This window comes from Oncorhynchus tshawytscha, linkage group LG07, assembly GCF_018296145.1.
Source record: "Oncorhynchus tshawytscha isolate Ot180627B linkage group LG07, Otsh_v2.0, whole genome shotgun sequence".
Lineage (NCBI taxonomy): Eukaryota > Metazoa > Chordata > Actinopteri > Salmoniformes > Salmonidae > Oncorhynchus > Oncorhynchus tshawytscha.
In genome coordinates, this window is record NC_056435.1 from 48,925,430 (window position 1) to 49,069,608 (window position 144,179).

General features: G+C 42.7%; 4 protein-coding genes, 1 long non-coding RNA gene and 1 pseudogene across 10 annotated transcripts in view; 4 read left to right on the forward strand and 2 right to left on the reverse strand.

Moving 5' to 3' along the window:
• Positions 1-5,688: 5,688 nt before the first annotated feature.
• Positions 5,689-20,098, forward strand: mettl1 (methyltransferase 1, tRNA methylguanosine). 3 transcript variants are annotated; one of them, XM_024427479.2, is made up of 6 exons: positions 5,689-5,880; positions 6,675-6,802; positions 10,100-10,284; positions 12,188-12,301; positions 17,836-17,937; positions 18,927-20,098. In XM_024427479.2, exons 1-6 carry the CDS (start codon positions 5,801-5,803, stop codon positions 19,041-19,043), a joined length of 726 nt encoding a protein of 241 aa, XP_024283247.1. In that variant the 5' UTR covers positions 5,689-5,800; the 3' UTR covers positions 19,044-20,098. The 3 variants fall into 3 exon arrangements, with proteins under 3 accessions (XP_024283247.1, XP_024283249.1, XP_024283248.1); XM_024427481.2 differs by lacking the exon at positions 5,689-5,880 and adding an exon at positions 5,905-6,191; XM_024427480.2 differs by lacking the exons at positions 5,689-5,880; positions 6,675-6,802 and adding an exon at positions 6,853-7,576.
• Positions 20,099-39,906: 19,808 nt separating this feature from the next.
• On the reverse strand, positions 39,907-46,824 carry LOC112254698. Its single transcript, XR_002954189.2, has 3 exons — positions 46,496-46,824; positions 45,366-45,552; positions 39,907-40,598 (listed from the first exon to the last, which is right to left on the reverse strand). It is a non-coding gene; the product is annotated as an uncharacterized LOC112254698 (long non-coding RNA).
• LOC112254699 (25-hydroxyvitamin D-1 alpha hydroxylase, mitochondrial-like) lies at positions 46,814-55,463 on the forward strand. Its single transcript, XM_024427484.2, has 10 exons — positions 46,814-46,975; positions 48,628-48,845; positions 49,785-49,975; positions 50,788-50,984; positions 51,334-51,534; positions 52,075-52,238; positions 52,544-52,710; positions 53,656-53,737; positions 53,892-54,089; positions 54,700-55,463. The coding sequence occupies exons 1-10, from the start codon at positions 46,894-46,896 to the stop codon at positions 54,817-54,819; spliced, it is 1,620 nt and encodes a 539-aa protein (XP_024283252.2). The 5' UTR covers positions 46,814-46,893; the 3' UTR covers positions 54,820-55,463.
• A 15,656-nt stretch (positions 55,464-71,119) lies between these two features.
• On the forward strand, positions 71,120-91,000 carry LOC112254700 (annotated as a pseudogene).
• Positions 91,001-93,676: 2,676 nt separating this feature from the next.
• On the forward strand, positions 93,677-114,784 carry suox (sulfite oxidase). Its single transcript, XM_024427485.2, has 5 exons — positions 93,677-93,812; positions 105,925-106,001; positions 108,790-108,985; positions 109,257-109,529; positions 112,807-114,784. Exons 2-5 carry the CDS (start codon positions 105,943-105,945, stop codon positions 114,040-114,042), a joined length of 1,764 nt encoding a protein of 587 aa, XP_024283253.1. The 5' UTR covers positions 93,677-93,812; positions 105,925-105,942; the 3' UTR covers positions 114,043-114,784.
• A 15,993-nt stretch (positions 114,785-130,777) lies between these two features.
• The window catches only part of LOC112254703 (transmembrane protein 198), a 20,404-nt gene continuing 7,002 nt past the window's right edge, over positions 130,778-144,179 (reverse strand). For 2 of the 4 annotated variants that reach the window (XM_024427489.2, XM_042324563.1), the window contains exons 2-5: positions 135,039-135,209; positions 133,657-134,232; positions 133,136-133,284; positions 130,778-132,761 (exon numbers count right to left, since the gene is read on the reverse strand). In XM_024427489.2, coding sequence (XP_024283257.1) covers positions 132,612-132,761; positions 133,136-133,284; positions 133,657-134,232; positions 135,039-135,180 — 1,017 coding nt within the window. In that variant the 5' untranslated portion in view covers positions 135,181-135,209 and the 3' untranslated portion in view covers positions 130,778-132,611. Of the gene's footprint in view, positions 132,762-133,135; positions 133,285-133,656; positions 134,233-135,038; positions 135,304-144,179 lie in introns of all 4 variants that reach the window. The other 2 variants (XM_024427487.2, XM_024427488.2) reach the window with 1 other exon arrangement.

Consider the following 144,179-nt stretch of genomic DNA (forward strand, 5'->3'; position numbering starts at 1 on the left):
GGACTTGGGGACTGCGAAGAGACCTCTGCTGGCATGTCTTGTGGGATATGCATGAGTGTCTGAGCTTTGTGCTAGTAGTTTAAACAGACAGCTCGGTGCATTCAACATGCCAATACTTATCACGAACACAAGTAGTGATGAAGTCAATCTCTCCTCTACTTTGAGCCAGGAGAGATTGACATGCTAATTATTAATGTTAGCTCTCCGTGTACATTTAAGCAGTAGCATGTAAATCTTGGTGGGGCAAAGAAAGAAAGTGGGATGCATGCCAGCAAAGCCAGTACACAACACTAAACAATACATTAATTCCACTATAACAGTGACAAACGGTGCCCATAAACGGCCTACATAAACTGTCCCAACAGCAGTCCCAACATCTTACCACTGCTACACTTGGCTTTCAGTGGAGCCAGTTCATTCAGCCTCATTTACTGCCTTTAACAGAAAGCTGATATGGCTGACTTGCTTTAACAAATGTGGTTTCTAATAACAATTGAGATGTACAAACTATGGCATAAGGGGATGACAAGCGGATAAGAGGCAATCCGTAATTTCGATTAAGACATTAATGAGCGAGCTAGGATGGAGGTAGTCAATATAACTATTTGTTTAGCACTTTTGAAATGTACAACGACAGAATTCAGAACATGGGCCGTTCTTACAGGGCTTTCCTTGTACACCAAGTCATAACCTTAGGATAAATAAAGGGGGCATATAAGCAGACAATGAAAGCTCTTACAATATTCAATATTTCTCTAAAATAGGTTATAGGCTACATGTGCCCCACTAAGTCAGAACAGTAGGCAAAATTAAAGTAAAGAGTAAAGAGACCAAATTATTAGGGTGAGGCACATGGGCTACTAACATCTTACTACACAACATACACTTAGTATTACTTTCTTAGCTACAGTATACATATCTCCCTGGCATATTACATAATTTATGCAGCAGCATACAATACATCTTTGGACTCACCTTGTTGTGCTGTGCTCACTTGAACAGGAAGGTGGTCCTTTGTGGGCAAATTTTGTCATCAAAGTCTGGCATTCTCTGGATTTATGCTGCTTTCAAAACAACTGGGAACTCAGAAACAAACAAGGTTGAATCATGATGACGTCATTGATCTTCAGGTCATAGATCTAGAAAGAGGCCGGATTTACAATTCCGAGTTGGATGACCGTTCAAAACGTATTTTCCCAGTCAGAGCTCCTTTATTCCCGACGTTCCAGTTGTCTTGAACTCACTGAAGGCACGTTTTCGCTGTTCCAAGTTAACAGTTGTATTGAGCACGGCACAAATCATGCTTCATTGACAGCATGGTCAAAGTTTAATGTTTATCATTTTAAAGTTGGAATAGAGTCCCTTAATCCCATATTTGGGACCACACACCCACTTCACTGAAAAACAGGCTAGTGATAGCTTTGTAATGCTTGCAGTTAACGTTAGCCACGGTCACTGATTCCTTCCAAACCACTCATTGTTGAATTTGCGATTTCCAACTTGTTGTGTAATGTTTATGTCCAATGGCTGATGAGCACCAATACATTTTATCTATAATTTCTCTTCACATGACAAGGATTTTAAAGGATTTTCCACTGGATTGTCGACTTGATTCATGATGATGACTGCTAGCTAAGATTTTCAAAGTATGATATTGACATGATCAGTCCAATCAAAGCTACTGTACATATTACGTGATTTGATGTCATTTTATCTGTGGCCAATGACCTTTAGCCTTCTTGGATGGGAACTTCTAATGTAACTCTATGGCAGCACCCAACTCTATGGCAGCACCCAAGGGACCCAACGCTCCGTATTGTCTGCTGGCTTGCCCCACTACCACAGAAAGCACTGAGCTAGGCTGAAACACCTGCATTTTGGAGCTGCCTTACTCAAGAAAACAAAAAAGAGACCATGTTTGTATGCGGCTTTATTAACTTAGTGATATATATATTTTTACATTGTTTACAAACTGATATGTGACACGTATTAATGCCAAAATAACATGCAAAACAGGCAAGCCTGTGCAAAAAAAATCCCTGAATGACGGGCTGCCACTGCATTTGAGGTCCAATTGTAATTTTTCTAAGTCCCTCTTTGTCGCACCTGACCACAAGACTGGACAGTAGTCAAGGTGCGACAAAACTATGGCCTGTAGGACCTGCCTTGTTGATAGCAATGTTAAGAAAGCAGAGCTGCTCTTTATTATGGACAGAGCTCTCCCCATCTTAGCTACTGTTGTATCAATATATTTTAATCATGACAGTTTACAATCCAGGGTGACTCAATTTCCACATTATTCCTTACAAGATTTACACTGAACAAAAATATAAACGCAACATGCAACAAATTCAAAGATTGTCTGATGATTAGCTGAGAGAAATCGAAAATAAAAAGATTGTGGATTAGGCCCTAATTAATTTATTTCAATTTGAATGATTTCCTTATATGAACTGTAACTGTAATTTGTGTAAGTGCCCCCTACATGTTGAACGCACTTGCTGAAAGTCTGCTGTTAATTTGTTAATTTGTTTACTGTGAAATAGCATTGTATCTGGTCGAACACTATTTTTTCCAAAAGTTTTCTAAGGGTTGGTAGCAGGCTGATTGGTCAGCTGTTTGAGCCAGTAAAGGGTGCTTTGCTATTCTTGGGTAGCGGAATGACTTTTTCTTCCCTCCGGGCCTGAGGGCACACACATTCCTGTAGGTTTAGATTAAAGAAATGGCAAATAGAAGTGGCAATGTTATCCGCTATCATCCTCAGTAATTTTCCATCCAAGTTGTCAGACCCAGGTGGCTTGTCATTGTTGATAGACAACAACAATGTTTTCACCTCTTCCACACTCACTTTACGGAATTCAAAATTACAATGCTTGTCTTTCATTATTTGGTCAGTTATGCATAGAAGTGTCGGTTCAGTATGTTGTTGGTATGTCATGTCTAAATTTGCTAATCTTGCCAAAGAAAAAAATAATTAAAGTAGTTGGCAATATCAGTGGGTTTTGTGATGAATGAGCCATCTGATTTAATGAATGGAGCTGAGTTCGCCTTTCTGCCAAAAATTTCATTTGCTGTTTACTATTGTTCTTTATATAATTTATCTTTGTTTCATAGTAAAGTTTCTTCTTCATATTGTTAAGTTTAGTCACATTATTTCTCAATTTACAGTACGTTTCCCAATCGGTTGTGCAGCCAGACTTATTTGCCATTTATTTTCCCTCATCACTCTCAACCATACAATTGTTAAATTCTTCATCAGTCCACAGGGATTTAACAGTTTTTAGAGTCATTTTCTTAAATGGGTGCATGCTTATTATGCTGAACAAAAATATAAATGCAACTTGCAACAATTTCAAATATTTTACTGCGTTACAGTTCATATAAGGAAGTCAGTCAATTTAAATACATTCTTTAGGCCCTAATCTATTGATTTCACATGACTAGGAATTCACATATGCATTTGTTGGTCACAGATATCTTTAAAAAAGGTAGGGATGTGGATCAGAAAACCAGTCAGTATCTGGTGTGTCCACCATTTGCCTCATGCAGCGTGATACATCTCCTTCGCAAAGAGTTGATCAGGCTGTTGATTGTGGCCTTTGAATGTTGTCCCACTCCTCTTCAATGGCTGTGAGAACTTGCTGGATATTGCCGGGCATTGGAACATTGTCGTACACGTTGATCCAGAGCATCCCAAACATGCTCAATGGGTAACATGTCTGGTGAGTATGCAGGCCATGGAAGAATTTGGACATATTCAGCTTCCAGGAATTATGTACAGATCCTTGCGATATGGGGCTGTGCATTATCATGCTGAAACATGAGGTGATGGCGGCGCATGAATGGCACGACAATGGGCCTCAGGATCTCGTCACGGTATCTCTGTGCATTCAAATTGCCATCGATAAAATGCAGTTTTGATCATTGTCCGTAGCTTATACCTTCCCATACCATAACCCCACCGCCCCAATGGGGCACTCTGTTCACAATGTTGACATCAGCAAACCGCTCACCCACATGACGCCATACACGTGGTCTGCGGTTGTGAGGCCGGTTGGACATACTGCCAAATTCTCTAAAATGATGTTGGAGGCGGCTTATTGAACAATTAACATTATTGATTCAATTAACATTGAATTCTCAGGTGGGAAAACTCTGGTGGACATTCCTGTATTCAGCATGCCAATTGCACACTCCCTCAAAACTTGAGACATCTGTGGCCTTGGGTTGTGTGACAAAACTGCACATTTTAAAGTGGCTTTTTATTGTCCCCAGCGCAAGGTGCACCTGTGTAATGATAATGCTGTTTAATCAGCTTCTTGATATGCCACAGCTGTCAGGTGGATGGATTATGTTGGCAAAGGAGAAATGCTCACTAACAGCGATATAAACAAGTTTGTGCACAAAATTAGAGAGAAATTTGTTTTTTGTGCGAATGGACAATTTCTGTGTTATTTTATTTCAGCTCATGAAACATGGGACCAACACTTTACATGTTGCGTTTATGTTTTTGTTCAGTGTAGTAACTGGAATAAGCAATTTCCTAAATGTGTCAAGTGCAGCGTCTGGTTGCTCATCATTACACATCACAGACCAGCAAATATGCTTTACATCTTCAACATAGGAATCACTACAAAACGTATTGTATGACTTCTTATACACTATATTAGGCCCATCCTTTGGAACTTAGTTTTTTCTAGATATGGCTGATATATTATCACTACATCCGGTGGATTTGGATACTGCTTTAGAGTAGATATATGTAGCATTAGTAATGATGTGATCAATACATGTGGATGATTTCATACCTGTGCTGTTTGTAAATACCCTGGTAGATTGACTGATAACCTGAACCAGGTTACAGGCACTGGTTACAGTTAAACATGTTTTCTTGAGTGGGCATCTTGATGAAAGCCAGTCAATATTTAGGTCACTCAGAAAATATACCTCTCTCTTGATATCACATATATTATCAAGCATTTTATTATCACACATATTATCACACATATTATCCAGATACTGACTGTTAGCACTTGGTGGTCTATAGCAGCTTCCCACAATAATAGGCTTTAAGTGAGGCAGGTGAACTTGTAGCCATGTTACTTCAACAACATTTAACATCAGATCCTCTCTAAGCTTTACAGGAATATGACTCTGAACATAAATGGAGACACCTCCACCATTGGCATCCATTTCTCTTCTGAAGATGTTGAAACTATGTATTGCTACTACTGTATCATGAAAGATATTATCTAAGTGAGTTTCAGAGATAGTCAGCACATGTACAAAAGTAAAATATGCCAAAATGAAACTTAAGAACGGAAAGCATAGAAATAGCACACAAAACAAATGTGAATTTGGTTGGGTCACCCAAAAGTCAGATATTGCAACTTATAAGGAAGTGCATTGGAGATGTTGTACCCACTGTGACTATTAAGACAGATCGAAAACAGAAACAGCATATCCTTAAGGAAGCCTTAACATTGAACAGGTAAAATAGAATAATGTCCAAATAGATGTGTCCCGGTGCAAATAAACTGGTATGCAAAAGTTATCTTTCATTGAAGTGAGAAACATAATGTAAACATTTGAATTGATACAATTCAGCAGTGGATCCATATTTATTAGCTATAGACGCGTTGGATGGTTTGTAGCACCACAACCAATTAGAATCCAGAACATGTTATCGTCATCTGGTGACGTAAAAAGGAAGCGACCGAAAACGAACACCGTTAGAGCGAAGTACATACGTCGTTGGTACATTTCAATCTAATCACTAAATACTTCAATTAAAAACAAAATGAGCGTGTCGATGCCCCAGAAGCGATATTACAGGCAGCGAGCCCACTCGAATCCAATGGCAGACCACACGTTTGAATAGTGAGTCACTCGTCATTCCGTTTGGTAAAAGGTTTAGCAAGCTAACTGTTAGCTAGTTAGCTAACGCATGTTGCCCAAGCTTCTAGTCGATGCACTACTTACTGTATGTTTTAATTCATTTCACACCACAGCTTTATATAGCAATAAATTGTCAAACGCAAAACGTTCTCTAAACTAGATTGCTTTTACGCCTCTATGCTTCCGTGTGGAGTTTGCGTCGCTTGTTTAGATGCCAGACGACGGAACAGTCATTTTACAAGTCACAATGTTGGATAAACTCGTTTGAACCTTTTCAAAATATCCATAGGAAAGTAAGTATCATTAAAACGACTTTCCAAAACGCGTGGCTTTTGGTTTGCTTATCACTTAACACAAGCTCACACATTACTAAGCGAAAAGTCTGTTTAATAAAACCTTTCTGTGGTTATTTTTTCCAAAGTTTCCAACGGCATAAAGACCAACCAAGTGGACAACCAGCAGATTAAGTTCAAATGACAGTTTATACAACATTCTGGCTACACAAGTCCAATTGTGTATATATAAATCATTGCACAAGACACATTACGAACATGTAAATGGAATAAAGGCTTTTCCTAATCCGCAAGCTAGCTTGCTTTTATGTCAGGAAGCTGGTATTAAAGGCTACTTTTTGTAAACATAAAGAAAGTACTGCATTGGATTAGAAGTCAATGTTGCTGATGTCATTTACATCCGTTTCACCTCGTGCTGGTCAACATTTGCTGAGGTATGTTGATTTCATACACACTTTTACCTATTTCACCATGACCTCTCAGCCCTGTCTGTCCAGAGGACATGGACTGGTCCCAGCTGTACCCGGAGTTCTTCAGCGACCACCAGTCGACCCAAAAGGCTGCACAAGTGGAGTTTGCAGACATCGGCTGTGGATATGGGGGACTTCTAGGTATGGGATGATCTTCTAATCCATGATATTTCCTCACCCTTGTTACCCTAACTCCAGTCTTTATCATTCTCATGCTTACTAACAAAAATACTCAACCATCAATTGTTGACGGGGGACTGTCTGCCCTACACTGAAATGATGTGAGTGAGATGGTCCTTTTTAGGTGTTGTTTTTGGTTGTTCCATCTGAGGGTGCTGTTGACTTAGAACATGGTCAAGAGATTTGGCTTGGAAGGTTCTTTTATTGTACACTCAACCAGTTCACGAAAATGGCTTGATCCTATAGACAGTGAGTCACATGGACTTGGCTTGTTATATAAAACAGGCATTGAGGCCTTCAGTTACTGTTCGCTTGAACATTAGAAAGGCAAAAGGACTGACCTAAGTGACTTTGAGGGTGATCGTTGATGCCAGGCGCGCCGGTTCCAGTATCTCCGAAATGGCTGGCCACATGGGCCTTTCACGCACGACAGTGTCTAGGGTTTACCAAGAATGGTGTGACAAACAAATTAAATCCAGTCAGCGGACGTCCTGTGGGTCGAAGGAGAATGGCAAGAATCGTGCACACTAACAGGCGGGCCACAAACAGGCAAATAATGGTGCAGTACAACAGTGGTGTGCAGAATGGCATCTCGGAAATCACAACTTGTTGGTCTTTGTCACGGATGGGTTATTGCAGCAGACGACCACACCGGAATCCACTCCTATCACCTAAAAACAAAAAGAAGCAACTTCAGTGGGCACGTGATCACCAACACTGGACAATTAAGGGCTTGTAAGTAAGAATTTCACGGTAAGGTCTACACTTGTTGTATTCGGCGCATGTGACAAATTTAAGTTTGATTTGAATTGAGGAGTGAAAAAACATTGCCTAGTCTGACGAATCCCGGGTTCCTGTTGTGTCATGCTGATAGCAGAGTCAGGATTTGGAGTAAGCAGCATGAGTCCATGGCCCCATCCTGCCTGGTGTCAATGGTACAGGCTGGTGACTGTGGTGTAATAGTGCAGGGAATGTTTTTGCCTGGCACACATTAGGTCCCTTGATACCAATTGAGCAACGTATCCATTTCCCTGAAATAATTCAGTCTGTTCTGGAGGAAAAGGGTAGTCCGACATGGTACTAAATGGTTGTACCTAATAAATTGGCCACTGAGTGTACAGAATATGTCTATATTCCTGGATTAACTGAAAATATATTGTATTGTATTTTCTCTGTGAATTTTTATTAGGATCCCCATTAGCTAATGCCGTAACATTAGCTAATCTTCCTGGGGTCCAACACCAATTAATAAGACATTAGGAACAATTACAAATTAAGACTTTACAAACTATCGCCAATTTATTGCCTTACCTCCTTACTTCATTTGCACACACTGTATACAGATTTTTCTGTTGTGTCATTGACTGTATGTTTGTTTATTCTATGTGTAACTCTGTTGGTTTTGTCACACTGCTTTGCTTTATCTTGGCCAGGAAACAGTTGTAAATGAGACCCTGTTCTCAACTTGCCTACCTGGTTAAATAAAGGTGAAATTTAAAAAAATACTTTACAAACATTTAACAAGTAGACAATACAGACAATTAAAATACCTGACAGGAAACACTTAACATTCAGTTGATGCTTTCTATTTCCTGTCCAGTCACATGGTCTATCGCATTAGTTGCTCTTTCTACTTCCTGTCCAGTCATATGGTCTATCGCATTAGATGTTCTTTCTATTTCATGTCCAGTCATATGGTCTATCACATTAATGTTTAGATTTTTTCCTTTAGGTGGATTTACTTTTTTGCCTGAGAAATATGGATTGGTAAAGAGTTCCATTCAGCTATGACTTTATATAAAACTGTAGATTTAAGGTGATTTGTCCCTGGGTTGTCTTAGATGCCCTGAATTTACCTGTCTGGTTTAGTGGTTATGCATGTTGCTAGTATGTACTACCTGGCCTGAGAATATAACATTCCTGAAGAAAATCATAAGACTGGATAGTAATTTGTTTTCAACGTGAAGCCATGAGAGATTCTGATGCATTTGGATAATATACGGTTAGAGCAATGAAGAGCTAATCTGGCAGCCCTGTTTAGAGCAATGAAGAGCTAATCTGGCAGCCCTGTTTAGAGCAATGAAGAGCTAATCTGGCAGCCCTGTTTAGAGCAATGAAGAGCTAATCTGGCAGCCCCGTTTAGAGCAATGAAGAGCTAATCTGGCAGCCCCGTTTAGAGCAATGAAGAGCTAATCTGGCAGCCCCGTTTAGAGCAATGAAGAGCTAATCTGGCAGCCCCGTTTAGAGCAATGAAGAGCTAATCTGGCAGCCCCGTTTAGAGCAATGAAGAGCTAATCTGGCAGCCCCGTTTAGAGCAATGAAGAGCTAAGCAGCCCCGTTTAGAGCAATGAAGAGCTAATCTGGCAGCCCCGTTTAGAGCAATGAAGAGCTAATCTGGCAGCCCCGTTTAGAGCAATGAAGAGCTAATCTGGCAGCCCCGTTTAGAGCAATGAAGAGCTAATCTGGCAGCCCCGTTTAGAGCAATGAAGAGCTAATCTGGCAGCCCCGTTTAGAGCCATTTGGAGCTTTTTTATATCTTTCTTTGCTGCAGATATAAAAAAAGTTCAAATTATTATGCCTTTGTATTGAATATACAGAGAAAATAACCTATAGAGATTAATGCAGGGAAAGCAATCCAATCGTATTTGTCACATGCACCAAATACAGCAGGTGTAGACATTACTGTGAAATGCTTACTTATGAGAACTTTCCCCAACAATGCGTTAAAAAATATGAATGATGTGCAAAAAAGGAAATGGTAACACAATAAAATAACGAGACTATATACAAGGAGTACTGGTACGAGTCAATGTGAAGGGGTACTAGGTAATTGAGGTAATATGTACATGTAAGTTATGGTAAAAGTAACTAGGCAATCGGGATAGATAATAAACAGTAGCAGCAGCGTGTGAATGTGTATGGTGTTAATTTGCTTGTGTGTGTTGGAATGTCAATGTAGTATGTGTGAGTGCATAGAGCCGGTGCAAGAGAGTCATTGCAAATGGTAAGGGTAGCCATTTTATCAACTGTCAAGCAGTCTTGTGGCTTGGGGGTAGAAGTTGTTCAGGAGCCTTTTGGTCTCAGGCCTGGCGATACTGCATGCTGTGCGAATCGGAGTATGACTTTTCAACATTCATTATCCTCTCTTTTTCCACAGCCATCATTATCATAATAGACTGTTTTAAGTGGTTCTTGCAACTCTTTTTTTGGCCACCTGTTCCCAGGTCAGATTAATAACCTACCTCCTCTCTGTCTCAGTGGAGTTATCCCCGCTCTTTCCAAAGCAACTGATTCTGGGCCTGGAGATCCGTGTCAAAGTGTCTGATTATGTCCAGGACCGTGTCCGCTCCCTGCGTGCAGCAGAGGCGGGCAGCTACCAGAACATCGCATGCTTACGGAGCAACGCCATGAAGTACCTGCCCAACTTCTTCTCCAAGGGACAGGTACTTAACCGTTCCCTCCCATTTACTGTCATATTTTACCCTTTTTTTTCTGTGAAGTGTACTGTGACAAATTTGTTTGTAAAATACACTTTAAATAAATGATGATGATGAATGACGTAGCCAGAGACCATCTGGGGTTGTCAGCCACATAACACAAATAATATTTATTTGTAGACACATCTGTCAAACACCTCACCTCTAAATAGTACTGCACTTAATCCCTTCAGCAAGTTTTCAAAGTGTTTTGATGCCTGGCAAAGATGCTCAAATTCAAATGGTGTTTGCTACACTTTTCTACAGCTTTCTGACCATTGGGCATTGAGGGTTTGTGAAGCTATCCAGCGTAGTGATTTTTAAATAAAGTGTCCTTCCTATCAACCACAATATAAATATTTCTAAACTTGAAATGCCCATGTCTGTTTTAGGTAGTTTACAGCCCTCTAGTGGCAGCAATAGGAAGTGTTATATCAGCAGCAGTAGGTATCAATATGACAAGTTCAGAAACGTAGTTCTCATGTCTATACCAGAGAGTAACAATGGCTAATGATTTCCAAACCTTATGTCACAGCCCAGAGATTTTAGTCTCTAATGAATTTCTCAACAAAGGTGAAGCCGTGCCAGTGACCACATGCCAGGCGTCACATCAGCTGAGCATACACTAATCAGTATTTTACAGCCTAATAGTGGAGGGTTTATCCTTTCAATTCAACCCAATTAATCAGAATGACTTTGATAAAACAAGCACTAGCTTAGCCTACATAGTGGAACCTCCAGTACCAGGACTGAGTAACCTAAATCAAACTTTGTAAAGCACATTTAAAATCGCAGCACCGATTAGTGAAAAAAATAAAAGTGAAAATATTACAAGTAAAAGCAAATAAGAAATAAAATGTCACATTTTCCTTCAACTTCTTGTGTTGGAGTATAGCTCCTTGGCTGGGTTTGAATAGACACATTGACACGATGTGAGACATAGCAGACAGTAGTACATCAGGTAGGAGACAGTAAATGTGTTGACGCCGGAGGCTGACAACTGAAAGGAACGCGAAAACTGTAGATTTTATCTATGGAAGAAATAGCCCCACGGTACTATTTTTACTGTCTTGGCTGTAATGACATCATTGAGACCTGCCCATTCTGTGTAGAGGATTAAGTGCTTTGGAAAAACACAGACCGACCGACACACACACACACACTCTCTGTCATATGTACACACATAAACGGGAGCCCCTGAGCGATATTTGCACACCCACATGCATGATGTCGTGTGGGTAGAAACGGCGCTATACTCCCCAATATGTCTTCTCTCTTTGTTTCCCCTCAGTTTTTTTACACTGTGCCAGAGCACTAATTAAAGTGTAGTTTTTTTTTTTCATTTTGTGAAGAGCGGGGCCGTCTCAACCCCCCTGGGGCGACGGCAGTCCTCTGTGATTATCCCCCCGTTGTTCTGTCTTTACATTATTTATTTGAATGAATAAAAAAGATTGACCTGGAACAGTTTTTAATATTGCAACCAGACTAATAGTTGTGTACATCTTGTGAAAGGGAGGGGGACTTTATCTTAATAAAAATCCCTTAGATGGAATTTCCACCTTTACAATCCGGGCTGCCTGACAACTGACACAAAAATATTATGAGAACTACAGAGAGCTGACTCTATAATAACTTGATAGACTGGTTTGAATAATAGCCACATTGATACACTGGTTTGATACAGGAGAATATTTAGCACCATAGTCCTCGTTTTCACAAACTGGGAGAGTAGTACCAGAGAAAGTAAAAGCTGGAGGACTTCGTTTATCTTTGTTTCTTCACTGAGGTCAGTTGAACTTGAGATGCCTGGTCTGTCTGTCTGGTCTTATTTGCATTGTGACCATTTTGTTTTGTTGATTTCTCTGTTCAGCTCAGTAAGATGTTCTTCCTGTTTCCTGACCCGCACTTCAAGAAGACCAAGCACAAGTGGAGGATCATCAGTCCCACTCTGTTGGCCGAGTACGCCTACACACTGAGAGTAGGGGTAAGGACAGTGCATAGTACACCTACACACTGAGAGTAGGGGTAAGGACAGAGCATAGTACCCCTACACACTGAGAGTAGGGGTAAGGACAGAGCATAGTACCCCTACACACTGAGAGTAGGGGTAAGGACAGAGCATAGTACCCCTACACACTGAGAGTAGGGGTAAGGACAGAGCATAGTACCCCTACACACTGAGAGTAGGGGTAAGGACAGAGCATAGTACCCCTACACACTGAGAGTAGGGGTAAGGACAGAGCATAGTACCCCTACACACTGAGAGTAGGGGTAAGGACAGAGCATTGTACCCCTACACACTGAGAGTAGGGGTAAGGACAGAGCATTGTACCCCTACATTTCAATTTGTCATTTAGCAGATGCTCTTATCCAAAGCAACTTACAGTTAGTGCATACATCTTAAGATAGCTGGGACAACCACATATACACAGGCATAGCAAGTACACTTTTCCTCAAAGTAGTCGGTGAGGAGGGGGATTATTTAAGATACTGTTTGAAGAGGTAGGGTTTCAGGTGCTTTCAGAAGATGGGCAGGGACTCTGCTGTCCTAGCTTCAGTGGGAAGCTGGCTCCACCATTGGGGTGGCAGGATAGAGAACAGCTTGGACTGGGCTGAGCGGGAGTTCCCTCCCCTAGGGGTGAGGGCCGAGAGACCAGAGGTGGCAGAATGGAGTTCTCGGGTTTGGGTGTAGGGGCAGTTCCTCTTGCTGCTCTGTAGGCACACACCATGGTCTTGTAGTGGATGCGAGCTTCGTGTGGAAGCCACTGGAGTGTGTGGAGGAGCAGATAAGTTGCAGGGGTTTGATGGCGCAAGCGGGAAGCCCAGCCAACCGCGAGTTGCAGTAGTCCAGACGGGAGATGACAAGTGCCTGGATTTTCCTGTGTGCGGGACGTTCGTACTCTACGGATGGTGTTGAGCTTGAACCTCATGGAGTGAGTCACTGCTTTGGTATTTGCATAGAACAACAGGGTGTTGTCCAGTGTCACGCCAAGGTTCTTTGCACTCTGGGAGGGTGACACTGGAGTTGTCAACTGTGGTGGAGAGATCTTTGAGCGGGCAGGCCTTCCCCGGAAGAGAGGCTCCGTCTTGTTGAGCTTGAGGTGGTGGGCCGACATCCAGGCTGAAATATCTGCTAGGCACGCAGATATGTCAGAAGGGGGAAGGAGAAAAGTAGTTAAGTGTCATCCACATAGCAATGATAGGAGAAAGACCATGTGAGGATATGAAAGAGCCGAGTGACTTGGTGTAGAGAGAGAAGAGGAGACGGCCTAGGACTGAGCCCTGGGGGCCCAGTAGGGGGACACCAGTAGGGAGAGCCTGCCAGGTAAGATGATACAGAGCCAGAGCCCACAGATGAGACGCCCAGCCCTGAGAGGGTGGAGAGGAGGACCTGACAGAGCCTGAGACACCCAGCCCTGAGAGGGTGGAGAGGAGGATATGATAGCACCTGGAAAGGAGAACAGAGGAGAGAGAGTCCTGCCAGGCCTGAGAGAAAGATGCAAGGCGTAGCCCAAGTGTGGGAGGGGGTTACAGAGTCCATTTGATTTAGGTAGGTGGTTGAGCAATGGCTCTTCGCCCAGCACTGTACTAGCTACATTGCATACATGGCCTGGAATTGACTTAACCCTCACTTTCTATCCTGCTCATTTGTCTATTCCCCCCCGCATGTTTCATACCTGTCAGATTTGTGTGGGGCTCTTGGTGTCGGTTTACTGTGGCAGCGAGGAGAGACTGAGGATTGGGAGAACAATGGGAGTCTTGTGTGTGTGTGCATGTGGGATTTTAATGTGCTCACGTGCGTCCGTCTGTAGGCTCTACCATTACACTCAGCAGCACTGACACAGGGCCCATGCCAGACACTGATCTCCTCTGGGGGGTGGAGAGGAGAGCTGTCTAGAGAATTTCCTCTACGGCAATTTAGACTACAACATCGATCCTCCCCGAACACACTCACACACCTCCATCACACCCTCCCCCGCCTCCATGGCTCCCCACCTCCTGGCCTCAACTTGAACGCTACATCACTGAACTAACATGCGGGCTCTGTGCAAATCTATGCCATCGCTTAGTTTTCCAAGAAAGCCCTGTTCTAATTATACTATCTGTCCATGCTCCAATGTAAACTACAATGACACAGGTTATAAACCTTGATGTTGGCGTTGGGTTATTTCTGTCCTTTTGAGGAAAAAAAGAAACCTTTGCTCTTCAAAGTATTTAAGGCCACCACACTAAGGCATGTTTCAAAGAAAATGTTATTGGTTAAATGCTTACTTATGAGCCCGTTCACAAAAATGCAGAGTTAGAAAGTGAGACACATAGTAGCACAATAAAATAACAATAACGAGGCTATATACAACAAGTATCAGTACCGTGTCAATGTGCAGTGGTACGAGGTAGTACAGTATGTACTGTACATGTCGGTAGGGGCAAAAGTGACTAGGCAATCAGGATATATAATAGAGTAGCAGCAGCATATGTGAAAAGTGTGTGTGTGTGGGGTCAATATGCATGTGTGTGAGCTTATGTAGTGTGTGTGTTGGCGTGTCAGTGTAGTATGTGTGTTCATGGGTAGCGTGAAGTGAGTGTGCATAGAGTCAGTGTAGTATGTGTGTGTTCATGGGTAACGTGAAGTGAGTGTGAATAGAGTCAGTGTAGTATGTGTGTGTTCATGGGTAGCGTGAAGTGAGTGTGCATAGAGTCAGTGTAGTATGTGTGTGTTCATGGGTAGCGTGAAGTGAGTGTGCATAGAGTCAGTGTAGTATGTGTGTGTTCATGGGTAGCGTGAAGTGAGTGTGCATAGTCAGTGTAGGAAAAAATTGCAATAAATAATAACGGGGGTCAATGTAAATAGTCCAGGTAGCCATTTGATTAACTGTTCAGCAGTCTTATGGTTTGGGAGTAGAAGCTGTTCAGGAGCCTTTTGGTCGCAGACTTGGTCCTCCGGTACCGCTTGCCATGCAGTAGCAGAGAGAACATTCCATGACTTGGGTGGCTGAAGTCTTTGACAATTTTTGGGGCCTTCTTCTGACACCACCTGGTATAGAGGTCCTGGATGGCAGGGAGTTCGACTGCAGTGATATACTGGGCCGTACGCCTACCCTCTGTAGCACCTTACCTTGTGGTTGGATGTTGGATGCCGAACAGTTGCCATACCCAAGTGGTGATGAAGCCATTCAAGATGCTCTCAATGGTGCAGCTGTATAACATTTTGAAGATCTGAGGGCCCTGACAAATCTTTTCAGCCTCCTGAGGGGGAAGGGATGTTGTCGTGTAGTATTCACGACTGTGCTGGTGTGTTTGGACCATGTTTGGACCACCACACCAGGTTCTTACTGATGTGGACACAGAGGAACTTGAAGCTCTCGACCTGCTCCACTTTTCATGTAAAATGTTGAAAGTTAATGGGAAACCAAGGTCATATTCATTAGTACACACTGTTTTGCAATGGAAATTAGTTTTTTATTTATAAGTTCAGGTACTCCCTCCCCGTTTCGGTTAACTTTTTTCTGTCCGTTTGCTATCAAGTGAATACAACCCAGTATTTGTCCTCTGTCTCAAACTAGATTGATACTTAAAGTAAAGCTAAGTCAGTTTGTATGATGATTGTGTGTCAGTCACAGGCTGCACTGTAAAGGAGCTTAAAGTGACCGTTCACTCTAAAAATCCAAATTTGTCAGATGTTTGCAGACCTCGTGGTTTAATTTTGATGATCCTGCTGTATGCCTCAACCCCAAATGAATGTAAAGATTTGACGTGGATTAAAATGAGTACCTTCAGAGACTAAATTTAGGTGTTTTAAGCTAATTCCTAGCAGTTTTACACATTTAGCCATGACTGTTCTTGTGCTATCTGAGTGACTCAAACTTTCAAACAAAATCAATGGGGACCCAATACCACGAGAATTACTTCTGAATGCATCATATAGGGAATTTTAGATTCTCCCTGACTGTCTAGCTTTTACTTAGGTGATTGTTAGTTCTTATTTAACAATATATTCGGTCCATTATATTTTCTACATACATTTATATCTGGTTGTAGTCTAAGTTTACACTAAAATTTTACCATAAAAAAAAGTGTTCATTTTTGGTACTTAGGCAGCCCGAAAAAACTAAACAAATAGCGGCCCGCCCTTGACTTTTCTATGCAGAAAAAAACCCTGGCCTTATAATATGGTGCTTGTTTTTCACATTCATTTGGAATTGAGTAACAGATTGTGGGACGTGGACTCATCTCAACATTAGTTCGAGGGCCGGCAAACCGTGCCAATATATCCTCCAAACGCCGGCTTTCAGGGCATTATCACTTTTATACCACGGGTTACCAACATATTCAAATAATGATTTACATATTTTCATTAAAAATGTTGTTTTGATGAATTTATTCATACTATTTATTTACTATTTAGTCCACAAGATATAGTCCCGACACAAATCTAGGGTTGTTACCCAAGCCGGCTGGTCGTTCGTTCTCTCGGTTTGGTTGCTAGAGATGCGACCCAGTTGTTCAGTCTTTTTGTTCTGTATCTATGGACACGACCGAGTCGTTCGTTCTAAATGTTCCATTGCCATACTGGCTGGCAACGTTCTTATCCCTTACTTGCTAGCTAGCCAACTATGGCTAACTTAGTCACGTCATAAAGTGCAGCCTGAATAGCAGCAAAGTAGCTGCATTTGAATTTGTTTAAGCTTTTTTCTATTGACATTTAATTGGATACATCCATAACAATGAGCTAATGAGGCATGGATTTCAGCTGGAATAGAATATTTGCTCACTCGTCAGGACACTTTTGTTCAGGGGAGCTAGCCAATAACACAGCTAACACAATCACTTAACTCAAGTTGGAAAGACTGCAAACTAGCTGCACTTGATGCAGCTTATTCAAAATGGTGTAGGTTATTCATGATTTCAACTGGCTGAGAAACGCTGCCTGACTGTCTCGTCCCGACACGTTCATTACAATAGAATAGCTGGAGATTGAATTTGAATATTGAAACAATGTTGCAAATGTCAGAGACAGACAGCAAGGTTTATACAAATCGGAGCTGTTAAAAACGAAATGTTAGTCTAAAAGAAATGTGAGAATGTGTAGATGCTTTTTAAGGTGGAGATCAAGTATAAATTGCCTAGTTGGGCTGATGAGGCAGTGGATTGCGCAGTCAGATGGAGCAGAGTAAATAGGCATTTTAACATCATCGATTTAGCCGCTGGTAACTTGTGGAATAGATATCTCCTCCCCGGCTAGAATGCGGTTTTAACTGCATTCAGGATTAGTCTCACCCACTGTATAAACTTTAATTATGAGGACATTGTGTTTAACTCTTGACAGTGCATTGTCGGAACTAGAAGCACAAGCATTTCGCTACACTCGCATTAACATCTGCTAACCATGTGTATGTGACAAATAAAATTTGATTTGATTTAGAATGCGGTTTTAACTGCATTCAGGATTAGTCTCACCCACTGTATAAACTTTAATTATGAGGACATTGTGTTTAACTCTTGTTTTGTGTTTCCCAGGGTTTGGTGTACACCAACACAGACGTGGAGGAGGTGCATCTCTGGATGGTAAAACACTTCAGTGAGCATCTGCTGTTCACACGGGTCCCCGATGCAGAACTGGTACGATGACCGACATTTTAGACAGTCCTTTTCAACAATTAATATCGATTCTGTTTTTACTTATGTAATACTTTGTCATAATATTTGTCATAGAGTAGCCAACCTTGAACCCCATATAAGCAAGTGAGAAATTGATTGTAACAACAAAGTGAAACTCCTTGGGCCTGAGTTACACAAAGCAATTTTCATGCAAATCTGGTTGCTTGTAACTGAATTGCTTCTTGATTGCTTTGTGAAACACCCCCCAGCAACTCATTTGCAACTTGTTTGCATCCAGTTGCAACTTTTTCACTTTGTGCAACTAGTTGTGTACAACAACAAATCAAAGCAAATGCTTTTGTAACATGATACATTCGAAGGTTCGGAAACTCTGACCCAGTTGTCATGTCAACAACACAGCTGTCAGTGCTACAGTAAACCCGCGATCAAGGTGGACACAAGACATTAGGTAGCTAGTTTGATAAAACAGTGCTGGCATTTAAGTTGTACAGCCAGTATTTGTCTAAATCAATCTTATAATAATTAAACGGTTGGAGAAACAAATGATTTGTGATATCATGATGTAATGCAGCAGATGACAATGGGTGAGTTTAGAATTCTCAAACCATATGGAGGAATGATAAGACAAAAGCAGCTTCAATTTGATTGGCTGTTGCATTTATTCTTGTATCAGCAAATTTGCTTGTAATTGTCACTTGCAACCTGCAACTAAAATTGTGTGAAAGTTGCTAAGCTTAACTCCAGCCTTACATTCAGAACTAGATTTTTGTGATGTCCAACAATCTTCCTACCTTCCAATTTGGAAAACATTGTCAACAAACTTACCAGTATCATACAATTTTTAAGCCGTCACAAATATTATGATTAGGAAACCTGGTAAATGAGACAATCGACAAATAGTAATTTTACTATTAAAACCCCCAAAATAGTAATGGTAATTTTGGGGTGGCACTCTTCAGACCCTTCAAAATTGTCCCTTTGTTTGGCAGGTTGATGATGTCATCATCAGTCGCTTGGGAACATGCACAGAGGAGGGGAAGAAGGTGCAGAGGAATGGAGGGAAGAACTACCTGGCAGTTTTCCGGAGGGTAGAAGACCAAAACTGACACCCCAGTATTAGACATCTCAGATGGTTAAACTGAACATTTTGCCTTGCTGATAGGAGTACCAGCTCTTCCCATGCAAGGACAGAAAAATGGATGACCAAAATCACTGCTAGCAAAGATGGTCTATTATAATGGCAAGATAGTCAAGTGACCCCTCTAACAATGAAAATTACATGTCCTCAAAGATGGAAGGCAGGCCGGAGGAGGCGAGATTAGGTGGGACCATTCTAGGCAATGAGAGAGCAGATGTGTGTGTGAACAACATGCCATAGAGATAGAAGACTCGTCTTTGTATCTATGCCACAATAGCGTCTGTGACAGCTTGGGCATCTCCATCTTTAAAGTAGTCCATTTTTATCTTCTTCAATGGCTGATTGCTCTCAACTAATAGGAATCCCCACCCAGTTGACTACTTTAAAATGGTGTAAGCCCTCAATTGCAATTTCCATGCTAAAAATGGTTATATCCATGATGAGTCCTCTATCACGGACAACAGGCTGAAATGTTGCCGAAATGCCATGTCCACTTGTATCCGTTTATTCGTAACAACCAAAACAATTACGAAACTTCTATTAGATAAAATAAGCCATACGTAGCAAATAATCAATAAAAAAAAGTGTTTACAGAATTCAACACTCATTGACCTTCATACAAAGTTTCCTAACTTAGTGGGCTTATTTTCATGGCTGGGTTTTGGGCTGAATAAAACCTCTCACTTTGCCTCTTCCTCTCTACTGCTAGGTTTTCTCCAGGGGTAAAACTGGGCTTGTTCATCCCGATTGGTGGACAGTAATATGAATGTGTGGTCATTGGTCAAGGGTTTAAATGGCCAAACTGAAGCATCCACCATGACCTTTTGTGCCTGAGTTGAGATTGTGATTTTTTGACTTATGCAAGAAGATCAACACTTTAGCCATTATTTATACTCAAAGCCTGTTGCTAATTAGACTGTTCACAAAGGCGTGCTAAATTGGAGATTCATCTGCAATGAAGCTTTGTATTGATTCATTATACTTTCATGACAGCATGAATAAATATTTATTTTTCTCATGCCACTTTTTTCCCCCACCTTTTTAATTGTGGGATGCAATCACTTGTTCCGACCATCTGCCAAACGTTGACTGCTATTTTGGGGTTTTGGTTGAGCCTCCAAGGCTTTTTCTGTTCCAACTTGACAGGGGAAGTGTTGGTTTTGGCTTTGAGCCACTAGTGTTGGAGACTTCACCCTAAATAAAATGAGAGAAACATTGAAGTATAACAGTCATAGATTGAATTTGAGGGAGACCAGGAGAGGCTTCGGCTAAAACGTAGAGGCTTCTTCATTATTTGAAAAATCAAAGCATTTGCCAAATAATGTTAATTGCAATTATTTAATGCAAAAGTGCATTGACTTCTTTCTGCATGTTACAATGGATGACACAGCTAATGGTATCCCAAATGTTTTGCAGACAGTAAGAAGTTTATTGAATGATGTGTATTGTCTGTAAATGTACTTAAGAATGCACTTGCTGTCTGAGACCTACAAGAATCATCCCATAACATATTCAATTGGCTCCGTCCTGAGCAGGGAGAGAGGAAATTGGAGGCATCTGCTTCGAGCAGCATCTGTGTTCTAAATGTCACCCTATGCTCTACTTTTAACCAGTGCCTTATGGGCCCTGGTTGGGATTAGGGTGCCATTTGGGTCACATCCAGTGGGCCCGTTTAAACTTGAAGTTGGACTTTGCCAGGACTTTGGTCCTTTCAATCCACACTGGTATATTATTCCTGAATCAGGATCAAATGTGTTCATTCAGCACACCTTGGACCATATGGTTTGAAGCATGTCTGTAGAAAAGCCAGAAACGGGATGGTGCAGGTTTGAAATTAGCCTGTTCTACCGCTGCAGGGGGTGTTGGCTAGGAACAGGACAGCACATGCCTCAATAGAGGAACTCCACAGTCAGGAAACCAGGGATGGATACATTCTGAAATCTCAGGTTCCCTTTCAGTACTTTGGTACAACACAACTATGGGCAGTCTCACTATCGCAACTTTGATTGAAGAACAAAAATCTCACCTGACAAGGCCAATGAAATCGGTGCCTTGTGGAAGCCCCGCCTTCCACAGGTGATAAGCGTGAGGCTCAGATTAATTCCTTAAATTCTTCTGCTCTTCACCTCATTGTGAGCAGGAACGATTAAAATCTAATTTTATTTGTCAAATGCCACGAATACAAATACAGTGAAATGGGATGCCCTTAACCAACAATGCATAGTTTTTAAAAAGTAAGAACAATTTGCTAAATAAACTCGAGGAGAAATAGTAACACAAAATAACAATAATGAGGCTATATACAAGGGTACCGAGTCAATGTTCGGGGTACAGGTTAGTCAAGGTAATTCAGGTAATATGTACATGTAGGTAGGAGTAAAGTGACTATGCATAGATAAGAGTAGCAGCAGTGAATGTGGGTTTGAGTGTCAGTGTAGTATGTGTGATTGTTTGGTTAGTCCAGTGTGTGTACATGGAGCCTGTGCTCCATGAGTCGGTGCAATAAATATGAATAAAATAAGGGTAGTCATTTGCTTAACTGTTCAGCAGTCTTCTGGTTTGGGGGTAGAAGCTGTTAAGGAGCCTTTTGGTCCCAGACTTGGCCCTCTGGTACTGCTTGCCGTGTGGTGGCAAAGAGAACAGTCTTTGACTTGGGTGGCTGGAGTCTTTTGACAATTTTTAGGGCTGTCCTCTGACACTGACTAGTATATAGGTCCTGGATGGCAGGAAGCTCAGCTCCAGTGATGTCCTGGGCCGTAAGCACTACCCTCCGTAGTGCCTTGTGGTTGGATGCCGAGCAGTTGCCATATCAAGTGGTGATGCAACCAGTCAGGATGATCTCGATGGTGCAAATGTAGAACTTATTCAGGATCTGAGGTCCCATGACAAATCTTTTCAGCCTCCTGAGGGGGAATAGGCATTGTCGTACCCTCTTCACAACTGTCTTGGTGAGTTTGAACCATGATAGACCCTTAGTGATGTGGACACCAAGGAACTTGAAGCTCCACTACAGCTCCATTGATGTGAATGGAGGCGTGCTTTTCCTGTAGTCCACGATCAGCTCCTTTGTCTAGCTCACATTGAAGGAGAGGTTGTCATCCTGGCACCACACTGCCAGGTCTCTGACCACATCCCTGTTGGCTGTGTCGTCGTCTTGTGATCAGGCCTACCACAGTTGTGTCGTCTGCAAATATAATGATGGTGTTGGTGTCGTGGGTGAACAGGGAGTATAGGAAGGAACTAAGCATGGACCTCTGAGGCGCCCCCGTGTTGAGGGTCAGCGTGGCGGATGTATTGTTGCCTACCCTCACCACCTGGGGGTGGCCCGTCAGGAAGTCCAGGATCCAGTTGCAGAGGTAGATCTTCAGTCCCAGGGTCCTTAGCTTAATGAGTTGAGGGCACTATGGTGTTGAACGCTGAGCTGTAGTCAATGAACACCATTCTCACATAGGTGTTTTTCCAGGTGGGAAAGGGCAGTGTGGCGTGCAATAGAGATCGAATCATCTGTGGATCTGTTGGGGCGGTAAGCGAATCGGAGTGGGTCCAGGGTTTCTGGGAATTATGGTGTTGATGTGAGCCATGACCAGCCTTTCAAAGCATTTCAAGGCTACAGATGTGAGGACTATGGGTCGGTAGTCATTTAGGCAGGTTACCTTTGAAAGGTCTGCTTGAAACATGTAGGTATTACAGACTCGGTCAGGGAGAGGTTGAAAATGTCAGTTTAGACACTTGCCAGTTAGTCAGCGCATGCTGAGTATGCGTCCTGTTAATCTGTCTGGCCTTGTGAATGCACACATTCTTCCGGAGCAACTGGTGCTCTCGTGCATGGTTCAGTGACGCCTCGAAGGAGCATAAAAGGCATATATCTTGGCTGGGCAGCTCCCGGCTGGGTTTCCCTTTGTAATCTGTGATAGTTTGCAAGCCCTGCCACATCCGACGGTGTCCAATTTAATGTCCAATTTGCCAAATATTGTCCCGAGAGTAATGACTGAAAGGGAACATAACGTTGTGACTGTAACTACTGTTCCCTGAAGGAGGGAAACAAAGTACAACACCAGTTTGGCCCCGCACCACCTGTTCCTGGGCTTGATGAAGAGCGGTACTGAATTGAAGGAATGAATCCGTGCCTCCCGCTTATTACCTGTGAAGACGAGGCTTCCAGCAATGCGCAGATTTCATTGGCCTTGTCCAACTTGATTTTAGGTCTTTAATCAGACACAAAAGTGCGACTCCCCAAAGTTGTTGTTTCCCTCCATCAGGGAACAGTAGTGATTAACCAGCCTGAACTGTTCTAATATTCTATATTCTTAACCTGGGTTCGATCGAACCCCTGGGGTTCGGTGAGTCAGTCTCAGGGGTTCGGCGGAGGTCAAGACACACATCCGATTCATATGATTCGTGATGACACGCCCCGCTTGGCCATCATTGGCTGCAGGTGATCACGCTACATCGCTTGGCCTATCTGTGCTGCAGGGAATTTGGTGCGCTCAGTAGTCGACTTGTGATGGTACGTCTTGTGATTTCTTTCTTAATATTTTAATCCCTTCATACTTACTATGTCGAGCAAAAAAGGAAAGTGGTCGAACAAATATGTACAATATGGATTCACATGTATAACGGAACGTGATGGGGGTCAGTGTGCTAACTGCATGATTTGCAATGCCAAGTTGAGCAATTCTAGTCTAGCACCGGCAAAACTAAGAGAACACTTCCTTAAGCTGCATGGAGTTGGAAAATACAAGAACACAACGCTCGCTGAATTCAAGGTGAAGAGAGCCAGATTCGATGAAAAGGCTACTCTGCCTGTTCTCGGCTTTGTACTCATCAACAAACCGATCCTCACAGCATCGTACGAAGTTGCTTACCTGATCGCAAAGCAGGGCAAACCACACACCATTGGTGAAACACTCATAAAACCAGCTGTATTGAAGATGGAGAATATCATGCTGGGAAAAGAGGCTGAAGTTAAGTTATCCCAAATTCCTCTTTCAAATGACACCATCAGCGACAGAATAGAGGACACGAGTAAAGACATCTTGGCTCAAGTAGTTGCAGATCTGATTTCAAGCCCGGCAAAATTCAGCTCTCAATCATCTCAATCAAAAGATGCAGGGTGGTGGAGTCAACATCATCGAAGCGGAGGAAAACCTGAAGGCTTTTCAAAAAAAGCTACCGTTATGGAAACAACGAACACAGAACAATAACTTCGCAAACTTTCCCCTGCTGGACGACTGTGTAAGTAAGATCGAAGATGTATCTGGAACCGGAGACATTTCTGTACCCGCGGAACTGAAGCAAGCAATTGCCACGCACTTAGATGAGCTTGCAAAGTCTCTCGACGGATACTTCCCTACAAGAGAGTCATATCCAGCATGGGTGAGACAGTCGTTCACGTTTAGTGTTGAGACAACAGATGTCAATGATGAATACCTCGGTGAAATCATTGAAATTCAGCAGAGCCAGGTTCAACAGCAACTCTTCAGAACAACAACGCTTTCAACGTTTTGGTGTCAACAAATGGTAACGTACCCTGTTATTGCTAAGAAAGCTCTGGAGATTTTCATACCGTTTGTTACAAATCTTTGCGAGCAATCCTTTTCGAGGATGCTGGACATAAAAACGAAGAAAAGGACCAGACTTTGTTGTGCAAATGACATGAGTGGCCCTTGCCAAGGTGAAGCCGCGCATTTCTGAACTGGTCTCTGAAAGGCAACAGCAGAAGTCACACTGATTTGCAGTAAATATTCATTATTATGTTTTGGTTTTTGTGTGAAAATCATGTTTTGATGATTTTGTTCTTTGAACACAGTGATGTTGATGCACGGTTCATTTTGTGCACCAGTCAAATATATACCTATGTTTTGAATTTGAAAAAATCATATTTTATTTTTCCAATTAAGAAGGGTTCGGTGAATGCGCATATGAAACTGGTGGGGTTCAGTACCTCCAACAAGGTTAAGAACCACTGTTCTATATAGTTTAGTGCATATAAAGTGGTAATTAACTACAATGAGCATAATCCATTGCGCATCTACTTGTCCGGTCTTTCTTTTACGACTGCTACTGAAGAGAGAAGAATGCATGATTGTGAGGTGATTGAGGACAGCCGTTGCTTCACAAGGACTCTACCTGAAAATACATGCTCTTTAAGTCACAGGTGTCAAACTCATTCCACGAAGGGCTGTGTGTTGTCAGGTTTTCAGTCCTCCCTTGTACTTGATTGATGAATTAAGGTAAGTAATTAGTAAGAAACTTGCCACACCTGGCTGCCTTGTCCTTAATTGAAAGGAAAAAACTCAAACCTGCAGACACTCCATGGAATGAGTTTGACACCCCTGATCTAAGTGATTGATAGTTGGTATTCAGCAGTCATAAAAGTATGCTTTATTTACTTTGATCACAAAATTGTGATTTTGTCAGAAATCATAGGCAGCAGCTTTATAGAGATGATGACTTGGAATTAAATAGTAATCTAATAAAACAAATGTAATACCTTTTTAAAGTAATGTAAATAAATGATGGTTAATAAATAATACGCCATAATGGACAGTCACTACCATCATGGGACTTTTATTAAATGTTTTACTCTTTGTTGTTACATCATTCAACCCACATGAAATTACCTCAAAAAGCACTAATCCCTCAGCACTAGTCATAACGGTATGATCTTTCCTACACACGCATACAGAGTAAAACAATTCCCCCGAATCTCAAAAGGAACCATTGACAATCTGTTCATTGTGTATATTCGTATTTCTTTTATTTCCATTTATTACTTTCAAATGACAATTTATCCCGCTGCTGGCATTGTGCCAATCATAAGGATTCCCACCCCCCTAACAAAGTTTAAATTCTGACTTGAAATGCATGTGCCCTACTCAGACTTTCACGCTAAGCTCCCATTGATGCATGATCTACTCGTACGTTTGACTTACATGCAGGTATCTAAAGTTATGATTCTGCTTTATATAACCAACAACTGAGCTGTATCAATGGAAAGCTATGGCTTGGCAAATGCACACTCTTAGAAGAGTCAGATGCCCCATCCCCACTTCTAGTCTTCCACTTGTATAAATATCAGTTTTACCCTCTGCTATTTCTGTTTAGGCTATATGCATGGACTTTACATACCATGTTCCATATACTGGTTTTAGCCCACACTAAGAGCACTACTTCTCACACCTGTTCCAGTGCCTCAACCTCTTTTCTAACTATGTGATATCGCTTTTAGTCCCAAACATTCTGCAATACATGTTTGTGGGACCTAATTATGTGACACAGACTGTACAGTGACATTGGGACGGACACATTTTTGCTGGTTTTAGTTCTGTACTCCAGCACTGTGCAGACTGTCAACTATAATTTGAGGGTATTTTCATCCATTTAGAAATTACAGCAATTTTTGTACCTAATCCCCACATTTTAGGGGATCGAAAGTATTAGTACAAATTCACTTATCTGTAGTAAAGTTCAGTTTTTGGTCCCTTATTCACAGCACACAATGACTACATCAAACATTTTGACTGGAGTTACTTTTATTGTAAATAAGAATACTGTTTTTAAACACATCTACATTAATGTGGATGCTACCATGATTACGGATAATCCTGAATGAATCATGAGAGCGAAAGGTACAGAGACACAAAATATCATACCTGCCAAAAATGATAACCTCGCTTGTTATTGTAATGGTGAGAGGTTAGCATGTCTTCGGGGTATGATATTTGTGCGCCTGTGACTTTCATTATTATTCATGATTCATTCAGGATTATCTGTAATCATGGTAGCATCCACATTAATGTAGAATAGTTTAGAAACATATTCTTATTTACAATAAAAGTGACTGCAATATGACACAATACATTATTTACCATTCATTTCTGTTGCGCACAAAATAATCTGAAACACAACCAAAACAAACAGCAAATGCATCCAACAAATTTGTTGATGTCATTAGCCAGTCCCAATGTATGGTCAAACCTCGTCTGGGTCTCTCGCTCTGCGTTGAGAAGTGAAGAGACCAGGCTGTACATAATACACTTGGGCACGGTCCTCAGCAGACCTTTACCCTGGTCAACATTACCATGGCATGCAGAATCCCAGACATGTGTGTGTCTCACAGGAGATATTCCAAGCCAATTGTGCCTGAAATCCACAGCCATTCCTAAAACCCAATCAGCATTTCTCTGAATATGCAGTCAGACAGCAATGTGTTTTAACACTCCTTCCTGTCAGTTCCGTGTATATTCAATTATTCACTATGCATATGGTTAACTTCCAGCTGGGGAACCACAAAATAGCCAGCAACACACACACACAGCCAACCGTATTTGCAAACACATAGCCACACACACACACACAGCCAATGTGTTTGCTCTGACATGTCCCCCTTCTATTCCCATGCAGTTGCAACAGAAAAACTGTTCAAAAGTGCCACCATTTTCTTAACTAGTCACCAATAAGTGCTTTTGCCCTGTCTGTCAATATTGTAAGATTGGTATTGATTTTGCATGTTTTCATGCAGAATATATTATTTTGTGATTTTGCCAATGATATTAACATTAGTTATTGAAATTGATGTTGTCCATAACTGTCATCTACATATTTCTTTCATTAGTTGTTTTCTCACTTACACCTGACTGCGTGACATTTTTCAAAATTTCTTTAGAGCTTTTGAAGTATCCCAGGACTTGACAAAGAGTTGATTTGGGTGTGGCTCTAGTTCTGGTATTGACCCTGTGCTCTTGGCAAATCAGGCTGATGGGTGATCTGATTTTCCTCTGCCAAAGCTAAGTAAGTAGAGGAGGTTGTTTTCCTCTGTGTAGGGTCAGTATGAGCAGAGGACACATTTCTTTGAATGGGTAAACATATGACAGGGACAGTAATGAATCGGTATGTCATGGCAGAAGTGCATGATGATCTACTGCCAAATGGTTCATGGAGTTCTTGGCTTTCAGAAAACTGAGTCACTGACCAATAAAGCCAGGAACTTTGTGGAACGCCAAGCCAACCATTACTCATCGAAACAAAGTACTTTGTACATCCAACTATTTTACTTTGGTATTGACATTTGAGCCCTGAAGAAATGGATGGACAGTTGTTTAGCTATATTTTATTATTATTTTTTGTTACCTTTAACTAGGCAAGTTAAGACATTTTTTTTTTTCAATGACGGCCTAGAAACAGCCTTTTTCAGGGGCAGAACGACAGACTTTTACCTTGTCAGCTTGGGGATTCGATCTTGCAACCTTTTGGTTACTAGTCCAACGTTCTAACCACTAGGCTACCTGCCTTCCCAATAGATATACAGTTGAAGTCGGGAAGTTTACATACACCTTAGCCAAATACATTTAAACTCAGTTTTTCACAATTCCTGATATTTAATCGTAGTAAAAATTCCCTGTCTTAGGTCAGTTAGGATCACCACTTTATTTTAAGAATGTGAAATGTCAGAATAATAGTAGAGTGATTTATTTCCGTTTTTATTTCTTTCACCACATTCCCAGTGGGTCAGAAGTTTACATGCTACCAAATACTAATTGAGTGTATTGTCTTTAAATTGTTTAACTTGGGTCAAGTGTTTCGGGTAGCCTTCCACAAGCTTCCCACAATAAGTTGGGTGAATTTTGGCCCTTTCCTCCTGACAGAGCTGGTGTAACTGAGTCAGGTTTGTATGCCTCCTTGCTCGCACACGCTTTTTCAATTCTGCCCACAAATATGCTATAGAATTGAGGTCAGGGCTTTGTGATGGCCACTCCAATACCTTGACTTTGTTTTCTTTAAGCCATTTTGCCACAACTTTGGAAGTATGCTTGGGGTAATTGTCCATTTGGAAGACCCATTTGCGACCAAGCTTTAACTTCCTGACTGATGTCTTAAGATGTTGCTTCAAATATATCCACACCATTTTCCTACCTCATGATGCCACCTATTTTGGGAAGTGCACCAGTCCCTCCTGCAGCAAAGCACCCCCACAACATGATGCTGCCACCCCGTGCTTCACGGTTGGGATGATGTTCTTCGGCTTGCAAGCATTCCCCTTTTTCCTCCAAACATAACGATGGTCATTATGGCCAAACAGTTCTATTTTTGTTTCATCATACCACAGGACATTTCTCAAAAAAGTACAATCTTTGTCCCCATGTGCAGTTGCAAACCATAGTCTGGCTTTTTTATGGAGGTTTTGGAGCAGTGGCTTCTTCCTTGCTGAGCGGCCTTTCAGGTTATGTCGATATAGGACTCATTTTACTGTGAATATAGATACTTTTGTACCCGTTTCCTCCAGCATCTTCACAAGGTCCTTTTGCTGTTGTTCTGGGATTGATTTGCACTTTTCACACGAGAGTGCGTTGATCTCTAGGAGACAGAACACGTCTCCTTCCTGAGCGGTATGACGGCTGCGTGGTCCCATGGTGTTTATACTTACGTACTATTGTTTGTACAGATGAATGTGGTACCTTCAGGCGTTTGGAAATTGCTCCCAAGGATGAACCAGACTTGTGGAGGTCTAAAAAATAAAAATCTGAGGTCTTGGCTGATTTCTTTTGATTTTCCCATGATGTCAAGCAAAGAGGCACTGAGTTTGAAGGTAGGCCTTGAAATACATCCACAGGTACACCTTCAATCGACTCAAATGATGTCAATTAGCCTATCAGAAGCTTCTGAAGCCATGACATAATTTTCTGGAATTTTCCAAGCTGTTTAAAGACACAGTCAACTTACATTTCTGACCCACTGGAATTGTGATACAGTGAATTATAAGTGAAATAATCTGTCTGTAAAGAATTGTTAAGAAAATTACTTGTGTCATTCACAAAGTAGATGTCCTAACCGACTTGCCAAAACTGTAGTTTGTTAACAAGACATTTGTGGAGTGGTTGAAAACAAGTTTTAGTGACTCCAACCTAAGTGTATGTAAACTTCTGACTTCAACTGTAAATATGTTGTTTTTTTCTCTCTCTAAAGTAGGAATGGAAATTACTTTTCTATATTGTTTTTTTTTGGGATCAGACAAGTCTTTCCTTCAAAATGGCTATCCATGTTTTGACCTAAGACTTAGAAACTCAGACTTTTGATACTATGTTCAGTTTCCCCAAAAAGCTTGTCATGTTCATGTAATATCCATAACATTCTTATTTGCTTTATTTCTCTAACATAACATTTAGAGGTCTGTTTTTGGGGGATATACAGTACCAGTCAAAAGTTTGTACACACCTACTCTTTCCAGGGTTTCTCTTTATTTTTTACTATTTTCTACATTGCAGAATAATAGTGAAGACATCAGAACTATGAAAGAACACATGGAATCATGTAGGAACCAAAAAAGTGCTAAACATATGCGATTCTTCAAATTAGCCACCCTTTGCCTTGATGACAGCTTTGCACACTCTTGGCATTCTCTCAACCAGCCTCACCTGGAATGCATTTCAATTAACAGGTGTGCCTGGTTAAAATGTAATTTGTGTTATTTCTTTCCTCAATGCGTTTGAGCCAATCAGTTGTGTTGTGACAAGGTAGCAGTGGTATACAGAAGATAGCCCTATTTGGTAAAAGACCAAGTCTATATTATGGCAAGAACAGCTCAAATGAGCAAAGAGAAATGACAGTCCATCATTACTTTAAGACATGAAGGTCAATCAATCTGGAACATTTCAAGAACTTTGGAAGTTTCTTCAAGTGCAGTCATAATAAACCATCAAGCTATGATGAAACTGGCTCTCATGAGGACCGCCACAGGAAAGGAAGACCCAGAGTTACCTCTGCAACAGAGGATAAGTTTATTAGAGTTACCAGCCTCAGATTGCAGCTCAAATAAATGCTTTATAAATAAATCACAGAGTTCAAGTAATGGACACATCTCAACATCAACTGTTCAGATGCGACTGTGTGAATCAGGCCTTCAAGGTCGAATTGCTGCAAAGAAACCACTACTAAAAGGACACCAATAAGAGGAGACTTGCTTGGGCCAAGAAACACGAGCAATGGACATTAGACCGGTGGAAATCTGTCTTTTTGGTTTGAGGAGTCCAAATTTGCGATTTTTGGTTCCAACCGCCGTGTCTTTGTGAGATGCAGAGTAGGTGAACGGATGATCTCGGCATGTGTGGTTCCCACCGTGAAGCATGGAGGAGGTGTGATGGTGCTTTGCTGGTGACACTGTCAGTGATTTATTTCAAAACACACTTAACCAGCATGGCTACCACAGCATTCTGCAGCGATACGCCATCCCATCTGGTTTGGGCTTAGTGGGACAATAATTTGTTTTTCAACGGGACAATGACCCAACACACCTCCAGGCTGTGTAAGGGCTATATGACCAAGGAGAGTGATGGAGCGCTGCATCAGGTGGCCTGTCCTCCACAGTCACCTGACAACCCAATTGAGATAATTTGGGATGTGTTGGACAGCAGAGTGAAGGAAAAGCAGCCAGCAAGTGCTCAGCATATATGGGAACTCCCAAGACTGTTGGAAAAGCATTCCAGGTGAAGCTGGTTGAGAGAATGCCAAGTGTGCAAAGCTGTCAAGGCAAGGGGTGACTACTTTGAAGAATCTAAAATATAGTTTGATTTGTTTAACACTTTTTTGGTTACTACATGATTCCATATGTTATTTCATAGTTTGTCTTCACTATTATTCTACAATGTAGAAAACTGTAAAAAAAAAAATTAAACCTTGAGTAGGCGTGTCAACTTTTGACCGATACTGTACACAAAGATTCATTTCTTTTTTTTTTACATTGTGAAACATTAAAGTTCTGATTTCGCCTACAAATGTTATGTCCATAATGCTGGAATCACCCCAAGTGTTATATCCTATTGAGAAAAGATTTGTCAAATTAATGAGACTTTCATGTGAATTGATTTGAATGAAATTCTACTTAATTTTTTTTTTTATATCACTTCAGTTCAATTTAGATACTGCTTCCTGTGGGGTGTGGCCAATTCAAATGTGGTGTTTAAATTAATTCAGAATTGGCTCCAACGCTAAGGTGCGTACACACGCACGTGTATTCACACACACTCACGTCTCATTCCCATAGGTTTGAACACATACAGACACACTCCTGCCAGTGCCCAGACAGGCATGCAGCAGCCATGAACTTTCACACACTAGTCTGGGCACTGAGCCAACACGGTACAGGGAAACACCCACACCGTGCTCCGCTCCGCTGCGCTGCATAGCAAACAAGCTTTCCAACTGGGCCAAACCAATGCTCAGCACTCCACTGCACAATGAGCCCTATTCTTCCACAGGATTTTTTATATTTTTTATAAATCAATATTAATCTCCTCTTTCAGGCCCGAAATTTATTAAAATGTCTGGTGATAGAAAGGAAATTTGTGTGGTCTAGCTGCCACCAGTGTACTTAGTTACCAATAGTCAGTTATCTTGCATGAAGAATTGGACAGGACCTAAGATGCCTATCCTAACATAAGCTATGAAACCATGGTACATGATGCTTATATCTGAGATGACAAGAAGTGCACTGGCGGGAATGGAAACTTGGCTCCTGCTTGTACAGAGGTCCACGCAGCCATCAATATGCAACAGGAGAGCAGACAGACAGAATTTGATGACCTATCATAATGTCAAACAATTGTGAAACTCTGAATTGCATAACCCCGAAATGGAAACATTATTAAAAGGAGGGAGACCTTTCCAATTTTTTTTCTCTCTCCAATTTTGGTCTTTAATGTAGGGCCTACAGACAAGTTCCTTCCACTTGCCTCCTCCATTTTTGCAGTAATGCTGCAATCAGTTGATTGTAATTTTGGATAGAGGAGAGCAGGCATTTCCATATATTTTTGTTATCTCAATGTATGACATTCCACCAGTCCTATTTACAATATCATTAACAAAAATGAAACCTTTTTATTTTTTCTATTATTATTATTTTTTTAATCAATTATATATTGAGTTTAACCATAATATTTGTTGTAATATTTGTTCTGTCATTTCTGGTGGATAACACTGAAATTGCAACCAGCTTTCTATAGATCATTTAAAAAATCTAAATATTTTCAAGATGATTTCATTTTCAAATAATGGAATGTGCGAGGTTGTAAATAAGGCAAGTTTTTAAAAAAATAATGTTTTAACACGGGCTGAGCCATTCTAAATAATCTGCTGGAGAACCAGTTCGGATTTAAGTATACATTTTCTATGACTGAAGCCTTTGAGAGGTTCATTGTTTTAATATTTAATCATTTTAATCCTACGAATTTATATACATTATATAAATAGGCCCATTTAATTTTGTCGGGCTTGCCGTTCCATTTAAAGTAGAATATGTTTTGCTCATATAATTTTAAAAAACAAGTGGTTCGGTGTAAGCAGGGCCATAAGTAAATAGGTCAACTGGAATATGACTAAATCATTGATAGACAGGTATTTACAGTTGAAGTCGGAAGTTTACATACTTAGGTTGGAGTCATTAAAACTTGTTTTTCAACCACTCCACACGTTTCTTGTTAACAAACTATACAAACAAACTATAGTTTTGGCAAGTCAGTTAGGACATCTTGTTTTGTGCATGACAAGTAACTTTTCCAACAATTGTTTACAGACTGAACTTAACTCATTGTATCATAATTCCAGTGGGTCAGAAGTGTACATACACTAAGTTGACTGTGCCTTTAAACAGTTTTGAAATTTTTTGAAAATGATGTCATGGCTTTAGAAGCTTCTGATAGGCTAATTAACATTATTTGAGTCAATTGGAGGTGTACCTGTGGATGTTTTTCAAGGCCTACTTTGGGGAAAATCTAAATAAATCAGCCAAGACCTCAGAAAAAAATGGTAGACCTCTACAAGTCTGGTTCATCCTTGGGAGCAAATTCCAAATGCCTGAAGGTACCACATTCATCTGTGCAAACAATAGTACACAAGTATAAACACCATGGGACCATGCAGCCATCATACCGCTCAGGAAGGAGATGCGTTCTGTCTCCTAGAGATGAACGTACTTTGGTGCGAAAAGTGCAAATAAATTCCAGAACAACAACAAAGGACCTTGTGAAGATGCTGGAGGAAACAGGTACAAAAGTATCTATATCCACAGTAAAACGAGTCCTATATCGACATAACCTGAAAGGCCGCTCAGCAAGGAAGAAGCCACTGCTCCAAAAGCGCCATAGAAAAGCCAGACTACGGTTTGCAACTGCACATGGGGACAAAGATCATACTTTTTGGAGAAATGTCCTCTGGTCTGATGAAACAAAAATAGAACTGTTTGGCCATAATGACCATCATTATGTTTGGAGGAAAAAGGGGGAGGCTTGCAAAGCCAAAGAACACCATCCCAACCGTGAAGCACCGGGGGTGGCAGCATCATGTTGTGGGGGTGCTTTCCTGCAGGAGGGACTGGTACACTCCACAAAATAGATGGCATCATGAGGTAGGAAAATTATGTGGATATATTGAAGCAACATCTCAAGACATCAGTCAGGAAGTTAAAGCTTGATCGCAAATGGGTCTTCCAAAAGGACAATGACCCCAAGCATACTTCCAAACTTGTGGCAAAATGGCTTAAGGACAACTAAGTCAAGGTATTGGAGTGGCCATCACAAAGCCCTGACCTCAAACCTATAGAAAATTTGTGGGCAGAACTGAAAAGGCATGTGCGAGCAAGGAGGCCTACAAACCTGACTCAGTTACACCAGCTCTGTCAGGAGGAATGGACCAAACTTCACCTAACTTATTGTGGGAAGCTTGTGGAAGGCTACCCAAAACTTTTGACCCAAGTTAAACTATTTAAAGGCAATGCTACCAAATACTAATTGAGTGTATGTAAACTTCTGACCCACTGGGAATGTGATGAAAGAAATAAAAGCTGAAATAAAGTGGTGATCCTAACTGACCTAAGACAGGGAATTTTTTACTAGGATTAAATGTCAGGAATTGTGAAAAACTGAGTTTAAATGTATTTGGCTAAGGTGTATGTAAACCGCTGACTTCAACTGTAGATTTCCATGGTAGCAAGATCTTATCTATTTTTACTAACTTCATATTAACATTTATTGTAGTGAGAATTTATTTACTTCGAGATATGAATACCGAATATGTCTACTTCACCGTCGGACCATTTTATTGGTAAACTACACGGTAATGTAAAATTTGTATTTTTTTGCGATCCAATATGGTACACTTATCATAGTTTGGTGGAATCCAGAGGTTAGAGAAATTATCTAGATCCTCTGAGTCTGTGCAAGGATCCAGATTGTGGATTTAAAAGAAAACATGAGTCGTCCGTGTACAATGATACCTTTACTTTCAAGCCTTAGATTTCTAGCCCCTTGGTATTATTGTTGGATCTGACTTTAATAGCCAACATTTCGATGGCCATAATAAATAGATATGCCGATACAGTACATAACTTTAACCCATTGTATAAGAGATTCTCCAAAAATTTTAATATTCAAGGCATTTATATATAAATTGAAGTTGTACTTTATCAAATCAAATTTGTCACATGCACCAAATACAAGAGGTGTAGACCTTACAGTGAAATGCTTACTTACTTAACCAACAATGCTTTAAGAGGGAAAAAAAGTGTTGTTAAGTAAAAAATAGGAAGTAAAACTAACAAATAATTCAACAGCAGCAGTAAAATAACAATAACGAGGCTATATACAGAGGGTACCGTTACAGCCAATGTGCGGGGGCACCGGTTAGTCAAGGTAATTGAGGAAATATGTACATGTAGGCAGAGTTAAAGTGACTATGCATAGATAATAAACAAAGAGTAGCAGCAACGTAAAAGAGGGGTCTGGGTAGCCCTTTGATTAACTGTTCAGGAGTCTTATGGCTTGGGGGTAGAAGCTGTTAAGAAGCCGCTTGTCGTGCGGTAGCAGAGAGAACAGTCCATGACTAGGGTGGCTGGAGTCTTTGACAATGTTTAGGGCCTTCCTCTGACGCCACCTGGTATAGAGGTCCTGGATGACAGGGAGCTTGACAGGTGAGCAGTTGCCATACCAGGCAGTGATGCAACCAGTCAGGATGGTGCAGCTGAAGAACCTTTTGAGGATCTGAGGACCCATGCCAAATCTTTTCAGTCTCCTGAGGGGGAATAGGCTTTGTCATGCCCTCTTCACAACTGTCTTGGTGTGTTTGGACCATGATAGTTTGTTGGTGATGTGGACACCAAGGAACGATACGCTTTCAACCTGCTCCACTGCAGCCCTGTTGATGAGAATGGGGGCGTGCTCAGTCCTCCTTTTCCTGTAGTCCACAATCATCTCCTTTGTCTTGATCACGTTGAGGGAGAGGTTGTTGTCCTGGGACCACACGGCCAGGTCTCTGACCTCCTCCCCATGGGCTGTTTCATTGTTGTTGGTGATCAGGCCTACCACTGTTGTGTCATTGGGAAACTTGATGATGGTGTTGGAGTCGTGGCTGACCATGCAGTCATGAGTGAACAGGGAGTACAGGAGGGGATTGAGCAAGCACCCCTAATGGGCCCCCATATTGAGGATCAGCGCGGCAGTTGTATCAGCGCGGCAGTTACCTGCCTTTACCACCTGGGGGAGGCCCGTCAGGAAGTCCAGGATCCAGTTGCAGAGGGAGGTGTTTAGTCCCACGGTCCTTATCTTAGTAATCAGCTTTGAGGGCACTATGGTGTTGCACGCTGAGCTGTAGTCAATGAATAGCATTCTCACATAGGTGTTCCTTTTGTCCAGGTGGGAAAGGGCAGTGTTGAGTGCAATAGAGATTGCATCATCTGTGGATCTGTTGGGGCGGTATGTGAATTGGAGTGGGTCTAGGGTTTCTGGGATAATGGTGTTGATGTGAGCCATGACCAGCCTTTCAAAGCACTTCATGGCTACAGACGTGAGTGCTACGGGTCGGTAGTCATTTAGGCAGATTACCTTAAGAGTTCTTGGCCACAGGGACTATGGTAATCTGTTTAAAACATGTTGGCATTACAGACTCAGTCAGCGACAGGTTGAAAATGTCAGTGAAGACACTTGCCAGTTGGTCAGCGCATGCTCGGAGTACACGTCCTGGTAATTTGTCTGGCCCTGCGGCCTTGTGAATGTTGACCTGTTTAAAGGTCTTACTCACATCGGCTACTGAGAGCGTTATCACACAGTTGTCCGGAACAGCTAATGCTCTCATGCATGCTTCAGTGTTACTTGCCTCGAAGCAAGCGCTTCCCTTTGTAGTCTGTAATATTTTGCAAGCCCTGCCACATCCGACGAGCGTCTGAGCTGGTGTAGTACGATTCAATCTTAGTCCTGTATTGACGCTTTGCCTGTTTGATGGTACGTCGGATGGTATACTGGAATTTTATATAAGCTTCCGAGATAGAGTCCCGCGTTGCCTGTAATCCATGGCTTCTGATTGGGATATGTACGTACAGTCACCGTGGGGACGACATCATCGATGCACTTATTGATGAAGCCAGTGACTGATGTGGTGTACTCCTCAATGCCATCAGAAGAATCCCGGAACATATTCCAGTCTGTGCTAGCAAAACAGTCCTGTAACTTAGCATCTGCTTCATCTTACAACTTTCTTATTGACCAAGTCACTGGTGCTTCCTGCTTTAGTTTATGCTTGTAAGCAGGAATCAGTAGGATAGAATTATGGTCAGATTTGCAAAATGGAAGGAGAGCTTTGTATGCGTCTCTGTGCGTGGAGTAAAGGTGGTCTTGAGGTTTTTTTTTCCCTCTGGTTGCACATTTAACATTCTGGTAGAAATGAGGTAAAACAGATTTGAGTTTCCCTGCATTAAAGTCCCTGGCCACTAGGAGCGCCTCCTCTGGATGAGCGTTTTCCTGTTTGCTTATGGCCTTATACAATTCCTTGAGTGCGGTTTGTGGTGGTAAATAGACGGCTACGAAAAATATACAGTTGAAATCGGAAGTTTACATACACCTTAGCCATATCCATTTAAACTCAGTTTTTCACAATTCCTGACATTTAATCCTAGTAAAAATTCCCTGTTTTGGGTCCGTTAGGATCACCACTTTATTTTAAGAATGTGAAATGTCAGAATAATAGTAGAGAGAATGATTTATTTCAGCTTTTATTTCTTTATTCACATTCCCAGTGGGCCAGAAGTTTACATGCTACCAAATAATAATTGAGAGTATTTCCTTTGCATTGCTTAACTTGGGTCAAACGTTTCGGGTAGCCTTCCACAAGCTTCCCACAATAAGTTACAATCCTTTTATAAGTTTGTTTCTTTTTGTATTGTTAACATTTTTTTGTGGAAGCCTGGCTTCCCTTGGAATCCATTAATACATGACACTTTGTAGGCTGAATGCCATTACACGTATGGTGTTTGTAATAGATGTCCTTTTCCATTCAAATGGCGTGTGCACAGTGCACTGTTCAGATGCTGGACTTATTTTGAAGTGTGCAAGTAACCTACTTTTTGAAGGGATTGTTTGACAATCAGACGAAATCAAGACTGTTTGTGTTCATGACACATTAAAAGGTAATACAATATTAGTTAAATTACATATTTACTATAAAGCTCAAGCTCTGTCTGTTGTTCCCATTTTGCATTTAGTTCTACCTCTCGCAGTTGCACATCTATGAGGTGTACTCTACCACCTGTGGGACCCATTTCATCAACTTCCCTCTCCTGAAGGATTTCCTCCTCTACCAAAGTAATACCAATCAACTCTGACTACCGCTGTTGGATTGCCAGATGCCACTTTGATGCCATAATGCTTTGCAATGACGAGCAGATTTGCATTTGTACATTTATCTAGCATCTCCAATGTAGGGTTTTCCAACAAAGTCCATGGCTTTATTTTAATTTTATTATCTTGTGTTCATGCAACTTTCAAAATGATTCCACCAATCTTATAACCTCTCAAGGTGGAGGTCAGTAACAGAAACTCTACCACAAGTGTATTTTGAACACTCAAATATCTGGGCACAGAGCTTCAGAGTCCCGGACGAGCCCCCATTTTGTTACGTTTCACAGCAAGAAAACCAAAAATGTAGCTCAAACAGAAGAAGGAACTAACAGTCACTGACCAACAACCAAAGCAAAACAAATGGGGTTTTAGGAAGGGTTCTGAAAGACACCATCAGACTGATAAATAGCCATCACTAGCCGGCTTCCACCCTGTTACGCAACCCTGCACCTTAGAGGCTGCTGACTTGGAATCACTAGCCACTTTAATAATGGAACACTAGTCACTTTAATGTTTACATACTTCTTTACTCATCTCATATGTATATACTGTATTCGATTCTACTTTATGCCACGCCGACATTGCTCAATCTAATATTTCTACATTTCTTAATTCCATTATTTTATTTTTAGATGTGTGTGTATTGTTGTAAATCCTTTTTAGATACTACTGCGCTGTTGGAGCTACTGTAGGAACACAAACATTTCGCTACACCCTCAATAACATCTGCTAAATGTGTATGTGACCAATAACATTTGAAGACAACACTTAGTTAATGATTCAAAAGTTGTAAAGTCTCATGTCCAGGGTGAATACATTTGTATTCATGTATATTAGACACCTCACACAGGTGTATCAACTAAAATATATATCAAAGACTAGATAGAAGAATGGGACAATGGACAAGTGAATATAAGTCATTTGTATTTTTTATTTATTTTACCTTTAATTAAGGTATTTACCTTTATTTAACCAGGCAAGTCAGTTAAGAACAAATTCTTATTTTCAATGACAGCCTAGGAACAGTGGGGTTAACTGCCTGTTCAGGGGCAGAACGACAGATTTGTACCTTGTCAGCTCGGGGGTTTTGAACTTGCAATCTTCCGGTTACTAGTCCAATGCTCTAACCACTAGGCTACCCTGCCGCCCCAAATGAATGATTGGTTAAGATATGTAGACCTTCCAAACACACACCACACTATTTATTTAACAATGGCTAAGTCCGAAGTGGACAAGTCCAAAAATATCAAATGCAAAAGTCCTATTTTAATAGCCCTTAGTGTTCTGTGGTCCCACCACGGCAGGGACACTGAGGGATCCAAGCCAGTGTTCCAAGCCTCCTCTCTGGTTCACAGTGTATGCACTGGCATTAACAAGTGCGTAGCACACAAAGCAGTAGAGAACGTCGGCAGGCACTGCTAGCAGGTGAAATGTTGGAAATGGAATATGAAGATGTGAAGCGTTCACCCTCCCAATTTCCCAAAGGCCTCCTCTCCATTTCTTCTCGCTCACCAGCAGCCGTCAATCTGATCCAGAGTTGATTCGTAGTTCCTCCTCCGGTCAGGTCACACTGCAGCTATAGTCTCAATCCACAGGCACACTGGCATTAATGAGTGCGTAAGCACGCAACAGAGTAGAGAATGTTGGAATACAGCTCTATCTGGCACTAAGTTAAAATTGGATATGGAGGTACTTAGCTTTGAGAAGGGTTAGCGTTCACCCTCCCAATTCCCATAAAGGCCTTTTCTCTCCATTTCAACACTGGTCCCGGTCTGCTCCAACAACAGCCCTCGTTCTCGCCTCGTCTCCGGCTCTACAGCCTCGCTTCTCCCAGCTCACATCGATGGTGTGCTGCTTCTGGCGTTCACCTTAAATAAAGAACAGCCGTGGGAAGTAATCCTGATACATCAAAATTAAATAAATATATAATCATTGAACTAGGCCTTTATTACTCCTGTATGAGCGGAGAAAAATACTAATTGGCACTAAAGTTTGTGAAAATGCTTTGTTACTCCAGGTAAATACCCCCCTATAGATAATATAAATATTTGTTTTCCCCTCGCATCTAGAGCTGCCTAATATAGCAAGCCAGTTGATAGTACAGTAGCTAGTATGACTGAAATGTGTGACATTACTTGCTCCGAGGCATGCATCGAAATCGCTAAGCAGCTATCATGCTGACCACACAGCTTGCGTTGCGTGTAAGCGCCTGCGGAGCCAGGTGCTAAAATATAACATGGTTCTATTTCAACATGCTGCAAGTCCTGCCTCTCCCATCTCCTCATTGGTTTTTAACAGCATATATGTGCTGTCTCCTCATTGGTTTTTAGGAGCATAAACCCACGTGGGTGATTGAAAGATGAACTGAGGTCCACACTCCAGTCGAGTTGGTTGTGGTAATGCACCTTAAAGATGGTTGCCAACCACCATATAAAGTCCAAAGAAAAAGAAGCCTGAAGGAAGGATTACTAGAAACAAACTCAGTTTACCATTTTAGCTGTGGATGAATTGTCGGAGTAGAAGATGTTGTGCATTTCAGGTAAAATAACAACCCAATGTTTATATCCCAGGACAAATTAGCTAGTTCAATTGCCATAAATGTTTAATGCTTTTCGACCTGTCCCCAAATTAATATAATTGGTTGAGAGTTTGTTTTGATATTTCAACCAGCGTGTCCTGATCACGTCTGGTGTGGGTGGACAAAATCAACTTGCACGTGATGGTGGACGCATGCACGCGTGTGGTCTGGTCAGCATGTAACTTCAAAGCAGTGTGCAGATGCGTGTATCACTTTATCAGAAGTACGTCATCAATGTCCGAAGCTTTGTTTGATCAGATGCTTTTTCAAACGTGTGTTGCAAAATGCGAGACCCCACTGATTTTGGTGCTCTCTTTGATTCCAAGCGGCTTTCAAAACACCGACCTCTACTAGACACCCTAATTACAAATAGTTCGAATTTTGTACAAAACATTTCACCTGACTGGTATCTTAGCAAGTAGAGTAGGGAACTATGGAACGGTCAGGGGTGTGAGGGTATGGAGTCTAATTCTGTTGAAGGCACACTATTTAGAACATTGTTTTAAACTCAGCAAAAAAAGAAACGTCCTCTCACTATCAACTGCGTTTATTTTGAGAAAACTTAACATGTGTAAATATTTGTATGAACATAACAAGATTCAACAACTGAGACATAAACTGAACAAGTTCCACAGACATGTGACTAACAGAACTGGAATAATGTGTCCCTGAACAAAGTGGGGGTCAAAAGTAACAGTCAGTCTCTGGTGTGGCCATCAGCTACATTAAGTACTGCAGTGCATCTCCTCCTCGTGGACTGCACCAGATTTGCCAGTTCTTGCTGTGAGATGTTACCCCACTCTTTCACCAACGCACCTGCAAGTTCCCAGACATTTCTGGGGGGGAATGGCCCTAGCCCTCCGATCCAACAGGTCCCAGACATGCTCAATGAGATTGAAATCTGTGCTCTTCGTTGGCCATGGCAGAACACTGACATTCCTGTCTTGCAGGAAATCCCGCACAGAATGAGCAGTATGGCTGGTGGCATTGTCATGCTGGAGGGTCATGTCAGGATGAGCCTGCAGGAAGGGTACCACATGAGGGAGGATGATGTCTTCCCTGTAACACACAGCGTTGAGATTGCCTGCAATGACAACAAGCTTAGTCCGATGATGCTGTGACACACCGCCCAAGACCATGACGGACCCTCCACCTCCAAATCGATCCCGCTCCAGAGTACAGGCCTTGGTGTAACACTCATTGCTTCGATGATAAACGCGAATCCGACAATCACCCCTGGCGAGACAAACCCGCGACTCGTCAGTGAAGAGCACTTTTTGCCAGTCCTGTCTGGTCCAGCGATGGTGGGTTTGTGCCCATAGGCGACATTGTTGCAGGTGATGTCTGGTGAGGACCTGCCTTTCAACAGGCCTATAAGCCCTCTGTCCAGCCTCTCTCAGAAAATTGCGGACAGTCTGAGCACTGTTGGAGGGATTGTGCGTTCTTGATGTAACTCGGGCAGTTGTTGTTGCCATCCTGTACCTGTCCCGCAGGTGTGATGTTCGGATGTATCGGTCATGTGCAGGTGTAGTTACACGTGGTCTGCCACTGCGAGGACGTCTGTCCAGCTGTCTGTCCTGTCTCGCTGTAACGCTGTCTTAGGCGTCTCACAGTACGGACATTGCAATTTATTGCCCTGGCCACATCTGTAGTCCTCATGCCTCCTTGCAGCATGCCTAAGGCACGTTCACGCAGATGAGCAGGGACATCTTTCTTTTGGTGTTTTTCAGAGTCAGTAGAAAGGCCTCTTTTGTGTCCTAAGTTTTCATAACTGTGACCTTAATTGCCTACCGTTTGTAAGCTATTAGTTTCTTAACGACCATTCCACAGGTTCATGTAAATTAATTGTTTATGGTTCATTGAACAAGCATGGGAAACTGTGTTTAAACCTTTTACAATGAAGATCTGTGAAGTTATTTGGATTTCTACAAATTATCTTTGAAAGACACGAGTCCTGAAAAAGGGACGTTTATTGTTTTGCTGAGTTTGTGAAACCACACTTTTTGCACTGTTGTTGAAATAATTATTTTATTTACACTGAACAAAAATAAACACAACATGTAACAATTTATAGATTTTTACTGAGATAGTTCATATAAGGAAATCAGTCAATTTAAATGAATTGATTAGGCCCTGAATTATGGATTTCACATGACTGGGAATAGATATGAATCTGTTGGTCACAGATACCTTTAAAAAAAAGTAGGGGCGTGGATCAGAACCAGTCAGTATCTGCTGTGACCACCATTTGCCTCATGCAACACGACACATCTCCTTTGAATATACAGTTGAAGTCGGAAGTTTACATACACTCAATTCGTTTTTGGTAGCATTGCCTTTAAATTGTTTAACTTGGTTCAAACATTTCGGGTAGCCTTCCACAAGCTTCCCACAATAACTTGGGTGAATTTTGGCCCATTCCTCCTGACAGCTGGTGTAACTGAGTCGGGTTTATAGGCCTCCTTGCTCGCACATGCTTTTTCAGTTCTGCACACAAATTTTCGCTAGGATTGAGGTCAGGACTTTGTGATGGCCACTCCAATACCTTGACTTTGTTGTCCTTAAGCCATTTTGCCACAACTTTGGAAGTATGCTTGGGGTCATTGTCCATTTGGAAGACCCATTTGCGATCAAGCTTTAACTTCCTGACTGATGTCTTGAGATGTTGCTTCAATATATCCACATAATTTTCCTACCTCATGATGCTATCCATTTTGTGAAGTGCACCAATCCCTCCTGCAGCAAAGCACCCCCACAACATGATGCTTCCACCCCCGTGCTTCACGGTTGTGATGGTGTTCTTCGGCTTGCAAGCCTCCCCCTTTTTCCTCCAAACATAACAATGGTCATTATGGCCAAACAGTTCTATTTTTCTTTCATCAGAACCAGAGGATATTTCTCCAAAAAGTATGATCTTTGTCCCCATGTGCAGTTGCAAACCGTAATCTGGCTTTTTTATGCCGGTTTTAGAGCAATGGCTTCTTCCTTGCAGGTTATGTCGATATAGGACTCGTTTTACTGTGGATATAGATACTTTTGTACCCGTTTCCTCCAGCATCTTCACAAGGTCCTTTGCTGTTGTTCTGGGATTGATTTGCACTTTAAGAACCAAAGTACGTTCATCTCTAGGAAACAGAATGCATCTCCTTCCTGAGCGGTATGAAGGCTGCGTGATCCCATGGTGTTTATACTTGCGTACTATTGTTTGTACAGATGAACGTGGTACCTTCAGGCGTTTGGAAATTTTTCCCAAGGATGAACCAGACATGTGGAGGTCTACAATTTATTTTCTGAGGTCTTGGATGATTTATTTTGATTTTCCCATGATGTCAAGCAAAGAGGCACTGCGTTTTAAGGTAGGCCTTGAAATATATCCACACGTGCACCTCCAATTGACTCAAATGATGTCAAAGCCATGACATCATTGTCTGGAATTTTCCAAGCTGTTTAAAGGCACAGTCAACTTAGTGTATGTCAACTTCTGACCCACTGGAATTGTGATACAGTGAAATAATCTGTCTGTAAACAATTGTTGGAAAAATGATGTGTCATGCACAAAGTAGATGTCCTAACCGACTTGCCAAGACTATAGTTTGTTAACAAGAAATTAGTGGAGTGGTTGAAAAACAAGTTTCAATGACTCCAACCTAAGTATATGTAAACTTCCGACTTCAAATGTAGTTGATCAGGCTGTTTATTTTGGCCTGTGGAATGTTGTCCCACTCCTCTTCAATGGCTGTGTGAATTTTCTGGTTATTGGCGGGAACTGGAACATGCTATCGTACACGTCAAACCAGAGCATCCCAAACATGCTCAATGGGTGACATTTCTGGTGAGTAGGCCATGAAAGAACTGGGACATTTTCCACTTCCAATAATTGTGTACAGAACCTTACGACATGGGGACATGCATTATAATACTGAAACATGAGCTGATGGCGGCGGATGAATTGCATGACAATGGACCTCAGGATCTCATTACAGTATCTATGTGCATTTAAATTGCGATCAATAAAATGCAGTTTTGTTCATTGTCCATAGCTTATGCCTGCCCATACCATATCCCCACCACCATCACGGGGCACTCTGATCAGTGTTTACGTCAGTCTGCCATCTGCCTGGTACAGTTGAAACCGGGATTCATCCGTGATTAGTACACTTTTCCAGTATGCCAGTGGCCATCGAATTTGAGTATTTTCCCACCGAAGTCGGTTACGATGCCGATGCTGCATTCAGGTCAAGACCCTGGTGAAGAAGACAAGCACAGAGATTAGCTTCTCTGAGACTGTTTCTGACAGTTTGTGCAGAACTTCTTCAGTTGTGCAAACCCACAGTTCCATCAGCTGTCCGGGTGGTTGGTTTCAGACGATCCCGCAGAACGGTGGTATTTTTTGGCATTGTATTCATGTAAGGTAACTGTGGCAAGACATCAGTAGATTTATAATTGAACACATTTATGAAAATTTTACACTATTGTGGAGAGATGTACTGCTTGGATTCTTTACCTATTATAGAAATAAATTGAAACAATTTTATGTAATTCTTTTGGCCAAATGTCATATTCACAAATGTACATTTACAAACAAAACACCACACTTTCATACCTTCCAAAAATAAATTGAACTATATTTTAAGACAATTAAATACAAACAAAAAAGCTGTTAGAATTGTGTATGTATATCCCTTAAGGTCCTTGTGTAATGTGATATTGTACACCCTAGCTCAATTGTCCTTTGTATATTATTTATATATACTTGTGTTCCCACATGTACTTCCTGTATTGATTTGTTTTTAATTTTAAAATGTTTTTAAAAAATTAAAAAGGGGCTAGGGAGGAAGGAATGATTTTTAAATGGGCCACCCTTGCCCGGAAATTGGTCACTCGTTCATCCCGCGATGACTGTTTTCAGCCACCGGTAGCTTGTGGGTGCATTATTTGCGCTACAGTCAATTGAGTGCATGTCTACTTATATTAAATATATAATTATGAATATACCCCTACTGTATGATAGCTAGCAAATTAATTTGCTAACTAACGTTAGCCTGGCTAGCTGGAACTTCTGAAGGAAAATGTTTTATTTATACAATTTCCAAAAGATAACCAAACAAAAACATATTTACTTTTTACGATACGTGTTTGTGCATTAGTAGCACAATTTCTAACTTATTTGCATTCGTTTTTACTTACACTTGTAAGGTGGACTTCTCCATTGATGTTATGTTTTCTCTGACTTTTCTTAGCGGATGTACAATCGTCGCGAATTTAATTATGGGGAGTTTCAGGTCCCCGGAGCGAACCTAATTTTACCCTCGCAAAGTCGACTAAAAGAAATTGAACTATATTTTAAGACAGCTAAATACTCTACTAACAAAAAAGCTGTTAGAATTCTGTAACTTTCTGCATTGATTTGTTGTAAGTGTATGTATGTCCCTTAAGGTCCTTGTGTAATTGTAATGTGATATTGTACCCCCTAGCTCGATTGTCCATTGTATATAATCTATATATACTTGTGTTCCCTCATGTACTTTCTGTATTGATTTGTTGTTAATAAAAACAATTAATTTTTAAAATAAAAACGAGGGCTGATGGGCTTACGTTGCAAACGTCACTTGCTTGGCTCATCATTTGGACCGCCCACCCAACATGGCGACGGGGATTCCCCCGAGGGTAAGTGGTGGAGGGTGTGTCTTTAAAGTGTTTGGACCGAAACCCGTGTTGCAATGTGGCTACTGGTTAGCTACCTGGGTATCTAAACATCACGTTGGTCTCGTCTTCCATTTAGCTAGTTAATCACTGGCAATGTAACAAAAGCAATGCTATGATTGGTCAATAAGGCTGGCAAAAATATGAGTCAGAGATCAAATCGTACATGCAAGTATATTGTGAGCAGGTAGATGCTGTGCTCCACACTTAATTTATTGTGCTCAATTCCACTTTCTGGGCTTGCAACATTTTTGTCTGAGCTCTTAACTCTCTCTCAGCTCCTCAACATAATCCTTTGCGCCCTCAATATTATATTTTATCTGAACTCACAACTCTCCACCGACGCTCAACATTATTTTCCATGTTCTCGACATGCCTTTTAATTGTGAGACGGAAATGACGCCATACATCCAATTCAAAATGTTCTGGACAAGCCACTGGTGGACATGCAAATTACCCACAAAAATTGTCTGAAGAAGATTAACCAAATCTGTGCCTGTATTTGGCGCTGTTGCAGTCAATCGTGGGTATTTCAGTGTTTGGTAATTCTCTGAAAATGACATCCGAGGAAAGCGGCTGTATGGGTTGAACGATAGAATAGGACCAAACGTCAAAGCAGTTTCCGAGTAGAACCACTATTATTTAATTGCGCAAGGCACACACATAGCGTTTTGGCAAGCTTCCACGTTTAATGAAAAGCGGGTCAGGATTTTCTCTCGTGCTCACACAGAGGCCAGCACCCAACAGGAAAACCCTTAGTCAGCAAACAATCCATGTAGCCTATTGCAATAAATTCTCAGTAGACCCTTTATGAGCAGATAATTCGCAGTATTAACGAATTCTTGAATTGAGACGCATAGGCCTATAATTGGATCACGCATAGACCTATTGCTCAACATCTACAGGACTGGAAAATGCATTCTAAAATATCAGTCAATCAATTTATGACGTGGAAAAAGTGAACACTAATTTAACATGGGTTATTCTAGAGTCACTGAAATAAAATATATTAACCCCACTGTGGGGTGGGGAAACAAAGCATCCCTTATATAATACCAGAATATTATAGGCTAAACAGCACTGAAATTATTTTGCATGTTTGTTTCATATTCATGTGTAGAATTGATTACCCACATCAGATAAATGTCCTATAATAGGAGTAGGCTAAACTACACTCTTTTCAATATGTGATTTGGGGTAACGCATCTTATTCTTATCATATATATGTTTGCTATTAATTTCCTCCTAATAAAAGCCTAGACTGAGAAATGCAGTGCAGGAAAATTGTTTCTCAGCAGCCTCCACCGGTGTCTGAGAAAAATCGTCCTTCATAAAAATGGATTAGGTTATTTACCCTCCACGTGTGCGCTTCTTTGGGTTGGTCTGACTTCTGCCATCTGATTGGACACACCTTCCAAGTAGTTTACGCCTACTGCGTCCCAGCCTTGCCACTGGGCGGGGTCGACCCCAGCATTCGCTTTCATTGGCCCACACTGAGAAACTTAATAACTCTAGTCCGGCATGGGTCGAGCGGTATAAATACAGTGTCTTGGTGCAAGATGAGCACCGACACTCGATATACTTTCCTTCGTTCATCTTCCATCGTATGAACATAGCCATAAGGATGCTGCAGCAAGCCCTCAAAGTGTCCGGTCGCAGTGCGTCCCCGCTGATCAAGTGGATGGAAAAGTGGGCTGAGAGCGCAGCTGGCCTGAAGAAGACCGAGGCGGCGCACGGGATGAAAACCCTAAAGGAGATGCCGGGACCCACCGTCGCCAAATTTGCCTGGGACCTCTTCGCCAAACGGGGACTGTCCCGCCTCCACGAGCTGCAGGTAAATTATGTTGTTGACTTGTTGATCTTTTCTTTTTAATCATTACTTTTTAGCCAGACACTGATGTAAATGTATGAAATTTGTGTTTTATAATTTATTATACTTAGTGCTTATGGGTTTGTCTTTTTAACGGCAAAACCATGGTAATTAATGTTTCATTAGGATATGTATATGGTCTTCACATTGTTTCTTGGAATAGATAGGTTATTACATTGATGTTGAGTTTGGCATAGCCTATGCAGAGTCGCCAGAAAATGCTAACATCCGGTTTTCAGGGGTACAGTATTTTCAACCTAACTTCTGTTTCCCCTGAAAAAAGGAAGTGGGAACTCAGCTCAGGCATCTTTCTACACCTGCTCCATTAGGTTAGATATGGCATGGTGCTATAGAGAAGGGCAGGCTTGAGGCTTGCCCCCCTCAGTCAGCCAAGGCCATAAACAGTGTCAGACTGGCAGACCCTGTCACTGGCTCTTACATGTACTGTATAACCTAACCATCAGTGTGTAATGTAATTGTCCAGCAATTAAAAAGCTATGAAGGGGTCAACAAAAGCTACCTAAATGTACCAGACATGCAGTTGTGAATGTATAGGCTACGTAAGACAAGTGGTTCATTGAGAAGGAAAGTGCCTTGGGCAACTCAGGCATGTTCCTGTGCTTTGGGGGTGTCTGCTGGCTCATAGGGGTAGATGGGGAGCATAAGGAGCAAGAAGGCAAGCTCTTTATCACACATTGACCATAGGGCGGCTGCTAAAACTTTGAACATTGTACAGATTTTGGCCATAAACTTTACATCAAGCAGCTTTAGAACTGTAGCAAGGTCTGCTCACAACATATTGATGTTTCATCCATAGAAATAGAATAATTCTATAGGCGGTTCCATCTCTACTGAATTATGCCATCCATATGCGTTGTATGCTAATGTGTTGTCCTCTCCCAGCTTGAGGGTGTGAAGCGCTACGGGCCAATGTGGAAGGCCAGCTTCGGTCCCATCCTGACGGTGCACGTGGCCGAACCAGCCCTGATAGAGCAGGTGCTGAGGCAGGAGGGCCAGACCCCCATCCGCTCTGACCTCTCCTCTTGGAAGGACTATAGGAAACAACGAGGCCACGGCTACGGACTGCTCACAGCGTGAGTACCATTCCTCTCCTCTGCTGTTTTCCTCCTGTGCTGTCCCCCTCCAATCTACTCTGTTGACCTTGCCTCCCCTCTCCTATCCCTTTCCCTCCCCTATCACCATATTCCTTTCTCTCATCACCTCCCCTCTTCCCCCCTCCCCTCTCCTCCTCTCTCTGTCTTTACCACACCCTCAGACAGCCACAGTCATCACCATTGGACACTGTTAAACTTGACACATAGCATCTGTTTTTATGGGTGTCCCATATTTCATAATATCACTATAGCAGCCTAATTATCTTTGTGACAGTGTCTGACTGTGTGATCTTACTCAATGAGTTGTCAAGGTTATTTAAGCTGTTCTGATGTCAGGGTGACGTGCTGATCACAGGAAACAGGAAAGATTAACAGAGACGAAACAAAGACTTTAGACAAAGGAATAATTGGCTAGTGGCCATACAGACAGTGAGTCATCCCTCAATCTATGATGGGTTATTATTACCTAATCACCAGGAATATGAAAATACTATCTCAAATTAATTCAAGCTTTATTTATACAGCACATTTCAGTCATGGAATGCAACACAATGTGCTTTACAGGAAAAAAACTCAAATAAAAACCATGAAAATTAAAGCTGAAATATTTACTACACAACAAACACAAGATTAAAAAAACAAAAGAATGACACAAACTGAACAATTACAGTTCCATAATGTAGCCTACAGTACAGTTGGCCCAGCCTGTATAAAACATGTACATTATTGATGTTTGTTGGTGTGCAAACTCATATGATGGCATTAATTTCTGTTTACCTTACTTTCTTCAGTGAGGGGGAGGAGTGGCAGGCGGTGCGGAGTCTCCTGGGTAAGCACATGCTACGTCCGAAGGCAGTGGAGGCCTACGATGCGACTCTAAACGGCGTGGTAGATGACCTCATCACTAAGCTCCGCCTCCGCAGGCGCCAGGACCCCCGTGGCCTCGTCCCGGACATCGGCAGCGAGTTCTACCGCTTCGGCCTCGAAGGTAAGACCTATTTACATTCACTGTGGTTTGCCCCTGAGGCCTGCTTTTACTCAACTCTCTTTGTTGATGTTTTTAAACGGTGGCATATAAGGTTAGCATCTGCGGTCAGGTGTCTGTAATAAGAGACAAAATCAGGAAGGAGCTTTATCATTGTCATTCTATTGTATCAATGTCAATTAGCATTGTAGGTTACTAGTTTAGTCTATTAACATAACATACTTGAGTATGTTACTCTGACAAGTCTATAATAGTCTTGATTGGATCTGTATTACAGAGGGAAACACAAAGCCCTTCTGGAAGCCTTTCAAACCCTTCTCCCCTTACCCTCTGCCTGTCTTCCTCTCTGCAGGGATCTCCTCAATCTTGTTCGATTCCAGGATTGGTTGTCTAGACCCTGTGGTTCCCATGGAGACAGAACGTTTCATTCAGTCCATTAACACCATGTTTGTCATGACGCTCCTCACCATGGCTATGCCTGCCTGGTTACACCAGTTGTTCCCCAAGCCCTGGGACACTTTCTGCCAGTGCTGGGACTACATGTTCCAATTCGGTGAGCTGCCATCTTGGATAGCCTCATACTTGCTCCACCTTGGTTTAATTCCATGGACTTCTTTAATCCATGCTACCTGACTGACCTACTGATTTATTATTAGTTGTCCCCAGTGTTAGTTTTTCCCAACGGATAGATTTCTAGTAACTTATAATAACTATAAATAGTTCCCATTAAACAGAACCCATAGTGTGTGGTCTCCTTCCATGCATTACCTGTAATCCCTGTAGTAAGCATTCCCAGAGGTCTATTTTTTTCCTCTTCAAGCTGTACGGATCCCTTAAGTCTGACTAGAGCTCCTTCAGACATGGGTTCAAATACTGTTTGAAATCATTTCAAATACTAGCTATAATTGATTGAGCTTGCCTGGTGCTATGGAACCAATATAATTGTTGCAATACTGCACACTTAGCCCATCTGGTACTCCAGGCAGGCTAAAGAAAATGTTGAAAGTATTTGAAAAATGTCAAATAGTATTTGAACCCAGGTCTGACTGAGCTCCTTCATTCTGATCTTGACCCCTGATCTATCTCATTGCAGCTAAAGGTCACATTGACCAGCGTCTGATGGAGGAAGCGGAGAAGGTGGCGCGGGGAGAGGAGGTGGAGGGGCGATATCTGACTTACTTTCTGACCCGCACGGGGCTACCCATGAAGACGGTGTACAGCAACGTCACTGAGCTGCTCCTGGCTGGGGTGGACACGGTGAGGAACATCTCTAATCTCTCCTTCCTCTCTCATCTCTCTCACCTCTGTCCTCATCGCTCTTTGACCTAGTGCTTTTAATATTCGTTTTTAACATATCCAATAGCCAAACGTCTCCATTCCCCCTCACTCCTAGTCACAGCGTACTTCCTCTTCTTAATCTCCCTCTCTGTATGTTAAGTCTGATCCCATACAGTCAGGCTTAGTTGTAGAGAGCTCACTATCCTCTCCATCCACTGCTGCGGTGTTCTTATGGTGAATGATTTTACAGTCGTACTGATCTGCTGTGTCCTGTGTGTGTTCAGATTTCCAGCACCATGTCCTGGTCCCTTTACGAGCTGTCTCGGCACACTGAGGTTCAGGCCTCGCTGCGGGAGGAGGTATTGACTGTGATGGGGGGTCGGAGGGTGCCTGGGGCTGCAGACGTGGCTCGCATGCCCCTCATGAAGGCTGTGGTCAAGGAAGTTCTCAGGTAAAAATCTAATTAATTTATAAAGCCCTTCTTACATCAGCTGATATATCAAAGTGCTGTACAGAAACCCAGCCTAAATCCTCAAACAGCAAGCAATGTAGGTGGCTAGGAAAAACTCCCTAGAAAGGCCAAAACCTAGGAAGAAACCTAGAGAGGAACCAGGCTATGAGGGGTGGCCAGTCCTCTTCTGGCTGTGCCGGGTGGAGATTATAACAGAACATGTCCAAGATGTTCAAATGTTCATAAATGACCAGCATGGTCAAATAATAGTAATCACAGTGAACAGGTCAGTGTTCCATAGCTGTAGGCAGAACAGTTGAAACTGGAGCAGCAGCACGGCCCAGTGGACTGGGGACAACAAGGAGTCATCATGCCAGGTAGTCCTGAGGCATGGTCCTAGGGCTCAGGTCCTCCGAGAGAGAGAGCGAAAGAAAGAGAGAATTAGAGAGAGCATACTTAAATTCACACAGGGCACCGAATAAGACAGGAGAAATACTCCAGACTGACCCTAGCCCCCCGACACAAACTACTGCAGCATAAATATGATGAATGATAATTTTTGTATTGAACTAGGCAAGTCAGTTAAGAACAAATTCTTATTTACAATGACAGCCTACCGGGGAACAGTGGGTTAACTGCCTTGTTCAGGGGCAGAACGACTGATTTTTACCTTGTCAGCTCAGGGATTCGATCCAGCCCAACGCTCTAACCACTAGGCTACCTGCCGCCCCAAAATAATAATAGTAATGATATAGGTTTGGATTTATATAGCACTATTCCAACCACTCATAGCTCCTCGTTATATAATTAATTAAGGGAAGTTAATTTCATCCACTACCAATTGGGGTGAACTATGTACCCTTGATTCAATCAACTACTACAACCAATCGATCAGTCATTAGACTGATCAGTCACACTGACATTGTTGTGTTTTGGCTTCTTCAGACTTTATCCTGTTATTCCGGCCAATGCCAGGGTCATCGCAGACAAAGACATCCAGGTCGGAGGCTACCTCCTCCCCAAAAACGTAAGTGTTGACGTGATGTTGAGTGCTTATTTTTATGCACTTTTACAGCAATCTGGTGTAATATGATGTAATATTCATGTGTAAAGGCAAATGTGTGTAATGGAAAGTTTAAAAAAACAACTGATTCTTAACAGCAGGATTCTATCCCATCCAGACTCTGATCACCCTCTGCCACTTTGCCACATCGCGGAATGCATCATTTTTCCCGAACCCGGATACATTCCAGCCCCATCGCTGGCTGAACCGGGACGAATGCCACCACCCCTATGCCTCGGTGCCCTTTGGTGTGGGCAAACGCAGCTGCATCGGCCGCCGCATCGCAGAACTGGAGGTCTACCTGGCACTTGCACGAGTGAGTTGATTCTTGGTCACTTTTACATCGAGGCTTTGGCAGAAAGTGTCTCATAAAATGACATTCATTTTCATAGCATTTTGAGTCCCAGTACATACAGTTGTGACTGAAATAATTGGCAACCTTGATAAAGATGAGAAACTATAAAATAACACAAATATTGAGCTATGTAGTACACTACATTTTTTGGGAACATTTTATTATTTTAATGAGATTTTGTTTAACAAGTAATACATTTTCCCCTCTAGTGTAAGATCCCTCCCAATGTGTTCTCCAATCTCATATAACATTTTACAAAAAGGCTCAGTGCTGTTAGCTTCGCAAGGGGAGGGTGAGAAAGTATTGAGTATTGAGAAAAAGAAAAAAAAACATCTGAGTAATTGTATTAGTATAAAATGTAATATTTCCCTTTTATTGCATACGATATAGCTCAGTATTTGTATTTTTTATTTTATACAGTCCTTTTCTCATCTTTATCAAGGGTGCCAATCATTTCGCGTTGTGACTGTATACTGTGTTTTTATCCTTGTATTAGACCTCCTTTCTTCTAAGTACTGTTCATGTGAGGGGTGCCCTCTAATTTTCTCAACCCCTCTCCTGGTCCCCTCAGATTCTGATGCAGTTTGATGTAAAGCCCGATCCAGAAGGCAGTGGTGCAGCAGTCAAACCCATGACCCGGACACTGCTGGTGCCAGAGAGTGAGATCAACCTGCAGTTTATTGAAAGATGAGTCGATGAACTGCTGAACACTAGATATGTGTATTTGACTGTGACTGACAATCCATGTCTCTCAGAGTGAGACAGTTGGGAGCACTGGGAAAAGCATTGCGAAAGAGGGCCCGACTGAATTTGCAGCCCTGCAGGCCTAAACCCATAGACCAGGCCCTCAGCCCCTCAGATCTCAAGCCCAGTTGGTTTGGGCTGGCCTGGGTCTGAGTTGATACAGCAGCTGAATGAGGGGCTGATAGAGGTCTTTGTTAATTGAAAACCTTTCTCTCTGTATATGAACAGTAGTAGTTGCATTTCCAGTGAACTGAAACTCACTTCCCACACATTTTTTGCACAAGGAGGCTTGGAGATGGTGAAGGGAGGGTACGGCAATATTTCAAGTGCATTAGAGCCTTGAAACTTCTCTCCATGCAGAGTGAAATGCATAGAACTTGAAACTTTTGACTGAAACTTGAAAAGTGCGTCAGGAGATATTATGTGACATAGTACTATAAAGCTGCAATCAGCAGTAGAAACTATAACAAACTGTGCCCCTCCCCTATTTTGGTAAAAAGCGGATGGGTCTGGAGAAATGTAACCACTTAAAAATTCATAGACAAAGCTATGGATGATAGGACTGACCATCCATGATATCAAAATTATAGTTTTAACCATGTTTTGAGGCCATGTAGTGTTTATTTACATTTACTTTGTTTCCAAACATTGGAGTAAAACAAGCTTGTATTTTGGGTTCTGATGGGGTACGACAGTTGAAGATCATGAAGCATTTATAAGTTGCATTATTCAAGAATCAATGGGTACATAACATTAATTGATAAGTAAAAAACTGCTGATTTTCCCCTTTAATGACAAGTGATTTTCCTTCTCAATATCAGGTTGATCCCTCTTTTCACCTCTTAAAGATGCATTATAAAGGTTTTGTATAATTTCAGCCAGTAGTTTTGAAAGTAGCACTTAAAGCCACAACGGGCCCTGAAAATTGTGCACAATTGTGTACAACGTCATCCATTTCGTATGAAATGTTACGTCCTGCAGTATAAATATATATTTTTTTTACAAATCTGCAATTCGTATGATATATTACGAATTTGTAAGTGCTTAAGATCCAGTTCAATCTCTTTAAACGTTCTGATTTATTCAATAATGCTAATGAATACAATCACTTATACTTGTGATTTAGATTGTAGCAAATGATATTGCCAGTTGCCAATGGTATTATCAAAGGAATCTGATTAACTACATATGTTCCTCTCACCTAACTAGACATCAATTGCTATTTGACTGTAAGAATCCTGACCATAGCATGTAATGCAAAATTAATATGGACTGCGATGTTGTAACTCATTCCTTAGCTAACACAAATGGAAAGTACGGTGGCAGGTAGCCTAGCAGTTAAGAGCGTTGGGCCAGTAACCCAAAGGGTGCTGGTTCGATTCCTGAGACGACTAGGTGAACCATCTGCCAATGTGCCATTGAGTAAGGCACTTAACCCTAATTGCTCCTGTAAGGCGCTCTGGATAAGAGTGTCTGCTAAATTACTAAAATGTAAAATGAAAGCATAGCAATCATAGATTGGCAGATGCCAATTGCATTGACATCTCAGTTGCATTTAATAATGTTTAGGCATTGCTGATGAAGGTTCCTTAAAATGCTTAGAAATGTGTCATGTCCTACGTTTTAGAAGAGTGTTATTGAATAATAATTATTTTGGTCAAAACTATGATGCTTCTATCAGGATGGTGCTCATTTGGCGCTTATATGGTGCTCGTTAATATCTTAATAAAAAATGGCAGCTGGTGGGACTAGCATGGTGCACCATATCCTCCCACCTGGGTTACTCTATTTAAAGACACTTTCTTTTTAAACTATTTTAAAATTTTATGAAGTCCCAAACTATTTAGCTAATGTGTGGTGTCTGTACCTCTTACGTCTAAAAAATTGTTACCAGTTTTTCTACATCTAGAACCTTACGTGACTTGTATGATGTGGTGCTTCTTTCTCTGTTGTAATAACACATTGTGGAAAGCTGTTACAACAATATGGAACTATTTTACTTTTCTATTTGTTTTCTAATAAAATAAAAAAATCACACATGTATTCATGGTCTTCTTTTTCTGTTCTAGAAATGTCAATATTATACTACCTTGCTGCATCGTTTGTTTACCTGTAAGGCATTAGTGATGGGGGGGATCAATACAGTTACATATTGCTATATTATTTTTGGCCGATATTATAAAATTTGAAGTATTGAGTTGTATAAGAATTTATACAGTTGTATATAGCTTGTTTTTCAATCACTCCACACATTTCTTGTTAACAAACTATAGTTTTGGCAAGTCGGTTAGGACATCTACTTTGTGCATGACACAAGTAATTTTTCCAACAATTGTTTACAGACAGATTATTTCACTGTATCACAATTCCAGTGGGTCAGAAGTTGACATACACTAAGTTGACTGTGCCTTTGAACAGCTTAGAAAATTCCAGAAAATTATGTCATGGCTTTAGAAGCTTCTAATAGCCTAATTTACATAATTTGAGTCAATTGGAGGTGTACCTGTGGATGTATTTCAAGGCCTACCTTCAAACTCAGTGCTTCTTTGCTTGACATCATGGGAAAATCTAAAGAAATCAACCAAGACCAAGTCTGGTTCATCCTTGGGAGCAATTTCCAAATGCCTGAAGGTACCACGTTCATCTGTACAAACAATAGTAGCAAAGTATAAACACCATGGGACCACGCAGCCGTCATACCGCTCAGGAAGGAGATGTGTTCTGTCTCCTAGAGATGAACGTACTTTGGTGTGAAAAGTGCAAATCAATCCCAGAATAACAGCAAAGGACCTTGTGAAGATTCTGGAGGAAAGAGGTACAAAAGTATCTAAATCCACAGTAAAACGAGTCCTATTTTGGCATAACCTGGAATGCAGCTCAGCAAGGAAGAAGCCACTGCTCCAAAACCTCCATAAAAAAGCCAGACGACAGTTTGCAACTGCACATGGGGTCAAAGATCGTAGTTTTACGGGGGAAATGTCCTCTGGTCTGATGAAACAAAAATAGAACTGCCATAATGACCATCGTTATGTTTGGAGGAAAAAGGGGGAGGCTTGCAAGCTGAAGAACACCATCCCAACCGTGAAGCACTGGGATGGCAGCATCATGTTGTGGGGGTGCTTTGCTGCAGGAGGGACTGGTGCACTCCACAAAATAGATGGCATCATAAGGAGGACAATTATGTGGATATATTGAAGCAACATCTCAAGACATCAGTCAGGAAGTGTAACGGTTTTCTTCTTCCTCTGACGAGGAGTATGAAATATTGGACCAATGCGCAGCGTGGTAAGTGTCCATAATATATTGAATAAACTGAACACAAAATACAAAGGATCAAGAGAATAAATGAAAACCGTAACAGTCCCGTATGGTCCAAACACTGAAACGGAAAATAATCACCCACAACTCAAAATGGGAAAACAGGCTACCTAAGTATGGCTCTCAATCAGAGACAACGATAGACAGCTGCCTCTGATTGAGAACCATACCAGGCCAAACATATAGAAAAAGAAAACCTAGACCTACAACATAGAATACCCACCCACATTACACCCTGACCAACCTAAAAATAGAAACATACAAAGCAATCTACGGTCAGGGCGTGACAGTACCCCCCCCCAAAAGGTGCGGACTCCGGCCGCGAAACCTAAACCCATAGGGGTGTGCGGGGTGGCGGCTATGGCGCAGGACGTGGACCCCACTCCACCATAGTCTTGGCCCACTTAAGTGGCGCCTTTGGAGCGGCGACCCTCGCCGCCGACCTCAGACTGGGGACCCTTGCAGCGGGCCCCGAATAGACGGGAGACTCCGGCAGCGCCGGAGTGAAGGGCGGATCCGGCAGCTCCTGACTGATGGGCGGCTCCGGCAGCTCCTGACTGACGGGCGACTCTGGCAGCTACGGACAGGAGGGAGGCTTTGGAAGCGCTGGACAGGAGGGAGGCTTTGGAAGCGCTGGAAAGAAGGGAGCACCTGGAGGGAGGAGACGGAGAGACAGCCTGGGGCGTGGGGATGCCACAGGAGGCCTGGTGCGTGGAGGAGGACACCGGATGGACCGGACCGTGGAGGCGCACTGGAGGACTCGCGCACCGAGCCTGCACAACCTGTCCTGGCTGGATACCCCCTGTAGCCCGGCAAGTGCGGCGGGGTGAACAGACCGTGCTGTGCTGGCGAACCAGGGACACCGTGCGTAGGGCTGGTGCCATATAACCCGGGCCGAGGAGACGCACTGGAGACCAGATGCGCTGAGCCGGCTTCATTCCTCCTGGCTCGATGCCCACTCTAGCCCAGCCGATGCAAGGAGCTGTGATGTAGCGCACTGGGCTATGCGTGCGCACTGGGGACACTGTGCGCCTCACCGCATAACACGGTGCCTGCCCGGTCAACCTCTAGCCCCGGTAAGCACGGGGAGTTGGCTCAGGTCTCCTACCTGACTTAGCCACACTCCCCGTGTGTCTCCCCAATACATTTTTGGGGCTGCCTCTCAGGCTTCCTTGCCATCGTGTTAACTCCTCATAGTGTCTCCGCTCAGCCTTAGCTGCCTCTAATTCCTCCTGCGGACGGCGATACTCCCCAGCCTGTGCCCAGGGTCCCTTGCCGTCCAATATCTCCTCCCATGTCCATTTCTCCAGATATCGCAGCCTCTCAATACCACACTGCTTGGTCCTTGGTTGGTGGGTGATTCTGTAATGATTTTCGTTGGTTGAAGAAGGAGTAGACCAAAGCGCAGCGTGGTATGTGTTCATGATGCCTTTAATAAACTGAACACTGAAGACAAACAAACAAAATAATAAAGGAAAACCGAAACAGTCCCGTATGGTGGAAACACTGAAACGGAAAATAACTACCCACAACCCATAGTGGGAAAACAGGCTGCCTAAGTATGGTTCTCAATCAGAGACAACGATCGACAGCTGCCTCTGATTGGGAACCATACCAGGCCAAACACAGAAATACAAAACATAGAAATACAAAACATAGAATGTCCACCCCAACTCACACCCTGACCAAACAAAAACAGAGACATAAACAAGGAACTAAGGTCAGGACGTGACAGGAAGTTAAAGTTTGGTCGCAAATTGTTCTTCCAAATGGACAATTACCCCAAGCATACTTCCAAAGTTGTGACAATATGGCTTAAGGACAACAACGTCAAGGCATTGGAGTGGCCATCAAATCCTATAGAACTTTTGTGGACAGAACTGAAAAAGTGTGTGTGAGCAAGGAGGCCTACAAATCTGACTCAGTTGCATCAGCTCTGTCAGGAGGAATGGGCCAGACTTCACCCAACTTATTGTGGGAAGCTTGTGGAAGGCTACCTGAAACGTTTGACCCAAGTTAAACAATTTAAAGGCAATGCTACCAAATACTAATTGAGTGTATGTAAACTTCTGACCCACTGGGAATGTGATGAAAGAAATAAAAGCTGAAATAAATCATTCTCTTGTTACAACTTCTATGAATGGTGAGTGGAGGAGTCAAGCGCAGAGAGCAGGTAATTCCGTACGTGGATATTTTATTACAAAGACTGTGGAGCCACGGACATGCAAAACACAAGGGCGCATGAAAAAACCCGTCCCAAAATACAACGGACTAAAACTGTCCAGAAAAATATAGATAACACTCATACACCAGATAACAAGCCCGCACAAATACCCAGCGGGCCTAGTGCCCTTAAATAGCCTACAAACAAACACTAACTTAAAACAGGCGTACCCAATTAAACCCAATAAACAGAAACAAACGGAAAGGGAATCGATGGCAGCTAATAGGCCGGCAACGACGACCGCAGAGCGCCGCCAGAACAGGAAGAGGCACCATCTTCGGCGAGATTCGTGACATCTCTCTGCTATTATTTTGACATTTCACATTCTTAAAATAAAGTGGTGATCCTAACTGACCTAAGACAGGGAATTTTTACTAGGATTAAATGTCAGGAATTGTGAAAAACTGAGTTTAAATGTATTTGGCTAAGGTGTATGTAAACTTCCGACTTCAACTGTATAATATACAGTATATTGAACAAAAATATAAAGTGTTGTTTTCATGAGCTGAAATAAAAGATCCCAGAAATGTTTCATATGCACAAAAAGCTTCTCACAAATTTTGTGCACAATTTTTTTTACATCCCTGATAGTGAGTATTTCTCCTTTGCTAAAATAATCTGTCCACTTGACAGATTTGGCATATCTATAATCTGATTAAACAGCATGATCATTACACAGGTGCATCTTGTGCTGGGGACAATGAAAAGCCACTCTAAAATGTGCAGTTTTATCACACAACACAATGCCACAGTTGTCTCAAATTTTGGGGGAGCATGCAATTGGCATGCTGCCACTGCAGGAATGTCAACCAGAACTGTTGCCAGATAATTTGATGTTATTTTTTTCTATATCATAAGCCCCCTCCAATGTCATTTGAAAGAATTTGGCAGTTTGTCCAACCGGCTTCACAACCGCAGACCACGTGTAACCATGCCAGGCCGGGACCTCCACATCCTGCTTCTTCACCTGCGGGATCGGCTGAGACCAGCTACATGGACAGTTTATGAAACTGCGGGTTTGCACAACCGAAGAATATCTGTACAAACTGTCAGAAACCGTTTCAGGGAAGGTCATCTGCTTGCTCGTTGTCCTCACCAGGGTCTTGATCTGAATGCAGTTTGGCGTCGTAACTGACTTCAGTGTGCAAATGCTCACCTTCGATGGCCACTGGCATGCTGGAGAAGTGTGCTCTTCACGGATGAATCTCAGTGTCAACTGTAGAAGGCAAATGGCAGACGTGTGGGCGAGCGGTTTGCGACCGGCTTTGACGCTCGTTGGATGCGGCAGGACTTGGAAACTATTACGGACTACAAAGGGAAACCCAGCCGTGAGCTGCCTAGTGACGTCAGCCTACCAGACGAGCTACAGTAAATGCTTTATATGCATGCTTCGAGGCAAGCAACGCTGAAGCATGTATAAGAGCACCAGCTGTTCCGGACGACTATGCGATAACGCTCTTTGTAGCCGATGTGAGCAAGACCTCACATCGGCTAAAACAGGTCAACATTCAGAAGGCCGCGGGGCCAGATGGATTACCAGGACGTGTACTTAAAGCATGCGCGGATCAACTGCCAAGTGTCTTCACTTACATTTTCAATCTCTACCTGACTGAGTCTGTAATACCTACATGTTTCAAGCAGACGACCATAGTCCTTGTGACCAAGGAAACAAAGGTAACCTGCCTAAATGACTACCGCCCCATAGCACGGCGTTAGCCATGAAGTGCTTTGAAAGGCTGGTCATGACTCACATCAACACCATCATCCCGGAAACCCTAGACCCACTCCAAATTTGCATACCGCCCCAACAGATCCACAGATGACGTAATCTCAATCGCACTCCACACCGCCCTTTCCCACCTGGACATAAGGAACACCTATGTGAGAATGCTGTTCATTGACTACAGCTCAGTGTTCAACACCATAGTGCCCTCAAAGCTCATCACTAAGCTAAGGACAACAACCTCAATGTGAGCAAAACAAAGGAGCTGATCATGGACTACAGGAGGGCCGAACATGAACATCGACAGGGCTGTAGTGGAGCGGGTCGAGAGTTTCAAGATCCTTGGTGTCCACATCACTAACAATCTTGCATGGTCCAAACACACCAAGACACTCATGAAGAGGGCACAATAACACATTTTTCCCCTCAGGAGACTAAAAAGATTTGGCATATGTCCCCAGATCCTCAAAAAGTTCTACAGCTGCTCCATTGAGAGCATCCTGACCGGTTGCATCACTGTCTGGTATGGCAACTGCTAGGCATCTGAACGTAAGGTGCTACAGAGGGTAGTGCATACAGCCCAGTACATCACTGAGGCCAACCTTCCTGTCATCCAGGACCTATATACTCGGCGGTGTCAGAGGAAGGCCCAAAAAATGGTCAAAGATTCAAGTCATCCAAGTCATAGACTGTTCACTCTGCTACTGCACGGCAAGCGGTACCGGAGCGCCTAGTCCAGGTCCAAAAGGCTCCTTAACAGCTTCTACCCCCAAGCCATAAGACTGCTGAACAATTAATAAAATGGCCACCCGGACTATTTACTTTGACATTGCCCCCTTTGTTTTTACACTGCTGCTACTCGCTGTTTATTGTCTATGCATAGTTACTGTCTCCCTACCTACATGTACAAATTACCTCAACTAACCTATACATTGACTCGGTACCGGTACCCTCTGTATATAGTCTCATTATTGTTACGTTTATTGTGTTACTTTTTTTGTTTTACTTGAGTTTATTTAGTAAAGTTTATTTTCTTGAACTGCATTGTTGATTAAGTGCTTATAAGTAAGCTTTTCACAGTAAGGTCTACTACACCTGTTGTATTCGGCTCATGTGACAAATAAAATTTGATTTGATTTGAAGGGTCTGAAGTCCTGGAAGCTGGAAATGTCCCAGTTCTTTTATGGCCTGCATACTCACCAGACATGTCACCTATTGAGCATGTTTGGGATGCTCTGGATCAACGTGTACGGCAGCGTGTTCCAGTTCCCGCTAATATCCCAAAACTTCATACAGCCATTGAAGAGGAGTGGGACAACATTTTACAGGCCACAATCAACAGCCTGATCAACTCTATGCAAAGGAGATGTGTCGTGCTGCATGAGGCAAATGGTGGTCACAAGATACTGACTGGTTTTCTGATCCACGCCCCTACCTTTTTTGCAAGGTATCTGTGACCGTCAGATCCCTATCTGTATTCCCAGTCATGTGAAATCCATAGATTAGGGCCTAATTTATTTATTTCAATTGACCAATGTCCTTATATGAACAGTAACTCACTAACTCATCTTTGAAACTATTGCATGTTGCATTTATGTTTTTGTGTATATATTATTTTTTGCTACTGTAGGTAGCGCTAGCTATCGTTAGTCGGCAGTACCTGCATTAACATTCCGCTAATTTTCATCCTATAGCTTGTTCTCCATCTCCTTTTTAAATAGTTAGCCTACGTGTTTTCAGCATTTTTATTTCCTTGACTGATCAAGGAAGTTTTCTCATGCTCTCTCTTGACTCTCTGCAGAAGACATATAGTGAGCAGTATGTTTGGAACATCAAATCTCAATAAAATCGTATCACAATACATATAGAATCGTGAGAATCGCAGTACATATCGTATCGGAACATAATTATTGCGAGAATATTGTATTGTAAGGTCCCTGGCAATTGCCAGACGTCTAAGACATTGTAACCTAGTTTCTGGTTCGAGCTTGTCTGTGGCTCAAACCAATGGACTAATATTTAGACATGAAGGCAGGTGGTTCTGAGAATGCCGCTGCTGGGTATCGCTGTTCCTGTGGGATGTGTCTGTGGGGACATTGTGCTACCGTACATTGGTGCTAAGTTTGCAGGTCAACAGTTTGCATAACATAACTACTCCACCCCCAATTACATTCTGGATGAGAGAGTGAGGGTTTTGCACATAACCCTGACTGTCCAAAATGCCCAAATCACACTGGAACAAAGGTTGAGACAGACAAGAAGCAACCCGCTAGATTATAAATTATGTAAAAGAGTACACTGCAGTGGTAGGCCTACTCATTAGTAGGATGTTATTTTGTTGGGTATGCCTCTCTTTCTGAGTAAAATACCAACCACACTTCCTTCAATTAATTATGCTTCACTCTCCAAAATGTTCTGACCATGAACAGAACAATGCATTTCCAACACAGCTGTAAACATATGTTGCCTTTTATAGTATTATACATGCATAGGCCTACAATAAATGAAGCCCGCCTAAGTGGTGGACTAAAATACTGGAGGAAAAACATCCATAGCCAGTCAGAGCTGAATTTTTTCCAAAAAGGTTAATAATTCATAGACTCCTTTTCTCTTATTTCACTCTCTGCCTGGCAGAGGCAGCAACAGAGGTAGGGGCTTAGGTGGGCTGAGAATAGACCAGGTCAATGCTGGACTTTAGCAGGTGACTGTAAGCAGTGGGTCTGTGCCTTTCAGTGCCTATACAGACTCAGTCTAGTCTGCCTAAGCAGGGTGTGTTGAAGGGGATGTGGAGTTTTTTTTTTTTTTGACCTTTATTTAACTAGGCAAGTCAGTTAAGAACAAATTCTTATTTTCAATGATAGCCTAGAAACAGTGGGTTAACTGCCTGTTCAGGGGCAGGACGACAGATTTGTACCATGTCAGCACTGGGGCTTGAACTTGCAACCTTCCGGTTACTAGTCCAACACTCTAACCACTAGGCTACCCTGCTGCCGAGTTAGGATGGTATGTTATGTGATTGTATAGGTGAAAAGTGAATTGCGAAAGTTGAAATAGATAACACAAATTATAGATAATGATTGATTTTGCTTTTTCAGAATTGCTCAATCCATTAGTGTGATTGTACTTCCTAATTTTGAAAATAATGTAGTCTATTATAGTCTTGTGAATTCAAACCATAGGGGTGTATAGAGGACTCTAGCACCCAAAATCCTGTTTTAACATAGGCACTGGCATTGAGGACTTTCACCATCTTGAAATAGTCAACTGGGTGGGACTTCCTATGGGTTAAGGAAGGATCACATAATTCCATCCAGGTCATCAGGAGGATCAACCCAATGAATTATACTTGTGAGCAAACATTCCATAACTGCAAGTGGCAGTAAATCACCAACCTTGGCTTTACCTGTTCAAATAACACAGTATGTATCCTTTCAGTTTGTTTAGTCATAGAAGTAGCTAGTAGAAGAATGAAATTGACTACTTAAAAATGGAGATGACACTGCCCGTACTCTCACAGACGCCATAATGTGACAGATACAACGTTGCGATCTCTATACATCTATATCAGCGTTTCCCAAACTCGGTCCTCAGGACCCCAAGTGGTACATATTTTGTTTTTTGCCCTGACACTACACAGCTGATTCAAATGATCAAAGCTTGAGGATTAGTTGTTTATTTGAATCAGCTGTGTCGTGCAAGGGTAACCCTGATCTAGATGATTCAAAACGCTGTCTTGTGCAATGACTGTAAAAAAGAGAGGTGTCTTGCAGCACCATCTGTTGGTAAAATATTTGACTAAACCAGGTCATCATTAATTGCACATGTCCTAAGAGTTCACATGCTGGAACTACACAGCCATTATTTGCATTTTGGGGTAATGGCTACATGTCAACAAGCATTCCATACTCCAGCCCTGTTATGGAGCGAGATGGTGGAGGATGGTTTGAGGAGCGCAGGTGTTTGAAATGGAAAAGCTTTTCGGTAGCTTTTTGATAAAGGAGAATATCAAGAGGAAGCAGCTGCTTTATAAGTGGGATGCACTGTTGAGCGCTACTGTAACAGTATGACTTTAAACCGTCCCCTCGCCCATACCCGGGCGCGAACCACGGACCCTCTGCACACATCAACAACAGTCACCCACAAAGCATCGTTACCCATCGCTCCACAAAAGCAGCGGCCCTTGCAGAGCAAGGGGAACAACTACTTCAAGGTCTTCAAGTGACGTCACCAATTGAAACGCTATTTAGCGCGCACCACCGCTAACTAAGCTAGCCGTTTCACATCCGTTACACTCACCCCCCTTTTGACCTCCTCCTTTTCCGTAGCAACCAGGGTCAACAGCATCAATGTAACAGAGTATAACTTTAGACCGTCCCCTCGCCCACACCCGGGCGCGAACCAGGGACCCTCTTCACACATCAACAACAGTCACCCACGAAGCATCGTTACCCATTGCTCCACAAAAGCCGCGGCCCTTGCTGAGCAAGGGGAACAACTACTTCAAGGTCTCAGAGCAAGTGACGTCACCGATTGAAACTCTACTTAGCCCGCACCACCGCTAACTAAGCTAGCCGTTTCACATCCGTTACACTACATCCCGAAGGGTTTGTGCTGATTGTACAGAGATTGTGACAGCTGGTTAAATGGCGTCCCTTGAAAAGGCAAGAATAAGATGAATGTCAGGAGAAGTGCAGTATTATCATAAGAAGACGAACACTGAGGAAGAATGGAGGGAAAAAGAGAGTCAGAGGAGGTCTGAGAGGAAGATGGTTTGTTAAAGAAGAATGGTAGAAAGTGTAAGCAGAGTGAGCTGAAGACAGGAGGAGAAATGGAAGTTAATGAGGTTGAAGTATCGGAGTTGTTAAGTGTGATGAAGTTCTCAGGCCCAAGGCTTGCACTGAGGGTCAGGATAAAGATGAGTCTGTGAAAGTAGGAGTGACATTTTTGGGAAAAGTGGACCCTTGCCTTTTCGCAGATCCATTTGTGGTTTCAGGGTGGGTGAAAACAGTGTTGGGGGCTGTGGAATCGGGGAGGGTAACCAGAAGTGGTCTTGTGATAATTGTTTGTGTTTCTGCTGGTCAGAGGGAAAAGGCGCTCCGCGTTAAACGAATGGGGGCAAGAAATGTGAATTGTTTTGCTCTCAAGAAAAGAGTGCCATTGAAATGAGTGATTACTGGGGTAGCAGTAAATGTAAAAGTTGTCCAACTGAAGGCGAAGATTCCCATTGTTTGTGATGCTTGTCGTTTGGTGCAAAGCAGACAGAGTGGTGTGAGTGGTGAAACAGAAGAGTCTTTGCCCAACAAAGTTATGTTAGGATATATACATTTGAAGTCGGAAGTTTACAAATGCTTAGGTTGGAGTCATTAAAACTAGTTTTTCAACCACTCCACATATTTCTTGTTAAAAAACTATAGTTTTGGCAAGTCGGTTAGGACATCTACTTTATTCATGACACAAGTAATTTTTCCAACAATTGTTTACAGACAGATTATTTCACTTACAATTCACTGTATCACAATTCCAGTGGGTCAGAAGTTTACATACACTAAGTTGACTGTGCCTTTGAACAGCTTGGAAAATTCCAGAAAATTATGTCATGGCTTTAGAAGCTTCTGATAGGCTAATTGACATAATTTGAGTCAATTGGAGGTGTACCTGTGGATGTATTTCAAGGCCTACCTTCAAACTCAGTGCCTCATTGCTTGACATCATGGGAAAATCTAAAGAAATCAGCCAAGACCACAGAAAAATCATTGTAGACCTCCACAAGTCTGGTTCATCCTTGGGAGCAATTTCCAAACACCTGAAGGTACAACATTCATCTGTACAAACAATAGTACGCAAGTGGGACAACAGAGCCGTCATACCGCTCAGGAAGGAGACGCAGTCTGTCTCCTAGAGATTAACGTACTTTGGTGCGAAAAGTGCAAATCAATCCCAGAACAACAGCAAAGGACCTTGTGAAGATGCTGGAGGAAACAGGTACAAAAGTATCTATATCCACAGTAAAACAAGTCCTATATCGACATAACCTGGAAGGCTGCTCAGCAAGGAAGAAGCCACTGCTCCAAAACCGCCAACCGCTATTTTTGATGAAACAAAAATAGAACTGTTTGGTCATAATGACCATTGTTATGTTTAGAGGAAAAAGGGGGAAGCTTGCAAGCCGAAGAACACCATCCCAACCGTGAAGCACTGGGATGGCAGCATCATGTTGTGGGGGTGCTTTTCTGCAGGAGGGACTGGTGCACTCCACAAAATAGATGGCATCATAAGGAAGGAAAGTTATGTGGATATATTGAAGCAACATCTCAAGACATCAGTCAGGAAGTTACAGCTTGGTCGCAAACTTCTGACCCACTGAGAATGTGATGAAAGAAATAAAAGATGAAATAAATCATTCTCTCTACTATTATTCTGACATTTCACATTCTTAAAATAAATTGGTGATCCTAACTGACCTAAGACATGGATTTTTTACTAGGATTAAACGTAAGGAATTGTGAAAAACTGAGTTTAAATGTATTTGGCTAAGGTGAATGTAAACGTCCAACTTCAACTGTAAGTTATCCTGTACGAGCTTTTGTGCCGAATACATTACGTTACAGGTGTCAAGCTTATGGGCATGTGGCAGCAGTGTGTAGGAGCGAGGTTCCTAGGTGTGAGAAGTATGCAGAAGGGCATGAGACAAAGGAATGTGTTGCATTGGGGAAAGTAGTGGTATGTGATAATTGTAGTGGTGCCCTTGTGGCTGGGGATCAGAATTGTCCCGTGCGAGAGAAGCAGGTCGAGGTTTCCAGGGTTAGAGTTGTGCAGAAGTTGTCGTGTTCTGAGGTTGTGAAGAAAGTGGAGGAAGATGGGTCAAGGGGGAGGGATCCTGAGAGGTGGTGTGAGTAGTAGATCTGTACCAGAAGGATAGGCCAACAAGTGAAATATGTTTCAGTAAGATTGGATTTTTAGCATTTATAGCAATGGTTATCAACTGTACTGTTGGAAAATAGGAAACCACTAGAATCGTTTTTGGTCAGAGACAGGGTTTTGCATCAATGCTACTTTCACCTAAAATGACATTCCCAAATCTAACTGTCTGGAGAACTGAAGCAAGGATATGCATATTCTTGATACCATTTGAAATGAAACACTTCGACGTTTGTGGAAATGTGAAATTAATGTAGGAGAATATAATCCATTAAATCTGTTAAAAGATAAGATAATATTTTGAAATGCAAGAAAAAGGCCACAATATATTGTTCCAGTTTAGGCACAATTTAGATTTGGGCCTCTAGAAGGCAGCAGTGCTTGTGCAAAGTTTTAGACTGATCCAACGAACCATTGTGTTTCTGTTCAAAATGTTGTATCAAGTTTGCCCAAATGTTTCTAATTGGTTTATTAATCAATTTTCAAGTTCATAACTGTGCACTCTCCTCAAACAGTAGCATGGTATTCTTTCACTGCACTGTAATAGCTACTGTAAATTGGACAGTGCCGTTAGATTAACAAGAATGAATGGCAGATAGCAGGTTGATTGCCATGTCGGACCCCGTGAACACTGGTAAGTACAACACAACCCATTAATAGCCTAACACATAACACACAGCTGTGGGGGTCGCTACACAGCCCCCCCCACCCCCCCCACCACAAAGTCCCTCGTCCCCGAGGGAACAAACAAAGTCTCTGAAGTGACCCGGAGGTCTCCTTTGCCTGCGTGGCCGTGATGGTCACAGTGTCCAGATGTGAAACAGGGGGCTCCATCCGTGGCAGGGGGCTGCCCCTCTGGGACCCAGGGGATGAAGGAAGGGATATGGGGGACAAGGAAGCGGGAATGGGGAATGCAGTCTGTGGCTCTGGGGAACCACGCGGTGACACAGGGAGGGAGACAGGGGGAGTGGGCTGTCTGGAGCCTTGTCTACGGCACCTGGGGGTGGGTGCCTGGAGAATGTCATTGCCAGAGAGGGGAATTGTGGGGGTCCCTGGGGTTTGGGGAGAAGAGGCCCCTCTGTATGGGGTTAACCTGTCCAGGTGCAATGCCACCTTTCTCCCCCTGGGAGGAAGCTGCACCCGGACGCTGCAGGGTCCCACCCTGTGACTGTCCAACTTGGGGCATCTGCCTTTTTTTCTTAGGGGGCTGTAGACCCAGACCAGCTCCCCAGCCACAAAGTGCCTTCCCCGGGTGTGCACGTCATAGTTCCTTTTCTGCCTCACACCTGCATTCACCAGCTGCTGTCTGGCGAAAGTGTGGGCTGTCTCCAGGCGGTCCTGGAGTCTCCGGGCATACTCCGGCCCCGGGGGAACATGAGGGCTATCCAGGGGCCGACCAAACACCATCTCCGCAGGGGTGTGGATCTCTTTCCCCAGCATGAGGAGGGCAGGCGTGCAGGAGGTGGAGTCTTGGACAGCGGAGCGGCATGCCATGAGGACCATAAGCAGGTGCTTGTCCCAGTCATGCTGGTGTTTGGCAGAGATAATGGCCAGCTGCTGTCCAAGCGTTTTGTTGAAGCGCTCCACAAGGCCATCACTTTGAGGATGAAGAGGAATAGTGTGGATCTTGTGCATACCCAGCCTCACACATGGTGGCGAACACACGGGTTGGACTCTGCAGCTCCAAACCTGCTGAACATCCCTGCTGTCAGGGCATTGACAATGGTCTCTGCCTCCTGGTCAGGCCATCCACTTCTGACACCAATGGAATGAAACAGCAGGGAGCAGGTTTCGAACCCTCGACCTTCTAGCCCGGGGTCCGGCGCGCTATCGATTGTGCCGCAAAAGTATGCTCGTGCGGCAGAATCGATTTCCGCGCTTATAAACCCAGGGTCGGTCGTTACAGTATTTTGGAGTGGACTTTGATTGAAAAGTGTGACGTTATTTTATTTATTTATGTTTAATTTAGTTCACGTGTTTTATTTTGTATGCTCTCGATTTCCCCCTTTCCCGGAACGTTTTTTTTTTTGTTTCTTATTGTTGGTAAACTAGGGGTATAACTTTAAAACATTTAAGTGCATTCTGGGTAACAGTAAATTATCTTCAATTTGTTTACGCAATTGTTGTCCGGAGGAGATGTAGGGGAACTGTGAGTAACGCCCGTTATTTTATCATTCTGACTACATCACATGGTGTACAAGTTTAATACATGTAAACTACTTCAGTGGAATTCCAGACTAACTCGTCATTAGCAGTGGATAAGATCCCCAAATGTGGGAATTACCCCAGAGCATTCATTAGTCGGGACGACTACGGTCTGGAGGCGAGAAAGGAAAGATAACATTATTCAATACCCCGTCCAGTTATTGGCGGTAGTGCACCATTGACATTGGATGCCAACCGCTGTTAAACCCGATCGAAGAAGAATATAAGATAACATATTCGTATATCAATTGTGTTATTCGAAGTTCAATATGCTTGGCTAGACTCTAGTTGGTTGATAAACGAGGTAAGTAGAGATTGAGCGAAGAGGCTGTTTCGTTACTGTTATAACCAACGTTTGCTAGCTAACTTTAGCTAGCGAGTGATGTGAATTGTTCCTAGCTTCATTAAACCAGATTAGACCGCTGGCTTTTGGGACACCTATCAATATTGTTCAAATCAAGCTAGTTAATAGCTGCATAGTAGAGCTTATATTTATCACATTGAGCTAGCTGGCTATCCGCACATGCTTCCCATTTACCGCCCATCACTAACTGATACCTTACTCTCTCGTCTCAAGCCCAACCTCAATCCAATTGAGAATCTGTGATATGACTTTGGGTGGTGAATAGTAATGCACACTCAAGTTCTGTTTTTTAGTCTTATTTCTTGTTTGTTTCACAAAAAATAAATAAAAAATTGCATCTTCAAAGTGGTAGGCATGTTGTGTAAATCAAATGATACAACCTAATTCTAGGTTGTAAGGCAACGAAATAGGAAAAATGCCAAGGGGGTGAATACTTTCGCAAGCCACTGTCGCTCAGGGTTGCTGTCTGTGGCCGCTCTGGTGGTTATATGATATCTAACCTGTGCCTCTCTTACTCCCAGGTCAATTAAGAGGAAGAAGTTTGATGATGAGCTGGTGGAGAGCAGCCTGGCCAAGTCATCTAGCAGGGTCAAGGGTCCACCTGTTATCGAGCCAATCCGCTGCTCTGGGAGCAAACCCTCATTCAATGAGAAGAAGAAGGTGTAGGGGAGGAATTGAATCCAAAGAGAGGGTGGTGTTATTGTGGGTAGCTCATAAGAGAAATGTAGAGGGAGATACCGGTAGTTGTTCAATTTGCTCTATTATGCTTTTATATGGTCAGGTCTTTGCTTCTAGACTCTTGATCATCACCCTATTAAATGGCATGTAAGGGTGGTACCTAATAAGGGTGTCTGGAAGATGACAAAATGCCTACTAGAGTAAATGCTGAATGAGGTGAAGGAGATGCCTCATTGGTTCCACTCCTCCATGCCCCCTTATGTTAGGTGTCCAAGTCCAGCACGACCCTCACGCTGCCCCTCACCATGATGATCACCCCCCCACCCATTGCCAAGAGGGTGAAAAAGAGTAAACAGCCCCAGATCACCAAAGACCTGGGACGTTGGAAACCCACCGACGACCTGCTGCTCATCAATGCTGTGCTACAGGTAACAGACTTAAAGATAATTTAAGATACACTATTGAAATAAACTGAACAAAAATATAAATACAAAATGTAAAGTGTTGGTTTCATGAGCTGAAATAAAAAATCCCAGACATTTTCCATATGCACAAAAAGCGTATCTCAACTTTTGTGCACAAATTTGTTTACATCTCTGTTGGTGAGCATTTCTCCTTTTCCAAGATAATCCATCCACCTGACAGGTGTGGCATATCAAGAAGCTGATTAAACAACATGATCATTACACAGGTGCACATTGTGCTGGGGACAATAAAAGGCCACTTGAAAATGTGCAGTTTTGTCACACAACACAATGCCACAGATGTCTCAAGTTTTGAGGGAGTGTGCAATTGGCATGCTGACTGCAGGAATGTCCACCAGAGATGTTGCCAAATAATTGAATGTTAATTTATTTACCTTAAACTGCTTCCGTTTTTGAGAATTTGGCAGTACGTCTCCAACCAGCTTCACAACCGCACACCAAGTGTAACCACGCCAGCCCAGGACCTCCACATCTGACTTCTTCACCTGCGGAATCATCTGGGTGGGGACCTCCAAGGCCCACCCATGGCTGCACCCCTGCCCAGTTGGGTGAAATCTGTAGATTAAGGCCTAATTTATTTATTTCAATTGCCTTATTTACTTATGAACTGTAACTCGGTAAAAATGTTAATTGTTTCATTTTATATTTTTGTTCAGTATATAACTGAATCATCAGTGCTATAAATCATTGGAATTTTGCAGTTAGGGTACTGTGTAAACATTGACCTCGAATTAACGTAAATTGTGAACTCAATGTGTTTGATGTATCCAGATGATTTTTCTATGGATGTAAACTCGGCAACAAAAGAAACGTCCTCTCACTGTCAACTGCGTTTATTTTCAGCAAACGTAACATGTGTAAATATTTGTATGAACATAACAAGATTCAACAACTGAGCCATAAACTGAACAAGTTCCACAGACATGTGACTAACAGAAATGGAATAATGTGTCCCTGAACAAAGGGGGGTAAAAATCAAAAGTAACAGTCAGTATCTGGTGTGGCCACCAGCTGCATTAAGTACTGCAGTGCATCTCCTCCTCATGGACTGCACCAGATTTGCCAGTTCTTGCTGTGAGATCTTACCCCACTCTTCCACCAAGGTACCTGCAAGTTCCCAGACATTTCTCATCCAGCGACGGTGGGTTTGTGCCCATAGGCGACATTGTTGCCGGTGATGTCTGGTGAAGACCTGCCTTACAACAGGCCTACAAGCCCTCAGTCCAGCCTCTCAGCCTATTGCGGACAGTCTGAGCACTGATGGAGGGATTGTGCGTTGCTGGTGTAACTGGGGCAGTTGTTGCCATCCTGTACCTGTCCCGCAGGTGTGATGTTCGGATGTACCGATCCTGTGCAGGTGTTACACGTTCAGTCTGAAGTCCTGAGCGCTTTGGAACATGTTTTCATCAAGGAGCTCTCTGTACTTTGCTCTGTTCATCTTTCCCTCAATCCTTACTAGTCTCCCAGTCCCTACCGCTGAAAACCATCCACACAGCATGATGGTGCCACCACCATGCTTCACCGTAGGGATGGTGCCAGGTTTCTTCCAGATGTGACGCTTGCCATTCAGGCCAAAGAGTTCAATCTTGTTTCTCATGGTCTGAGAGTCCTTTAGGTGGCTTTTGGCAAACTCCAAGCGGGCTGTCATGTGCCTTTTACTGAGGAGTGGTTTCTGTCTGGCCACTACTATAAAGGCCTGATTTGGTGGAGTGCTGCAGAGATGGTTGTGCTTCTGGAAGGTGCTCCCATCTCCACAGAAGAGCTCTGTCAGTGATCATTGGGTTCTTGGTCACCTCCCTGACCAAGGCCCTTCTCCCCCGATTGCTCAGTTTGGCTGGGCAGCCAGCTCTAAGAAGAGTCTTGGTGATTCCAAACTTCTTCTGTTTAAGAATGATGGAGGCCACTGTGTTCTTGGTGACCTTCAATGCTGCAGACATTTTTTGCTACCCTTCCCCAGATCTGTGCCTTGACACAATCCTGTCTCGGAGCTCTACGGACAATTCCTTCGACCTCATGGCTTGGTATTTGCTCTGACATGCACTGTCAACTGTGGGACCTTGTATACACCGGTGTGTGCCTTTCCTAATCATGTCCAAACAATTGAATTTACCAGAGTTGTAGAAACATCAAGGTTGATCAAAGGAAACAGGATGAACCTGAAATCAATTTATAGTCTCATAGCAAAGGGTTTGAATGCTTTAAATAAGTTATTTATGTTGTTAATCCATTTGCAAAATGTTTTTCGTTTTGTCATTATGGGGTATTGTGCAGGGGTATGAGGTAATTGAGGTAGCTATGTACGTATAGTAGGGGTAAAGTGACTAGGCAACCAGATGGACAGTAGCAGCAGTAGATGTAGTCCAGTGTGTGGGCATTGTCAGTGCAAGAGAGTTGGTGCAAAAAAGGGTCAATGCAGGTAGTCTGGGTAGCCATTTGATTAACTATTTAGAAGTCATTGCTTGGGGTAGAATCTGTTCATAGTTCTGTTGGTTCCAGACTTGGTTCAGGCCATGCAGTAGCAGAGAGAACAGTCTGAGTTGGGTGGTTGAAGTCTTATAATTTATTTTGGGCCTTCCCCTGACACCGCCTGGTATGTAGGTCCTTATTGGCAGGGAGCTCGGCCCCAGTGATATACTAGGCCGTACTCACCGCCCTCTATAGCGCTTTGTGGTCGGGTGCCTTGCAGTTGCCGTATCAAGTGGTTGTGCAGCTGTAAAACATTTTCATGATCTGAGGGCCCATGCCAAATCTTTTCAGGCTGCTGAGGGGGAAGAAGCATGGTTGTGCCCTCTTCACAACTGTGTGGGGGGACCATGTTAATTCCTTAGTGATGTGGACGCAGAGGAGTTCTCGACCCGCTCCACTACAGCCCCATCAATGTTGAGGGAAAGGTTGTTTTCCTTGCACCACACTGCCAGGTCTGACCACTTCCCTATAGGCTGCCTCATCATCGTCAGTGATCAGTCATGTCGTCAGCAGACTTGATGGTGTTGGAGTCGTGTGTGGCAGTGCAGTCGTGGGTGAACGGGGATTACAGGAGGTGACTAAGCACACACCCCTGAGGGGTCCCTGTGTTGATGATCAGACTGGCGGATGTGTTGTTGCCTACCCTCAACGCCTGGTGGCGGCACATCAGGAAGTCCAGATCCAGTTACAGAGGGAGGTGTTCAGTCCCAGGGTCCTGAGCTTGATATTTAGTATTTGTTAGGATCCCCAATTAGCTGCTGCAGAGGCATCGGCTACTCTACCTGGGGTTCAAACAGGAAACAACATATTTGAAAATGAATAATGTACATGCATAGCATTAAATTTACACTACAATTTAGCCATTCAGCAGACACTCCCATCCAGAACGACCCACAGCTAGTGCATTCATCTTAATATAGCCAGGCGAGACTATCACATATCACAGTCATATCCCAACAATTTATCACATACATGATACAATACAAAATGTATAAACATTTGTCTCTTCACAGTCCCTGTGTTCTTTTATCTTTTTTTAATCTGGTTTAATTGCTAGCTTGAGTTTCCTGGGGTGGCAGAGTTCCATTTAGTCATGGCTTTATTTAATACTGTGTTTCCCAGCCTTTGTTCTGGACCTGGGGACTGTGAAGAGACCTCTGGTTGCATGTTGTGTGATACCGATGAGTGTTCGAAGTGTCAGAACTGTGTGCCAACTGCTTGAACAGACAGATGAGTACCTTCAACCCTCACACAACAACTAATACCGATGTGGTCAATCTCTCAACTTTGAGCTAGGAGAGATTGACATGCATGCCATTGACATTCACCCTGCATGTACATCTAAGTGCAATACGTGCTGCTCCTTTTTGGACCAAGTGCAATTTGTCTATGTTCTTCTTTGCTGCAACTGACCACACAACTGGACACTAGTCCAGGTGCAACCAAACTCGGGCCTGTGGGACCTGTCTGGTTGACAGATGTTAAGAAAGCAGAGCAACGCCTTATCATGGACAGACCTCTTCCCATTTTAGCAAACATTGAGTCAATATGTTTTGACCATGATGCATTAGCTTGCTGTCTAGGTTGACCCCCCCCAGCAGTTTAGTCTCTTAAAATTTCTCAATAGTCACATTATGAGCTTGGAGGGGACTTTGTTGTTGAATGCTGAGCTCTAGTCATTGAACAGCATTCTTACATTGGTATTCCTTTTGTCCAGGTGGGTGAGATCAGTGTGGAGTGCAATAGAGATTGCGTCCTCTGTGGATCTGTTGGTGCGGTATGCGAATTAGTGCGTCCAGTTTCTGGGATGATGGTGTTGATGTGAGCCATGACCAGCCTTTCAAAGCAATTCATGGCTAAAGATGTGAATGCCACGGGGTGATAGTCATTTAGGCAGGTTACCTTGGTGTTCTTAGGCATGGGGTCTATGGTGGTCTGCTTGAAACAAGTTGGTATTAGACTGGGTCAGGGATAGGTTGAAAATGTCAGTGAAGAAACTAGCCAGCTGTTCAGTGCATGCTCTGAGTATGCGGCCTGGTATTCCGTCTGGCCCCGCTGCCTTGCAAATGTTAACCTGTTTAACCCTTTGACGCGTACCAACACATTCTACAGTGGTCCCTGTAGCGTATGCTCAAACCTGTGTGATTAGAACGCTTTTTTAGAATGACCAGTTACAATTGTTGCAACAGTCAACGTTTGAGTGTTCAGACATTCACAAAAGTAGCGACAGCATAACACAATCATCCAAACCGGAAATTGTAGGCTACATTAGTCTTAGCGCTAACTGAGGAAAGATTGGCCAAACACAAGTGGTCATATTTATCTAACTCTGGGCTGACAGAAACCATAATATGATTTAGCTAATAGCAATTACTATTTACAATTCTTCACATCACAGGTGAGCTCACCATTGATCAAAATAATAGAGTAAAGCACTTTCTAAAAAGCTAAAGTAATCCGATGATGGGTTGTTTTGTGCCCGCCGCCATGTTTTTTTTTCTTCACATCAAACAAAGGTTTGATGGAGAGGAGACGGTGAGTTTGGTCTGTTTGCAGTATGCAAGTTGAAAGGGGTGTGTCGTCTACCATCATTCACTTCCGGACCTTTACTTGACAGATGAGTGAACCATCCCTTCACCTCATTTTGTTATAACATCTTAGGTCTGAGAGCCGTTTACGTGACACCCAGAATGCATTGTACGATGTCAACAAACATGACGCCACACCTAGCTTGCAAATATCTTAGCATTAGCTCATCATACTCAGTACAACCTTAAAAAAATGATTTTACACGCACCACTACATTCAAAGCAAGATTCGAAATGCATGATTTGTCACCATGTGTGAATAAAACAGTAAAGACCTTATGCTCCATACATGCATACGGTATGCTACAGTAGAAACGATATACAGAAAATAAGGCATTTACTTTGATAGGAAAGCACACATCCAAAGTTATTATTTGAAAGGAAAACAATAATGAAGGCATTGTGGGCGCCAGCTGGAAAATGTGCCAGGGGGAATAGGTTCTGCAAGGCCTGTTCTGACTGGAGATGCGCAAATCTCTGCATACTTGATCTTGGGAAACACTGGGGAAGTGCTTTGGCTCTCGGCGGAGAGAGAAGTTTGTCCGGCTCAGTAAAGCCTCTAACATAAATTGTCCGTAACAGTGAAATGGGCTACTTCTACAGTGCATTCGGAAAGTATTCAAACCCCTGCACTTTTTCCACATTTTGTCACGTTCCAAATCATGTCCAATCAATTGTATTTACCACAAGTAGACTCCAAGTTGTAGAAACAGCTCAAGGATGATCAATGGAAACAGGACGTACCTGAGCTCAATTTCAAGTCTCATAGCAAAGGGTTTGAATACATATGTAAATAAGGTATTTCTTATTTATTTTTTTATAATTTTGGAAACATTTCTAAAAACTTGTTTTCGCTTTGCCATTATGGGGTAGTGTGTATAGCTTGAGGAAATAAAACAATTTTATCCATTTTAGAATAAGGCTGTAACAAAATGTGGAAAAAGTGAAGGGGTCTGAATGTTTCCCGAATGTACTGTATGTGAATTAATGAGGAGGTGTAACACACCTCAATACAAACTGATGTAATAATTTGAAAATGACAAGTTGAAACATCATTGAATTCAGGCTGTTACACAACAATATAGAATAAGTCAAGGGTATTAATTATTTCTGAAGGCACTGTACATATGGTCACTGTGGGGACAACTTCGTTGATGCACTTATTAATGAATCCGGTGACTTATTTGGTAAACTCCTCAATGTTATCAGATGAATTTCGGAACATATTCCAGTACGTGCTAGCAAAATAGTCCTCTAGCTTAGCATCTACTTCATCAGGACACTTCCGTATGGAGTAGAGGTCGACCGATTTAATCGGAATGGCCGATTTTAATTGGGGCCAATTTCAAGTTTTCATAACAATCGGTAATCAGCATTTTTGGACACCAATCATGGCTGATTACATTGCACTCCACATGGAGACTGCATGGCAGGCTGACTACCTGTTACGCGAGTGAAGCAAGAAGACAAGGTAAGGTGCTAGCTAGCATTAAATGTATGTTATAAAAACAATTATTCTTAACATAATCACTAGTTAACTACACATGGTTGATGGTATTACTAGTTTATCTAGCTTGTCCTGTGTTGCATATAATTGATGCGGTGCCTGTTAATTTATCATTGAATCACAGCCTACTTTGCCAAACGGGTGATTTAACAAGCGCATTTGTGAAAAAAGCACTGTCGTTGCACCAATGTGTACCTAACCATAAACAAACTTTCTTAAAATCAATACACAAGTATATATTTTTAAACCTGCATAGTTAGTTAATATTGCCTGCTAACATGAATGAATGAACGAACTAGGGAAATTGTGTCACTTCTCTTGCGTTCTGTGCAACAGAGTCAGGGTATATGCAGCAGTTTGGGCCGCCTGGCTCGTTGTGAACTGTGTGAAGACTATTTCTTCCTAACAAAGACAGCCAACTTCGCCAAACGGGGATGATTTAACAAAAGCGCATTTGCGGTAAAAGCACAATCGTTGCACGAATGTACCTAACCATAAACATCAATGCCTATATTAAAATCAATACACAGAAGTATATTTTTTTGAAACTTGCATATTTAGTTAAAATAAATTAATGTTAGCAGGCAATATTAAACTAGGGAAATTGTGTCTCTTCTCTTGCGTTCATTGCGCGCAGAGTCAGGGTATATGCAAAGGTTGGGCCGCCTGGCTCATTGCGAACTAATTTACCAAAATTTTACATAATTATGACGTAACATTGAAGGTTGTGCAATGTAACAGCAATATTTAGACTAACGGGATGCCACCCGTTAGATAAAATACCGAACGGTTCCGTATTTCACAGAAAGAATAAACGTTTTGTTTTTGAAATGATCGTTTCCTGATTTGACCATATTAATGACCTAAGGCTTGTATTTCTGTGTGTTATTATATTATAATTAAGTCTATGATTTGATAGAGCAGTCTGACTGAGCGGTGGTAGGCAGCAGCAGGCTCTTAAGCATTCATTCAAACAGCACTTTACTGCGTTTGCCAGCAGCTCTTCGCAATGCTTCAAGCCTATCAACTCCCGAGATTAGGCTGGCAATACTAAAGTACCTATTAGAACATCCAATAGTCAAAGGTATATGAAATATAAATGGTATAGAGAGAAATAGTCCTATAATAACTACAACCTAAAACTTCTTACCTGGGAATATTGAAGACTCATGTTAAAGGGAACCACCAGCTTTCATATGTTCTCATGTTCTGAGCAAGGAACTTAAATGTTAGCTTTTTTACATGGCACATATTGCACTTTTACTTTCTTCTCCAACACTTATGTTTTTGCATTATTTAAACCAAATTGAACATGTTTCATTATTTATTTGAGACTAATTTGATTATCGATGTATTATATTAAGTTAAAATAAGTGTTCATTGTTCATTCAGTATTGTTGTAATTGTCATTATTTTATATATATATATATATATATATAAATAAATAAATAAAAAAGTTGGTCGATTTAATCAGTATAGCCTTTTTTTGGTCCTCCAATAATCGGTATCGGCGTTGAAAAATAATAATTGGTCGACCTCTAGTACGGAGCGCATCCTTGTTACTTCATGTTTTAGGGCACCTGCAAGCTGACTTTGGTCACCAGCTGGACGGTGTTTCCTCCGACACATTGGTGCGTCTGGCTTCCAGGTTAAGTGAGCAGTGTGTCAAGAAGCAGTGAGGCTTTGTGGGTTGCCAGGGTTGTGTTTCGGAAGATGCATGGCTCTCAACCTTCGTCTCTCTTCTCTCTCTCGTCCGTATTGGAGTTGCAGCGATGGGACTAACTAATGGATATCACGAAATTGGGAGAAAAAGGGGTAAAAGTAAAAAGCTGTACTGCAGCTTTTAGCACTACCAAGGGACTTGTGGTTCGGGTATAAAGGACTCGGACTCAAACACAAAGGACTTGGGACTCAGACTCAAGGTTTAGTTAAGTTGACTACATCGCTACCCATGGCCATCTCCTACTATCCACTTCATATCCTTTTCCTTCCTCTCTCGTCTTTCTCTCTCCCTTTACCACTTTTAACCACCACAATCAAATCTGTTTTACCCGTAGTTATTTAACCTCAAGAATGTGAATGTAATAGTTGACATATTCTCTTTGATTTGACTGGTCAAGTAAAGGAAAATGAATCTGTGGATATGTTCTACCCCTTTCTCTGTGTTGTAGGTTGGCATGGCAGGCGATGCGACAGCTTCATCCAGAGGCCATTGCTGCGATCCAGAGCAAAGCGCTCTTCAGTCAGGCTGAGGAGGTTCTGCTGGCTAAGATTCTTTCAGTGAGTGAGTCTTGGGTTTCTATGGTGATTTGAAATATGGAGTCAAATGAGGGGAAGAAAGGCCCAGATCTTGCTCTTGAAATATGGAGTGAGTCAGCTCCTACACAAAGCAACGCCCAAATATAGACTTGTGTAAAGGCTTGATGCTCTCCATTACATCTCAACCTTTTAATCATACACACAGTTCAGAGATGGTTAAATAAACACCATAAGCCAGAACCAAATACAGTCTGCACACTGAAGCTAAACATATTTAAATTTGGTTTTATTCCAGCATTTTGAATTTGAGTACAGAATGTTACCTTTTATTTGAGGGTATTTTCATACCTATTGTACTGTTTAGAAATAAAAGCACATGTATCTAGTTTAAAGAAGTCTTACGTGTTTAGACATTTACTTCTAGTGTATTAAAGAAATCAAAAGTGTAATATTTGGTCCCATAATCCTAGCACTCAATGACTACATCAAGCTTGTGACTCTTCAAACTTGCTGGATGCATTTGCAGTTTGTTTTCGTTGTGTTGAATTACATTTTGCACAATAGGAGCTGAATGGTGAATAATGTTGTGTCACTTATATTATAAGTAAGAATAGATGTTTCTGAACACATTACTCCAGTCATCATTCAGTTATTATTTGGCAAAACATAACCCCCCAAAAACTGCAAATGCGTTCAATGAGTTTGTAGAGTCCCAAGCTTGATGTTGTCATTGTGTGCAAGGAATCTGGTACCAAATACTAAACATTTGACTAGTTTAATACACAATAGGTGAATTTATCCAAATACTTAAGATTTCTTCAAATGACGGGGACTAGATGCATAAAGTGCTTTCATTTCTAAATGGTACAACATATGTATTTGCTTATGACCTTGCCTACACCTACCGACTAGTGTTTTTAAAATTATATTAGCAAAAAAATATTTTATTTGGAACGGCCTATTTATTTAATGAATATGAATTCGGAGGGCAGAAATGAAATATTTAAGTATTAGATGTCACTAAAGGCTTCAGTTATACTTTAATCCGGACTAGTTCTCCAGCAGATTAGTAAGAATGCCTCACCCCATGTTCAAGAATGGCCTTTTTCCCTTTTTTCAGATTGCAACCTCTCACTTTCGGTTATTTGAAAATGAAATCATCCTCAAATATTGCTATTTCTTAAAACAAGCCATAGTAAATTGGTTGCAATTTCAGTTTAATCCACCAGAAAATACAACAAATATTATGGTTAAACTCAAGTATATTAATTAATAAAACAAATGTAAAAAAATACAAATTATAAACTTTGTAAATTAGATAAGTAGGACTGGTGGTGTTAAGTCACACAGCTAACAAAAACATATGTAAATGTCTGCTCTACTCTAAACTACAACCAACTAATTGCAGCATTACCGCAAAAATGGAAGAGGCAAGTGGAAGGAGCAGAAAGTAAGGAACTTGTCTGTCGGCCCTGCGTGAAAGACCAAAATTGGCTAAAGAAAAATGTGACATAAAAAAAGGAATACCCGTTTCATTTAAGAACCAAGAAATTGACAGCTGTGCCATATAAATTGCAAAATAGTTGGGTCGATATTTTCGATGTACCGATTCTATGGCACATGGTTTATGAAACGATTCACAAAACTAAGCCAGATTCAAAACGTATAATTTTTTTATTGAAATTAATATGCAAAATAGAATGTTGTATACCCCATTTTACATAACCATCACAGCTCTGTAGATTTTGCTGTGAAAAGACAATCATTAGATCATTTGTTTTCGTACTGTCCATATGTAGCTTGTTTTTGGTTCAGGAATGGCTGAAGAATTGCAACATTTACCTGGCACTAACTCTGAAAATAGCACTGCTGGGTGATTTTTAAAAGTCATAGTCAATCGATCAATAATATAATTATTAGGGATGCACCGATGTTAAATTTTTGGCCGATAGCGATATCCTATATTTTCCTTGCCAAAAGAAAACAATACAGTTAACAATAACCAATTTATTAATAATGTTTGTGGCCTTTTAAGCATTCTAGTACAGTTAAATAGTTAACACACACACATGGATGCAGTGGTCTAAGGCACTGCATCTCAGTTCAAGAGGCATCACTACGGTCCCTGGTTCGAATCCAGGCTGTATCACATCCGGCCGTGATTGGGAGTCCCATAGGGCAGTGCACAATTGGCCCAACGTTGTCCGGGGAAGGCCGTCATTGTAAATAAGAATTTGTTCTTAATTGACTTGCCTAGTTAAATAAAGGTTACACACACTGACCAAAAATGTATTTTGTTGGCATTTCAGTATGTCCCTATTACCAGTAAAACATAATCAAACCTATTTCTTTCACTTACTTGCTGTGCTGTTTCGTTGTTCATTTGTTCATTCTCTACCAGGATTTCTTCATACATGTCAAGCAGTGAAGTTTCAGCTCTGTCTGTCCGTGGCCTCTCGTCCTCGATGTGCACTGTCACCGTGTCCGTTTCCATCTTGTCCAGCTGTGTATGTAACATTTCACGTAAACGCTGTTTCTTGTCTGCATCGAAGTAGTCGTCCTTGTACATAGCATCGAGCATGGTGGCAACACAGTAAAGAGGCTCAGAGAATTCCACAGAATCGTTTGTTCACAGCATCGGATACTTTTGTAAGTTTTAACCCCACGGTATGTGTCGGCAGTTTTGTTGAGCAGGCAGCCATGACAGAGGGTATCATGTCTGCTGCAGACGCAGTTGAAGAGCTTATTTCTCGAGTCAGTTGTTTGAATGGCGCTAGGAGCGTGTTCATGTTTCAAACATGTTCTCAAATGCCATTGAAATGGCAGCAGCGGTATGAGAACCAACACATTCTTGAGCATGCAATATGGCTTTCCTCAGTACGAAATACTCCTGAGTCTGACTGTGCTGTCAGACTCAGCATGCTCATGGGGCTGATATCGCTGGTCCGAATGTCAGTCGTGAAGCTAATAGCAGTGATGCCCATTGCAAGTAGCTCCTGGATGTGTTTCAACAATACTGTGTAACTCCGGTAGGGCAACATCTGAAAAATAGCACCTACTTGGTAGTGTGTACCGGGGCTCAAGGTGCTTGACCAGTCGGCGAAAGCCAACATCACCCACGACAAAGAACGGTTGATTGTCAAGGGCAAGGAATTACATTATCTTTGCGTTTGGATTTTGCCTTTGAGTTGTCTCGCTGAAATGTTCTTACTCTTTCAAATGACTGCTCGACTTGAACTTATTTACAGTGGGGCAAAAAAGTATTTAGTCAAATCAAATTCATTCATTAGTCAGCTACCAATTGTGCAAGTTCTCCCACTTAAAAAGATGAGAGGCCTGTAATTTTCATCATAGGTACACTTCAACTATGACAGACAAAATGAGAAAAAAAATCCAGAAAATCACATTGTAGGATTTTTATGAATTTATTTGCAAATTATGGTGGAAAAATAAGTATTTGGTCACCTACAAACAAGTAAGATTTCTGGCTCTCACAGACCTGTAACTTCTTCTTTAGAGGCTCCTCTGTCCTCCACTCGTTACCTGTATTAATGGCACCTCTTTGAACTTGTTATCAGTATAAAAGACACCTGTCCACAACCTCAAACAGTCACACTCCAAACTCCACTATGGCCAAGACCAAAGAGCTGTCAAAGGAGACCAGAAACAAAATTGTAGACCTGCACCAGGCTGGGAAGACTGTTTGAAGAAATCAACTGTGGGAGCAATTATTAGGAAATGGAAGACATACAAGACCACTGATAATCTCCCTCAATCTGGGCCTCCACGCAAGATCTCACCAACCACGCAAATCCCAGAACCACACGGGGGGACCTAGTGAATGACCTGCAGAGAGCTGGGACCAAAGTAACAAAGCCTACCAGCAGTAACACACTATGCCGCCAGGGACTCAAATCCTGCAGTGCCAGACGTGTCCCCCTGCTTAAGCCAGTACATGTCCAGGCCCGTCTGAAGTTTGCTAGAGAGCAATTGGATGATCCAGAAGAAGATTGGGAAAAAGTCATATGGTCAGATGAAACCAAAATATAACTTTTTGGTAAAAACTCAACTCGTCGTGTTTGGAGGACAAAGAATGCTGAGTTGCATCCAAAGAACACCATACCTACTGTGAAGCATGGGGGTGGAAACATCATGCTTTGGGGCTGTTTTTCTGCAAAGGGACCAGGACGACTGATCCGTGTAAAGGAAAGAATGAATGGGGCCATGTATCGTGAGATTTTGAGTGAAAACCTCCTTCCATCAGCAAGGGCATTGAAGATGAAACGTGGCTGGGTCTTTCAGTATGACAATGATCCCAAACACACCTCCCGGGTAACGGAAGGAGTGGCTTCGTAAGAAACATTTCAAGGTCCTGGAGTGGCCTAGCCAGTCTCCAGATCTCAACCCCATAGAAAATCTTTGGAGAGAGTTGAAAGTCCGTGTTGCCCAGCAACAGCCCCTAAACATCACTGCTCTAGAGGAGATCTGCATGGAGGAATGGGCCAAAATACCAGCAACAGTGTGTGAAAACCTTGTGAAGACTTACAGAAAACATTTGACCTTTGTCATTGCCAACAAAGGGTATATAACAAAGTATTGAGATAAACTTCTGTTATTGACCAAATACTTATTTTCCACCATAATTTGCAAATAAATTCATTAAAAAAATCCTACAATGTGATTTTCTGGATTTTCTTCCCTCATTTTGTCTGTCATAGTTGAAGTGTACCTATGATGAAAATTACAGGCCTCTCTCATCTTTAAGTGGGAGAACTTGCACTATTGGTGGCTGACTAAATACTTTTTTGCCCCACTGTAGTTGTTGGTAGTGTGCTCTTAGTATGTTTATATTTTTGTTCTGTGTAGCGCTGTATTTTTCATGGCGTCATTACGTCATCTACCTACGTTATGTAGCTATGCACGTCAGCTTCGACATCGGTTTTGCACATCAGCGTTAAACTAGACATCGGGCTGAGGCCGATGTTGGCATTTTTAGCAAATATCGGCCAATTCCGATATGCTCACCAATATATCGTGCATCCGTAATAATTATACTCTTAGCAAAAATGTTTCTTTAATTTGCAATATGTAGATTCTATTAGAATAGAGGTTCAGAACTTTTGTGAATCAGCACAGTTGAGAGGTAGATGGGAGGGGTTGAGTGGAGCTGAAGGATGGGACTAAAAACAAACAAGAGTCCGTAAAATGTATATAGTATGTATAAGCTGGAAGTAGAAGCCTAAGTGTTGCTGTCCATTAGTTTACTCCACTTAGGGGAGGGATGGAAGGGTTAGGTGAAAATAATAAAGTAATTTTGCTTTGTCATTATGGGGTATTGTGTGTGTGTGTTGCTGAGGAAAATGTTTTATTTAATCCATTTTAGAATGAGGCTGTAACATAACAAAATGTGGAAAAGGTCAAGGGGTCTGAATACTTTCCCGAATATGCAATATTAAAGCTGATCTGTATGAAAATACACTTTAATAAAAAATGACTTTCTATACAAAATGCTGGAGTATAGAGCCACATGTAACATTTCAGCTTCATTGTCCAAATACATATGGTGTGGACTTCATATACAAGTGCATATAGTCATTTATATGCACTTGTGTGTGTGTATATGGTTCGGTCATTAACTAAGTTTAATGAGGCTGGAAAAATCATTGTGGTGAAATACGTGTGTGTGATTGATAGCACTGTATTTGTGTCCGTTTGAAGAAGTGAGTGTGCATTTATTTAAATACGTGTTTTCTTTTTCTTCTTCTTCTGATGAGCAGAGCAGTCAGCCCAAGCTGGAGGTGTTCCAGGAGATGCTGAGTAAGCACCCCAGTGTGTTCTATCCCTCCCGCACTCCCAAGAGCTTGTTGGTGCACTGGCAGCTACTCAAACAGTATTATCTGCTGGAGGACCAGAGTGGTGAGAGAAACTCAACTGGGCTTATCTGTTCATTACACAGTTTACATCCCAAATGGCACCCTATTCCCTTTTAGTTGGTCAAAAGTAGTGGTGCCATTTGGGACACTGTTAGCCCATCACTTGACATCCATGGAGTGTAGTTACTATATTTATTTTAAAAAAAGTTAACTATACACAAATGTTTGACTGTTAAACTAAGTGACTTGAGCCTTATTGTATGGTTTGATTCTCTTTTGCAGTTCAACCTCTCCCTAAAGGAAACCAACTTCTCTGATGCTGAGCAGCTGGTGGATGATGCTAAGCTAAAGTAAGAGAAATGTTCTGACCACAATTAATTAAAGTTTCCCTGAGGTTAAATTCAGAGCTCCTCCCGTGTCGGTCATTTTAATCAGTGTCTCTGTCTCGTTACCCAGGGAGAGCAGGGATGAGGTGCTGGAGCATGGTGGGTTACTCAACCATAGAACCTTGTATATAAATTACACATTACTAACACATAAAAAGGAGTCTAAGGTGCTTCATTGACCAAATTCAGAGCAACTGAATGCATGTTAATGGTTTATTGGAGTAGAAATTCCTTGCGTCATCTCTCCTGCCCTTCCTCACTCTCAGAGCTGATGATCTCTGACTGCCATCAGAAGAAGGAGATAAGACAGCTGGAACAGGAGCTACCATGCTGGCAGGTCCTGGTGGACAGCATCATAGGTGAGCAATACAGTGCATTCGGAAAGTATTCAGACCCCTTAACTTTTTCCACATTTTGTTACGTTACAGCCTTATTCTAAAATTGATTAAATTGTTGGTTATGACGCTACAAGCTTGGCACCGCTGTATTTGGGGAGTTTCTCCCATTATCTGCAGATCCTCTCAAGTGCTGTCAGGTTGGATGGGGAGTCGCTGCCCAGCTATTTTCAGGTATCCATAGAGATGTTAGATCGGGTTCATTCTGGGCTTTGGATGGGCCACTCAAGCACATTCAGAGACTTGTCCCGAAGCCACTCCTCCAGACAGACAGCGTCTAACACGCTAAAGCTCAGTGGGGGAACTGACTGTACAACAGGCGCTATGTGTATGGTGCCCTGAAACTAAAGTACCCCTCTGTTGTCTTGTTGCACCCCAAAACAGCTAATTCTGTTCAGTGGAGATGGAAAAAATAAAATAGGCATTCATCTGTGTGTAGCTTAAAGAACATTGTGGCCAGTTGGGTTAAAATGTTTACACGTAACAATGTTTCAGTCATTATTTTCAGAGATAGCTAAACGGCCCCACCCATTGCAAGTCAAAATTCGGCTCTAATACAGTTGTATGGCTGAGGCCTTCTTCTGAAGGCCTAGTCAATGGCTGACTGAGCTAGCTAGGTTTTTCTACCCAGAGACCACCAAAGAAAATCCTGATTGGATATTTTTTTCTCTTCAGCATTAATCTTTCCAACACAAACACAACATTTTTATTTAATTGGAGACCCATTTTGACAGTGACCTGTTGGCTCTGTAGGCGAACTGCAGGGGGTCAAGGAGGGCATCTGTGATGGTTTTGAGGTGGGATAGAATAAGGATCTCGAATAGGACAGGGGGGATTTATAGCCTAGTATCAGTCTAATTGAGGTGTAGACAATAGAACTTGTTAACGCGGCTGCATTAACTTCTAACATGGCTGCATTGGACTTGTCCGATTATAAAGTCGGGTGGTTTCGTTACGACCAATAGCTTTTCGAACACTGCCAACGCAAGGAGCCGCTTGTGGATTTGACCGTTATAACGCAGTTCCGACACCATCAAAACAACCGCTATGCGGGTGTCGGCTAGTGCGGATCTGATAGAATCTAGCCCTTTATGTTGTTTTGTTCTCAGGGATGAACTCTCCAGACTTTGACAACCAGACACTGGCAGCGCTGAGAGGCCGGATGGGTCGCTACCTTATGAGGTCACGAGAGGTGAGCAGCTAATTTCAGATTTGACAGTTAACTGAATTTACATTAGACCATCCAAGACCAAATTATATTAGCACCATAGTAAGATGACTGTGGAGCAGGTTAATTATATGGAAATGTATGCTTACAAAATATGAAAATATATGCACACATGACTAACTTGCTTTGGTCTGCTAAATGTCCTGTATTTTATGAAGCTGATCTGACTGTTCCTCTAGATCACCCTGACCCTGGGCAGAGCCACCAAGGACAAGCAGATGGATGTAGATCTGTCTCTGGAAGGACCTGCCTGGAAGATCTCCAGGAAACAAGGTGACTCACTACATCACATGCAGCACCATGACATAGGTCCTCATTTAACACTGGTTGTGTCTGAAATTGCACCCTATGGGGTGGCGCTATAGGCCCTGGTCAAAAATGGTGCACTATGTAAAGAATAAGATGCATTTCAGACACACCCCCTATCTGCATTATCTGGGTCTGAAGCTGAACAACCAGTATTATCTGGACTCTACAGGGCAGTGGTTGTCTTGTACTCATGTCACCTTAGTGAAATTATACCCTGTTAAAATGTGACTGTCTGTCATTGTGTGTTTATAACTGGTTTATAATTCTATGTCCATAATGTACAGGGATCATTAAAATAAAGAACAACGGAGACTTCTTCATAGCCAACGAAGGCCGCAGGCCCATCTACATAGACGGCAGACCAGTCTTGTCTGGCTACACGTGGAAACTCAACAATAACTCTGTGGTGGAGGTGTGTGGATGGTTCTGGACAACTTAAATGGCAGGGAATATGATTGAGAAATCTGTTAAAAGTGGCAAAGGGTATATTTCATAAACAACAACAGCCACCTCTTATAATACATGAACCTCACAAGTAATTTCTCTCTCCAGATTGCCGGTCTTCGTTTTGTATTCCTGATCAACCAGCAGCTGATCTCACTCATCAAGGCAGAAGCAGCTAAGATGAACCAGCAGAGAGAGAGAGAGCTGTGCTTCCTCAGTGGAGCAGAGGCCAAGGCACATGCCTTTGTCTACTGCCCAGCCAGCTCCTACATACAGAGCAATGAGGTCCACATGAAGGAACCCAGAACCCCTTTGGTCATGGTTATACAGTGGAGTAAGAGCAGGACACCCACACACTGAGAATGGTTGTGATATTTGGTAACCTTTCCACTGCTGGGTATTTTAAGGTGAATCTTATCTCAAAGACCCTCAATTATACTTTCAAAACTACAGGACCATAACACCAGTTTAGTCGTGTTTAAATTGGCATTCATATCATGAGGTTCCACAGTGCATATAAGACAATGAATTGGTTTTAATTCTGTTTTTCCTTTTTTTCCCCCATACAGATTGGTTTAGGTTGAGCTGGTACATGCAAAAATGCATTTAGGACCAGGATAGGGAATCACTTGAAAAGGGATATTGTGTATGTATGTACAGTTGAAGTTGGAAGTTTACATACACTTTAGCCAAATACATTTAATCCTAGTAAAAATTCCCTGTCTTAGGTCAGTTAGGATCACCACTTTTATTTTAAGAATGTGAAATGTCAGAATAATAGAGGAAGTTATTTATTTATTTCATCACATTCCCAGTGGGTCAGAAGTTTACATGCACTCAATTAGTATTTGGTAGCATTGCCTTTTAAATTGTTTAACTTGGGTCAAGTGTTTCGGGTATCCTTCCACAAGCTTCCCACAATAAGTTGAGTGAATTTTGGCCCATTCCTCCTGCCAGAGCTTGTGTAACTGAGTCAGGCTTGTAGGCCTCCTTGCTCGCACACGCTTTTTAAGTTCTGCCCACAAATGTTTCTATGGGATTGAGGTCAGGGCTTTGTGATGGCCACTCCAATACCTTGACTTTGTTGTCCTTAAGCCATTTTACCACAACTTTGGAAGTATGCTTGGGGTCATTGTCCATTTGGAAGACCCATTTGCGACCAAGCTTTAACTTCCTGCCTGACTGATGTCTTGAGATGTTGCTTCAATATATCCACACCATTTTCCTACCTCATGATGCTATCTATTTTGTGAAGTGCACCAGTCCCTCCTGCAGCAAAGCACCCCCACAACATGATGCTGCCACCCCCGTGCTTCACGGTTGGGATGGTGTTCTTCGGCTTGCAAGCCTCCCCCTTTTTCCTCCCAACATAACAATGGTCAATATGGCCAAACAGTTCTATTTTTGTTTCATCAGGCCAGAGGACATTTCTCCAAAAAGTACGATCTCTGTCCCCATGTGCAGTTGCAAACCGTAGTCTGGCTTTTTTATGGAGGTTTTGGAGCAGTGGCTTCTTCCTTGCTGAGCGGCTTTTCAGGTTATGTCGATATAGGACTCATTTTACTGTGGATTTAGATACTTTTGTACCTGTTTTCTCCAGCCTCTTCACAAGGTCCTTTTGCTGTTGTTCTGGGATTGATTTGCACTTTTCACACCAAAGTGCGTTCATCTCTAGGAGACAAAACGCGTCTTCTTCCTAAGCAGTATGACGGCTGCATGGTCCCATGGTGTTTATACTTGCGTACTATTGTTTGTACAGATGAACATGGTACCTTCAGGAGTTTGTAAATTGCTCCCAAAGATGAACCAGACTTGTGGAGGTCTTTTTTTCCCTGAGGTCTTGGCTGATATCTTTTGATTTTCCCATGATGTCAAGCAAAGAGGCACTGAGTTTGAAGGTAGGCCTTGAAATACATCCACAGGTACACCTTCAATTGACTCAAATGATGTCAATTAGCCTATCAGAAGCTTCTAAAGCCATGACATCTTTTTCTGGAATTTTCCAAGCTGTTTAAATGGCAGTCAACTTAGTGTATGTAAACTTCTGACCCACTGGAATTGTGGTACAGTGAATTATAAGTGAAATAATCTTTCTGTAAACAATTGTTGGAAAAATTACTTATCATGCACAAAGTATATGTCCTCACCAACTTGCCAAAACTATAGTTTGTTCACAAGAACTTTGTGGAGTGGTTGAAAGACTAGTTTTAATGACTCCAACCTAAGTGTATGTAAACTTCTGACTTCAACTGTATGTATCTATATTAGTGCTACTTATGCCAAAGCCATGTAAATGTGACAGTTTCTTAGATTTTTGTATGAAAGTTTGGATTAAACTTTCATTAGTTGTATGTCCTTCCTTTGGGGAGCCATTTCTTAAGTGTCGTCATAATAGCATGTAAATGTAGGGGGTTTGTTCTACCACAAGGTAACACTGTTGGATAATTAAATCTGTTCAAAATGGCAGATTGTTGTTTTTTATTCTTCAGTCTTGATACTGAAGCACACATTATTACAGAGTGTATTTCATGTTATTCATATCTGAGAGTTGAGCGGTCAATGAAAAATGTAAATTCTACTCTATAATTTGCCTGATAGGTGTAGACGGAACCTCAGAGTCCCATGAGCAGGTGTAGTGCTTGTCTGACTACAGTATAGTACTATTTTCTTCGCAACATAGTAGAAAGTTGCTAGTTAATTTCCAAAATCGGAGACACCACAGTCTCCGTTTTAATATGCTGCAATATTAAAAATATCAGATCAGTGGATATGCAGATTTTCTAGAAGTGAAAGAAGTCTATTGAAAAATACGATATTAATCTGTTTAACGCTCACTTGTAGTAGCAGTTAATACATTCATAAATAGTGGTATGATTTACATAAACCCTATGATCTTATGCTGATCTCCGAACATGCTTATCTCCTCATTGTGGAATTTTCTGTTAAATTTAAACCAAACACCCTGTGTTATCCTGGGTGCCAATTTTTAGTGATGGGCATTCTGAGTCTTTTCGGTGAGCTGGATCATTTTTGCTCCGTTCACATAAAAGACATTTGTCTAAATACAGATCTTCGTTTAGAAATCTTTCCCCACTATTTGTTGTTCATACAGTGAGGATTTACCATCTTCAGATAATGTAAAACAGTGGTATCTGATCAAATGTGGATGTTGGATAATTAAATTGATCAGCAGCATCAGGAATTGGAATAACAAAATAGGTTTACTCACGGCTTGCTTTATGTTTTACCATTTGATTTGGGGATGTAGACAATTTCTGAAGTAGCTAGTTAACCCTATTTGGCCAATTTCTGCCAGCGAGTATTCCACAATGAGCGAGTTCGTTTAACATTGCCAGTTGCCTTGGATGGGCGGATGTTGCATATTTTAGACCATTCCATTGGTCGTTAAGCAACATCTCAACCGACCCGGTGCACCGGGGCATGCAAGACGAACTCGCCCATTGACAATCAAACTACGTACCCAACCGGCTAGTGGAGGAGAGCTCGATCCTCGAGGACTTGTCAGCAGTGCATCTGGAATATAAAAAAATAGACAATATTAAACTTTAGGTGAGTAACAGTTAATGTCACTTTCTTTTAAAGATGCTAATTTATCGTTTCTATTCAATAATTGGAATGCAAGAACACTAGCCACACCTAGAAATACTATTGAGTGGCTTGTTTATGACATGGTCCTGACATGGCTAGCTGGCAAATCCACATGCTAACGTAATGTAGCTAGTTTGCGGCTGGTAGCAGCTATGATACAAGCCATGACATTTTATCAGGTCTTTGCCATCCATCCGATTTTCAGATTATGCAGGCACATCAAAGGTAACGTTAGGTAATTAATGTAATTAAATCATGAGTATTTCTTAATCAATTGAACCATTGATGCCATTCGAAATAAGGGTATGTGGAATTAGTGCTGTAGCAAATATGGGTTTGATTACTTAAGAAAAAACACATATCTAGCGAACGGTGCACCAAAAATCGAACCCGGGTCGCTGGTGTGAAAGGAAACTCATAACGTCAATAGTGACGTCACTTGGTATGAATTAGAACACTGCTGACGCAACACTGCCCCTTAAACGGGAAGGCACGTTCCGGTGCTTCGTATGCTTAGCCCCCCTTACAAGTCCGGGTCGTGCGTTCCGATGGCCTCACAGCAGTCATCCCACTTTTAACACGAACGGCAAGGCATCGAACCTTGCGTCAATACTCAGTAGGGTTAACTCTCTTAGTTGGAATTGTACGGTGGCTCATATAGCAGGATCACTATAATACAATTGCAGTGTCCAGGATTTGTTACTCTGTGTTTATATTGTATGTATGTATCAAGCCAGGATGCTGTGTTTAAAGTATATTTGACTTGTTTAAAATATATTTGACTTTTGATTAAAATCCTACTAAAAGGGTGTTTACCACATGAGTGCCTCAATTTGCAAGAAAATAAGTAAATGCACACTTTCAGTGTCCAGGACGTTTTCTTCTAGTCAGGAAGCGCCGGATTGCTGTGTTTAACGTGTTATCACAATCGGTCTTATGTAGATTTATGATGGACAATAAACCACTTAAAACAGTTGATTAATCACAGACTTTTCACTCTTCTGATAGTGTAGTCAGGTGATTCTCATGAAACCTGTTTTAACCCTGGCAGTAGTTGAATTACACTGAACTAAAATATAAACACAATATGCAACAATTTCAAAGAGTTTTATGAGTTTAAAATGTGTTTATTTTTTATTTAACCTTTTTAACTAGCTAAGTCAGAACAAATTCTTATTTACAATGACGGCCTACCGTTCATATAAGGAGATAAGTCAACTGAAATAAATTAATTTTAGGCCCTAATCTATGGATTTCATGTGACTGGGAATACAGATATGCATGTGTTGGTCACAGATACCTTTTTTAAAAAGTAGGGGTGTGGATCAGAAAACCAGTCAGTATCTGGTGTAACCACCATTTGCCTTATACAGCGTGGCACGTCTCCTTCACATAGAGTTGATCAGGTTGTTTATTGTGACCTGTGGAATGTTGTCCCACTCCTCTTCAATGGCTGTGCGAAGTTGCTGGATATTGGCGGAAACTGGAACATGCTATCGTACACGTCAATCCAGAGCATCCCAAACATGCTCAACAGGTGACATGTCTGGTGGGTATGTAGGCCATGAAAGAAGTGGGACATTTTTAATCTTCTAGGAATAGTGTAGAGATCCTTACGACATAGGGCCTTGCGTTATCATGCTGAAACATGAGGCGATGGTGGCGAATGAATGCCATGACAATTGCCCTCAGGATCTCGTCACGTTATCTCTGTGCATTCAAATTGCCATCGAAAAATGCAATTGGGTTTGTTGGCTGTAGCTTATGCCTGCCCATACCATAACCCCACTGACACCATGGGGAACTCTGTTCACAACGTTGACATCAGCAAACCACTCGCTCACACAATGCCATACATGCTGTCTGCCATCTGCCCGGTACAGTTGAAACTGGGATTCATCCATGAAGAGCACACTTCTCCACCGTGCTAATGAACACCGAAGGTGAGCATTTGCCCACTGAAGTCGGTTTCGATGCCGAACTGCAGTCAGGTCAAGTCCCTCTTGAGGGCGACAAGCATTCAAATTAGCTTCCCTGAAATGGTTTCAGACAATTTTTGCAAAAACTCTTAGGTTGTGCAAACCCACAGTTCCATCATCCGACTGGGTGGCTGGTCTGACGATCCCGCAGGTAAAGAAGACGGATGTGGAGATCCTGGGCTGGTGTAGTTACGTGGTCTGCGGTTGTGAGGCCGGTTGGACGTACTGCCAAATTCTCTAAAACGACGTTGGTGGCAGCTTATGGTAGAGAAATGAACATTCAATTCTCTGGCAACAGCTCTGGTGGACATTCCTGCAGTCAGCATGCCAATTCCTCAAAATGTGAGACATCTGTGGCATTTTGTGTGGCACATTTTAGAGTGGCCTTTTATTTTCCCCAGCACAAGGTTTGATTGTGTTGTTTAATCAGCTTCTTGACATTCCACACCTGTCAGGTGGATGGTTTATCTTGGCAAAGGTCAAATGTTCACTAACGGGTATAAACAAATTTGTGCACACAATTTAAGAGAAATAAGCTTTTTGTGCATATGGAACATTTCTGGGATCTTTTATTTCATTTCAGGAAACATGGGACCAACAGTTTACAGTTTACATGTTGCATTTATATTTATTCAGTGTAGAAAACCATGATGCATCTTCAACAATCAACTATCATTCTGAAGGCTAAGATGTCTATTGTCTGATTTAAAATACATTTTCACACTTCATTTTTTACATTTTAACCCCAAATTCTCATTACCCGAAATGCATCCAGATGAAATTGTCAGGTAATTTTTATATACCTGCGTTGGTGGTTGTGGAAGTTGTGGTAAAATGCATAATATCTGATCAAGTGCCAGTTTCGTGAGGGTCACCCACAGCTCTGACTTGTGTTAGGCGGTACTGTCAGCAACTGATATGAGATGATACTGATATAAGTAAATGATGCAGGTAGCTGCTAAAGTCATAAACAGGAATTTAAACAAGACTTAAATAAGTGTTGATACAACATGTATAGCTTATTAATACTACAAGGGCCCAGAGTTTTCCCCAGTTAGCCTACTTCTTCTTTCCCTACTGAATCTACTTTTGTAACAGTTCTGAATGGGCTGAGAAAAGACCTGACTCTGACAAGCTACTGACAAGCTAGCCCTCCCCTTGGTTCACGCCCCTTGGCTAGTTTGGCTTGGTAGCCCTTGATTGGTCGAGGAGGAGGCGTTGAAGGAGATTGAAAGACCTATTGGTTGCTGGAGCAGAACTGGTATAGGGTGAAGTTGCCCCTAGATGCTGATCTGGGGTCAGTTTTGCATTTCCCCCACTATTGGGGGTTAGTATCAAGGAAGGGAAGCTTATCCTAGATCTGTATCTAGGGCAGGGATGGGTAACTTCAGCCCTCGGGGGCCGGAGTGGTGTCACACTTTTTCTCCATCCCTTAGCACGCACAGCTGATTAAACTAATTACTCTCTGAACTGAAGTTGATTATTGGAGTCAGGTGTGTTAGCTGGGGCTGGGGCAAAAGTACAACACCAATCAGGCTCCCGATCTAGGGGAAACTTCACTCCGGAGCAGCAGGAACATGTTGGCAGTGAAACAGAGAGCAGTTAATATCGAGTTATAGTGAGTCATGCTAAGTTAACTGGAACTGGATATCTCATATGACAAATGCCCCTTAAATTGTTAAGGCTAACAACCTTTCTATTTGAAAACATACAGTCTCAACACAGAGTCATTTAGAACACAGAGTTCCATATACATTGAACTGAAACGGAATAGTTTTGCCCTATTCCTGCCATGTGAGATTTTCCCCTCTGTAGATATAACTAGGGACTATACTGTACACACAATAAAGTGAACAGCTTACTTCATGGGGAATGACATGTCTACTTTGAACAATTATTTTGAACTTTGGTGCATGCCCTGGTTGTATTGTTGGGTGCATGCCCGACTCATGCTGGGGTCACCCAGGCACTGTGAAATCTGATTGCACCGACTCTCTTTTTAGGTCACACACACACTCTGGGCTCTATTTTAACAAACCTAGGCCTAACGCAATGGTAAATCTTAGTGCTTGCGGTAGCGTTATAGGTTTGGGGGTGTGGCAGAAATATTTCAGCTATTTTCACAATTGGAATTATGGGTGCGGTAGTGCGAAAGGACTGAGTTTTGATTCATAAATTAGTTGTAGGTGTGTGTAGGCTTGACCCCCTCACTGGCCAATCACAGCATGCTCCAGGGCTAAATATGTGGTTGCTTCAAGTTGTGTATTTACAGTCTTTTATGTATTGCATTGTCATCAACTCCAATAAGAATGTTAGTCCGTTACAGCATAGTTTGTTAAATAGCCTAGAGAAACTAAATGTCATCTTTCCTAAATATGTTGAACATGTTTGCGGTCTACATTGTAGGAAGCCTAATTACGTGGCTTTAATAAATGGGTTTGGTTGTTTAGCAACACAACCGATGTGTGTGTGTGTGTGTGTGTGCGCAACTATGGAGCAAAGCAGATGGGGTTGGCTTAGAATGTAAATGATATTTTGTCTCCAATGTTTATTGAAAACAAATACATTTGCACAATGATCACTTGTTGTCTCTCAAATACATTGTTACAGTTGTTGGTTAGCTAGCTTTTGAATTTTAGCATTAGCATTGCCATGAAATCGGTCAAAACACCTCAAAACAAGACATGCTATCAAGAACAAGATGAAACTAGCTGAAATGAACCACATACGATTCCCCACATGGCAGTTTCTTGTCAATGTTGGTAACCATCTGGCCATCCAGAATCACAACAGCTCTGACTTCTGCCCCATTGAAGCGTGTGCATTGTTTTCGTGACATTTTCAGCTAGCCCATATGGATATATACTGAACAAAAATATAAACACATCATGTAAAGTGTTGGTCCCAAGTTTCATGAGCTGAAATAAAAGATCCAGGAAATATTTCACGTGCATGAAAAGCTTTGTTCTCTCATTGTTTGCCCACATTTGTTTACATCCCAGTTAGAGAATTTCTTCTTTGCCATGATAATCCATCCACATGACAGGTGTGGCATATCAAGAAGATGATCAAACAGCATTATCATTACACAATAAAAGGCCACTCTAAAATGTGCAGTTTTGTCATGCAATGCTACAGATACATAAAGTTTGGAGAGTGTGTGCAATTGGCATGCTGACTGCAGGAGTGTCCACCAGAGCTGTTTCCAGATAATTGAATGTTCATTTCTCTACCATAAGCCACCTCCAATGTTGTTTTAGAGAATTTGGCAGTACGTCCAACCGGCCTCACAACTGCAGACCACGTGTAACCATGCCAGCCCAGGACCTCCACATCCGGCTTCTTCACGTGCGGGATCGTTTGAGACCAGCCATCCAAACAGCTGATGAAACTCAATAGTTTTTCTGAATGTAATAAAGCCCTTTTGTGGGGAAAAACTCATTCTGATTGGCTGGGCCTAGCTACCCAATGGGTGGGCCTATGCCCTCCCAGGCCCATCCATGGCTGCGCCCCTGCCCAGTCTTGTGAAATCCATAGATTAGGGCCTAATTTATTTATTTCAATTGACTGATTTCCTTATATTAACTGTAAAATTGTTGTTTTAATGTTTTTGTTCAGTATATATTGTTAAACATAGCATTCACACTGATATAGGGGCTAGACCCACTGTAAATTGCATTATGTCTGCCATGTACATGTCAAACGTTGTCAATAAGCAAGATTAAATTCACTATTGATAAGGCTTAGAAGAGTGAATAATTCTAATCAAAACGAACTTGTTTTAAATAGGCTATTTATGTCGAAATACAGTTACAGGCACCATAATTGCTCCCCATGGGCATATAATATTAAAGGAAAAAATCAACCCAAAACCACTATTCCTATAGTTTCCAATGTTAAATAACACTAATCGAAACTTTACTGGCCCGGACATGGCGTAGCCTAGTTAAAATGCATTAGGGTCATGCTGGGCCAATAGGTTGACGTGCTTTCTATGTTCAGCTGTATTAGGCAAAAGTTGGTTATTATGGTATGTATTAAAAAGCTGTGTAATATAATCTAGCAGTGTAAGTCATTACTTTATTACTCTCATTTTGATAAGATTTTTTAAACATTTAACATCAGGATGCTGCCCCTTTAAGACAACAGCCTTTCAAAAAGAGATATTGTTCCGTCTACAGTAGATTAATGCTTTGTGCCTTTTTGTAGTTTTCTTTGTGCAGACTATCAGCAGTAGCTAGCATATTACTAGGATGTTCACAATTGAACGTTTACTTGTAAATCAATTTCCCTAAATTCAGCAAGTGGATTGATGAGAGCTTATTTTTACTCTCGACAGCTCATGTGTGCTGTGTGAACGCATCAATTTAGCTATGTACTTCTCGAGAAGTTGTAACTCGCGAGGAGCGTTGTTGAATGAACGTCCAATCATGTTGCTCAAATGCAAATAGCATGACTTTTTTGCGTGAAGTCTTTTTTTCTGTTTTTCCCCATAGTTGCGCACACGTCGGTTTTGTTGCTCAACAACCAACCTATGGCAGACAATGACACAGCAGGTAAATGTTGAACTGGTACGCCAAATTGCACTGAGAAGTTACTGGCTCCTGGGTGGATGAAACCCACAACAGAGGTGTCATCTGCGTATTTAAAGAATTTTTGGGCTGGATCAGAGGATTGACAATCATTCGTGTACAGGATTGGCGAAAGTACGCAACCTTGCGGGGCTCCCATATTCACCGTTTTAGATGTGGAGATAGCGGAGTTAAATTTAACTTGTTGGGTACGGATCACAAGGAAACATTTAATCTAGTTGATCAGTACAGAGTTGACACCCATATTCACCAGTTTATCCACCGGTAGGTGGGATTGGATGTTATTGAACGCACTACTGAAGTCAATGAATACCACTTTAACTAGGCTATTTGCCTGTTCTAAGTGTTTGTAAATGTTGTTCAGCATGACCAGTAACACATCATCAACAACTCTGGTTTGGATTTAGTTTTATTTATCCGTTATTTTACCAGGTAAGTTTACTGAGAACACATTGACATTTGCAGCAACGACCTGGGGAATAGTTACAGGGGAGAGGAGGTGGATTAATGAGCCAATTATAAACTGGGGATTATTAGGTGACCGTGATGGTTTGAGGGCCAGATTGGGAATTTAGCCAAGACACCGGGGTTAACACCCCACCCCTAGTTGAGACACCAGAGAAAATGTGTTTTTATAATTATTTTTTCAAATAATTTCATAGGTACAGATTACAGGGCATAAGTCATTATTTTATTTTGGCCTGTTTTTTTAGGTACTGGGACAATCAGCTGTTTTTTCCATGAATCTGGAATTATCCCGCTTTCCAGTGACTCCACTTTCTGCTGCGATGTAAAATCACACATCAAACCTGTAATAGAAACTGTTCAAATAATTTGCAAAGACAAAGTCATTATCAACGGTCATGCAATGTCTCTGTCCGTCAGGGCCGCCCAGTCAGTGGGCTTGAAACAGTCCTGGAGGGCGTCAGTAGCTTCAGGAGTCCAGCTTTTAATCTCCACCTATTTAGCCTTCTCTCGCTGCAGTCGCGGTTTGTAGACTGGGATGAGCTGGACCATGTTATGAGCTCAATCTCCGAGATTGGGTAGTGTCTTGGAGGAATACGCACCTGGGACAGAGGTTCAGACAGGCTTCGTTTCGGGTAGGACATGTAAAATATTGCGGGTATGATGGTAAATGTTCAGATTGACTGCACATGTTAAAGTCTCCCATGATCAAATCAAATCAAATTTATTTATATAGCCCTTCGTACATCAGCTGATATCTCAAAGTGCTGTACAGAAACCCAGCCTAAAACCCCAAACAGCAAGCAATGCAGGTGTAGAAGCACGGTGGCTAGGAAAAACTCCCTAGAAAGGCCAAAACCTAGGAAGAAACCTAGAGAGGAACCAGGCTATGTGGGGTGGCCAGTCCTCTTCTGGCTGTGCCGGGTGGAGATTATAACAGAACATGGCCAAGATGTTCAAATGTTCATAAATGACCAGCATGGTCGAATAATAATAAGGCAGAACAGTTGAAACTGGAGCAGCAGCACGGCCAGGTGGACTGGGGACAGCAAAGAGTCATCATGTCAGGTAGTCCTGGGGCATGGTCCTAGGGCTCAGGTCCTCCGAGAGGGAGGGAGAAGGAGAGAATTAGAGAACGCACACTTAGATTCACACAGGACACCGAATAGGACAGGAGAAGTACTCCAAATATAACAAACTGACCCTAGCCCCCCGACACAAACTACTGCAGCATAAATACTGGAGGCTGAGACAGGAGGGGTCAGGAGACACTGTGGCCCTATCCGAGGACACCCCCGGACAGGGCCAAACAGGAAGGATATAACCCTACCCACTTTGCCAAAGCACAGCCCCCACACCACTAGAGGGATATCTTCAACCACCAACTTACCATCCTGAAACAAGGCTGAGTATAGCCCACAAAGATCTCCCCCATGGCACAACCCAAGGGGGGGCGCCAACCCAGACAGGATGACCACATCAGTGAATCAACCCACTCAGGTGACGCACCCCATCCAGGGACGGCATGAGAGAGCCCCAGTAAGCCAGTGACTCAGCCCCTGTAATAGGGTTAGAGGCAGAGAATCCCAGTGGAAAGAGGGGAACCGGCCAGGCAGAGACAGCAAGGGCGGTTCGGTGCTCCAGAGCCTTTCCGTTCACCCTCCCACTCCTGGGCCAGACTACACTCAATCATATGACCCACTGAAGAGATGAGTCTTCAGTAAAGACTTAAAGGTTGAGACCGAGTTTGCGTCTCTGACATGGGTAGGCAGACCGTTCCATAAAAATGGAGCACTATAGGAGAAAGCCCTGCCTCCAGCTGTTTGCTTAGAAATTCTAGGGACAATTAGGAGGCCTGCGTCTTGTGACCGTAGCGTACGTGTAGGTATGTACGGCAGGACCAAATCAGAGAGATAGGTAGGAGCAAGCCCATGTAATGCTTTGTAGGTTAGCAGTAAAACCTTGAAAAGCCCTTGCTTTGACAGGAAGCCAGTGTAGAGAGGCTAGCACTGGAGTAATATGATCACATTTTTGGTTCTAGTCAGGATTCTAGCAGCCGTATTTAGCACTAACTGAAGTTTATTTAGCGCTTTATCCGGGTAGCCGGAAAGTAGAGCATTGCAGTAGTCTAACCTAGAAGTGACAAAAGCATGGATTCATTTTTCTGCATCATTTTTGGACAGAAAGTTTCTGATTTTTGCAATGTTACGTAGATGGAAAAAAGCTGTCCTTGAAATGGTCTTGATATGTTCTTCGAAAGAGAGATCAGGGTCCAGAGTAACGCCGAGGTCCTTCACAGTTTTATTTGAGACGACTGTACAACCATTAAGATTAATTGTCAGATTCAACAGAAGATCTCTTTGTTTCTTGGGACCTAGAACAAGCATCTCTGTTTTGTCCGAGTTTAAAAGTAGAAAGTTTGCAGCCATCCACTTCCTTATGTCTGAAACACATGCTTCTAGCAAGGGCAATTTTGGGGCTTCACCATGTTTCATTGAAATGTACAGCTGTGTGTCATCCGCATAGCAGTGAAAGTTAACATTATGTTTTCGAATAACATCCCCAAGAGGTAAAATATATAGTGAAAACAATAGTGGTCCTAAAACGGAACCATGAGGAACACCGAAATTTACAGTTGATTTGTCAGAGGACAAAACATTCACAGAGACAAACTGATATCTTTCCGACAGATAAGATCTAAACCAGGCCAGAACTTGTCCGTGTAGACCAATTTGGGTTTCCAATCTCTCCAAAAGAATGTGGTGATCGATGGTATCAAAAGCAGCACTAAGGTCTAGGAGCACGAGGACAGATGCAGAGCCTCGGTCTGATGCCATTAAAATGTAATTTACCACCTTCACAAGTGCCGTCTCAGTGCTATGATGGGGTCTAAAACCAGACTGAAGCATTTCATATACATTGTTTGTCTTCAGGAAGGCAGTGAGTTGCTGCGCAACAGCCTTTTCAAAAAATTTTGAGAGGAATGGAAGATTCGATATAGGCCGATTTTAGTGAGTTTGGTACACATCCGGTGGATAGAGAGCCGTTTATTATGTTCAACATAGGAGGGCCAAGCACAGGAAGCAGCTCTTTCAGTAGTTTAGTTGGAATAGGGTCCAGTAGGCAGCTTGAAGGTTTAGAGGCCATGATTATTTTCATCATTGTGTCAAGAGATATAGTACTAAAACACTTGAGCGTCTCTCTTGATCCTAGGTCCTGGCAGAGTTGTGCAGACTCAGGACAACTGAGCTTTGAAGGAATATGCAGATTTAAAGAGGAGTCCGTAATTTGCTTTCTAATAATCATAATATTTTCCTCAAAGAAGTTCATGAATTTATCACTGCTAAAGTGAAAGTCATCCTCTCTTGGGGAATGATCAGCTTTACTGTGTCAGGTGACTGTTTCAGCCTGGGATACAAGGTCATGGATCACGTCGGCAGTTGTGGGCTATGTAAACAAACAGTCGGGCTTGATTTATTTCCTGTGGCAGGTAGTATAGCTGTAGGTTAAGAGCAAGGAGTTCAATATCTTTAGTACAGACCTGGTGCTTCGTTGTGATATTGGCTGAATTACAGTATTTCTCGTTGATGAACTCAAACTCCTCTGCCTTTCCTCTTACTGGAGTTGATGCTTCGGTCCATTCTAATGATTGTGTAGCCGTCCAGCTCCACTGCAGAGTCGGGTTCCTGTTCCATAAGCCAGGTCTCAGACAGATCAGGCTAGATTGTCAGTACTCGGACAGGTATTGCCTGTAGCTCGTCAGTAGGCTTGGGCGGTATACAGTATACTGGGGTATTTGGAAATAGCCATGGGATGGTTTTCAATACTGTTTAAATGATTATTTTTTCAACCAATTTTCATTTTTGTAGCTACTTTGTAAGCAAATACCTGTAGTTAACTTGTGCAATACGTTAGGAGATAAAGCAGACCGCGTTCTTCATTTCACCTGTCACATTATTTTACATTATGAAACGTATTGTAGTTCCCCAGTTGAGCCAGTCAAATGTTTGTTTGTTTGTAAATAGCACAATGTGAGAAAGCGGGAGCAGGTGAGTCCAGCTGTGTATTGACAGTATTCACATTTTATATATTATATTTATAAGTCCATTCTAGTGTAAACTTGAAGCCAAGTGTCGGAGAATAAGCAGGATATCTTGTGTATGATATCCGCGGTTGCGGCTCTCTATATCCATTAATATGGATATATTGGTCGACAGCATGATTGGTGCATTTCACTTAAAACATTTTTTAAAAACTAACAGCAAAAGTACTGCTGTTTGCCTCATTATTAGCTATCTAATTTCATACCACTAAAAACTTGGTTGATGGAGGTGGATCGCAACTTTAAAACACATTAAATAAACAAGCACGAAAACGACAAGCACAAAGGACCGTGTCTCTGGAAGAGCAGCCCCCATACATAATACGTTTTATAAACATCGTGGAAGGATCATACAGATTGCATACAGATTGCATTCACTCACTGTTTTTCTGCTCCTAAACTTGATCTTTTAATAAAGCTTTGGTGATTTAATATTTATTTAAAGCAGTCTCATGAACCAAATCCTTTGTTGATAGGCTGCTGAAATGAAAAACCAAGCAATCTGTGTTATTGTTAAGACCTGCTTTTGGTTGGACTCAACTTTCGTGCTGCATGCAATTGTCACTTTTGTGCTTGCTTTTACGGCATACCTCAAATATTACCACCCCTCCCACCTCAGTACAAGTGGGTTGATGTGAGACAGGTAAATTGCCGAACCTGGCATAAGGGATGAAAATGCCAGTGCGCCAGTTTTTACATGACAAAATTTCAAACAAAAAACTATGATTACAGATCTCAGGTACAGATCTACCATGTTATAATATAACAAAACAGTAGGGTCAGCATTTCTCATGAGGCAGTTGACTGTGTTAAAAAGAATGACATCCATGTTTTGCACGGGTCCATGCTATGGGTATGTTTAAATGAGGTTTTCATGTTAGGGGAACGTGTATATTTGTGCTTCTTGTTTATTAATTGTACTTCTTTCCCCTCAGACTATCAACACCAATGCAATGCTGCTCCTCAGACACTGTCGAAGCCTAACCAGAGTAGGCCTTCTCAAGACTCAAAGGTAGCCATAAAATAAGCTGCATTTTTTACCTTTCAGCTTAAAAGTAATATCAAAGTTATAAAAAATATATCACTAACTGCATGGCCATTCTGGCAGACCTGGCATCTGCCTTTTCTCCTTATTGCTATAGTCCACTTTAATGACCTGTTTATGTCTTGCCTAGTCAAAGGTCTGAGTCGGAACAGCCACTAAAAAGATCTTACATGTCTTTAAAAAAAACAACATACCAGCCACCCAGGGCTGTCAGCCAGGAAAGTGCAAGGCAGGGCCAGTATGTATGACTGACTTTAAAGGAATAATTTTCACTACGGCTAACTGCGTCCCAAATGTCATCCTATTCCTTAGCATTCGGGAAGTATTCAGATCCCTTGACTTTTTAAATCAAATCAAAATCAAATCAAATGTATTTATATAGCCCTTCGTACATCAGCTGATATCTCAAAGTGCTGTACAGAAACCCAGCCTAAAACCCCAAACAGCAAGCAATGCAGGTGTAGAAGCACGGTGGCTAGGAAAAACTCCCTAGAAAGGCCAGAACCTAGGAAGAAACCTAGAGAGGAACCAGGCTATGTGGGGTGGCCAGTCCTCTTCTGGCTGTGCCGGGTCGAGATTATAACAGAACATGGCCAAGATGTTCAAATGTTCATAAATGACCAGCATGGTCAAATAATAATAAGGCAGAACAGTTGAAACTGGAGCAGCAGCACGGCCAGGTGGACTGGGGACAGCAAGGAGTCATCATGTCAGGTAGTCCTGAGGCATGGTCCTAGGGCTCAGGTCCTCCGAGAGAGAGAAAGAAAGAGAGAATAAGAGAGAGCACACTTAAATTCACACAGGACGCCGAATAGGACAGGAGAAGTACTCCAGATATAACAAACTGACCCTAGCCCCCCGTCACATAAACTACTGCAGCATAAATGCTGGAGGCTGAGACAGGAAGGGTCAGGAGACTCTGTGGCCCCATCCGAGGACAACCCCGGGCCAAACAGGAAGGATATAACCCCACCCACTTTGCCAATGCACAGCTCCCACACCACTAGAGGGATATCTTCAACCACCAACTTACCATCCCGAGACAAGGCTGAGTATAGCCCACAAAGATCTCCGCCACGGCACAACCCAAGGGGGGGGCGCCAACCCAGACAGGTCTTAAACATTTTGTTAAGTTACAGCCTTATTCTAAAATGGATTAAATAGTTTTTTCCCCTCATCAGTCTACACAGAATACCCCATAATGACAAAGCAAAAACAGCCGTTTAGAAATGTTAGCACATTTAAAAAAAAAAATGTAAAAAAAAACATTTACATAAGTATTCAGACCGTTTACTCAGTACTTTGTTGAAGCACCTTTGGAAGTGATTACAGCCTCGTGTCCTCTTGGGTATGACGCTTTAAGCTTGGCACACCTGTATTTAGGGAGTTTCTCCCATTCTTCTCTGCAGATCCTCTCAAGCTCTGTCAGGTTGGATGGGGAGCGTCGCTGCACAGGTATTTTTATGTCTCTCCGGAGATGTTCTATCGGGTTCAAGTTCGGGCTCTGGCTGGGCCACTCAAGGACATTCAGAGACTTGTCCTGAAGCCACTTCTGCTTTGTTTTGGCTGTGTGCTTAGGGTTGTTGTCCTGTTGGAAGGTGAACCTTCTCCCCATTCTGAAGTCCTGAGCGCTGGGGAGCAGGTTCTCATCAAGGATCTCTCTGTACTTTGCTCCGTTCATCTTTCTCTCGATCTTGACTAGTTTCCCAGTCCCTGACGCTGAAAAACATCCCCACAGCATGATTCTGCCACCCCCATGCTTCACCGTAGGGATGGTGCCACGTTTCCTCCTGACGTGACGCTTGGCATTCAGCCCAAAGAATTCAATCTTGGTTTCATCAGACCAGAGAATCTGGTTTCTCAAGGTCTGAGAGTCCTTTAGGTGCCTTTTGGCAAACACCAAACGGGCTGTCATGTGCCTTTTACTGAGGAGTGGCTTCCGTCTGGCCACTCTACCATAAAGGCCTGATTGGTGGAGTGCTACAGAGATGGTTGGCCTTCTGGAAGGTTCTCCCATCTCCACAGAGGAACTCTGGAGCTCTGTCTGAGTGATCTCTATCTACAAAATGTAGAAAATGTCAAGGGGTCGAAATACTTTCCAAATGTACTGTACATAGTGCACTACTTTTGACCAGGACCCAAAGTAAAAAGTGATCAACGGTAGTGCACTAAATAGGAATGTGGCCCTAGTGTCAGAAGCTGGGTTAATGATTTCCAAGCAGGAGCAGAGATAATCAATTACCTCCTTATCAAACGAGCTCCTGAAATACAGATTTGTCTCCCCCTTTTATTTGTTTAGTTAGTCTTATTGCTTATTGATATGAACTGTATGCAGTTTGCCTGACCTTTTAACATCTTTAAGGAGTGGAGTATCCTAGGAGAGGCCTCTGTCTGGGTTATCAGGTGAAATCTGGACCATAGAAACTATTTTAACATGTCAGTTAAGTCTAATGGGCCCAAACTTTTTTAGATTAGCCCTCTGGTCCATGAATAGAAAAAGCTTTTGTCAGTTACATAGTTACGCCTTATCTTACAGCAGGATCTACTCAAGTATATTTGCACTGCCTACCATAACTTGTCCTTTGTATGGACATGGGTGTAACTATCTGTAACATGAATGCAATCAGTACATGAGTAAACTGCTAGGTGTGTCTCAAATGACTCCCTATATAGTGCACTGCTTTTGGCCAGAGCCATTTGGGACCCACCCCTACTGTTTGTCTGATTGTGACACTGGTCTGTGTGTCTCCTACAGGGTGCAGTTGTTGCAGGGTGCGGCCCTTCCTGTGGCCGTGTGTGCGGGCAGCCTCTGTGCACGCTGGGGCAGCAGTCATGGGGGGCATAAGTCAGGGCAGTACCAAGGCAGCCATGGTCCCAACTGGAGACACGCCCTAGCAGGACTGCTGGCTGGGACAGGGGCTGTACTGGCCTATGGCCTCCACCACAGCCAGGTGAGAGGGATAGTCTGTGTACTAATAGCTGGTGTGATGGAAGTTGTGGTGCATTTATGCTATTATACTGTTGGAGAAATCTAACCTACAATATGGGCATTTAACAGCATTTATAGTTTTTCAAGGCTGTATATTGTTCAGTAGAAATGATTTTGTTACCTGTTTTGTAGCATAAATAATGTCAAAAATTACTTTTCGGTATGTTTCTGCTCTTTTTTTCTTCTTTTTCTTTCTTCTGTAGCTGATATTTGACTGTTTGTCTTCTCTCCAGACTGAGCAGGCAGCAACCACTATAGTCCAGCCCATAGCCCCAGCCTCCTCTCTACCCATCTACACCCAGGACGAGGTCACCAAACACCGCTCTGTTGAGGAGGGCGTCTGGGTCACCTACAAGGGCAGTGTCTATGACATCACAGAGTTTGTGTCCATGCACCCTGGTGGTGATAAGATCCTGCTAGCAGCAGGTGGGGCTCTGGAGCCCTTTTGGGCACTGTATGCCGTTCACAGCCAAGATCACGTGCTGGAGATCCTGTCTGAGTATAAGGTGGGCGAGCTGTGTATGGTCTTGTTATCTGGTCTGTGCAAGTGTGAATAATTCTACTGTTGCTACGACAGCATATCTTCCCACAACCAATTCTTATTATGAAACCTTTGTTACAATTTACTCTCTTTTTTTTATCTAAATAACATAACAATAAAATATATACAGTGCCTGCAGAAAGTATTCAGACCCCTTGACTTTTTCCACATTTTGTTACATTACAGCCTTATTCTAAAATGGATTAACAACAACAAAAAAACTCAGCAATCTACACACAATACCCCATAATGATGAAGCAAAAAGTTGTTTTTTATTTTATTTTTGCAAATGTATTACATATTAAAAACACATACCTAATTTACATAAGTATTCAGGCCCTTTGCTATGAGACTCGAAATTGAGCTCAGGTGCATCCTGTTTCCATTGATCACCCTTGAGATGCTTCTAAAACATGGAGTCCACCTGTGGTAAATTCAATTGATTGGACTGAACTTGGAAAGGCACATACCTGTCTATATAATGTCCCACAGTTGACAGTGCATGTCAGAGCAAAAATCAAGCTGTGAGGTTGAAGGGATTGTCCGTAGAGCTTCGAGACAGGATTGTGTTGAGGCACAGATCTGGGGAAGGGTACCAAAACATTTCTGAAGCATTGAAGGTCCCCAATAACACAGTAGCCTCCATCATTCTTAAATGGAAGAAGTTTGGAACCACCAAGACTCTTCCTAGAGCTGGCCACGTGGCCAAACTGAACAATCGGGGGAGAAGGACCCTGGTCAGGGAGGTGACCAAGAACCTGATGGTCACTCTGACAGAGCTCCAGAGTTCCTCTTGGAATTTCCCAAAAGGCACCTAAAGACTCAGACCATGGGAAACAAGATTCTCTGGTCTGATGAAACCAAGATTGAACTCTTTGGCCTGAATGCCAAGCGTCACATCTGGAGGAAACCTGGCAACGTCCCTGCAGTGAAGCATGGTGGTGGTAGCATCATGCTGTGGGGATGTTTTTCTGCGGCAGAGACTGGGAGACTAGTCAGGATTGAGGGAAAGATGAACGGAGCAAAGTACAGAGAGATCCTTGATGAAAACCTGCTCCAGAGTTCTCAGGACCTCAGACTGGGGCATAGGTTCACTTTCCAACAGGACAACGACCCTAAGCACACAGCCAAGACAATGCAGGAGTGGCTGCCTTGAGTGGCCCAGCCAGAGCCCGGACCTGAACTCAATCGAACATTTCTGGAGAGATGTACAGCAACTCTCCACATCCAACCTGACAGCTTGAGAGCATCTGTATAGAAGACTGGGAGAAAATCCCAAAATACAAATGTGCCAAGCTTGTAGTGTCATACCCAAGAAGACTAGGCTGTAATCCTGCCAAAGGTGCTTCAAGAAAGTACTGAGTAAAGGGTCTGAATACTTATGTGAATGTGATATTTCAGTTTTTTATATTTAATAAATTAGCAAACATTTCTAAAATCCTGTTTTTGCTTAGTCATTGTGGGGTATTGTGTGTAGATTTGATCAAATTTAGAATAAGGCTGTAACCTAAAAACATTTGGAAAAAGTCAAGCGGTCTGGATACTTTTTTGAAGGCACTGTGTATGTGTGTAATATATACAGTGCCTTGCGAAAGTATTCGGGCCCCTTGAACTTTGCGACCTTTTGCCACATTTCAGGCTTCAAACATAAAGATATAAAACTGTATATTTTTGTGAAGAATCAACAACAAGTGGGACACAATCATGAAGTGGAACGACATTTATTGGATATTTAAAACTTTTTTAACAAATCAAAAACTGAAAAATTGGGCGTGCAAAATTATTCAGCCCCCTTAAGTTAATACTTTGTGGCGCCACCTTTTGCTGCGATTACAGCTGTAAGTCGCTTGGGGTATGTCTCTATCAGTTTTGCACATCGAGAGACTGACATTTTTTCCCATTCCTCCTTGCAAAACAGCTCGAGCTCAGTGAGGTTGGATGGAGAGCATTTGTGAACAGCAGTTTTCAGTTCTTTCCACAGATTCTCGATTGGATTCAGGTCTGGACTTTGACTTGGCCATTCTAACACCTGGATATGTTTAGTTTTGAACCATTCCATTGTAGATTTTGCTTTATGTTTTGGATCATTGTCTTGTTGGAAGACAAATCTCCGTCCCAGTCTCAGGTGTTTTGCAGACTCCATCAGGTTTTCTTCCAGAATGGTCCTGTATTTGGCTCCATCCATCTTCCCATCAATTTTAACCATCTTCCCTGTCCCTGCTGAAGAAAAGCAGGCCCAAACCATGATGCTGCCACCACCATGTTTGACAGGGGGGATGGTGTGTTCAGGGTGATGAGCTGTGTTGCTTTTATGCCAAACATAACGTTTTGCATTGTTGCCAAAAAGTTCCATTTTGGTTTCATCTGACCAGAGCACCTTCTTCCACATGTTTGGTGTGTCTCCCAGGTGGCTTGTGGCAAACTTTAAACAACACGTTTTATGGATATCTTTAAGAAATGGCTTTCTTCTTACCACTCTTCCATAAAGGCCAGATTTGTGCAATATACGACTGATTGTTGTCCTATGGACAGAGTCTCCCACCTCAGCTGTAGATCTCTGCAGTTCATCCAGAGTGATCATGGGCCTCTTGGCTGCATCTCTGATCAGTCTTCTCCTTGTATGAGCTGAAAGTTTAGAGGGACGGCCAGGTCTTGGTAGATTTGCAGTGGTCTGATACTCCTTCCATTTCAATATTATCGCTTGCACAGTGCTCCTTGGGATGTTTAAAGCTTGGGAAATCTTTTTGTATCCAAATCCGGCTTTAAACTTCTGCACAACAGTATCTCAGACCTGCCTGGTGTGTTCCTTGTTCTTCATGATGCTCTCTGCGCTTTTAACAGACCTCTGAGACTATCACAGTGCAGGTGCATTTATACGGAGACTTGATTACACACAGGTGGATTGTATTTATCATCATTAGTCATTTAGGTCAACATTGGATCATTCAGAGATCCTCACTGAACTTCTGGAGAGAGTTTGCTGCACTGAAAGTAAAGGGGCTGAATAATTTTGCACGCTCAATTTTTCAGTTTTTGATTTGTTAAAAAGGTTTGAAATATCCAATAAATGGCGTTCCACTTCATGATTGTGTCCCACTTGTTGTTGATTCTTCACAAAAAAATACAGTTTTATATCTTTATGTTTGAAGCCTGAAAAGTGGCAAAAGGTCGCAAAGTTCAAGGCGGCCGAATACTTTCGCAAGGCACTGTATATATATATTTGTATACTTTAAAAAAAAAAGGTGGGTGAGCTGAGTGAGGAGGATCGGCGGAAGCAACAAAGCGTGAAATCCACGGACCCCTACTCTACCGACCCGGAGCGGCACCCTGCCCTGCGCATCAACAGCCTCAAGCCCTTCAATGCCGAGCCCCCACCCGAAATCCTCTCCGACAACTACATCACCCCTTCAGCCATCTTCTTTAAGAGGAACCACCTGCCTGTGCCACAAGTGGACCCGAAATCCTACCAGTTGCAGGTGGAGGGTGTGCCTGGTGGAGTATCTCTGAGCCTCTCTCTGGAGGAGCTGAAGACACGCTTCCCCAAACACACAGTCACGGCCACGCTGCAGTGTGCTGGCAACCGCCGCTCGGAGATGAATAAAGTCAAGCAGGTGAAGGGGCTCAATTGGGGCATCGCTGCGATAAGTAATGCTACGTGGAGCGGCGCCAGGCTGAAGGATGTGCTGCTGGCAGCTGGCTACAGGTCAGAGGTGGCCCAGCAGACATCCCACGTTCAATTTGAAGGCCTTGACAGTGACGTGACCGGCACCACCTACGGAGCATCTATCCCGCTCAACAAGGCGGTAAGTGAAGAGGGCGATGTGCTGCTGGCTTACCAGATGAATGGAGAAGACCTACCTGCTGACCATGGCTATCCCGTACGGGTGGTGGTGCCGGGAACGGTGGGCGCCCGCAATGTCAAGTGGCTGGGAAGGATCATAGTGAGTGAGGAGGAGAGCAGCAGCCACTGGCAGCAGTATGACTACAAGGGCTTCTCCCCCGCCACTGACTGGGACACGGTGGACTTCAAGTCGGCCCCAGCCATCCAGGAGCTGCCCATCCAGTCGGCCATCACCCAGCCAGTGGAGGGAGCTGTGGTGGAACGCAGCGCAGAGGAGGTGACGGTGAAGGGCTACGCTTGGAGCGGGGGCGGCCGGGAGGTGGTGCGTGTCGATGTATCTCTGGATGGGGGGCGGACCTGGCAAGTGGCGCAGCTACAGAGCAGTGAGAAGGGGCAGGTCCCGGCCCCCTCGCCCCCACCCGGCAGAGCCTGGGCCTGGAAGCTGTGGGAGCTGACAGCCCCACTGCCCCCCGCGGTCCAGGAACTGGAGATCGTGTGCAAGGCGGTGGACAACAGCTACAACATGCAGCCAGACTCAGTGGCACCTATCTGGAACCTGAGGGGAGTTTTGAGTAACGCCTGGCACAGGGTGAAAGTCACAGTCAAGGAGGATGAGGAAAAGCAGAAACTGTTGTGATCTAGGGGGTTGTGTTCAAGTCTTAGAGTGTAGAGGTGAACAGATGATGTTTTAACCTGCCCCTCTCCAGACAGACAGCGTGTAACACGCTAAAGCTCTGGGGGAACTGAAACTAAAAACCGCTCTGTTGACTTGTTGCGCCGCAAAACAGCTAATTCTGTTCAGTGGAGATGGAAAAAAAAAAACGGCATTCATCTGTGTGTAGCTAATGTTGAGCGCTTAAAGAACATTGTGGCCAGTTGGGTTAAAAAGAATCCCAAACGCACCACAAAACAAGATAACAGAAGCAAATCTGTTGGTGTCAACAGTTGCTCAAGGACAAGCAAAAACACCTTGTCAGTGCTGTCCTTTTCATATCTTAAAATCTATTCACTAACTTCTTTGGCTTTAATGACAAGCTTGCTTCCATTTCATGATTTTATAAGGGTGTCATTTGCTGGATCCAGAGAATATTCTAATTCTTTGAGTTGCATTATCTTAACCCATATTGATTATAGCAATTGATAAATTGTCTATCGTATAACTAATTATTCATTGTGTAAGATCAAAAGCACTTTGATCTTGTAAGTTTCAGCTAGTGTTATCTGCTGCATTAAGCAAGGTACCGTATTGTTTTGATTTTCACAAAAGAAAGTTCTCAGTTATATTTTTGAGAGAAATTGTTTTGCACACAATGTATGCATTTAAATGAATCAGCGATACTGCTTTTGTCAATTGTGATAAAACATATTTTCTCCACCTATCTGGTTACATGCTACATGATTGATTAGGAGCTTTAAATGAATATGTAATAAATAACACTTAAAAAAATATATATATTTAGAAATAACACATTAATGTTAAATATTAAACTTACACTACATGACCAAAAGTATGTGGACACCTGTTCGTCAAACATCTCATTCCAAAACAATGGGCATTAATATGGAGTTGGTCCCCCCCTTTGCTATAACAGCCTCCACTCTTCTGGGAAGGCTTTCCACTAGATGTTGGAACATTGCTGCAGGGATTTGCTTCCATTCAGCCACAAGAGCATTAGTGAGGCTGGGCACTGATGTTGGGCGATTAGGCCTGGCTCGCAGTCGACGTTCCAATTCATCCCAAAGGTGTTCGATGGGGTTGAGGTCAGGGCTCATGCAGGCCATTTAAATTCTTCCACAAAGACACTCTAATGTACTTGTCCTTTTGCTCAGTTGTGTACCAGGGCCTCCCACTCTTCTTTCTATTCTGGTTAGAGACTGTTTGTGCTGTTCTATGAAGGGAGTAGTACACAGCATTGTACGCGATCTTCAGTTTCTTGGCAATTTCTCGCATGGATTAGCCTTCATTTCTCAACAAGAATAGACTGACGAGTTTCACAAGAAAGTTATTTGTTTCTAGCCATTTTGAGCCTGTAATCAAACCCACAAATGCTGATGCTCCAGATACTCAACTAGTTTAAAGAAGGCCAGTTTTATTATTCTTTAATCAGAACAACAGTTGTCAGCTGTGCTAACATAATTGCAAATATATATTTTTTTAACTTATCTATTTTTCTTAACTGCATTGTTGGTTAAAGGCTTGTAAGTAAGCATTTCACTGTAAGGTCTACCTGTTGTATTTGGCGCATGTGACAAATAACATTTGATTTGATTTGACTACACAGAAATTGTGCTGGCAGATCAATATCGTTATTATGTTTATCAGATACAGAACACTTGACCAGAAATCTGCATGTTGTTGCACATGCTATTTATTTTTATAGCAGGATGAATAAATACAGGAATTAAACAAATCAATAAACGTTTTTGCATGGGGGCATCTGGTTGTGAACCCATTCCTCTAACTCACGGATGGTCAACTGATGGCCCGCGGCCCCTCCTTTGAAGGCCCATGGATCAATTTCCAAAATGTGTTTGTGCATCAGCAGTTCTTCTCTTGTTATGTCAGTCACTGACATTCACTCAATTAGCGAATGTCAGCAAAACAACATTTTAGGGCCCCCAAAAGGCTAGGGTCGGCTCTGACTGCGTGGATGTGCTTGTGCAGACCCACTCATGATAAGGTCAGATTTTTTTGTAGCCCCCACTCCCATCAAAGTTGCCCATCCCTTCTCTAACTTCTTCACTTTAATGGCTGTTGCAAACTATTCTCCAGACAGAACATGCACCATCACACACATTTACCAGAATCTAACCTCGTGCCCAGGCAAGAGAGAGCCGGCTGGTGGACAAAATGACTCAATCTTAATTGAAAGGAGTAGCTTTTCTGCTTGCATGACCTCAAGTACTCACATCACCACAAACACTCCCCGTGAAGACTGGACCATGCCAAAACCACGCAAAGCCTCCTCTCCACCCCAGTGTCTCCACTGTTTGCAGCTTGTAAAGCTGATGACAGTGATTTGGAAGAGGTACAGTATATGTTAGAGTGGACCTTAATGATGGCTGACAACTTCTCCATCCCAGTCGGCTCCATTATACATGTGCCACCACATAACTACACTGGCACCAGCATAACTATTCCAGCATGGCACACGACAATAAAATAGACTAGCATGCCTCTTTCCATCCCCACACACACTGTTTTCACACCTCTGTCTTGTTAGGCTATTGTACAACTAAGCGATGTGTGCTTCAGTAAATAGACATGGGAGCCAGCTACACTCTTAGAAAAAAGGGTTATTCGGCTGTTCCCATAGGAGAACCCTTTTTGGTTACAGGAGAACCCTTAATGGTTCCACGTAGAACCCTTTTGGGTTCCATGTAGAACCATCTGTGGAAAGGGTCCTTCATGAAACCCAAAAGGGTTATACCTGGAACCAAAAAGGGTTCTTCAAATGGTCCTCCTAAGGGAACAGCCCTTTCAGGTTCTAGATATCACCCGTTTTTCAGATTTTTTTCTTTCAATTTTACCGCTAGTCAAACTGTCCTACGGTGCTAGTGGTTAGGCTCAGAGATTGTAAGTATGGACTCAGTGTGTGCCGGCTCTAACATTCCCGCTACATTTAGATGTTAGAGCTGGCACACACTGGGTCCATACTTACAATCTCCAGTCTGATACTACAACAGCTGTTCTTTATCCTTTCAACTGTACTTTCACAGGGCAGGGAGAGGGTGTGGAAGACAAAGAGCAGCCATTTTCTGGATGGTGCAACTGATGTTTGCAGCAGGTTCTCTGAGCCTAACCGCTAGCGCCGTAGGACAGTTTGACTACCGGTAAAATTGAAAGAAAAAATAAACAGAAAAACGGGTGATATCTAGAACCTGAAAGGGCTCTTCGGCTGTTCCCTTAGGAGGACCCTTTGAAGAACCCTTTTTGGTTCCAGGTATAACCCCTTTTGGGTTCCATGAAGGACCCTTTGCTAAATTGTAATCATTCGCCTACCTCCTCATGCCTTTTGCACACAATGTATATAGACTCTTTTTTTCTACTGTGTTATTGACTTGTTAATTGTTTACTCCATGTGTAACTCTGTGTTGTCTGTTCACACTGCTATGCTTTATCTTGTCCAGGTCGCAGATGTAAATGAGAACTTGTTCTCAACTTGCCTACCTGGTTAAATAAAGGTATAATACAAAAATAAATACACACATACTCAAGGGGAAGAGAAGCAAGGATATACATTTCAGATAGCAAGACTAGATACATGCTTGTTTGAAGTTTGGTGTTGTTTTAACCACTGTGGGGTTGAAGGAAAATTAATTAAAATATTTTGATTTTGTAGCTGAGAAAGCAAACCCGATTCAATGTGATTCACTTCCTTGTTAATCATGGATGGGCATTCACACAGAACCCCCATAGGCAAACAGATACATGAGATAAATGTCCCTACAAACAGCTGTAGAATGCAATCATGATTGAGTTGATGACATTGTACTTAGGTTCACCCTGCATACTCAATAAGTATGACTCTTTCTCTTGGAAGTCTACAGGCTGACCAAACAGATACATTGTGAATAGATATCTTTGTTAACCCTATCAGTCCCGAGACCCAAGCAGAAATCGTCTTTTCATTTATCTGACTTGTTGTCCAGCCATTATATTTAGCCTCACAATGAAGTGTTTCACAATTTTCTTTTCAGGACAACCAGGGCTACAAGTTGAACACAAAACAATTTGACATCAACAGTTTAATCCATGAGTTTATTTTTATTTATTTTATTTCACCTTTATTTAACCAGGTAGGCAAGTTGAGAACAAGTTTACAACTCATTTACAATTGCGACCTGGCCAAGATAAAGCAAAGCAGTTCGACACATACAACGACACAGAGTTACACATGGAGTAAAACAAACATACAGTCAATAATACAGTATAAACAAGTCTATATACGATGTGAGCAAATGAGGTGAGAAGGGAGGTAAAGGCAAAAAAGGCCATGGTGGCAAAGTAAATACAATATAGCAAGTAAAACACTGGAATGGTAGTTTTGCAATGGAAGAATGTGCAAAGTAGAAATAAAAATAATGGGGTGCAAAGGAGCAAAATAAATAAATTAATTAAATATAGTAGGGAAAGAGGTAGTTGTTTGGGCTAAATTATAGGTGGGCTATGTACAGGTGCAGTAATCTGTGAGCTGCTCTGACAGTTGGTGCTTAAAGCTAGTGAGGGAGATAAGTGTTTCCAGTTTCAGAGATTTTTGTAGTTCGTTCCAGTCATTGGCAGCAGAGAACTGGAAGGAGAGGCGGCCAAAGAAAGAATTGGTTTTGGGGGTGACTAGAGAGATATACCTGCTGGAGCGTGTGCTACAGGTGGGAGATGCTATGGTGACCAGCGAGCTGAGATAAGGGGGGACTTTACCTAGCAGGGTCTTGTAGATGACATGGAGCCAGTGGGTTTGGCGATGAGTATGAAGCCAGGGCCAGCCAACGAGAGCGTACAGGTCGCAATGGTGGGTAGTATATGGGGCTTTGGTGACAAAACGGATTGCACTGTGATAGACTGCATCCAATTTGTTGGGTAGGGTATTGGAGGCTATTTTGTAAATGACATCGCCAAAGTCGAGGATTGATAGGATGGTCAGTTTTACAAGGGTATGTTTGGCAGCATGAGTGAAGGATGCTTTGTTGCGAAATAGGAAGCCAATTCTAGATTTAACTTTGGATTGGAGATGTTTGATATGGGTCTGGAAGGAGAGTTTACAGTCTAACCAGACACCTAAGTATTTGTAGTTGTCCACGTATTCTAAGTCAGAGCCGTCCAGAGTAGTGATGTTGGACAGGCTGGTAGGTGCAGGTAGCGATCGGTTGAAGAGCATGCATTTAGTTTTACTTGTATTTAAGAGCAATTGGAGGCCACGGAAGGTGAGTTGTATGGCATTGAAGCTTGCCTGGAGGGTTGTTAACACAGTGTCCAAAGAAGGGCCAGAAGTATACAGAATGGTGTCATCTGCGTAGAGGTGGATCAGAGACTCACCAGCAGCAAGAGCGACATCATTGATGTATACAGAGAAGAGAGTCGGTCCAAGAATTTTCTATGCACTTCTATGTAGAAGAACTCCTTACCTTGTAACGACTCTTGTGTAGCTTGTGAGCATCATAGAGAAAAACATGAGGCTCAGTTTTTCATAGATTGCTTTTTGTAGTTTGTAGCTCAAACCATTTGGATTCTACAGACGTTTTTGTAAGAAGACCCAGCCCCATGCCCCTTCAGAATCTGTCCTTGTCTCACAAACACCGCTCTAGTTCAGCCCCTGTTAATCACACAGCTGAATGGTTGGTATCTATAGATGCAGAAGAATAGACTAATCTAATGGTACAACAGAAGTCTGTAGTTCAAACATACAATGTTTAAATGGTAACTCTCACAACCCCAATTTCAGCCTTTGCCCAGCAAATGTTCAAAACATGTATTCAGGTGAGAAGTTGTGGATGGGGGGATTGCTCATAAATATTAATTTTGGAGGTGGGTAAACATATTTGTACCTGATCCCAACATTGCTCACTAAAGCATATTTACCAGAAGTCCATTGGTACGGTCTGATAATACAATTATGTGTATTGCATCTATTTCCACTTGTGTTGTATATTCAAATCCCCCATGGGACACAAAAAAAATGATGAAATGTTTTATTGTATTGGAAAGAATAGTCTAATCATCACCTTGAAAATGAAGATAAAGGGCAAAGTTCAATCCAACCCCCATTGCAGTAACAATTTTTCCAATGGTCAAATTAACTCACAGATTGGTTTTGGGTACTGTATAAAAACCTACAACTACTACCAGGGGGATCACTCACAGGTATGCTTTCACTTTTCAGAATGAGATGTGTGTGGGCATGGGATGAATATTGTAAATAAAGGATTTGGAGAGAGAAAAATTATATCTGCCCCATGTGAGATGAGAACTCACATTGATCTATGAAGCAACTGTATGGAATCAAATCTGGTTCAAAAATCGAACATGCATTAGATGGCGCATGCCAGCAAGGTGAAACAGCACTGCACGATCAAACACTATAGGCAGGTTTCCATTGACCCAGATTTATTCAGGTTTCCATTGACCCAGATTTATTCAGGTTTCCATTGACCCAGATTTATTCAGGTTTCCATTGACCCAGATTTATTCAGGTTTCCATTGACCCAGATTTATTTGACAAAAGCAAATAAACCGCCCCCCAAAATATTGTGACATATGTAATGGAAACGGCAGATATGAGACATTATATAAAGATTTTTTTTTAAATCATTTTGTAGAACTTTCATTAATGCTACAAATTATGACGGAAATGTAGTTTTTACAATAAAGGATGATTGCCGAATGTATGCGGGGCACGTGATGTGATCACGTAACTATAAACGCCACTCCACAATTTATTCTAAATGCCTAGCCTACTGCCTGCAAAATCTATTTTGTCCTGACTTTCCTAGCCTTGATTCTTGGTGATATGTTAGGCATACGAGTTTTGAGAATATGACAAATATTACATTCTATCCATGCTGGCTTTCACCGGCTACCTGAGACATGAAACAGATCGGTGGGAGGCCATACTGCTGTTGCCAATTTATCACGCAATTTGCCTAAATGGGTAACGGAAACATCAACATCAAAAAAATGTAGACACACTGTAGGTTTTTGGGAAAGTGTGTGACGTCATTACGTCCAACAGTTTTTATCCACACAAGATAGTTAAATGGCAACGCACCCTAGCAGGCAATCTATTTTCTATGCAACCTATCGAAATGTCTAAATGTGCATGTAATTGCACTCAAAACACTGTCTCATTTCATCTATGTGGTCAAAAATCCGCTTTGGAGCAGTCAAGCCGCGATTGGTCCAAAAACCTGAACAATTAAATTTCAGTAGTCTTAAAAAATCATGTTAAATGCAATTTATTATGTGACTTGTTAAGCAAATTTTACTCCTGAACTTATTTAGGCTTGCATAACAAAGGGATTGAATTCATATTGACTCAACATATTTCACCTTTTTATTTTGTTTTTCAATTGCAATTTTTGATAAAAACATAATTCCACGTTGAAATTATGGGGTATTGTGTGTAAGCCAGTGACCAAGACATTTCAGTTGAATCCATTTAAATTTCAGGCTGTAACACAACAACATTTTGAAAAAGTCAAGGGGTGTGAATACTTTCTGAAGACACTGTAGATGTGTATAAAACGGTAAGCAAAAACTTAGAATTTGGTCATATGTGGAAATGTGCCTTACTGCCTTTTTCATTTTGTGTAACGTCTAGTCAAGGAAGCATCATGCAAAATATATTGGAAAACTACACTTAACAAGACCATTGCCAAATAAGGCGCGCTATCACCTGGTTTACGTTCAGTAAGTTTTTATTTTCTGGAACGTTCAATTAAACAAAAACGGTTCTGTACTGAACGACCATTTGAGAAACGGGGAGGGTTTGGGTTGTGGGTTGAGGAGTAGTGTCAGCAGGGTCACACCCCTTTAAATTCATCACTCTTTGCTTGAATTCATACCTCGCCAGTCGCCAACAGTGGTCGCTGGACCCACGAAACTGCAGCAAATGTACAGACCCTTATAATCTGTTCAAGAACGTTTTCAAAGTATTTAAGACAAGAGCATCCTGCAAAGTCTGTTACGAACCTCATATTTGCTTGGCTTTCCTAACATTTACAGCTGTTTTACCTGTGTAGAACTTTGGCAAAATGGGTGACCTTCAGCAGATGACAGTGCTCATGGCTATTGTGCAGTGCGTAAATGACAGGAGTGATGGACAGGAGGATGGAGGTCACTGAAGCAACGGTAGGAATTTACCAGCTTCTTTCAAATGTATTATAATATACACTATATATACAAAAGTATGTGGACACCCCTTCAAATGAGTGGATTTGGCTATATCAGCCATTCACAAATCGAGTACACAGCCATGCAATTTCCATAGACAAACATTGGCAGTAGAATGGCCTTACTGAAGAACTCAGTGACTTTCAACATGGCACCAGAATAGGATGCCACCTTTCTAACAAGTCAGTCCGTCAAATTTCTGCCCTGCTAGAGCTGCCCCAGTCAACTGTAAGTGCTGACATTGTGAAGTGGAAACGTCTAGGAGCAACAATGGCTCAGTCGCAAAGTCGTAGGTCAAACAACCTCACAAAACGGGACCACTGAGTGCTGAAGTGCGTAGCACCTAAAAACAGTCTGTCCTCGGTTGCAACACTCACTACTGAGTTCCAAACTGCCTCTGGAAGCAACGTCAGCACAAGAACTGTTCGCCTGGAGCTTCATGAAATCGGTTTACATGGCTGAGCAGCCACACACAAGCCTAAGATAACCATACGCAATGCCAAGCGTTTGCTGGAGTGGTGTAAAACTCACCACCATTAGACTCTGGAGCAGTAGAACGTGTGATTCATCATCTGGCAGTCCAATGGACCAGGAGAACGATACTGGTCCGGGGCTGTTTTTTATGGTTCGGGCTAGGACCCTTAGTTCCAGTGAAGGGAAATCTTAACGCTATAGCATACAATGCCATTCTAGACGATTCTGTGCTTCCAACTTTGTGGAAACAGTTTGGGGAAGGCCCTTTCCTGTTTCAGCATGACAATGCCCCCGTGCACAAGACGAGGCCCATACAGAAATGATTTGTCGAGATTGGTGTGGAAGAACTCGACTGGCCTGCACAGAGCCCTGACCTCAACCCCATCGAACACCTTTGGGATGAATTGGAATACTGACTGCGAGCCACACCTAATGGCCCAATATCAGTGCCCAACATCACTAATGCACTTGTGGCTGAATGGAAGCAAGTCCCCACAGCAATGTTCCAACATCTAATGGAAAGCCTACCCAGAAGAGTGGAGGCTTTTATAGCAGTGTATCTTTCTCCATTATTTTAATTGCAGTGCAACTTCTGAATACTGTGCATTATTGTCATAATACAAACTTTATCTGAACTGGACTATGTATATACCCATTGTATGATGCAAAGTGCCAACCTCTGGCTTTTACAGTCTTTCTGGTAGACTGCAACTGAATCAGCATTGGTTTCTCTTGTGGCTGTTGTCATTCATAATGTTAGAGGTGAATAATATCACTTTGAAACTTCTAAAGTTAACCCTTGTATCCCACTGTGATTATTGTGTTACCAGGCATACCTGATGAAGTATGGCTATCTGCACACTTCACTGGATCCTCAGAACCAGGGCTTCCAGAAAGAAGATGTAATTGAGGCACTCAGGTAAAGTAGAACCACAGCAACACAAACTACATTCTATGAACACAACAACAACTTACATGTGTAATTCTTCATGGCAATGTGCGATTCCTCTTCCCCAACACAACAAATCTGAACACACTTACTCTAAATGCCCCCTTTATGAATACAGATCCAAACACAGCTCTATTGTATAGCTTTTTGCAAGTCACATTGATACATGTACCCAAATCAATGCAATTCTTTAGCATAACATTTCCCATTGGAAGGAAATGTTTCCTTGCCTTACATTTACACTACACACATGCTGTATCTGCTATTGGAGCTTTCAGTCCTTCCTTTCCCTAGGGTGTTCCAGAGGGTAACAGACCTTCCTGTCACTGGAGTGATTGACAAGGCCACCCTAGAGATGATGAGACAGTCTCGCTGTGGCATAGAGGACCCCTTCAATCAGAAAACCCTCAATTGCAGAGTGCTGGGTGAGTGAAAACATGTGGACAGGATATCATATGTGGGGGTGGGATGGACCACTGTTTCCCAAATGGTTGGTCAGGACGTAAAACTTAGGGAGACACTATGCGCATTAAATGATAATAATAGTCCTCATCTAATAAAAATAATCTTCATTTACACACTTGTATTTTCTCGTCTAGACGTGTTTGTAGTGAAATGCATGTTTTTTTGTCTCTACTGTAGGCTACTGGCGCAAGAGAAGCCTGACCTGGTGCATCTACAACTACACTCCAGATGTGCCGAAGAGTGAGACAAAGAGGGCCATCCGCTCTGCATTTAAGTATTGGAACGATGTGGCTCCCCTGAGCTTCCGAGAGGTTGAGTATGGACGAGCTGACATCAGGATCTCATTCCACACGAAAGATGCCACTTGTGCCGTGCCTTTTGACGGAAGGGGTGCTTCTGCCTATGGGCCGGATACAATTGGGTTGGAGTAACAATAGCCTAACACACACACAGTAGGAGTAACCTTAATTGCCATTGGAATATAAACTAATATAAAATATGTTAAATCTGTAGGTCACGTGCTGGCCCATGCTGAACACCCACAGATTGTTCATTTTGACTAGGATGAGTTTTGGACCGAGGGCATGTTCTACGGCATTAACCTACGTGTCATCGCTGCCCATGAGATAGGCCACGCCCTGGGCTTAGACCACTCACAATACAGAAGTGCTCTGATAGCCCCTCTTTACACTGGTTACCGTAGCAACTTCCTTCTGCATCCCGACGACGTAAAAGGCATCCAAGCTATGTATGGTAAGTGGAGCCTGAGTTTGACCTGAGGATTTTCTGACCTGCTGGCTTTCCATACACAGTAGTACCTCCTTATCAGAATACTTTATTATTACAATAGGGCTCAAATGTCACATATAATGCTTTTATCCTCTAAGTCTAATCCCTTCCACCAATTATGTCTGTTTTAGGTAAACGTGGTACAAGTGTTCCAGTTGAGCCAACAGTGACACTCCCCACAGACAGCCTCCCTGATGCTGAGGGAGACATCCCAGACCCCTTCACCGCCAGGCTAAATGCCATCATGTTGGGTAAACTGTCTGCGCACAATACTGGCCAGCGATATACATTCAAGAGCAGTCTCCTTTGGAAGTGCTTATTTTTGTCTCACCAAGTTTTGCCTTCCACTAGTCAAAGATTGAAGCAATATTTCTTACTCTGATAAGCCTACTAACCTTATTTTACTCTCTTCATTAGAACTGAAGATGGGATATGACAGGTTGACATCACACTCTGATTGGACCTTCAGTGTTCTATTTCGACCGGCTGTGGATGGGACTGCCTGGGAACCTGAAAACAGCTGTTTACTCTCAGAGAACCAACAAAACATACTTTTTTAAAGGTACAATATTTTCTCAACTTTAAAAAGTATAATGTTTTTGATTAATAAATTAGGTAAAGTGAGATGATTTTTAAAGAAAGACTGATAGTATGAACTGTGTAATACTTGTGTTAAATTACTTGACAGTGATTGACTGACAGTGATCCGGCCCAGAATGTGTTACTGTTAATCTAACTTCATTTCAGCCTACTCACCAAAACTGATTCTGACCACAGGTGATATAGTGTTGAGATAGTCCAGGAGAAAACTGGTGTACGGGTATCCCAAAGAGCTCTAACGCCTCCCACCTAATATTGATGCCGCTTTGTACTTAGAGAAGAATAAGAAGCTGGTGTTTTTCAAGGTAGTTGAACACAACACAGCACAATTATGTCTATACTTTTTAACCAGTAAACTCAACATTGTTACAAATGACAACTGAGCTTTATGGTTTCAGTAAGTTGTGATAATAGATTAATGATAACAACTGAAGCCTTAGCATTTTTACCCACTTGAATGTGATGAATATGCCAAATAACCACCTTAAAAAAACATTTGTACTAATCATCTTTGTCCTCTGTTGTCCGTCTCCTCAGGGTACAGGGTATTGGCAGTGGGATGAGCTGCGCTCCAGTAACCTCAACGTGTACCCCAAACCCTTGTCTAACCTCTTCAATGGGGTGCCCTCCAGCCCTGATGCTGCCTTTACCTGGACCAATGGAAAAATCTACTTCTTCAAGAGAGACAAGTACTGGTGTGTGAACAGTCTACTGAGCGTAGACAAAGGCTATCCACTCAGAAAGAGTGAACGCTGGATGCACTGTTAGGAGCAAGACACTAGGGGGAAGCAGACACCATAAGCCTTGATAGGGTGCTTTTGTGATGTGTGCTCAGTTCAGGGAACCACAACAGCAACCACAACCACACTGTGATAACATTGTGTTCACACTGTGAGGTGTCTGGAAACCATATAAACATATCACCATGAGATGATTTTTAAAGAAAGACTGATAGTATGAACTGTGTAATACTTGTGTTAAATTTCTTGACAGTGATTGACTGACAGTGGTACTGGTACATGATTTCAAGTGAGGATTGAGTTAGGTACAGTCAAAGTACATAAAACTGAAATGTTATATCAAATTAATTATTCTTGAAACACAATAACTTTTATCAGGTTGCGTATTGAGTGTCGTCCCACATAAGTAAAATGCATTTCTAGTTCTGGAGCAGTAACCTGCTGGGTTCGTTCATATCCTGATTGGCAAGCTCTCTGTTTCCATCAAACACAAGCAGGACCTCCAGCTGTATTCATCTGCTCTTTTCTTCCAACAGCCCAAACATGTTAGGCTTTGTGTGTGTGTGTGTGTGTGAGGCTATTTGTTATGATCTTAGGGGGCATTCCAGGGGGGCCATTTTCTCCCTCACCACAGATGAGGGAAGGGCTATATAAATACATTTGATTTGATTTTGATTTGAGATGTGGATTGGATTATTCAGTTGTGGTGTGTCCTCTTTTCAGTACTGATTTCAACGGTGTTCCAGTTAGAGACTTCTCGTTTTCTTTTAACGTTTCACTTGCAGATACTGTGGACGGGTCTGAAAAAGTATTTGTGAGTTTATTGTCATCATGTTATGCATTTCTAGGACTATGGTGTGTATATTTTATCACTGCCCACAAAGAGAAGCATGATATCATTGGTGTTCAGACACCAGCTTTCACAGGTCTACATTTTATAACTGGTTTATAATTGTGTACTAATGTCGCTGTTGAACGTCATCCTGCATATTGATGTGGCTCATACAAGCTCAAGGGAATTCACATTTCAGTGTATAGGCCTACCATTTCAAAATAATATTTGTACACTGAACAAAAATATAAATGCAAAATGCAACAATTTCAAAGTTTTACTGAGTTACAGTTCATATAAGGAAATCAGCCAATTGAAATAAATTCATTAGGCCCTAATCTATGGATTTCACATGACTGGGAATACAGATATGCATTTGTTGGTCACAGATACCTTTAAAAAAAGGTAGGGGCGTGGATCAGAAAACCAGTAAGTATCATGTATGACCACTATTTGCCTCATGCAACACGACACATCTCCATCACATAGAGTTGATCAGGCTGTTGATTGTGGCCTGTGGAATGTTGTCCCACTCCTCTTCAATGGCTGTGCAAAGTTGCTGGATATTGGCAGGAACTGGAACACACTGTTGTACACATCGATCCAGAGCATCCCAAACATGCTCAATGGGTGACATGTCAGGTGAGTATGCAGGCCATAGAAGAACTGGGACATTTTCAGCTACCAGGAATTGTGTACAGATCCTTACGACATGGTGTAATGCTCTGACCTTATAAAAAGACTCTCTGTCTCTATTTGTTTTGGTCAGGGTGTGATTTGGGTGGGCCTTCTATGTTCTGTTTTCTATGTTTTGGCCAGGTATGGTTATCAATCAGGGACAGCTGTCTATCGTTGTCTCTGATTGGGAATCATACTTAGGCAGCCTTTTCCCTTTTGTCATTGTGGGAAGTTGTCTTTGTTAGGGGTACTATAGCCCTTGTAAGCTTCACAGTCGTTTTTGTTGTCGACATTTAAACAAAAAAAAGAAAAATGTACACTCACCACGCTGCACCTTGGTCTCATTCCGACGACATCCGTGACAGAACTTCCCACCACCAAAGGACCAAGCAGCGTGGCCAGGAGGAGCAGGGATCCTGGGCCCGGGAGAAGCGAGAGTGGAGGACAACTTGGACATGGGAGCAGGTTATGGCAGGGGACAAGACCCTGCCATGGAAACAGGCGGAAGTAGCGAGGGTGGAACGACAACGATACCAGGAGTCACGGCAACGAAGCAGGCACAAGAGGCAGCCCCCCCCCCAAAAATTGGGGGGCACACGGGGAGATTGGCGGAGTCAGATTATAGACCTGAGGCAACTCCCCGTGCTTACCGTGGGGAGCGTCGTACTGGTCAGGCACCGTTTTATGCGGTGGAGCGCACAGTGTATCCAGCCAGGACGGATGGTGCCGCCTCAGCGCATCTGGACTCCAGTGCGTCTCTTCGGTCCAGGATATCCTGCGCCGGCTCTGTGCACTGTGTCTCCGGAGCGTCTCCACAGCCCAGTACGTCTTGTGCCAGCACCCCGCAGTTGCAGGGTGAGCATCCAGCCAGGAAGGGTGGTGCCAGCTCTACGCTCCAGATCTCCACTGCGCCTCCTCGGCCCAGTATATCCTGCGCCGGCTCTACGCCTCCTGTGTGTCTCCACAGCCTGGTGAGTCCTGTGCCTGCTCCACGGACCAGGCCTCCTGTGTGTCTCCCCAGTCTGGTGGGTCCTGTGCCTGCTGCGCGAAGCCTCCAGTGATGATCCATGGCACGAAGCCTCTAGTGATGATCCATGGCCTGGAGCCTGCAGTAAGGATCCATTGCCAGGAGCCTGCAGTAAGGATCCATGGCAGGGAGCCTCCAGCGACGGTCCCCAGTCCGGGGCCGGCAGCGAGGGTCCCCAGTCCGGGGCCCGCAATGAGGGTCCCCAGTCCGGGGCCGGCAACGAGGGTCCCCAGTCCGGGGCCGGCAACGAGGGTCCCCAGTCCGGGGCCGGCAACGAGGGTCCCCAGTCCGGGGCTCGCATCGAAGGTCCCCAGTCCGAGGTCGGCGGCGAGGGTCCCCGCACCAGAGCCGCCACCGCGGATAGATACCCACCCGGACTCTCTCCTGTAGGTTCAGGTTTTGCGGCCGGAGTCCGCACCTTTCGGGGGGGGTGGGTACTGTCACGCCCTGACCTTAGAGAGTCTTTTTATGTCTCTATTTGGTTTGGTCAGGGTGTGATTTGGGTGGGCCTTCTATGTTCTGTTTTCTATGTTTTTGTATTTCTATGTTTTGGTCGGGTATGGTTCTCAATCAGGGACAGCTGTCTATCGTTGTCTCTGATTGGGAATCATACTTAGGCAGCCTTTCCCTTTTGTCATTGTGGGAAGTTGTCTTTGTTAGGGGTACTATAGCCCTTGTAAGCTTCACAGTCGTTTTTGTTATTTCTTGTTTTGTTGGCGGCATTTTAACAAATAAAAGAAAATGGACGTTGACCACGCTGCACCTTGGTCTCATTCCGACGACGGCCGTGACACATGGGGCTGTGCATTATCATGCTGAAACATGAGGTGATGGCGGCGTAATGAATGGCACGACAATGGGCCTCAGGATTTCGTCACGGTATCTCTGTGCATTCAAATTGCCATCGACAAAATGCTATTGTGTTTGTTGTCTGTAGCTTATGCCTGCTCATACCATAACCCCACCTCCATCATGGGGCACTCTGTTCACATCAGCAAACTGCTCCCCCACATGACGCCATACATGCCGTCTGCCCGGTATACTTGAAACCGGGATTCATCCACGAAGAGCACACTTCTCCAGCGTGCCAGTGGCCATCGAAGGTGAGCATTTGCCCACTGCAATCGATTACGACGGCAAACTGCAGTCAGGTCAAAACCCTGGTGAGGACAACGAGCATGCAGATGAGCTTCCCTGAGATGGTTTCCGACAGTTTGTGCAGACATTTTTTTGGTTGTGCAAACCCACAGTTTCATCAGCTGTCCGAATGGCTGGTCTCAGACGATCCCGCAGGAGAAGAAGCCGGATGTGGAGGTCCTGGGCTGACATTGTTACAGGTGGTCTGCGGTTGTGAGGCCGGTTGGAGGCACTGCCAAATTCTCTAAAATGACATTGGTAGAGGAATTAACATGACATTTTCTGACAACAGCTCTGGTGGACATTCCGGCAGTCAGCATGCCAATTGCACGCTCCCTCAAAACTTGAGACGTCTATTGCATTGTGTTGTGTGACAGAACTGCACATTTTAGAGTGGCCTTTAATTGTCCCCAGCACAAGGGGAATCTGTGTAATGATCATGCTGTTTAATCAACTTCTTGATATGCCACACCTGTCAGGTGGATGGATTATAATGGCAAATGAGAAATGCTCAGTAACAGGGATGTAAACAAATTTGTGGACAACATTTGAGAGAAAAAAGCTTTTTATGAGTATGGCAAATGTCTGGGATCTTGAGTGGCGCATAAGGCACTGCATCTCAGTGCTAGAGGCGTCACTACAGATACCCTGGTTCAAATCCACAACCGGCCGTGATTGGGAGTCGTGATTGGGAGTCGCATAGGGCGGCGCACAATTGGCCCAGCGTCGTCCGGGTTTGGCCGGTGTAGGCTGTCAATGTAAATAAGAATGTGTTCTTAACTGACTTGCTTAGTTAAATGAAAAAAAATGTTTCAGCTCATGAAACATGGGACCAGCACTTTAAAAAATAGTTTTTTGTTCAGAATATATGTATGCAATTACTTTTTTCATCTAAGACATAGTTGTGCAAATTAGTCATGACAGTCAACAAAAAAACAGGCCTGGTTTCCTTTATGATGTAAACCTACTCTGATCTCATTGCAATGGCTTATGAACAACAGAGACACCAAGTTTAGCGAAATACTTGAGGTCAGAAGAGCCTATGATGAGAGCCATGTGCTTTCATGCATGATACTTGTGGGCTGCTAAAGTTCGGAGCTGCCACAGCAACACCACTGCTTAAACCAATCAGGGAGCAGGAAATCACCCCCATTTGTTGCCTTCAAGACCCTCCGTGTTTCTGATTCTAAGGCAGAATTTGGCAGCTGATGTTGCTAGGTGACCAGTGAGGGAATATAGAGCCATTTAGCCTCAGACAAATAACTCAGACAGCTTTTGTTTTTAAACTAATTTAAGGGTTTATCTTTCAATTTCCTATTGACAATTCTGTACAGATCCAGAATAGTTGAGAGTACTGAGTGAAAGTAGGCCTACTGTCCCTCTAAAATTCTAAAACAAAAGTAAATTACAATTTTAAAAACACAGATAATTCCTTAGTAACCTACAGTACAGCAAATGTATGCTCAATTTTTTTCCATAGCACATTCCTTCAATGTTATTGTTCATATACATTACTGAATACAGGGACTACAGGTAAAACTGCCTTGACATTGTAATGAAAACAAGCTACTGCTCAAAAATAACTGGCATAACCAAGTATGGTTTGAAACAATATTGTATAGTATTGCTACCACTAAAAAAGGCACTGCAGTTCCAATGAAAACAAACATAAATGTCACTTGAAACTGTTGCCCATGTAATCTCCATTGTATTTAGGCACAAAATGGTTGCTGTGTATCTCTCTGGACCTGAACCTTCTGCACTCAACTATGCAGGCAGTTACTTCGAAAAAGGGACAAGTAAACAGCAATACACACACCTTAACATTACAAACGCACACACACTCACAGACAGAAAACACTGGTCAGAGAAATGTATCTCGAAATGTCCTCTTCCTTGTCCTGTCACAGTGCCTTGTCAACATCAGCTGGTGTCCTGTTCTGAGGCGGTTGACCCGAGTTTACACACCACTGGTTCATTTCAAGTCATTAAAGCACAGTTAACTCCAATTATAAAAGTTGAAATCACTCGGAGGTAGCTCTCGTGTAATTCATGGCCATTTCCATTCCCAGTATTGCTTTCTGAACAGCAAAAACAAGTCTGTTTTCATCAGTCAAGTGATTTCTCCCACATGTAATCAAACAATCACATAATGGCACCAGAGAAAGTATACGACCTCAGAAGTCAAATGAGATCATTTCTGCTCCTTCTTCTGACTGTGTACTCTGCTCTGTCCTAAACCCAGACTTTTCACATGGACATGCCACCGCTCAGTGCAGACAACACAGGGAGAGGCCACACAGGCCCAGTCTATTGAAAGAGTGATTACAGCACACATCAAACGGGGGGCCAAACACCAACCACTCTCAGGGAACAGCTCACAGATCGAGGACCCATTCCATCACCTTCCAGTCTGCCATTCCAAACGAGGTACAGTAGACTGGAGGTGTGCTTTGATCTTCACTTGGACAGCATTCAAGGCCCTTTTCCAAGTCAATGTAAGGAACATCCATTGTTCAATAGACTCTCACATTGTCTGTAGGGTCAACAGTACACTACATAGGGAGGAGGACTGTGGAGGGGGGGACAAGAAACAAGTGAGTCATCCCCCGTCTGTCCCTCGGTGCGTCAGACCCTGTTGACAGGTGTGGTGATGGTGAGGGGTACAGTGGAGCTTGTCTCATAGTCAAAGTCGATTATTGTGTGGTTGGTAGTGCCCAGGCTGCTGAGGGAGTTGCCTGTGCCCATCTGTCTGTCCCTAAGACTCTGCAGGTAGCTCTGAGAGAAGGAATAAAGGAGAGAGGGGAAGAAGAGGAGAGAGGGAATATAATCAGAATCAACCTTGGAATCTGTTCTACATGTTGGAATTCAAATAGAATAGAGTGTGTGTGTGTGTGTGTCAGTGGAGGCTGGTGGGAGGAGCTATAGGAGGACGGGCTCATTGTAATGTCTGGAATGGAATTCATGGAACTGTATCAAACACATAAAAACAACATTTTTGACTCCGTCGCATTTATTCCATTCCAGCCATTACAATGAGCCCATCCTCCTATAGCTCCTCCCACCAGCCTTCTCTGTTGTGTGTGTGTGTGTGAGAGAGTGTGTGTGTGTGAGTGTGAGTGAGAGAGAGAGAGAAAGAGAGAGAGACTGACCGGTGCCAGCAGGTCTCCGGCATAGCGTTTGACAGGGGTGGGCTTGCGACGGTATGTGCCCTCCTGCCCACTGTTCTGCTGGCGCTTCTTGACATCTTTCTGTCTGATCTGCATCAACTGGGCCCGCTTCTGCCTCCTGCTGATGATGACTGAGACGAGAGAGATGAGAGAGAGATATGAGCGAGAGGAGAGCCAGAGGAGAGAGGTGTGTTTACTCAGTGAGTCATTTCTTAGTAATTCTACAGAGCACATGAGAACTTTAGGGGACAATTTGACATTCTTAAATCACCTGAAATGTAATATGAACAGCTGACTTGGGAGACAATCTGTCTTGTTTCAATACCAGAACAATGTTCTCCAATACCATAAAACCATTGTAGCAGTGAAGAGAACATAATATAGCCCATAGTCCATATTGAGATATACAGATGCATCATACTCTACAAACTGCTTCCTCTACCTCCCATGCTTACCACAGAGATCCTATACATTACGTGTATATGGAATTCTATGATGCTTACCCTCAGTGTGTAAGAACCCCACGGCTGTCAGCTTCCACTGCACCAGCACCCCCATGAAGCTGAGTGCCGGCCAGATACCCATGATCACCCAGCTGTACCAGCAGAGCGACGGCGCCGGTGACAGCCTCAAGCACTGATACGCGTGTCTGGCCAGCGCCAGCATCTCCACAAAGTAGTCAACGCACACCATCATGATGGCCGCCCCGAACACAGACGTAGACAACACGGTGAAGAGCTTCTGCCACTGTAGGGTGAGCACAGCAAACAGCATGCCAGTGCCCAGCAGCACCCCTAGGGGCACCCAGACGGTGGTGGGTGTGTAGAACTGGTGGGTGACCAGCAGGGTGGCGAGGGCAAGTAGCAGGCCCAGTAACAGACCCGTCATGAAGAGACCCACGGAGCGCACCAGCATGGTGACCAGGCCACACAGCAGGCCGATGCCAAGGCCGATACCCGCCGAGGCCTCCACACTCAGCTGGGTGTCCAGCACCCGCTCCTTGTGGCACAACAGGAAGATTATGACAGAGCCGAACATCAGGCCCGACAGGAACATGACCGCCTTGAAGCAGCGATATCCTGGGAGAGAAGAGAGGTGAAGAGGGAAATGTGATGGAGAGAGGAGTAGAGAGAGGGAATGGTGAGGGAGAGTAGAGAGAGGGGGGGTGAAAAGAAAACAATACTTATTTAAACTTGTACTTCACTTCAATGGGGGGAGATTCAATAGCCTGAGTAATCTAACAGTAAAAAAATATGCAGGTGATAAGTTAGGGCTTAAAGAGAAAGTTAAATTGCAGAGGCTAGGGCATCAGCAGCTCTATAAATTCTACAGAATATCGACTGTAAGCAATGTAATGCCGTATAAATGACCCTACAGTTAAAACTAAAAAGAGGCGGTGTGGAGGAGAAAGAAGCAATTGTGGTTATTAAGTTGGATTTGGTGAGAAAAATATGAAAATATAAAGTGTGTTTTTACTCTATTTGTTATCATCTAAGGCCATGCACCACACCCTAATATGATGATTATTGTTCTGCTGTAGATTTCAGGAAACGTCTGTTACAGGTGTTAAAAAATCAGCAGCAGCAGCTTGTTAAAATATCCTGGGGAGAACCCTGCTGTATAACACATTAGCAGACATATGATACGTCTGAATACACATTCCTTATCCCCTGCTCTATTACATTGTTTGCGTCCCAAATGGCACCCTATTCCCCACATATGGCTCTGTTCAAAAGTTGTGCACCATGGGCCTTGGTCAAAAGTAGTGCACTATATAAGGATTGGGGTTCCATTTGGGACGCATCCCTTGTTGTTGAAGATTTTGTTTACTCGTTGACATGACGACGGGTTACGGCTTGTGGTCTTGACCCCGTGGTGACCTTACCAATGAAGCAGTAGATGATGCCGAACAGGCAGCACATGGAGCAGATGACGGCAGGGATGACCTCATACTTCCTCTCGATCTCCAGGCTGCAGGCGTTCACCTCGGCCAGGCCCTCCCCTTCAGCCCCGTCAGGGTCTGTCATCCTGGGGATCCCACCGACCGACCAGCCCACTGGGGAGACAAGGAAGTGGTGGTGGTTGAAGGTTGGGACTGAAGGATAAGGAGTGGTGCTCTTATTGGAAGTTCATCAGAACAGCTTGAGTGCCTGTAACATGAAAGATAAATATCTGAGTAGGTCATTGATCATCACAGGCCATCACAGGCCATCACAATGCGTTAACTCACAATGCAATAAAGTGGTTTACAGTATTTATTTGTCTCTGTTAAGACTTTAGGGCACAGTATTGGCAAAGAGGACTGAGAACTTTAAAATCTAGGGCTAGGTTAACAAACACTGTCTTACCCACAAAATAGAGAACACAAAGTGGTGAGTTGCGAGACTCCATTGATGCTAAATGTCACAAGTTTAACATGGTGTATGTAGGACACTCTAGAACCCCCCCCTCCTCCTCACCCCTCCACCCCTAATTCAGAACCACTGTATCAGCAAAAAATTTACATAATGTACTGACAAATCATATTAAAAAAATAATCACTCTAAAATGGTTAAATATCACCACCCCCCAAACACACAGTCTGACCCCTCACCCCCGCCAGTGTTCCCCGAGGCTTCAGGAGAAGTGTGAAATCTGCCGCCCATCTGTGACTTCTCCCTGGTGACTCTGCATATAGGCCTGCCAGACACTCCATATGCTGCTAGCCTAGCCCCCCATGATAACCCACAGTCCTGTATACCACACATACACCCCGTTGCCATGACTACAGTATCATGGGAGTACATAAACATGGACAACCACATACTACAGAGACATCTGTAGTACATTAATGAAAAAAAACTGTACCAAAAAGGCCTATAGACACCAGTACCAAGTACCGGAACGTCTTATATAATATTGAATTATTGCAGTGTCTGTCTACTCTACTGTATTTTTGTAATTATGACCATTCTAAATCAACATAGCAGCAGATGTCCAGTGTCCACTCAAGTCCACTCAAACAACATCATTTTCAGTGTGCATATTCAACACTGATTTCATATCAGCAGCAAACACCCACTCAAGTTTACTGGGGTCCATGTTTTTTTTTAAATATTTTTTTTTTTACAACTCTCCTAAATTGAACTCGAGGTGTCTATGTCAGGCATTTAAAATAGGCTATGTAGTAAAAATGTCTGGGTGAAAGTAAATTACTATACTAAAAGTAGGGCTACTACGGACATCGAGTGGTGCTAGTGAACAGTTAATCAGGCAGCCCCAACTCCCCTCCCAGTTTGCCTGTTGGGGAGGATGTGTAGGGCTCATTGCTCAGGGTGGGCTGCTCTCTCTGGGGCTGCTGGCCAGCCTTCTTTATGATCTCACCCCAGTTCTGATCCGATTACAGCAAACTCACATTTCCAGGCTCAGGAGAAAAACAGTAACAGAGCTGTGTGCATGCTCTCCTGATCTGCTCTTTCACTTCTCAGTCCCACTCTCCCTCCATTCTCCCAAACTTCTGCTTTTACACTCCTCTCCCCCCTCTCCGTCTGAGATACATTATGACCTGGCCATGACTTGACATGGAAAGAATGAGGGCCCGTTGGATAGTAGCTCTCTGCTTCCCTGTCTTTTTCCAGAGCTAGAGGAAGAGTTCTCGCTTCATTCACTCAGTCCTTCACGTGTCTGCCTCTCTGTCTCAGCCAGATAGAACAGAGGGGACTGTCTCACTCGTTTTCAAAAGGCCAAGGACAACTCAAGACAAATGATCTAGCCATCTGAGCGCTCCACAGTCCCACTGGTCTGCTGTGTCTGTGGCACGACTTTCCAAGTAGGTCTGAGAGGATGAAGCCAGGACAATGAATGCTTTAGAATGAGACTGAAATCTGATATACAGAAGTCATACAGTATTTAGGCTAATAATGTGCAGTGCAGTAACACCCTTATTGAAAGCATGAGAGCATTTCACCTTGAGGTTATAGTATGGACTTCTCTTTCATCATATTCAGTTATGATGACATGGATGGATTTGTGGCATTACCTCCAACCTGCCCAAGTCAAAGTTAACACACTAACAGGAACTTTTATTGAAGTTCATGCCAAAAAAAACATCCTCTGATGGTGCAAGACAGAACTTTTGCAAACTATCAAATATATCTGTTTACAGTCAAAATTCTACTCAAACTTCACCATTCACCTGGACCAAAAACATGAATAGAAGAAAGTTTGAAGAGCAAGGGAAAGCTAAGATAACGGATCACCTCTGAAGACCTTCAAAAGTGACTGCAAGGGTGTTGCGGGTAATCCATCAAGTTGCACAACTTGTTCATCCGACTGCACACACACACACCAACTCTCTCCCACGTCCATGTGTCTGTCCCCACATTGTCCCTGTGAGAGTCACAATGGTGGCCAGTGTGTGTGTGAGGCCTGGAGTCCGTGCCGCTCAGGGAGAATGGTGCCATTATGGGGCGGCACAAAGGCTATAAGGCCCTAGCATTGACCTCTACTGGCACATGCTGGGAGATAGGGCATATCACAGAGAGATGGAGGGACCCAGAGAAAGGAGGCTGTGTGAGTGTGTATGTGTGTGCCATGGCATTGAGCATGTGGGTGGATGAAGGATCCCACTGGGCACACACTGGTTGAATCAATGTTGTTTCCACTTAATTTCAATTAAATTAAGTTGAATCAACGTCGAATAGACGTTGAATTCACGTCTGTGCCCAGTGGGATAAAGGGGTCTAGAAGATGGGGGTCTAGCTGGTAGCTGTCCCGAAGGCTGATATTGTCACCCATTCTCACCAGATAAGGAGGAAGTGACGTGGCTCCATGTTTTGTCTCGGAGCTCAAGGCACAGAAGTAGAAGTTGAGAAATACTCTTTCGATACATTTTGATGAAGTACATCTTGAATGACCTCATTCCAATATGACATTTCTGTGTGTGTAGTCATGACAACAGGTAAAATAAGGTTGCTGCTAGTGCTGTATATGTAAATATAGTCACACTTATAGATGACTGAGTATGTTGGTATGAAATGACCTTGGAACAAATTGCTTTAGAATGTTGCCTAACACACTTGCTTGACAAACACCATGGATGGATGGAGGGAGGGGTGGGGTGGGGTGGAGGGGCTCAAGCCTCAACAGCTGAGAGACGGGCAGAGCCATGCCCAGGTTCCCCACATAGCTAGTTTGGGTGGGTTTCATTAACCACTGATGGAGTTGTGTGGGTGTGAGAGAGGTCAGGGATTCCAAGGGTGCTCTGGCTTTAAGGCAGAGGGCAGCTGAAAACTAAATGTTACAGCCCAGCTGTATGGTGGCACAGCTTGGCACAGGGGGGTATGCGAGACTGTACCATTTGCCATGGTCTCCTCCTGACTGGGCATGATGCCTGTTGATCTACAGCTCCACCCCCCACCCTTATAGCTACAGCTATAAAACTAATTCTCCATGATTCCAAATGCCAAACACCCTTCCCAATGTGTCCTGCCCATTGGGCATGGTGGAGACTGGAGAATAGTATGGACATGATAGGACCAACCTACTCCATAGTGTCCACTTTGTGCCAACTGTGGTTGCCTATTAACCATAAGAGAATCACTCTCTCTCATTGGCAGGAAGCTGTGGCCAAGAGGAGGAAGTGGAGATCAGTGGCGGTGCTGGAGGTGACTTTTCCCTCAGGGCAGGAAGCTGTGGCCAAGAGGAGGAAGTGGAGATCAGTGGTGGTGCTGGAGGTGACTTTTCCCTCAGGGCAGGAAGCTCATGTGGCCAAGAGGAGGAAGTGGAGATCAGTGGCGGTGCTGGAGGTGACTTTTCCCTCAGGGCAGGAAGCTGTGGCCAAGAGGAGGAAGTGGAGATCAGTGGCGGTGCTGGAGGTGACTTTTCCCTCAGGGCAGGAAGCTGTGGCCAAGAGGAGGAAGTGGAGATCAGTGGCGGTGCTGGAGGTGACTTTTCCCTCAGGGCAGGAAGCTGTGGCCAAGAGGAGGAAGTGGAGATCAGTGGCGGTGCTGGAGGTGACTTTTCCCTCAGGGCAGGAAGCTGTGGCCAAGAGGAGGAAGTGGAGATCTGTGGCGGTGCTGGAGGTAACTTTTCCCTCAGGGCAGGAAGCTGTGGCCAAGAGGAGGAAGTGGAGATCAGTGGCGGTGCTGGAGGTGACTTTTCCCTCAGGGCAGGAAGCTGTGGCCAAGAGGAGGAAGTGGAGATCAGTGGCGGTGCTGGAGGTGACTTTTCCCTCAGGGCAGGAAGCTGTGGCCAAGAGGAGGAAGTGGAGATCAGTGGCGGTGCTGGAGGTGACTTTTCCCTCAGGGCAGGAAGCTGTGGCCAAGAGGAGGAAGTGGAGATCTGTGGCGGTGCTGGAGGTAACTTTTCCCTCAGGGCAGGAAGCTGTGGCCAAGAGGAGGAAGTGGAGATCAGTGGCGGTGCTGGAGGTGACTTTTCCCTTAGGGCAGGAAGCAGAGCAGGAAAGTTAGAGTTGGATATGGAGGCTGGAGCATCAACACCAACACTCTTATTTTCTGGTTTAATCCAACATAACAGACTCAAATAAACTTGGTGATATAGGTTTGAATGCCTTGGCTATTAGAACATGATGATGACAATGGGTTATGCTACAATAGTGGGTTATGATCTCTAAACAAGTCAAATAAAACACTCCACTCTCAGTCCACATGTTCAAAATGATCTCAGAACTGGATTGTGTTTATATGGGCCTTTCATCATGTATTCAGATGCACTCACTCATGCTCTAATATGTGAGACACTATGATATCAACATTCACAGCTGAGAGAGAATGCTCTCTGGCTGGCAACTTGAACACAACTTGTGTACAGATAAAGCCAATTTTTTATGTGGTCAAATAGGTGAAACTCTCTTTCTGGATAGATTTGCCAATCCTCCTGAACTTGAGTAACCCCTCTCACTGACCTGTCCAATCCATTACCAACCAAACCTGGTCCTTAAATATTTGTAATTAAATCAAATAGACATCAAATAGATGTTGATATATGGTGCAATGAGACATCTTCCATTTTGTTTCTTATGAAGTAAAATTGCTGCACTTAATACACCTCGTCGTTACTGGATACACCTCGTCGTTACTGGATACACCTCGTCGTTACTGGATACACCTCGTCGTTACTGGATACACCTCGTCGTTACTGGATACACCTCGTCGTTACTGGATACACCTCGTCGTTACTGGATACACCTTGTCGTTAGTTATTGAGGAATGCTAATCAGATTAAAGGTAGTCCTGAAGAGTGTTATGTAAATGGATGTTTTGAGCAGAGAGGGAAATACTGAAAAACCTGCTGCATTTGGGAGCTCATTTGACTGAGAAACGAAGGGACAAGACTCGTTTGTCATCTCAGCTCATCTCAAAAACAGGGAGCAAATGAGATGCACTCCACATGATATGTGACAGTGTTTGAAAGTGGTCTACTGAGAGACAGCCACAGACACCCTCCCTTGTATCTCTTAAAAGGCAAAGAATTGACACTATGTTCTATTGAGGAGGAACATAAATACCATGGTTACAAGTCATTAAGTGCATTTCAACAGATTTATTATCATGATTAGACCACTATGGTAAAATCACAGATCTATGATAACCTTTACTCATCCATACTGACTAACGAAGGAAATTATGAATCTGAAGATGAAACGAGGATAGAATGATCTACCAGTCATAAAGACATCCTTAAATAATTTTAGCATTTTTATTTAACTAGGCAAGTCAGTTAAGAACACATTCATATTTACAATGACGGCCTACACCGGCCAAACTCGGACGACGCTGGGCAAATTGTGCGCCACCCTATTGGACTCCAAATCACGGCCGGTTGTGATACAGCCTGGAATTGAACCAGGGTGTCTGTAGTGACACCTCTAGCACGGAGATGCAGTGCCTTAGACCGCTGTGCCACTCGGGAGCCCTTAAACCTCATCTACACTCCTTCCACATCCTCACATCCAGACATTTTTATTAAGTTGGTGATAAAGTCACAGCTCACCAACATTCTTTCTTTCAGCCTGTCTCTATCATTTCTCCTCTAAATCTCTGATCAGTGCCTCTCAAACAACACTTTGTTCCTCAAGAGTGAATGAGGCGGAGGGGGGGACCTGCAATGAATTTGGCACTGCCGCACCGTCTCCTACTCCCCTCCCTCCATGCCTCCAGTCTTTCTTTAGCCAGGCTTGGACCGCGAGCAGAGAGCTCTCGGTCCAAGTTCTGGACCAGGCTCTGAGCCCTACAGTGCTCTTCAAAGAGAGAGAGGGAGGGAGAGAACGAGAGAGAATGCAGTCTGTAACCCCTTCAGAGAGCAGTAATTACAGAGTGAGAATATATAGAAAGTGATTTTAGGGGCAGTAAGTTTTACAACAAAGCCTAACACTGACATGAACTCTAAGACCAAAAACACTGACCTTTCTAACATGTGCAGACGTGCCATAATAACAAACCTCTAATGTCATCATAAAAGATAATACATCACTATCAAACACCCCAAACCATCTACCTCCCAATCACCATGGAGGAAAAGTTATGGTCACGTTGCTCCTTTCAACTCCAATGTAGTCTATAGGCCTACATTTCTTCACTTACAGACACGCAAACAACTGTCTCTGATGGCAAGCACACATCTTTTATATTATGACTGAATGAGTATCCAGAAAACCAACTGTTTAACACATGGTTTAACATACTGTATATCCTTTTAAATATTGTAATCGTTTTATCAGCCTCAGAAAGAGATCCTATTCTCCCTCAAGCCCTTCCACTCCATGCCTGCCTTTGTGAAAGGCCCAAACAATGGAGGCCTTTCAACTCTGATTGTAAAGAGTTCCTTACAAAAAAAAGGAGAAAAACCAGTAAGTAGAAGAACAGAGAAACAATGAGAGGCCTTTTCGAGAGGCAGTCACGTGTATGATACACATGTAGACACACACCCCTATTTCCATGCACACTCACACAACAGACCCACAAACGTCACGCACACACACTCATGCAAATATAAACAACTCCAATCCACACCATGCACATTGACAAGTCTGTGTTTGTACAAATGGGGATGCCTTTTTCTAGAGACTGACAATGTCAATGTAGTTCAGAGAGCCAGAAATGCCACCGACCTCCTTAATAATTGCATTAAGTTGTTAAATAGCCTACAACAAAATAAAATGTTTTGAGCAGAAAGGGAAATACTGAAAAACCTGCTGAAAAACCTGCAAAAAGTTGTCAAAAATATAAAAAGTAAAGTAAAGTACAGATACCCCAAAAAACAACTTATGTAGTACTTTGAAGTAATTTTACTTAAGTACTTTACACCACTGAATGTAGTGTACTTATCATTACATAGACTAAAAGAGTGATGGGGGTCTTTATGAGAGCAAACATTGAATGCAATAATTGTCTACACGTCACACGGTTTAGAACTAGCAGACTATAAGAAACAAATTGGACATACAGTGTCATTGCAAAGCCAGACTAGGCTATACAGGGAGTGGAGTGTGATGGAGTCACTATGAACACAAAAACAAAGGAGTGGATGCCTAGCCTCACCTACAGTGCCTTCAGAAAGTATTCACTCCCCTTGTTTTCTTCCACATTTTGTTGTGTTACAGCCTGAATTTCAAATAGATTAAATTCCAAATTTGTGCCACTGATCTACACACAATAAATACCCCACGATGACAGAATAGTATTTTGTTCTAAATTTTTACAAATGAATACAAAATTAAACACTGAAATGTCTTGACTTTGAATGATTACCCCATCTCTGTACCCCACACATACAATTATCTGCAAGGTCTCTCAGTCGAGTAGTGAATTTCAAGCACACCAGGGAGGTTTTCCAATGCCTCGCTAAGAAGGGCACCTATTGGTATATAGTTTTTTTTTTAAAGCAGACACTGAATATCCCTTTGAGCATGGTGAAGTAATTAATTATGCTTTGGATGGTGTATTCAATACAATACAAAGATACAGGCATCCTTCCTAACTCAGTTGCAGGGGGGGTTAGGAAACCACTCAGGGATTTCACCATGAGCCCAATGGTGATTTTAAAACAGTTAGAGTTTAATGGCCATGGTTGGAGAAAATTGAGGATGGATTAACAACATTGTAGTTACTCCACAATACTAACCTAAATTACAGAGTGAAAATGAAGCCTGTACAGAATAAAAATATTCCAAAGCATGCACCCTATCTATAACAACGCACTAAAGTAAAACTACAAAAACTGTGGGAAAGAAAATGTACTTTATTTCCTGTATATAAAGCATTATATTTGGGGAAAATCCAACACAGTTCCACTCTTCATATTTTCAAGCATGGTGGCTGCAACATCTTGGGACTAGGGAGTTTGATAAAAATAAACCATAGATCTAAGCACAGACAAAATCCTAGAGGAAAACTTGGTTCAGTCTTCTTTCCATCAGACACTGGGAGATGAATTCACCTTTCAGCAGGACAATAACCTAAAACACAAGGCCAAATATACACTGGAGTTGCTTACCAAGAAGACAGTGAATATTCCTGAGTGGCCAAGTTACAGTTTTGACTTGAAAATCTATGGCAAGACTTGAAAATGGCTGTCTAACAGTGATCAACAACCAACTTGACAGAGCTTGAAGAGTTTCTGCCACTTCAAGGTCAGCTCTGTCCTTTACAGCAGCGCAGAGCAGTTCTTCCATTCCACCCAACATCTGTCTGGTGCCAGGGTATAATTGTACCTCCTTATGGTCTCTCCCATCCTAAAATACCTCCTTCGTGTACACTTCTAGGGTTCTCTGGCAGCCCCTAAGCCAGGGGAAAACTACATCACCCAATACTTTTTAGTCTCTCTATGAATGGATGTTTGTGGATCTCCAAGACCCCAAAAACCCCTACTATTCCTTTTGGATGCTCAGTTCGGTCAATGAGACAGCAGAACTATTCCACACCCAAATACTTTGACTGCCCTTACTAGACTAATGCTACAGGAGAAGACTCTCTCCATCTCCCGGCCTAACCCACAACAAGCATCTCCTCTTGTCAACAGGGTTCAA

What these genes read in the sequence shown, in the direction of transcription:
- mettl1 (XM_024427479.2), top strand. Translation starts at nt 5,801, where the DNA reads ATGAGCGTGTCGATGCCCCAGAAGCGATATTACAGGCAGCGAGCCCAC. An exon ending in ACTTCTTCTCCAAGGGACAG is followed by an intron (nt 10,285 to 12,187) that starts GTACTTAACCGT and finishes TTCTCTGTTCAG; the next exon opens with CTCAGTAAGATGTTCTTCCT. An exon ending in CCTACACACTGAGAGTAGGG is followed by an intron (nt 12,302 to 17,835) that starts GTAAGGACAGTG and finishes TGTGTTTCCCAG; the next exon opens with GGTTTGGTGTACACCAACAC.
- LOC112254699 (XM_024427484.2), top strand. Translation starts at nt 46,894, where the DNA reads ATGGGCTTACGTTGCAAACGTCACTTGCTTGGCTCATCATTTGGACCG. An exon ending in CTACCGCTTCGGCCTCGAAG is followed by an intron (nt 50,985 to 51,333) that starts GTAAGACCTATT and finishes TCCTCTCTGCAG; the next exon opens with GGATCTCCTCAATCTTGTTC. An exon ending in GGACTACATGTTCCAATTCG is followed by an intron (nt 51,535 to 52,074) that starts GTGAGCTGCCAT and finishes ATCTCATTGCAG; the next exon opens with CTAAAGGTCACATTGACCAG.
- suox (XM_024427485.2), top strand. Translation starts at nt 105,943, where the DNA reads ATGCTGCTCCTCAGACACTGTCGAAGCCTAACCAGAGTAGGCCTTCTC. An exon ending in ATGGCCTCCACCACAGCCAG is followed by an intron (nt 108,986 to 109,256) that starts GTGAGAGGGATA and finishes TCTTCTCTCCAG; the next exon opens with ACTGAGCAGGCAGCAACCAC. An exon ending in AGATCCTGTCTGAGTATAAG is followed by an intron (nt 109,530 to 112,806) that starts GTGGGCGAGCTG and finishes TAAAAAAAAAAG; the next exon opens with GTGGGTGAGCTGAGTGAGGA.